Below are 144,179 nucleotides of genomic sequence, written 5' to 3'. Positions count from 1 at the left end.
TCAAATGCTTATAACTTTATCGAAAATGGATAAAAATGGATGCATCCGAAAGCTATCGACGGCACATTTGGTCTAGTTTTAGGAACTTGCTTGGCCATACATATTGGCCACCGGACAACGGAGATGTTTCAGATTTTCCGAGATCATGTCCAAATGGCATTTTTTGTCGCCTGTATTTTTGTGCGGTGTGAAGTTGTATAGATGTTTACAATTTTCCTAGAAACTAGAACTAATAGAAAGTTGGATGGCGATGGACGCATTGAGATTCGTTGAAAATCTTCACAAATATGACCATTTCCGTGCTTCCAGAGGAATCACCTTCAAAAATCCTAATATTTGATACCCATATCGATGTATTTCCGAACATGTTTCGAATTGGCCACATCCCCCGGGGCACCTGGAATCTACTAGGTCATAGCAGTCGGTGGCACTGGAAGAGTGTGATCAGTGCGTCTAATAATTTTTAATATGCTGTCGGTAACATCATCTTGAAGTTTGGTACTCACTTGGATATATGGTCGGCGTTAAGTCAGAGTGGACCAAGTGACATTTTTGATATTTTGAGAAAAATGGGTTTAAAGTCCAACGCTCTGTAATTTTTGAACTCGTTTAAATTTCGGTTCAATATTTTTACACGTCTTTATGTTACTTTCAAACAATATAATGTGAAGTGATAATCATGAAAAATCATAATCTAAACCTCTAATAGAACGATTTTTTTTTATGGACTATGTGTACTTGGTCCACTCTGACTGAACCAAAAACCACCGTTCAGTGAGCTGGTTCACTCTGACTGAACAATTTCTTGCAAAATAACAATCATTTAATGCTTGCATGGTCAAATTGGGTGCATATCTTTAAGATAAACAGATTATCAAGACCCTTCGACACCAGTATCGTAAATTCTTAAATAACCCATATAGTAAATACCAAAGGCGCGGTAAATGGCTGGGCATGGCGTACCATTGGTACCTCGCGTACCTGAAGGAATAAAATAGACCCCTTTGTGCGGTCCTTAGCCTCTTGCCCAGCAACTCCTATCCCTACCTCCTCGTGGTACTGGCCGGGGTACGAGTAACCTTGGGGAAGATCGGGTAACCAACCCCCGGTGGGAACTTTGGTCGTATGCTGACAGGGAAGGGGGGGTTTGCTTTTGCAAACCTGGAGCGTCTGTACTCCACGTTAGGAGCGGCTCACAACAGCGTCTGTTCCCCATGTCAGGGGCGGCTGATCATCGTCCGAGTGCCAGAGAAGGACTCTAAGCTAAACTGCGCACTATGGCCCTCCGAACATTTAGGGGGAATGGTCCTCCGGAAATCTAGGGGGTTGGTGTCAGGCCCTGCGAGCCAGCCGTAAAAACACATCAGCACAGGAACGTCAACGAGAGAATACGGACCGCAACAATCGGCAAAGACCACAGCGACGAAAATGGACTAGCGATTGGAAACTCGGTACGTGGAACTGCAAATCTCTCAACTTCATTGGAAGTACTCGCATACTCTCCGATGTACTGAAGACCCGCGGTTTCGACATCGTAGCGCTGCAGGAGGTGTGCTGGACAGGAGCATTGGTGCGAACGTTTAGAGGTAATCATACCATCTACCAGAGCTGCGGCAACACACGCGAGCTGGGAACAGCTTTTATAGTGATGGGTGATATGCAAAGGCGCGTGATCGGGTGGTGGCCGATCAATGAACGAATGTGCAAGTTAAGAATCAAAGGCCGATTCTTTAACTTCAGCATAATTAACGTGCATAGCCCACACTCCGGAAGCACTGATGATGACAAGGACGCATTTTACGCGCAGCTCGAACGCGAGTACGACCGCTGCCCAAGCCACGACGTCAAGATCATCATAGGAGATTTGAACGCTCAGGTTGGCCAGGAGGAGGAGTTCAGACCGACGATTGGAAAGTTCAGCGCCCACCGGCTGACGAACGAGAACGGCCTACGACTGATAGATTTTGCCGCCTCCAAGAACATGGCCATTCGTAGCACCTATTTCCAGCACAGCCTCCCGTATCGGTACACCTGGAGATCACCTCAGCAGACAGAATCGCAAATCGACCACGTTTTGATCGATGGACGGCACTTCTCCGACATAACCGACGTCAGAACCTATCGTGGCGCCAACATTGACTCCGACCACTACCTGGTGATGGTGAAACTGCGCCCAAAACTATCCGTCATCAACAATGTACGGTACCGACGCCCGCCCCAGTACAATCTCGAGCGGCTGAAACAACCGGATGTCGCCAATGCGTACGCGCAGCATCTTGAGGCAGCGTTGCCGGATGAGGGCGAGCTCGATAGGGCTCCTCTTGAGGACTGCTGGAGGACAGTCAACGCAGCCATTAACGACGCTGCCGAAAGCGTTGTCGGATATGTGGAACGGAGCTCAAGAAACGATTGGTTCGACGAGGAGTGCCAAGAGGTTTTAGAGGAGAAGAATGCAGCGCGGGCTGCAATGCTGCAGCATGGTACGCGGCAAAACGTGGAACGATACAGACTGAAGCGGAAACAGCAAACCCGCCTATTCCAGGACAAAAAGCGCCGCCTGGAAGAGGTGGAATGCCAAGAGATGGAGTTGCTGTACCGTTCTCGAGAAACGCGGAAGTTCTATCAGAAGCTCAACACATCCCGCAAAGGCTTCGTGCCGCGAGCTGAGATGTGCCGGGATAAGGATGGGAGCATCTTGACGGACGGACGCGAGGTGATCGAAAGGTGGAAGCAGCACTACGATGAACACCTGAATGGCGCAGAGTACACAGGCACAGAAGGTCAGGACAGCGAAGGCGATGGCTACGTCAGCACAGCGGACAGCGGAAATCAACCAGCTCCCACGATGGGGGAAGTTAAGGATGCCATTCAACAGCTCAAGAACAACAAAGCCGCTGGCAAGGATGGTATCGGAGCCGAACTCATCAAGATGGGCCCGGACAGGTTGGCCGCTTGTCTGCATCGGCTGATAGTCAGAATCTGGGAAACGGAACAACTACCGGAGGAGTGGAAGCAAGGCGTTATATGCCCTATCTACAAAAAGGGCGACAAACTGGAGTGTGAAAATTATCGTGCAATCACCATCCTAAACGCCGCCTATAAAGTGCTATCCCAGATTCTCTTCCGTCGTCTATCACCTATAGCAAACGAGTTCGTGGGAAGTTATCAAGCAGGTTTCATCGACGGCCGCTCGACAACGGACCAGATCTTTTCCATGCGGCAAATCCTCCAGAAATGCCGTGAGTACCAGGTCCCTACGCACCATTTGTTCATCGATTTCAAGGCGGCATACGATAGTATCGACCGCATAGAGCTATGGAAAATCATGGACGAGAACAGCTTTCCCGGGAAGCTCACAAGATTGATCAGAGCAACGATGGACGGTGTGCAAAACTGCGTGAAGATCTCGGGCGAACACTCCAGTTCGTTCGAGTCTCGGCGGGGACTACGACAGGGTGACGGACTTTCGTGCCTGTTGTTCAATATTGCGCTTGAAGGTGTCATGCGGAGAGCCGGACTTAACAGTCGAGGCACGATTTTCACGAGATCCGGACAATTTGTTTGCTTCGCGGACGACATGGATATTATTGGGAGAAAATTTGAAACGGTGGCAGATTTGTTCACCCGCCTGAAACGCGAAGCAACAAGAGTCGGGCTAATGGTGAATGCGTCGAAAACAAAGTACATGCTGGTTGGCGGAACTGAGCGCGACAGGACCCGCCTAGGAAGCAGTGTTACGATAGACGGGGATACCTTCGAGGTGGTGGACGAGTTCGTCTACCTCGGATCCTTGTTGACGGCTGACAACAATGTTAGTCGGGAAATACGAAGGCGCATCATCAGCGGAAGTCGTGCCTACTATGGGCTCCAGAAGAAACTGCGGTCAAGAAAGATTCACCCCCGCACCAAATGCACGATGTACAAAACGCTCATAAGACCGGTAGTCCTCTATGGGCATGAGGCGTGGACTATGCTCGAGGAGGACTTGCAAGCTCTTGGGGTTTTCGAACGCCGAGTGCTAAGGACGATCTTCGGCGGCGTGCAGGAGAACGGCGTGTGGCGGCGAAGGATGAACCACGAGCTCGCTCAACTCTACGGCGAACCCAGTATCGTGAAAGTAGCTAAAGCTGGAAGGATACGCTGGGCAGGGCATGTTGCAAGAATGCCGGACAACAACCCTGTAAAGATGGTGTTCGCCACGAATCCGGTCGGAACAAGAAGGCGTGGGGCGCAGCGAGCTAGGTGGATTGACCAGGTACACCAGGACCTGGAGAGCGTGGGTCACAGTCGAGGATGGAGAGAAGCGGCCATGAACCGAGGGAATTGGCGAAATATTGTTGGCGAGGCTTTATCAAGATAATTGATGTAAAGCCAAATAAGTAAGTAAGTAAATACCAAAATCAGTGGCATTACGATAGCTTGAAAATTAAGGTTTCGCAGGGTCAGGGCGTTGAAGACCAGAAATATTCAAATACGCGTTCAGTCAGAGTGGACCAAGTGGAAATCTTGAGTACCGACCAAAATATGCTGGTCCAATAAGCGGATCGTAGGACATGCCATACATACACCATAGAACTACCGTAAACTTCTATCGGACTCTGAAATTGACTCAAAAAATGCAGTAATCAATCATTTTATTGCTTTTCAACACTTGGTCCGCTCTGTCTGCACAGAATTTGTTGCAATTTCTGACCACCCATCCGAATATGGTAAATGGTCAAAAATCAAAATCAAATGCATCGAATCATGTAATATTAATAAATTTCTATTGATGGATAAGTAGAAGAATGATTCAATGTCGAAAAATCTGACAAATCTCCTGAAATGACTTTCATTTCCTCGCATTCCTAAGCGCGCTGATCATTTTCGCTGTTATAAGCACTTGGTCCATTCTGACTGCACACTTTTATCAATTTGATTGATCATCCAAAGTAAATTTATTACATATCTCTCGCAGTTTACAGCATTCTTCAAATCTGATCAAAGTGTAACGGAGGTAAAGTAATTTTGCATCTAATGAGAGAATAATCCAATTTTCTCAAGTTTTGTACTTGGTCCCCTCTGACTTAACGGCGACCATATGTAGCTACTTGATTGGAAATGCAAACATGACTAACCATATTATCCGGAATCAGTTTTACGGAAATCATTTCAATATGCATGGCCAAGCAAATTCCTGAAACTAGATCAAATTTGCCGTCGACTGCTTCCGGATGCATCCAATTTCATCATTTTTTTTATAAAATTATAAAGCACTTAAAGGAGATTGGGAAAATCTGGGCCCGGAATGTACACAAATGACTCATATGTCATTTGCAAGATCTAAATGAGACAAGAAAAAGTTGGTATGGGGTCAAAAATATCTGTCGTGGGAGAAAAAAGTTATTCCGCATGGTTTGAGATGGATTTTCTATGTATTTTATTATATTTTTGCTATGTTTTTTTATCGATTAAAAATAAAAACATATATTTTTCTGCACCTATATTATGATTAGAAGCTCTATGTTTTAAAGAAATGAATTAGGACTTTGATTCAAAGATGAAAACATTACAAAGTGACCGTAATAACATTAATAATCGTTTTAAAATACATATGTATATTCAGTAAAGTTTTCTACCAGACCCTGCTACCCACATTATATTAATCAAAATTCCCAACGGTTTTTAATAAACTTATACGATATTTTTTGTTTGTTATAAGGTAATATTACGACTGAGTGCATTTGAAGGCCCTTGCAAGCTAGTTCGGTTTTCGCGTAGCCGTGTGTATATCAAGTATGCTGATAAAGTAGCTTATGGCTGCTTAGTCAGGGATGAAAGATCAATTTGGTAAGCTCGTTTCATGCTTTCATTTTTAATGTATATTTTATTGTGAAACGCTTTTTAATCATGACAACGATAGAAAAGTCACTTCTATGTATATATATTTTTTTTAACAAATCATGAATGTTTTTTTTTCACAATAAGTGTCGGCAAAGACTCTTGTAATTGTTTAAAAAGTATTCAAATGCACATACTTTATCTCTTATCCAACATTTTTCATTACAGAAATCGTTTTGAATGGTTCGACCTGAAAGTGTAGACTTACCTTAGGAACACGTTGTCTGTAGTGACTAATAGGTGACTGTTTGAACTGAGGCTGCATGGATCACATCACTTACCAAGGTGAATCCTGATTATGTGACTTTTGAACCCTCCCCACTAACAAATTCCTCCCTGTGACAACCATGGAGATGCAGAGGTGATCTCGGTCTCTAGTAACAATGGATGTCACACTCATAATCCCACCTTTCCCCGATGACCGTAAGGACGTGGCCGGCGCCGTTATTGACTTTATATTGTTTGGAGTTCTCGAAAGTGTACATTGAAGATGGAAAGCCATTCCCAAGCTACATCTGTTGGTTCCTTGTGCAACTTCGATTATTCTGGTCAATCACGGAGTAGCAACTACGAATTGTACGGTCATCAATGCTTATGCTTATGCTTATGTAATAAGGTAATATTACGACTTGTATTCAGCTTAGCTTAGCTTAGACTGACTACACATATCAATGGTTGCTATTCCGTGATTGACCGAAGTCAGTGAAAATGCACAAAGAATCAACTAGAAGTTCGGCTGGGATTGGCCATAATCTTCTTCAGTGTGCATAATTCAGTGCCTCTATTTATACAGGGTCAATAACGGCGCCGGCCACGTCATTGCAGTCAGGTGGGATTAGGGGAAGGAATGTTAGTATGTAACCTTTGCTATTTGGAGACCGTGTTTGCCTCTGCATCTCCACAAAGGTTACTGGGAGGGATGTTTGTTAATGGGAAGGATCGTTGGGTCACAGGATTCACTTTGATAAGCGATTAGACCATAATAAATAATTTTTTGTGAGATATAAACATGCTTATATGTAAATATAATATTTTCATTTGATATGAACAATATCTATGTAGAGAAAAATTATGCCGACACTTGAGGTGACGAACCTTTCAAAGTTTGTTGAATAAAGTGAACCTTTCGGAAGTCTACACTTGAAGTGTCGAACCATTCAAACTTTTATTTTTGATTACAAAAATAAAGGTAAAAAGAAGAAGGTGTATTGAATGAAAAAAATTTAGACATAAATAATTTATGAATCAGAGTTTATGTCGACACTCACAGTGACGAACCATTCATATTTTTTTGAAACATCATATTTACATCTCACCGTTGTAACGATTAACGGTTCAGTCATACATATTTTATAGAATAGGAACAGTAGCATGAAATGAGCTCACCAATTGATCCGTCATCATTGAGCAGCAACAATCCACTTTCAGCTTCAGTCGTTTGCTCGGCTATATAAAAGCACTCAGAGAAAATAGGCGCGCGACCCGTGATGGAAAACAACTGACGACTACTCGGGCTTTCTTGAAGCACTGCCCAGGATCAAGCGTCAATATTGGAAGATCATAAAGAACTCAAGTAATATTACGACTTGTATTCAAGTAAAAAAGTCGGCCTCATTTGATGAAAAATAATTGGGAAACAGTGGTTAAAGAAAAGTTTGTGGTGCCTTATGAAAGAACTGACTGCAATTGTTTTTGCTGAAGTAAATATTTCTCCATAACGAATTTTGCGAAGACATCAATAAAACCATCAGCTCAACCTCAATGAACAACATCATCAGCATAAAAAAAAGTTTAATGTAAGTTGAAATGCTTATTGCTAAATGCTACGCAGTAACATATGCGTAGTTTTAGGATTTCATGTGTATAAATCAATGACAATCTATCTCGCTAGTATAAACCATCTCGCGCTGTATACTGCATACGAGGATGTTTAGTATCACCTGTACTACTACATTATCCAACCAGTCTTAAGTTAAAATGTCAATCATTATCGTTTTACGAGTTGGTATACAAAATCCGTGGAGTCCAATGACGTTATTTTTTTCTAGTGAGTGTATATCTTATATTATCTCCTATCTCTCTTTTCGTCTATTACCCTCCAGTAACTTGTATTTAAGCCCTTGACAATCTCTATACTAGTATTACAGATAGAAGAAAACACAGATAGATAAGCACTAACGTTTTCTGTAGATAGAGTATTTAACCCCTTGGGTCTACTCCTCTTGCAGATGTTATGTCTGCCAGGTTTCATACTATCAGCCGATGCAGACAAGCGATCAACTTTTCCGGGCTCATCTTGATAAGTTCCAGTCATATACCATCCACTGCAATTGCTGTGTTATTCTTGAGCTGTTGAACGTTATCCTTCACTCAAATGGGATCTGGTTGGCTGCTTTTGTCCAACATTCGAACCTAGAAATGCTCTCCTTTGCCTTGAACCTCCGGTCCTTTGTCATCAATTCAAGTCTGCTGCTTCCGTTTATGTGTATGGTGCTTCACAATCTTTTCCTCTAGAATAATCCTACACCCTTCAGCAAACCAATCGTACCATGGACTAGGGGAAGGGGTGGTAAAATGAACACCTTGCCTTTTATCGAGAAAAACAAATTTAGATTAATTTTTATCTTGCACGGACGATTTATAGCATGAATCAGAGTATTCGAGTTGGTATGTAGGTCAATTGAAGCGAAAATATCAACGGAAAATGAGATTTTAGAAAACCACGTTTGAAAATTAGAACTGACGTAATTTTTAGCTCGGAAGACGTGAGGTTTTCCAGTGAGGTGAATATCGTTATGATATGATGTCAAATCTGATACCTTCAGTATTCGTTTTGAATGGGTTACAATCATTAATGGATATATTTTCGGTAAGGCAATAAAAATTTTCAGAAATATTTATTTTGACCACGTTTTTTGCATGATGTTCATTTTACCACCAATAGCTGTTCATTTTACCCACATAGTGCAGGTAAAATGAACATTTACATCGTTTTTTGCTAGCGACAAAAATGTGTGAAAATTCAGCTATTTCCTTGTTTTTGATTTTTCCTTGTTTTTGATGTTGTGGGATAGAACTATACAAATTCCTCGTTTTTCTATCAGAAACAAGATGATTTCCTTAAGGTGTTCATTTTACCACCCCTTCCCCTACGTTCAACGTACAATGACTCCACCTGTGAGATGATGGCTACTTTTACTGTAGTACAACAGCCAAGAAGGGTTTCAGCAATCAAAACCTATTCCGGTTACGCTTGCTAGAGATGTAGAACGATACTGTGGCGACAACCGTCTACTTCAGACGCTGAAGGTCATGCTGAAGCGGGCGTCGGTACCGTTCACTGTTAACGACAGGAAGTTTGAAGCGCATTTTTACTATTATCAGGTAGTGGCTAGAGTGAATGTTAGAACCACGATAGATTTTGACGTTGAATATGTCAGAGATGTGCAATCATCAAGCAATACTTGATCGATTCTAGATTCCATTTGCTGTGAATAACTGGCGATCACTATTAGTACGGGAGGTTATCTTGGATGTAGGTGCTAGACCATAATGACGTATTCTTAGAGGCGGCAAAACAATCAAACATTCGACATTCATGTTTGCCACTCCAAGAGCACTGATCTTCCCAATCGTCCATCTCAATTCCTTATCTTGGCGTTTTGATCTCCTATAATGATCTTGACGTGGAATCATGGGTGGCGGTCCTACTTGCGTTCCAGCTGCGTCTTTGTCATCATCCGTTGATCTATTCTTTCTATATTCTTTTGTTGGTCAACCCCATCCGATCTCCTGTTTTTGCACGTCGTTCATCACGATGAAAGCTGATCCCAGCTCAAGTGTGTCGCGCAGCTCTGGAAGATGGTATTATCACTTCTAAACATTCACATTATTGACATCCTTATGAGTATTTAGCGTTCTTAGCGAAGCATTTGTAGAGCCACATGTGATCAGGCATCGCCAATGGAGCTGACATTGATAGCAAACTGAAGTGGTTCTGCTCGGATTATTGGCAGCTTGTTCGCAGCAAACAGTCAAACACTACAGTTACTTCTAGATCTCCTTCTCTAAAAAGCAATAGCATGCTAGTATAATGTTATTGATATCAAAGATATTAGTGGGGTAACTGTCGCGCGGATTTCCAGCACGCTAAAGCTGTGTACGATAAACGAGGTATTTCTTCCAGTGTAGTACATAATACCACAAGGCAACCACTGTAATATTAAAACGGATATAGTCTGAAAATATTTCCTGTGTAAACCACCGGTTTATACAAACATATTGCTAGAACACTGAAATAGGATAATACGATTTGATATTTGTGTCCAACTGTTACCTAAAGTGACGTGTTTGTCAAACGCTCATACCTATATTTTTATATTATTTATTTCCGTATGTTTTAATTATTCACATTTCAGCAAGTCAAAACGTTCTGTAATCTGTGTCAAATCACAACATTTTTAAAATATTTACAATTAAGATAAAACATTCCTAAGCACATACATAGGCACGAATTCATTACATTAACGCAAGCAAATATTATTAAATAGAAATCTGTCCAAAACATACCTCTTTTTACACCATTCCAGCACACATAACTTTTTTCTCCCACGACGAATATTTTTGGCCCCATATCAACTTTTTTTTTGTCTCATTTATATCTTTCAAATGATATATGTGTCATCCGTGTACATTCCGGGACCAATCTCCATACATTTTTGCCCAATCTCCTTTAGTCAACATTTTTAATAGCCCCTGTATTGCCGTGAATCACAAGTCAGTCCCATCTGTAAAAAGTAGGCATTGAGAAAATGGGCTGTGAAACTCTTTTCCATGCAAATATTCGAAAAATCCAGAGGATTGGAACACATTTAAATCTTAATAAAACTTTCACAATTTGCTTAGCTACGATATATTTCCAAGAAAAAATTAAAGATGATCAAATCACGGTTCATTTTTGTGTTACACGGTGTGGAAATCTGTAATGTTGGACAGTATAATTTCTCGCTAATTGTTGAATGGCTCATAAGAAAAGCACGGGATACTCAGCGTAGTGTTCTAAGAGCACTTCCACAGTTATTAACTGAGAGCTTTCTTTGCCAAAGTTGCCATTTTCCCATTCGTATATCGTGTGGCAGGTACGATGATACTTTATGCCCAAAAAAGATCCTGGACCGACTGGGAATCGAACCCAAACACCTTCAGCATGGCTTTGCTTTGTAGCCGCGGACTCTAACCACTCGGCTAAGGCAGGCCCCACGACTTACTAATATTGTTATATTTATCAGTATTGGAAAAAATGTACACATTGTATTGACAAGTAAAACCCAGACATTTTGTATTGTATTATATACAAAACAGCAGAAGAAAGCATATGTTTAGTGGAAAATGTGAAAAATTGATCACTTTCTGAGGTCTGCCTAAGGTCTACACAGGATGAAACCGGCTTTAACCGATTTTTTGAGATTTTTAGATTATGGATATGATTAATTATGGCTATTATGGATTATGGGGTCCAATTCTACCCACAGTGCACTGACTGCTCACTCCTCCAGATCTGACAGTCGCAGTCGGTCAGACTGAATATGAGCATAATGAGCAACACACACACCCACCGCACCAGACTTCTGGGAGTATCGTTCCTTGTACTACGTAGTTCTTGCTGAATAAACGTTACACAACCGGCAGAAACGTGCGGAATGTAGTCGGTAGTGGTTTGGCATTTTGTAGTCTCTGCCGGGTGCTGCTGTGCTTCGGTCGGAATGCTCAATGGAAAGCGATTGAATGGGCTTACTCATCCTTAGACGTTGGTTGGCGTGGTTAAAGCCCAGTTTAGTGGCTGCTGCTAGACAATCGACATAAAGGGGATGATGGGTACACCGCTGTTTGCTTATTTCGGGGTCAAAGTGGAACATTCTTGCGTCTTTTAAGCTTCTGCAATGAAACCATAAATTAAGGAACAAAAATGACATACAAGGGTCAATTTAGAAAGTTATGTACCAAATATGAGCTAACTAGTACTTCTGAATGTAGGGAGGACGAAGAAAAGCCTACCGATTTTTTTGATGGCTCCTCACGCCGAATCTATACGAAGTGACACAGACTGAAATGCGTCAATTACAGAGGAATCACCCTGCTGAATTCAGCACACAAAATAATGTCGCACATCGTGTTTAACGAACTGAGACCGCTTCGGCGAATACCAGGCTATTTTCGTGATGGCCGCTCGACAACGGGCTAGACTTTTGGAATGATCTTAGATAAATTCCGGGTCTACAACTTGCAGACTCATCATCTGTTTCTGAATTTCACGGCAGCTCACAAAATAAATGGGCTGTGGCGTATAATGTATGTACATGGTTTTCCGGCGAAACTCATTAGGTGCAACGCTGCGTTGTTCGAATTGCAGACTATTTGACTACCTCGCTTGTGACGTTAGATGGTTTGAAACAATGCACTGTTCAACATCGCACTCGATGGTACCTTTCGGAGATCTGATTATCATTGGATTCTTCGGATTCTCATTGGAATCGATCGCAGGACAATGGAAAAGGACTTTGTGCCTCTGAGAAGGGAGACAGCGAGGATAGGCCTAACCCTTAATTCTACCAAAACGAAGAACATGGTTACAGGTAGAGATAGAGGCATGTCTAGAGGTGATGGAGCTAAAGAAGTGTTTGATGGGTATGTATTTGAAGTTGTTGAAGAATTTGTTAATCTGTTCATTTGTAACATGTTATATTTACAGATTACGTAACCACATTGAGTCCCACAACTTGCATAAGAGGATAAAAGCTACCCTATAAAAAAACGTTCATTTTTGAAGGGCTGTTACAAAGCGTGGACGTTGTGAAATATTATATTTTGCCATGAAATATTAAGAGGCCTCTCTTTGAGCTTCTAATTAATACTGATGGAATTTCTGTTAGATCTTTAACTCAAGTCTCCCCTGAAAACCGTTCAAATATGGAATCCTTTCGGCGCAAAAACTTTTCCCAATTTCTAAAGCGAACAACAAAGAACAAACTCTCCAAAGGAGCCGGCAGTCAAAAGACAATGCCAACCATCACACCAGCTGTGCTGCGATACAACGGAAAAGAATATCCCATCACGACACATAAAAGCCCCAAAGTCTCACGACGACGCTGGGCTCCCCCATGCACGAACAGAACATCCATCGACCAAATGCAATGAATGAAATCCACGGTATACCTACCTTCTACAGACAATGTGCACCAGACAAGTTCTACTATAGAAGATCGGCGCGCATCCTTTCCTTTGCCGCTGAGACAAGCTTTACTTACCAAGCACCATATGACTTCACTACAATATCGTTGAATCCCCAAAGGACGAGCGGATTGACATTGGAAGTAATATCGCCCGGGGGAGAGAAAGAGGAGCATAAGGCGATACATACATACAAATACGAAAGCCCTGAGACTTGTTCCTTTACTTAACCCTTTGTCTGTGTTCTGGGGTCAATTTGACGCTGTAACTCTTTTGTTAGTAAACCGATTAGTGATTTGTTTTCACACGCGTTTTTCCGCGAGTTGGTTTTATTCGCATAGAACTTTTTCAAATACAGTCAACACTCCCTTACTCGATGTTTCGTATCTCGGTATCGAGTCAGAGAACCTTAGTAAAAGTTAGTTTTCATGGCTGTGGTCCCTTGAATCGCTATTGCACTGGTTTTGTGTTCTGTAACTCGATACCGCTCTATCTTGATTGGCATTTCAATATCTAGTTATGAAGAGTTGAAAAATAGCTTCTTCAATATCTTGAAAAATAGTTTTCTAGAGTAATTTTCTTGAAAATATTGCGTTTTTTGCACCTCGGGTTCATATTGACTACAAATTTTAATCGCGATGACTTAGCCAATTTCGATCGGATTTCAGATTTTCAACGGCTTTAGAAATAGTTATTATTTGCAATTTCTCATCGTGATAGGCTGTTTTTCATCACGCCAATCTGTCATGAAATGGCCTACAGGAATAGTCATTACGCAACTGAAACCAATGCTGTAATGATTCATTACGCAACGCTTTCTCATTACGCAACTGTTTTGAGTTGCGTAATGAATCATAACACAACAATTTTTCTGAAATTGTAAAATAATGGTGAATGCATTCCGGAAAAATTTCTGATACCCTCAAGTGGTCACCTACGAAATTGCAAAAAATGTTGTACGTAACTCGATGCAGAATGATGATTTTTACAGCACTCGTTGTAATTATCCTCGTCGTTATTATATTTTTGGAATGCATAAATTTACGACTCGTGCTGTAAAAATCATCATTCTGCAACTTGTTCCGTAAACTCTTATTTTGCAATTTCTCATCGTAATAGGCTGTTTTTCATCACGCGAATCTGTCACGAAACGGCCTACTTTCCTGCACTGAAGTATGCAGTGCGAGAATAGTAGTTTACCGAACAAGTTGCAGAATGATGATTTTTACAGCACGAATCGTAAATTTATCCTGAAAGACTTGCCGAGTAGGATAATTAAATTAATTAATTAATTAGTGGATTCGTAGAAGACCACTTGAGAGTATCAGAAATTATATCGGAATGCATCAATGCTAGAGTGTCCATTTCCCGGCCATTCTGCTAAACATGGTATCAACAACAAATTAAAGGAAGAGTGAATCACTGAATTCATAACTTCCTTCCAAAAAAGTGGAATTTAAAACTATCACTAAACGTGGCAAGAATGGAAGAGAGGACGTTTCTCCGGAATGCGAACTATCTTCCAAGGGTGAAATGAAAAATAATGATAATTGTATAGAAATGAGCAATCAGTTCGATGCTCTACACAAATTTTCTGAACAACAAATCGAAGCAGTCTCTAGCCCAGGCTCTTTGATTCAAGTGAGGAAGCAAAGAGTGCCGCCCATCGTGGTCAGTTGTTCCGAATTTGCGGGATTTAGGCAGGAGATCCTGAACTCCTTTAGGGGAATCAAGGTCTCCTTCCAAATCGCAAAGAAAGGAGACTGTCGCGTTTTGCCGGAAACTCTTAAAGATCGCGAACTTCTTCTCAAACATCTTGAAGAGAAGAAGCACATTTTTTTACTTATGACGACAAAACTGAACGTTTGTTCAAAGTCGTCTTGAAAGGTCTCTCAAGTGACTATAAGTCACCTGAAGAGATCAAAAATGGAATTGTTGATTTACTTTGATTTTCCCCAGTCCAAGTAAATCATTATGAAAAAAAGAACCCAATCTGGCATTGTTCGGAAAGGGCTTTCTCAAGAATATTATTTAGTTCACTTTAACAAAAAAAATCTAAATAATATTAAAGCTTTAGAAAAAGCAAAACTTATGTTCGATGTCCGTGTGACGTGGGAACATTTCCAGAAACCTGGAGGAAATTACCAGAACCTCACTCAGTGCCGTCGGTGCCAAAAGTGGGGTTATGGTACAAAAAATTGTCGCATGGATGCTAAATGCATGATTTGCCGAGGTTCTTCTCACGCTAAGGACGTCTGTCCTGTGAAGGAAGATACCACCAAGTTTATATGTTCTAATTGCGGGGCTAACCATAAGTCCAATTTTTGGGATTGTCCTTCACGCAAGAGAGTCATTGAGGCTCGTGCCACGCAGATGAATGATAATTTCCGTTACGATAACGGCCGTTTCCGGTATTTGCCTGGAAGAGTATCGAACAATGCTCATTTTTCTGTAAACAATCGCTTGATCATGAATCATATCCATCAGGAAGATCATAATCATGCTCATTCACAAACTAATTTTAATCCGTCGGGTAGCCGTTCGAATCTTTCAATTCCGAATGTATCTACCCACGGAAAATCCTTTGCCGATATCGTAGCTGGTAATTTGGAATCCTCTCCTATTCGTACTATGAGTACCCATTCTACTTGTTTCAATTCAAATGGAAAAAAAAACCCTACCGCCACAGGTAACATCTACTCTGCCTCTTAGTCTACCGAAAATTCTAATGGGAAATCATCAGACAATGTACTCACTTCAAGTGATATGTCTGCCACTGATTTTAATTTTCTAACTGAACAATTGATTCTAATGATTGATGCAATGTTCAAAGCCACCACTATGTCTGAAGCAGTCCAAGTCGGTGTGAAATTTACAAATCAAATTGTTATTGGATTACGTTTTTCTAATGGATCCAAATAATAATTTAAATATTTTAAATTGGAATGCTCGTTCTCTGAATGGTAAAGAGCATATAGCAGTTATTACCGTAACGTATTTAAAACCTGGATCTAAACTCAAAAGAGATCCTAACTTTTTTGTTTATCGTAATGATCGACTTGATAGGGCATGTAGGGGAGTTGCAATCGTCATTTATAGGCGTATAAAACATCAACTGCTTTCGTCATTTGAAACTAAAGTTTTTGAAACTTTAGGTGTTTCTGTTGAAACACAGTCTGGTAAATATACTTTCATAGCTGCCTATTTGCCTTTTCAATGCTCTGGACAGTAAGTTAATTTGCTCCAAACTGACTTGCGAAAATTGACTCGCAATAAGTCAATTTTTTTTGTCATTGGTGACTTTAATGCCAAACATCGGTCATGGAATAATTCTCAAAGTAATTCCAACGGCAGAATTTTATTTGATGAGTGCTCTTCTCTTCAGGATATTTCTCATTTCAATACCCTGATAGCCATACATGTTTTTCCTCTTCTAGAAATCCATCTACGATTGATTTGGTCTTAACCGACTCTAGTCATCTTTGTAGCCAACTGATTACTCATGCTGATTTTGATTCTGATCATGCCCTGTTACATTTCAACTATCCCATGAAGCGATTCTCAATCCTATCAGCTCCACTTTCAATTATTTTCGAGCCGACTGGAATATATATGAGACGTATGTTGATGTTAATATTCCTTTACAAACGAAACTTGATATTGACAATGCTCTTGAAACTTTAACAAATTCCATTGTTGGAGCCAGGAGCATTGCAATTCCAAAATGTGAAGTAAAATTTGAATCCGTGATTATAGACGATGATCTTAAACTCTTGATCCGTCTTAAAAACGTGAGGAGAAGGCAATTTCAACGCACTCGCGATCCTGCTATGAAAATTATTTGGTAGGATTTGCAGAAAGAAATCAAGAACCGTTTTGCACAATTAAGAAACAAACATTTTGAAAATAAAATTTCTCAATTGGACCCTGGCTCTAAGCCCTTTCGGAAATTATCTGAAATTTTGGAAAAACCTCAGATTGGCTTCTTGGCAGACCGGCATTGAAAGAGGAAAACAAATTATTACTAATTGCGAAAAAGCTCGAAAACTTGCTATGCAGTTTGAAAGCGCGCACAATTTTAATTTAGGACATACCAGTCCAATTAAAAATCAAGTTACTCAGGACTTCGAAAATATTCTCAATCAAGAGAACGTTTTTGAAAATGCCTGGGAGACTGTTTTAGAAGAATTGAGAACTATTATTAAACAATTCAAAAATATGAAAGCTCCTGGCGATGATGGAATTTTCTACATCCTCATCAAGAAACTTCCAGAGAGTAGCTTATCATTTTTAGTTTATATATTTAACAAATGTTTTCAATTAGCATATTTTCCTGACAAATGGAAAAATGCTAAGGTTGTTCCAATTTTAAAACCAGACAAAAATCTTGCAGAAGCTTCTAGCTATCGTCTAATCAGTTTGCTTTTTTCATCAGTAAAATTTTTGAAAAGGTCATTTTGAATAGAATGATGGTCCACATCAATGAAAAATCAATTTTTGCCAATGAACAGTTCGGATTCCTCCATGGACATTCGACCACTCATCAACTTTTACGTGTAACAAATTTGATCCGTTCGAACAAATCTGAAGGCTATTCTACTGGTCTTGCTCTTCTAGACATAGAAAAAGCATTCGACAGTGTTTGGCATGGAGGCTTGATTGTGAAATTGAAACACTTAAATTTTCCAACGTACATTGTAAAAATATTCCAAAGTTATCTGTGAAATCGTACACTTCAGGTTAATTATCAGAACTCCAAGACTGAAAATCATCCTGTGAGAAATGGTGTTCCTCAAGGCAGCATTTTGGGACCTACATTTGACTTACCTGAGTTACCTCAGGGATGTCGAGAATCTGTGTTTGCGGATGACACAAGCCTCTCTACCAAAGGATGAAGCCTGTGTGTCATCTGTAGTTTGGACATTTTTTTCTAGATACTTGCAAAAATTGAAGATTTCTCCTAATGCTTCCAAAACTAAACTAATATTCCCACATAAATCAAAAACTCTTTATTTGAAACCTTTAAGTAGACATGCTGTTACGTTGAGAGGGTTGGAATTGGTCAGACGAAGTTAAGTATCTAGGACTCATCTTAGATAAAAATGTATCTTTCATAAGTCACATTGAGGGCATTCATGCAAAATGTAACAAATACATAAAATGTCTGTATCCACTTTATGTTCATTCGAAACTTTGTCTTAAGAACAAGCTTTTGATATTCAAACAAATTTTCAGGCCAGCCATGTTGTATGCTGTACCAATATGGACTAGCTTATGTAATAGCATGAAGAAAGCTCTGCAGAGGATTTAAAATAAAATTTTGAAAATGATTCCGAAGCTTTCTTCCTGGTATAGTACTAATGAGTTACATAAAATATCCAGTGATGAAACATTGGAACAAATGTGAAATAAAATAATGAATAATTTCAAACAAAAATTGTTGCAATCTTCTATTGCCAGTATTAATTTGATATATATTTAGGTTCAGTTAGGTTAAGTTGATTGGAAGCGTTTTTTTTTTTGACTCTCTCACTTGCAAACATTATGAATTGCTACGCCTACGGCAAATGAAATGTAATATGTTGTTAGCAAAATGTAAATAAATGCTTAATTTAGTTTTACCAAATCAAGATGATAGTGTTGCCTAACACAGAACACCTAGAAATAAGAAATGAACGTAATGTTTGGAATGATACATGATGGTACAGACAGAAGGTAAATGCTGCTATGCTATGAGTTGAAAAGAACTGCACAAGTACAATGTAGGAACCGACGTGAGCAGTGCCAAACCAGGAGCCATCCGGTTGTTCGGTTAGGGGATTGGTTTTTGTCTCTTCCCAAGCCACTGATGACGATGATTGCTGCCGGCGACTTGACTAGCTGACGGTTGGTTTTGCCACGGGGCGGGTGGTAAAGTGGTTGTACACAATGTTATGCGAGAGGAATTCCCTCCACGATCCATTCCGGTGGCCGGCGGCAGCCCTTGGATGCGGAGTTGGTGGCCAAAGCTCCAGTTTAACCCTGTTATCTCTTTGATGAGCGTCTTGCGCTCACTTGCTTCGTTGTCCTAGTTGTCCTATATCGGAGGAGCGATATCGAGCAACAAAAGCTGATGGGAGAACGATAAAAGCTGCAAGAATGTGTTCTGGAGGGGCTGAATCGAGGACAAGTTTGCACAATGTATATTGATACTGATTAACGTCGTCTGACAGCTGGTTGGGGATGGAGGTTCGAAGTTTTGTCGCAATGGCAGTAGAAGAAGATGGGAAATTACTGTAATTTTTTGAAAGAACGTGGTTCGAATTCTTGAGCAGAAATTTGAATGTGAGATATGGAGAAAGCATGATAGGCATCCGCAGTACATAATAGAACAAATTCCATTTCATTTCAAAGAAGTCAAATGAGCTCAAGCGCATATGGCCGTAACGTGGTTTCTGTATATTTTGAATTTGTATTAGAACCAGCACAATAACATTGAGCCTAAATTAACAAGAATTGAAGGTTTCAATTTTTTATATCAATTCCAGGAATGTCATTGTGAAACCACCCCAGTGTTAAAACTAAAACCCCTGTGGTGCTTTTGTCGACTAAGCGAACGTCAAACATGATCAAAAGTGTCAAGGTTCATTTATGGGCTGTGATTTGCTTTGCTTGACTACTGTAGCGTGAATTTCAAGATTTTTCCCAACCCTGGTAACGAAAGCTTTCTCAATGAAATTTATACATCTGACGGATTTCACGCCAACTCGACACGCGATTGGCAGCACAGCTTCAGAATTCAATGAAACTTTCTGGATGTCGAAAGTATGTAAAAATAAAATACTTTGCATACTTTGTTTTTTCAAAATCGATCTAGACTAACATTTGGAAAGGGTCAAAGTTTTTTTTATTTTTTTTTATAAACCCGTATAACTCGAAAACGGTAAGACATACAAAAAGTGTTGTATGGGGGACTGTCGTGAAATTTCCTGAAGTTTGAGAGAAAAATATTGAAAAAATAAAAACACATTTTCTACACTGAAAAAAAAAATATTCAAAACTTTAAAGTCGATTTAAAAAAACGGCCACTTCAGATTTTGATCATCCTTAAGCAAAAAGTTTGGTAATTAAATTTACTAAAAGTCGTCCATACATTGCAAATTGGGCATATTTTAGAGAAAAAAGTTTTTCTAACATCGAATTTTTCAAGTCCCAAAGTTTTTTTTTTTTACTTTTTTTATAAACCCGTATAACTCGAAAACGGTAAGACCTACAAAAAAGTGTTGTATGGGGGACTGTCGTGAAATTTCCTGACGTTTTAGAGAAAAATATTTAAAAAATAAAAACACATTTTCTACACTGAAAAAAAATATTCAAAACTTTAAAGTCGATTTAAGATCAATTGAATTTAATTAAAAAAAAACTGTATAATTTCGTTTTCTTTCTTTTAACTACTCCCAATAAAACAAATATAATCTATTTTGTGATTAAAACTCATTTATCTTCTGAAAATATGATCATACTAGACTATTTAAAACGAAATAAAAAAAATAAAAAAAACATTTTGGACTTAAAAAATTCGATGTTAGAAAAACTTTTTTCCCTAAAATATGCCCAATTTGCAATGTATGAACGACTTTTAGTAAATTTAATTACGAAACTTTTTGCTTAAGGATGATCAAAATCTGAAATGGCTGTTTTTTTTTAAATCGACTTTAAAGTTTTGAATATTTTTTTTTCAGGGTAGAAAATGTGTTTTTATTTTTTCAATATTTTTTTCTAAAACGTCAGGAAATTTCACGACAGTCCTCCATACAACATTTTTTTGTAGGTCTTACCGTTTTCGAGTTACACGGGTTTATAAAAAAAGTAAAAATAAACTTTGACCCTTTCCAAATGTTAGTCTAGATCGATTTTGAAAAAAAAAAACAAAGTATGTAAAGTATCTTAGTTTCACATAGTCTTCACACCCAGAAAGTTTCATTGAATTCTGAAGGGGTGCTGCCAATCCCTTTGTCGAGTTGGCGTGAAATCTGTCATCTGCAGATCGAGTAATAGCACTCAATCATTTAAATATTTATTTTTAAAATGACACTATCGATCACAATGCAGAGCTGGTAGCGTGCAAGTGCCTTGAAAATAGGAACTTTTGAGATCTTTAGCTAGAACAAGAGATTTCATGTCTGAACCAAAAAGAGACTAAAGATAACTACATATGTTATTCTTCACCATAGAATCAGGCCAGACATTTTTTTTTTATTCCTTTCGACATTACTAAAGTAGTGGAATCAGTAGATTCTGGAGAGATACATGTAGAAGTTCTTGAAATTACAGTTAACTCTCCCTTACTCGATATGTTGTATCTCGATATCTAGTTAGAGAACCATAGTAAAAGTTGATTTTCATGGCTAACTCGATGGTCCCTTGGATCGCAGTTGCACTGGTTTAGTGTTCTGTAACTCGATACCTCCCTAACATGATGGTCCCTTCAATATCGAGTTAGAGAGAGTTGACTGTATTCCAGGTAAAATCACTGGACAAGATTTCTTGAAGTTTTTCCTCTCCGCGTTATACCCAAGTAACATTGGTAGCTAAACAACAGCTTGTTCAGCTAAAGTGTTGTTTATACAGCCTCTTTTCAGCTGAATAAACTGTTGATAATAAATAAAATGTTTCACTGCAAACATATACTTTAGAGACAATTTTGGGTACAATAGAACTTCCATTAAAAATAGAAACTTGCATTGAAACAGACACCAAGTTTCTAGAAAGAGACCTGCTACCAGACCTACACCAATTCCTTCAACTCAAAACTGATAGCTAAGTAAATCTGTATGTTAAACAACTTGAATATTAAAGCATAAATAGAATAAGCATAATTTGAATTAAGGTACCAATAAGAAGATTTTCGTAAATGGATTTTGTTGTTGACGAATAAGCTCCAAAAACATTGAATTTGACCTAAACTTATAAAATCTGTTGAAATTTTTAGTAGAAAATAAGCCTACCATGTAGATTAATTTAATTCTACTAAGCATTTCTTAAGGGGCCTTCCTTAGCCGAGTGGTTAGAGCCCGCGGCTACAAAGCAAAGCCATGCTGAAGGTGTCTGGGTTCGATTCCCGATCGGTCCAGGATCTTCTACGTAAAACAAATTTCCTTAACTTCCCTGGGCATAGAGTATCATCATACCTGCCAAACGATATACGAATGCGAAAATGGCAACTAAGGCAAAAAAAAATCTCAGTTAATAACTGTGGAAGTGCTCTTAGAACACTACACTGAGTAGCCGGCTCTGTCCCAGTGGGGACGTTAATGCCAAGAAGAAGAAGAAGCATTCCCAAGTAGCGCGCGAAACGTCTTTCAAAGAAATGCTTCCCAAAAATGGTTTCATAGGTGTATCAATAAAAGCATCTGTAACTTTCCCAGTTCTAGTTCCGTTGCATATGAATCAAAAGGTCATAAGGCTTCATTGTCGTTCCAATGAACTTGCATTTTACCCCGTGTTTGACGTCCAACATTATTGAAACGGCGAGATTTGTTGCAAATGTCCTCTGCAAGCATCAATGAAGTCAAGTTTATCAAGATGTGCACTGTAACTTTTTAAACAAACTCTTTGTAACAACAAAAACATGTTCTAGCAACAGTTTGTGTTTCTCATATGTTGCGCGAAAGTTTTTGCAAATACTTTAGCTCAGTGGGGCGTATCCATATTTTGTCAGTAAGAGCTGGTGGAATAGTGAGTAGAGGAGAATATTTATGATCTAGAAGTCGGGAGTTCGATTCTCGTTTATATTTTTGTTTTCATTTTTTTCCTCTTAAGAAAGTCATATTTTCGACAATTTTCAATTCTGATTAGTTTTAAGAGATATGTTTATCCTTGAGTTGAAACAAACTGTGTTGCTTGGGTTTCTTAAGCAACTTTAAAATTGATTTGAATGAAGTTGACTGTGTTCGACAGAACTTCTAGAGCATTCTCTTAAGGCGTTTTGGTATACTTTATCGGATATTTATTATGCACTCAAGGAATCCTTGGATATTTGCTAAAATTTAAAGAAGGATCTGAACCCAGATCCATGACATAACAGGCTGAGTTCTTACAATCAGTGGCGCGGGAAGTGTACGCACAAAAAACCTGGGCACGATTCAACAAAAACAAAATCAAAACGAGATCAACAGAAAGCTTAAATAATAAATTAATCTATTTATCATCTGTTCAATATACATACGAACTCGATCGACATAGTACTTATTCTTATAGAGAATCGAAGACACGATAAAGTTTTTCATAGTTTCTTATGCCTAGTGAAGCGTGACATGGTTTGTGTGTGACTCCCAAAAAAATCTTCTCGTGTGAAGAGCGATTGAGAACATCAGTGTAAATCTTGGAAACTAACTGTAAGAATTGTCACAAGAAACTTCTTCAATCGTTAGAAAACAAATGGAGTTGTGGCATTTCTGAATGAATCGATGAATCTTAAAAACTTCAACGACCATACCTTCATATATTCTGGGACAAATTTCCGTGAGGATTCCTGGAAGTAATTCATGAAAAGTTTTTTGAACATCCATGGAGAATTATCAGAAGATTCTTGAAGAAGCTTTGAAAGAAGCTATAGATTAATCTAAGACCAGTCCCAACGTATTGTACAAAGCACGAGTGTGGTGGTGCTAGCGATTTATGAGGGTGCGATCGCTCTTGATATAATCTACCAAAGCACTGCTGAACCTCTTGAACAATTCCTGTAGAACTCCCAGAGTGTCTGTTTCAATCAAATTGGTCTTTAAATTATCTTTTTTTCTTATTCTGCTTGCATTGAATCCTGATGCAAGATTGTCCTGGCTCCAGAGAAATCTTAGAGACTATATTGGGTTCAACAAGCTCTTTAAGAGTTTCGTCCTTCATTCCTTCTGAAAAGCTTCAGAAATTATCAGAGAGATTTAATTTAGAATACTGGTCAGGAGACCCTGAACTCCTAAAGGGATTCAATTGATTTTTCTTTCGAATATCTCAGCAAATTATCTATGAAATCTTTTAAAATGCTTTCGAAAGTCCAAGTTTTTTTCAGAGCATTTAAAACTTACACAGGTTTTATTAGAGGTTACTTTAGGATTTTCTTCATAAATACCTCACGGATTTATTTTTCAGGAACATTTATTTGACATTTCTGTGGAGATATTCCTAGAAAAAATCCTAAAAAAAACTTAAGTCTTGAAATTTCGGTAGAAATCTTAGAAGGAATCTCTGGAGCAAATACTGAAAGTATCTTTAGATAAATTTCTAGTTGTTGTGTTATATAAATCCTGAAAAACGATTTTATAGGAAATCATTAGAAATTCCTTGGGGCATTTCTGGAGAAGTTATTGGTTGAAATTTTGAAAATGTTCTTACCAGGAATCCCAGGGAAATCAATGGTTAAATCACTGGATTAAATCTGAACAAATTGTAATTAACGGGTAACTCAATCGGGAGCACCATAGAGACTCCCTGTTTCAAAACCTCAGGGTCGGCATGCTCACCAATAAAACTCGCTGTCAGGAAGTTCTCGCACTTAATTTAGTCTACCACAGAAGTTCTTGAAACACTTTATTAACTGGCTAGCTTCACTCCCACTTTCTTAATCTAATCTAACCTTAGCGGGGCCCCTTCTTCTTCACCACCACCTTACTGCTACCGGACCTCTGCTCGTAGATCGGTGCAGAGCCCTACCTCGACGACGATGCAGCACGACAATGACTTCTGGGGTGGCTTGGGGTATGGGCCTTGTAGATCCACTACGTGTTCTGGTCCGGCCGATATGGTAACGGATCGGCCTTCGGCGGGTTCGTTGCCGGAATGCTGCCCAGATGGACACCGGGACACCGCAGGAACGGTCTACTAACGGTATTTAAAAACCGGCGGGGTTCTGCAGTCCACTTCGCCTTCACTTCTTCCACGTCTTAAACTCTCTTTCTTCTCTCTAACCTTTTCAATCCTTCACTTTTTAGTATAGCCTTTAACTGCTGACTGTTTCAGTCGACGAACTCTGGGCAAGTGAAAGAATTAAGGAGTCGTCGACTGTCTTGCGGTCCCTGACCTCGTTGCTCGGTCATTGCCCTCTTCCAGAACTCAACGACCCCATTACGCCACCCCTCAAGGCTACCCAGAAGATGGTAACCAAGCCCTCTGGTGGTGGGTTTTATCACTGCGTTGGGTAGGTGGCTGTGTAGAGTAGTCTAGGGTGGTGGAGTATAACTAAGGCTGCTCGGGAGTTTGAACGGTAGAAACACAACGGAGTACAAGTTTTCCTGACATTTCACAATTCAAATTCCATGAAACGCTAAACACGAATTTCCCGGTGACTCTCACGACATAAAATAACCAACACTTACAAAATTGAGACTTTCTAGAAAAATATCTTAAATAATTTTTGGAGGAATTTTTATGGTTTTTATCTTTGGAAATCCCATATTTGTGGTACTTACTCCTTGAAAAAATCCAGGCTGAATTCTTGAGTTATCCTTTGCAAAATTCTTGGGGTCCCTAAGAATATTCGTGTAGAAATTCCTTGGGAAATAATAGCTAAATGTACATCTTTAGAAATTTTTGAAGTAATATCTGAACATAACCGAAAAAAAACCTGATGAAATCCCTACAGAAGGTCATGAAAAAAACACATACAGTAATACGAGCAGTAATACTTGTCGTGATGTTACGAGGAATTGTCAAAACAAAGTCTTAGATCTCGGAGAAATATCTGCTCTGATGGAATAAATAATCAAACTCTTATTTCATGGCTCCTATTAGTTTTCGTTTTGTTTTCTTGCTACCTGTATGGTCTCTTTTCGACCTCTTTTTGATTCTTTATAAGTATTTTTTTTTTCAGGTCTTCAATATTCATTTGTACGGTGCTCAGTCGCTACCATCTCTGTAAAACAAAAAGCTTTCTTAGTCTTGTGATAACGACTGGCAACCTTTGCGTTCGAGCCCATTACTTACTACATTCTACTTGCAATTTCCAATTCAGGAAGCCATAGGATTAAAATTTTTCTTAGCTTCACTGTGCTACCCATGGTTTTGAGCGGGGACGTGCCTTTGCTTACAATAAAGATAAGTCAGAGAAACTTAAAACGGCAGTCGTAATAAATTACCGGGAATTAATTTAAAACTTTCAAAGTTTTATACATTTACTACCAAAGTTGTTCAAGATAGAGTGATGCTTTAATGAAGGATTCTCAGAACTATTTTGATGATTTTTAAAACTAACATTAGGGGCCGTCCATAAATGACGTAGCATTTTTTCACTGATTTTTTACACCCCCTCCCCCCTCGTAGCATTTCGTCACAAATGCTGGTACTCCCCCCTGGAAAATACGTAGCATATCGATCACCCCCCCCCCCTACATTTTTTTATTTGTTTTCCTTAGTGACTGGGTTGAAACAAAAAAATTGAATTGAGAAGTTCAATACAAAGTTTGATATTAATAACTGACTGAAATGAAAGGATAATCTATTTTAACAGTTTGATATACAGTAGCGCTCAAAAGTAATTTGGAAAAGTTGCTGTTCTTACCATAAAAAACAAGTTCACTATAAAATATGTGAAAAAAATTGATTGAATTGATGAAGCTCGTTACTGTCGAGTTAAGGTCCAATATATTTTATAATATATTGAACAAAAATTTCGTTATATTAGGGGATAGTTTTTTTTAATTATTCGTTGTTAGGAAATAGATTTCAATGAAGATGAACAAGAAAATAGATTAATTTGAAATGAATCATCGTTAATATTATCCAAAAATCTTCAAATTACCGAGTTATCAACAAAATTCAATGATAGGGCAATTTTGTTAACACTCGAATCTATTATCCTTATTAATGTTCATGCTATTCCATCAAGAGCATTGATATATCAAAACAAATGATGAGTTGATTGGGTGGAGATCTCCTGCAACAATGAAGGCATAATTCACGGAATAAATATCTTGCTTTAAATGTAATATTTGCCAAGAAGAGCATATTTTATTTTCTTGAAGAAATAAAGCCCCAACAGAAAATATTGATAAAACTAAAACGGCTGACTTTATGTCATGTTAACAAATGGCAAAAAAAAGTTCTCCAAGTAGTTAGAGCATCGATTTTTTTTTCAATTCATTAAACTTATTTTGTTTATTTATAAATTTATTAATTTAGACGCGAATATAATATAATATTCACATAATTTTTTAAAGCTTCAAAACATCTGTTTGATTGCATTTATCAAGAAAATCTAAAGTTTCATAGAATTTTCAATCTTGTCATATGAATGTTTTGAAGCTTAATCATAATTTTATAACCCAAGTTTATAAGTAAAAAAGAAGGTTTCATAAAAAAAAATTGTATGCAATTTTTTTCAGCGCCTTTCTTTTTACGGACTTGATTCAAAATGCTACGTCCACTAGCAAGGACCCCTCCCTCCCCCTCGTCACACTTCATCACAAATTCGTGAAGACCCCCCTCCCCCCTAAAAAGCTACGTCATTTATGGACGACCCCTTACGATTTTCATTTCAATAACTTTTGCAGCATTTTTTATTCCTGATCGTATTTATCACTGCAGTATTTCGAAGCCTTTTTTAAATAACACGGTTCTCCGTGTTGTTTTTTTTTCTAACATCGTGGTTTTATGAAATAAAGCGTTTTTTTTTCATGCGGCACGTCGACCGACGTAAAAAAAAAACCTTAGTGTATTTTGGTGTTTGCAACAAACAAAAATGTTGTGCTGTGTTATAAACGAATTGTATGTGGTTGGATGTGGGTCAAACACATTCATTACCTTAATATTTTTTTCTGCAAAGAATAACTTAACCTGTGCAAAACTAATCAAATACTTTGATCATTTTCAATATTGTGTTGCCCGTTCGAATCGTTTCCAATTTAAGTATCAATTGGCATCGATTGACTTTGTTTGTCCCATTTGGTGGTGATGCTAGATCAAAGTCACGCAACGCCCGAATCCTTTCTCCGGAGGTTCAATCGCCCCTTTGGTCGTTCATCGACCACCGGAAAGAGACAAGCCAACACTTTTATCTTCAACCAACTATACAGAAAATTGGCCACTGCATGGTGTGCTGTGTGGCAAAACAGAAGGATGGCCCATTTGGTATAAATGCGTTTCGCATAAGGACGTTAGTCATAATGGGCGTTTCGTATAAAGTAGTTTCATACACGAACAGGTAACATTTTTTAGTAGGAATATCAATAAATTGGGGCATAAGTTTCTTTTTATGATTTCTAGCTGAATTCAAAACACATTTATGAATATCATATAATATATTGTTTTAAGGCAAAGTTTAGAAACCAAATATGGCCCATAATAGGGTATAAGTTGAAAACAGTGGGGCTAAAGTTTTAGTCTTTTATGGTCGTCGTTCAGTCAGAGGGGATCCAAAACTTGCAAAGAAAAGATTAGGCTATAATACATAAATTTTGGACAGAGCATTACGCGTATATAATTAGGCCACCTCCATTTGATTTTGACATAAATGGCCAAATTATATACGCGTAACGGTCTGTCCAAAATACTTTGATCACCCTATCCCCTCTACCAGCAGCTTCAATTTTTTACCATAAAAATATTCAAAACGCTATTATTTTTTCCTTTTCCAATGTTTATGCACCATTTTTTCACAAGTTCTCAAAAAAAAAACTCTTCTATTTTCAGAATCTGTGTCGATATTGATCATAGGTTATCTAATTTTGAAAATATTCCGATGTTCCTTGGGGACCGACATTCACCGTATAAAATTTCTTTGGTTGCCATTATGTTTTACTCAATTCATCAAAAACAAATAATATATGTTCTATACAATGTTAGGTAATAAACGCGATTTATCATAGTATATTTCTGCAAATATTAGTTTATGGCTATTAGAATGTATTCATGTCATAATAGTATCGATATTTTGTGTTTCAGTCAGCGAACTTTTACAGCACACTAGTTTCAAATTTGTGCTCCACCGGTGGTGCAAAAGTTCCGTTATTTCTTCTGTCCAGTGATTCGATTGTCAACCAACACGCAGCAACAAAGACATTATCTTCTTTCTCCAAGCCGTGGCAATGTTTACCATATCCTCGAATAACAACCATGAAACAAATTTGATTTTATGTTTAAAACAACTGATTAAATACGAGTTTCAATAGTTGCAATGTTGCTGTGTTTGTCATGACAATTTTCCTTGAGATTTTATCCCAATCCGCAAAAGTTGGGACAAACTATTGTAGCAAATGTACGCTCTTGAGTTTTTTCTATATATTCCACGAGCAATTTTCCACAATCTTTAAGGGGGCAGGATCCGTCATTGTTTTCGGAATTATCAAAAGCAGTTTTTTCGTTCAAAATCAAGAAAATTCACAGGAAAATGTGTTCACTGTATTTTCCCCAGCAACACACATGTTATAATTGTGTATTATCAACTGATATATGACCAAAATAAGTCATATATAAGTTGATAATACACAATTATAACATGTGTGTTACTCGGGTTGTTCCCCTACCGACAAACAGTTTAAGATTTGCATCTGATCGCTACAACGATGGTTAACAGCATCCCTCATTCATCTCAAAATGAAGCCCGCTAACCAGTGGAACGAATTTCGTTTCGGTTCAATTTCGGAGCTTTTAGCTTCGACACTCAACTCGTCACACGAAACGCAGCTTTGAGCTCTGTGTTCGCATCTTCCGATCACACAATTTTTTTCATTTCCAGCCGACGCAAAGCTTCGTTAAGTTCTGTTTACACGCAGGTTCGGTTAGGAGTGTTCAAACTGCTCGTTCAAATCTTATTCCATAAACGCATAACCTATTCTAGCAAAGAATCCAACATTCAGGCTTGTAACCGTTCGGCGGAAATGCTCGAGGTGTTGTGACAACCGGTGGCTTTAGCGCCACTTTCGAATCCGAGAGACCACCGGCCGATTTTTATTTGCCCGACTACTGATGACCTTTAACCTCAGGGGTCCTCGAACGGTCGCTGGCTCAAACTCAAATTCAAAGCGCAAACCTAAGAAAGACTAGCTTTTCCCCCTCCGGACAACAAACCCACTGAAACTCGTTCAACCCTCTGGTCTCAACAGAAAAACTAAAACTGAGAATGAAAATCGAAGTAATAACGGAACGTAAACTTAGAGCAATTGGAATGACTTTCTTGCACCTAAACGGAAACGGAAAAATAAAAACGTAAACTACTCGATTTTCGTAAAACATCACAATTAATTCATTAGTTTATTGACTTCGGGTTGGACTTTAGCTTGGGTTTGGACGGGATAGCAATTTACTAGATCATGGCCATGTCTAACTCTAACACATACCTGCGCAGGATTTTTCTTCGTCGACTTGTTGCTCGTTTCCAGGAACCTCGGCGATGGCGGCGGGAACCTTCGTAGCGATGGCGACGAGAACCTCCGTTGAAATGGCGGCGAAGGGGAACAATTCGCCGTCGCTGCCTGATTAGCTTGCAGCGGAGTCCGTGCTGGTATGGCCGAAATTAGAGTTGCGAAGTGGGTGGCGGCTGGACGGATGGCCTCCGATTTCTTCCGGAGAGCGATTCGCTACGACTGATGTCGTGCGGCCCGGGAATTGACCGTCTTCCTCCGGACAAGGGCTAACGTCCCAGACAACCAGAAGTCGCATAGCAGTATACGACGAAAGTCATTTATTTGTACAAACTGCATCACTCCCGCACTAAATGGTGGGTGAAATCGTTTGATCAATGAGTTTCCTCGCATAAAATGCTATTTTATGAGTTCATATGTACATTTCGTTTCGTTCCGCATAGTTTTACAAAGTAAGTCGGATCAATCCGTAGCAGCTGTCAAATAAACTTTGTTATCATAAATACAGTCGCATAAGAGTATAGACCAATTCGCAAGAAAATCTACACACTCGCATTGCATGTTATGTTTCATCATATAAAATATGTACGTAAATCGCCTCCACTTTTGTACGCATAAGGCCTTTTCGCGACATCTTATGCGTGAAACTTTGTACATATAAGCATCGCATAAAGCAAAAGGTGATTTGGTTATACGTACATTTTGGTTGTCTGGGGTACCTTCGTGCGGCCTCGCGTATTGCGCTCTGACCGCCCGTGATGAAATGCACCCTTACCGTTGGATCAGGTCCGGAATCGTGGTGCGCAATATGATGGTCCTAGAGTTGACGTAAAGGGGACCTCCGTCGATTGATTGCCGATCGACGGTCGTTCTTCGCTCCACTTTCTGGCGAAACACCACACTCCGTTTAGCTACCCCTAAGGGCGGGCCTTGGCGGTTGCACGGACTCAGGACACTCCACAAAATACTCTTCGTCGACTCCGGTCGACTCACGAACTCCAGCCCTACCCAAAAAGCGCTAAGCGCTTTTTTGGGTGTAAACTGAAATAAAATTCCACAAGTCGCGAATGTCGGACGCACCGACTATAAACGAATCACTTTACTTGAAAACGTTTGTACAAATGGTCACTAATAGAAATTAAAAATTACAACTTGACCTAAACTCGCGAAAACTTCTGGAAACCAGCCGATTTGGAAGCGAAATGACCGAGTCTCAGTTTTTTAACAGACAAGAAACCTACTTACATAAAGAGCCAAGGGGCGGGACAGCCTACTGATCTTGAGCTACACCGCGAGTAGCTTTTGAGTAACTCTGAGTAACTCGGTTTGCTCGGCTTCATGTGAACATAGCAACCAAGTGTCGCTTTGTTTGTTTCGCAGTGAAAATTTTCCGCGTAATGTCGTACGGAGTCGGAAATGCTAGTCAGAGGCCTTTTTCTAAGTGGAACAGAACTGCAGCAAATATACTGATCTGTTTGAAGGAGCCTTCAATCAATTGATTGATGTTGAGAAAGTGTTGCACCACATGGCTGTCATTTATTGCTTAAATGTAGTAAAGGTAATATTTTTTTACGAGCGAAAAGTTTTTCAAATCTTTAATACAATTAGTCAGCCTTCAGACAGACCGTACTAGATATTATTTTAAAAAAACACATAATTGCACTTTATTTGAAACGATAATTGATAAGAACTGCTCTTGAACTCCTGTACCAAACATTTCAGATGCAATTTGAAGCATATCTACAGTAAAAGCATTACAATGTCTATGGTAGGAGACATGCATTGACTGCTTCGTTGCTGATTTCTGAGCAATTGTGAGTAACTCAAAGTTGCTCGATGTCGCATAGCCTGCTCAGAGCAATGCTGTCCACCCCTAGTAAAGAGCCTATTCTTTAATCTTTTTGCGCCCAAATTAAATTTGAAATGGCGAGAGTTCGCGCCTTCGGTAAACGAACAAGCTAAACGAATAAAAACATTACAAAGGTTTCCACATCACTACACATATCCCATACTGGGTGATGTCAATTTAGTACATTTAGTCAAGACACAAACCTTATCGATACTTTACGTAACACTGAGCTCAATCAAATTCAAATTCAAGTGATTTTGCTTAAAAAGATAAAAACGTCAAAAGTTCACAAACTTTTCACTATATTTTTTCAAGAAAAAAACGTAAAACGTTACAGGCTGTAACCACTACACTGAAACAAGCGTTGCAGTAATGAGAACCATGAACGTGTTTTTAAATTTACTATTCCATGAACGCTTTTTATGTGCGTTTTGTTCCCTCTCAATCCAACCGCGTCGATAGCCGAGCGGCTAGCGTTCGCGCTTGACAATCGCCAGATCCTCGGTTCGATTCTGGTCTGCTGCAAGTTTTTAACTATGGCATAGTAATTTTTACTATACAAATGGTGCCATGGTAAAATTGAATGCACAAAATATTCTAAATAAATGCGAATTTAGTCTGCACAAATCAAGTGGCGTTGTGTATTTAATTTAACCCTCTGATATAGTATTTTCAACCGCAACGCTGTTCTCAGTGTACATTGGTTACATTCAGGGATTCTATCTAGAGATTTTGACGTAGGACTACGTCTTTGTTTTCTATATTGGGGTGCACTTTAAATGTACGGAAAATGAGACATGTATCGAAATTAGGGGAGATTTTGAACGTTAATAACTCAGTTGTTTATGAACCAATTATTATTATTTTAGTATCATTCGATCAGAAATGTATCTACGCATCGTTAGTAATATATCCGATAAGTGAATGTTGTTGTTAAACTATTGAAACTTTTATAACTTTCTTATCCAACCAATCACGTTCGAGCATTTTTCGACGGTATCGCTTCCCACTATAAAAGCAAATGGGTCGCTGCTTCTTCCCTCAGTCTTCTTTTTGCGGTCGGACTGTGAACACGATCGGGCGAGTCATTCTCGCTTTGCTTTTGCACCCGCGTCACAGTCCAATTTGTGTCGTCGGAAGAGGAAGACGCAAGATTGATTTGCGGCGGCGATGACGATGGCTTGGGCGTCCAAGCCATCGTCATCGCCGCCGCAAAATTATCCGTGCTCCCAGATTTCGACTCATGATAATTTCAGCATCGGTGGTCAAGAAGCAAGCCCGTTAGGAACCAGATACCAGAAGCCCCCAGAGTTGCTGATCCGAGGAGCTGCTGCTAATCGAGCGTCGGAATCGCTCGAGATTTCAAGAGTGAGCATCGTTTCCAGATTTCGACATGTGCCCGTGGATCCACTACCCGTTGCTGTTGCTGTTTGCGTTGAGGGTTTCCCGTTTGACCATGGCAATCAACTGATAACATCCCGCAGTGCTATTTATCTGCAATCGGCTCTTGTCAGGGCCATCAAATTTGTGGAAAAGAGTTGAAGGAATAATATTTCCGACCTTATTACATCTTATATTCCTCAATCAATCTCACAGCTTCGTACAAAATTTAATTTGTCATGAATCATTGACTATTCGTGGACGCTGCTGCAGTACCGTCGGGGTGAGTGCTCAACATTTCACAACGATTGTAAACTAGAGTGGAATTTCCGACAGTGTCTTTGATTTGCCATATTTTATGGGAGCATTTCGATTATGAAAATTATCACATCGCATATTTAGAATGCTTTTGAAAAGAAATTCCCATTAAACAATTTTCATCATTTTGGCACCCATGGATCAGAAATTTACCTTTATATTAAAGAAAACTATTGATTATCAATAGATAACTATAGAATATTCAGTAAATGTCAACCCTTTCATTCATGTTCGACCAATTTCTCACGCATTATCATTTTCCGCAATTTTCAAGTAATTCTAAGTCCAACTCATTATTGGCACATATGCATTTCCCAGTTTGGTCGATTAGAAAGAGAAGAGCACGAAAGGGAGGAGCATCATCTGCTAATCTAAGGGTATATAACATGCTTCCTTCATTCGATTCGGTTTCATTCCGTTTCTACTTCCGAGCTGGCAAGAGCTCCTCCGATCCTGTGCAGCGACGTCCGCACCTGCTCTGACCTTCAAGCTAGCGATCCAGCCTCTGGTGGTCGGTGGTCAAGAAGCAAGCCCGTTAGGAGCCAAATACACAGAAGCCCCTAGAATTGCTGATCCGAAGAGCTGCTGCGAATCAAGCGTCGGACTTATGAAATCGTTCAAGAATTCAAGAGTGAGCATCGTTTCCAGATTCCTTGTGCCCGGTGATCCACTACCCGTTGCTGTTGTGCGCCATCCACGGACCATGGCAATCAACTGATCAATCCCGCAGTGCTATTTATCTGTGACCGCATCGAGGCTAAGAAAGCCATCGGCCCTTGTCAGGGCCATCAAATTTGTGGAAAAGAGTTGAAAGAATAATATTTCCGACCTTATTACATCTTATATTCCTCAATCAATCTCATAGCTTCGTACAAAACTTAATTTGTCATGAATAATTGATGACACAACAATTTGAGACTGAATTCGCGGACGCTGCTGCAGTGCCGTCGGGGTGGAAGCTCAACATTTCACAACGATTGTAAAATAGAGTGGTATTTCCAACAGCGTCTTTGATTTTCCATATTTTATGGAAACACTTCAATTACGAAAATAATCACATGTAACAAAATTGCGACATATTTCGAATGCTTTTGAAAAGAAATTCTCATTCAATAATTTTCATCATTTTGTCACCCATGGATCAGATATTTACCTTCATGATGAAGAAAACTATTAATTATCAATAGTTAAGTAGTGAATATTGAGTAAATGTTAAACCTTCCAACAATTCATGTTCGACCATTTTCTCACGCATTTGCATTTTCCTCGATTTTCTAGCGATTCTAAGCCCAACACATTATTGACACATACCCATTTCCTAGATAGGTCGAACAGAAAGAGAAGAGCACGAAAGGGAGGAGCATCATCTGCTAATCTAAGGGTTTAAAAGATGCTTTCTTCGCTGGATTCTGTTTCATTCCAGTTTCGCTTTCGAGCTCACTCGAACCAGCTTACCGAGGAGCACCTCGCAGCCACAAGCCTGCTGAGCTGTGATCAGCGTTTGGTTTGTGAAATCGCTAAAGATTGACCTGCGCTTCCAGATTTCGGCTCATGATAAACTCATCATCTGTGGTGCAGTCAAGAATCAAGCCTGTTAGGCATCATTACCACTATTATTAGGCAAATCAAGCGTCCGGCTTGTAAAATTGCTCAAGATTTCAAACTTGAGCTACATTTTAAGATTTCGACTTCAGCCGTGTGCTGATGTGTGCCATCCACACGACGAAACATTCAGCTGGTTCGTCGTATAAGCAGAGAACTTGTTCATTGCATTGCATTGAGGATTTTTCGTTTAACCATGGCAATCAACTGATAATATCCTGTAGTGCCATTTATCTATGACAGCATTCGTGCTAACAAAGCCTTTGGCTCTTTTTAGGGCCACCACATGTGCGTAAAAGAGTTATCGGAGTAATATTTCCGACTTAATTTATTACATTGCCAAGCAATGAATAATATTTCTCTCAAACCATAAGAACTACAAAGCGATGACTGGATCTACTACTGAATCACTACTGTTCTTTCCAATGCTACTGTATATTTCAGAGGAGGTTATTGATATAATTTCAAAATGATCCTACATCCTGAAGTGAAATTTCACATTTTCATAGATAAATATAACGAATGATTGACCAAATTGCAAATCGTTATATGCATTAATATTTACGAAAGTTTTGAGCACTGAAAACAGTATGAAGTCAAAACGAGCAACAAGAATGACATCAAATTCAGTTACATTAACCATCGTGGTCCTACGTCACCAGTTTGTACAACCCCATAGGGATGTACCCTTACAGTTTTTTTTTTCGAGATTCCTCTTAAGCTTAGATCAGGAACTTCTAAAGGAATTCCATCAGGATTTCTTCTAGGGATACAATAATAAGTTCTTCTAAGGATTCTATCAGGAGTTCCTTAAAAAATTCCACCTGGGATTCTATCAGGAGATCCCCCAGGGCTTTCATCAGAGTTCTTCTCTAGATTTCATCAGGGATTCCATCAAGAGTTCCTTCTGAGATTTCACCTGGAATTCCACGAGAGATTCTATCAGGAGTTCCTCTGGTGATTTCATCAGGAATTCCTCGAGGAATTCTATCAGGATTTCTTCTAGGTATATCATGAGGAGTTCCTCTAGGGATTCTATCAGGAGTGCCATCAGGAGTTCCTCCAAGGATTTCATCAGGAGTTCCTAAAGGGATTCCATCTTTAGGAATTCCTCCAAAGATTCCATCAGGATTTCCGCTAGGGATTCTATCATCTGTTTATCTAGGCATTCTATCAGGAGTACCTTTAGGGCTTCCGACAGAGTTCTTCTGGGGATTTCATCAGGAGTTCCTCCAGGGATTCCATCAAGAGATCTTTCAGAGATTCCACCTGGAATTCCTCCAAACATTCTATCACGAGTTCCTCCAGAGATTGGATCAGGAATTCCATTAGGATTTATTCTAGAGATATCATAATTTATGGTTTCCTGGAAAAACTTCAATGTAGAATAACTAGAGGAAACCTTTAAGGTGATTATAGAACGAAGCCACATCTCAAATTTTCAAGATCACAAGACTTGAGAACCAAAAAGCGCTCTGCGTTGAAAATTTATCCATCAACACCAAGCAATTTGATTGATTTTCAACGCGAACACTTGTCAGATTCACCAGTCTTGTGCACTTGAAAATTCAAAGTTTGGCTTCGTTTTATAATCGCCTTAAAGATTCTGGAAAGAATGTTTGAAAACTCTAGAAGACTATTTTTTAAGATATTTGAAAAAAAAAATACATGTACAAAATAATCAACTCGCGTAAGCGCACCAACAGGTGAAAAAAATCCACAAATCGGTTTACTAACAAAAAAGTTACAGCCCTTCCAAGTGCTCTGGAGTTATATTGGATGCAGAACACAGACAAAGGGTTATGATAATCAATTTTGGAATTGTTATAAAAAAAATGGGTATTTACACAAGTTTGTTCAGCAAAATTGTTGCCAATTTGTTGAAAGTTCACTGTTTAATATTTTTGTTTCTCAACAGTTATATTGTACCTGGAAATATTGATTATTCCATTGCCAAACATTCTTATAGGAAACGGCGTTATACGAAATGTCCTTGCTCCAGCAAAACAGAAAGACAAAGAAAACATCAAGTAAATGAATAAAACAAGCGACACGCCACGGTATCCAATGACCCATTGCAATCGAGTCCAGTGGTCGATTGGAGTTGGGACCATCCTCGCAAATTAAACTATAGAAGCGCAGCAGGATGGTCAAAATCACGTCGAAGGGTTCAATTCGAGGCTCATATAAAATTTCAAATACGGCAAAAGTTTCAAGCTCAAATCTGAAGTCATGCACTGTCTCAGTTCAGATGTGAAAACCCGGGAAGAAGCAGAATAAAAAGGTTGATTGGTATGGAACGAGTCTCGTGACCGGTTGGCGGAAAACTACAAATTGCTACAAGGATTTGCAGTGGCAGCCATCGTGTTCAATAGCTTATTCCACGCCGTTCCAAATCGGTGGCAATAAAGAGTCTTACATGGTTCCAATAGAACCGGGAAGCTTTTCCGGCACGTAACTTTACTAGATTTTTATTTGTTTTGATACTAGCCGTTTAACTTTGATGATCTTGTCCCTCTATTTTTTTTGTGGGGATGGAACACGACATTAGAAACGGTTCGGGAAAATGGGTTCTAGTTGGAAGGCGAAAGCGTTCTCTCACGACATTGTTGCCCTTGTACGTGACTTCATTAAAGGAAAAAAAAACTCACATGAAGCTCGACATGCACTTATCTTTTAAATTCACTCGCCATTGATGATGATTACGGTACTAGATGGATGTGTGACGATGCTATCGATAACTTAGCAAAGTCATAACGAAGGAAAAATGCTGGTTTGGCAGAACTGTGCATCGCCAATAATTTAGCCTTTTTTTTCGTACTCAGCTAAAAGCTTCTTCAGTGATTATAGAAGATGTTGTTAAGTACAAGTCGGACTCGTTTATCCCGAGACTTATCCGGGATTCGATTATCCGGAATTTCAACTTGATTACATACCTAAAGTATTATTATTTGCAATTTTTTGTTTTTTTTTCAAATTTGAAGGAATTTAAAATTATAAGACACAATATGATTGGTTTAGCAGTATTGGCCGTATAGGCATGAGGAGGAGAGCTGATAAAAAAGGGTTTGTTTTACACATTCAAACTCGATTTTACGAAATTATATAAATTTCATTTTCATACATAATATAATTATTTTAAGAAACATAATTCTACATTGTCTTTGGGTCACTTTAAACTCATCATCGAAAAAGCTGAAGATTTCACAGATCATTATTTTCTATCTTAGAGATGACAAAAAAAATGGGAGTTTGGGCTTTTTTAATTTTGAGTCGCCTTTCTAACCACCACTCCTAAAGGAGATTTACTCATGGGTAAATCTACACTACGTGTGAATGAGGAAACAAATGTATTAGTTTCTTTCTGAGTGAAATTAACAAACTGGAGGTGCATTTTAATTTAAACGTGCAACTAAACTATTCATCAACAACATAGGATTCCCTAGCCCTGATCAACTGTAGCTCATTGCAGTAACTAACGAGCCGTGCCGCTATCAGCAAAGTAGACTACCATCATGAATCGTACGCACCATCAACGACAGCTGTTGTACAATGGAAACGAATAACGAAATTTCTGGCAAAGTCTTGCAGAGTTCCGTCTGTGATATCAGTTCGGTCGAGCAGGATATTCCAACACACAGCATCAACAACAATGTACCGTAAAACGGGGTAACTTTGATAGTTTTTTCGAAGAAAACTTGAATATTTATGTATGCTGTTTCAAAGAATAATAATTTATATTTTTAAAACAAGTACTGGCCTCCTAGCTATCGATTGCAGTTGATAGATTTCCAAAAGATTTATTATGAATGGATACATAATTTTTCATATAATCGAAAGTTGGTTTTCTGTTTTGGGGTAACTTTGATAATGGAGTATGAATCGAACAAAATTGAATGAATAACGAACATTTGTAGGGCATTGCATACCTCTAGGCGTTTAACGTTATATGGGAATTTCTGACTTAGATTACAAAAGTGGTCCCAGTTTGTGAAAATGCTATTCGCTAAGAGATTTGAGACCGTATTCAAGTTCTATGATAACTAGGCTGTCAAAGATAAGTGGCCAACTATTCAAAACTACATCAAATAGTGATCGTAGAACAGATTGTTTGTAAGCGTTTCGAAAATGCTAAAATTGTGTCATTTTTTAATATTCGTATAAAAAGCCTCAAATGCACTTGATTCCAATGAAAACAGCTTTAACATGAAGTGTCATACTAACACTCTTTGCTTTTGCATTTATTTTGCTTAACTGATTAACAGAAACTTCGTTATTTCGTTTAATATGTTGTGGGTCTCGCACTATCAAAGTTACCCGCATTATCAAAGTTACCCCGTTTTACGGTACGTACATAACATGACGATAGCCAGACACGTAGTACACCCTAGACGAAACGAAATACAAACCAAGTTTTCCGCTAACTGCACTGTATTTTATGAAGTGGATCATCACAGGATCATATTCTAGAAATTATTCTGAGAGTTGCATTAACAAAAGATTTAGAAAAATTAACAACCTAAAAGTTATTTTAAACTAACAATATGATAACTGTTCAGCTAGGACCAGTTAACTTTCAATACAGATGATTCGTCAGCTTGAAAGGTGAGGAATCACTGAATCAGAAATTTTGTACCGTAACACGAGGTAACATTGATCAGCGCAGCAACATTGATCGAAATGATCGAAAATCGTAACAAAAACGAATCAACTTTTTTATAAAAAACCTCCAGCATGGCTTTGTTTTGAAGCCTCGGACTCTAACCACTTGGCTAATGAAGGCCGCAAATTATTAGCTAAGTCCAAAAGCACTTGAAACATATTTTGAACATGCTTAAAACATTACGAAAACAAAATACAGTATACAGTCACGAGCCCATCGCTTGACTGTTAACTTTTTGTTTTCTTAATGTTTTAAGCATGTTCAAAGTACCAGCACTTCTTTTAAGAATATAAATCTCGCAAAATTTGTATGTTTAGTTCAATTTTTAAAAAATACACACAAAAAAAACTTAATCATGTTACCCGGACTACGGTACCGTGAAATGTATCTGTGCGCGTCTGAGTTCCACGAAGAACAACTGGAAATTATTTACTTCCACACTATTCATTTCTGCGCTGGATATGGGGAGGCTCCACTGAAGTTAAAAGCCATCCAATATGGGTGCACTGAGTACGGAACATCCCTAGAGTAGGGCAGACAGCAGCGTGCAGCTGGATGAACTTCCCCAAAATCTGAAATCCCATTACGGTAGACACGCCATGTGTGCATGCCAGAGTTGGAGCATGGTAGGATCCACAATATACATCGTCTAGTCGACACAAGTCAAAAATGGGAAGGTGGGAGCAGTCTGTTTTTATTGCGCCCCATCTTCCAGCTCTCAGTGCAGTTCCCAGATCCTGGAAACTGAAGAGCCGGTTTTCGTCCGTGGCTGCAGACTACTACGTTCAGCACACAATCACAGGTCGAATGTGATGTTTCTCAGTTAGTAGTAGGGTTGACGCAACCGGTTCGACAGTGTATTGCAGGGAATACCAGTTAGTAAATTTAGTTTAAAAATTAGCAAATAGGTACTTACTGTGCGGGGCCTTTTAGCCGAGTGGTTAGAGTCCGCGGCTACAAAGCAAAGCCATGCTGAAGGTGTCTGGGTTCGAATCCCGGTCGGTCCATGATCTTTTCGTAAAGGAAATTTCCTTGACTTCCTTGGGCATAGAGTAAAATCGTACCTGCCACACGATATACAAATGCAAAAATAGCAAGTTTGGCAAAGAAAGCTCTCAGTTAATAACTTTGGAAGTGCTCATAAGAACACTACGCTGAGAAGCAGGCTCTGTCCCAGTGAGGACGTAATGCCAAGAAGGAGAAGAAGTAGGTACTATGTGATTGGGGGTCATGCACAAATTACGTCACACTCCAAGGGTGGGAGGGGGTCGAGCCAAGCGTGACAAGCCTTACAAAGTTTTCGGAGAACTCATACAAAAAGTGTGACAAAGGGGGGGAGGTCGAAAAAGTTGAAATTTAGCGTGACATAATTTGTGTACCATCCCTTGCTTCTAACATGAGTAGAAATTTTTTTCACAGGATAATGAGATGCCATACTATGCTATACCATGCGTCTCCATTGATTAACCCCTCTACCAGTAGAGCGGTTCCACGCCGTTTCGCAAACCCGATTATTTTTGTATTTTTTGAATCGCCTGAAAATTTGCATACAGATTCTTTATGACCAAAAATGCCATTATGCACTTTTGAACCTCGCCTTATTTTTGAGAAGGGCGTATCGGAAAATGCATGGCAAATCTTAAAAAAACTGGAACTCGAAAACGGTTTGTCCGATCGATTTGAGATCTTCTACAAAGTTGTAGGTATTGCTTAGGACTATATGGAGAAAAATATGCACGGTAAAAAAAGTTATAGATTATTTTTTATTTCAAAAACAAAATTTTAAAATCAATTTTCTCCAGAAACGCAGTTTTGATTTTTTTTATATTTGGATATGTTTTAGGGGACAACTTATGTGATTTATTGCACAATGTTTCAAAATGGAAAAATTATGGACAAAAAAGTTATGATTTTTTAAAAAAATATAGATTTTGAAAAAAAATCGAAATAGAGGAAAACAATAATTTTTATGTGATTATTTGAAAGTACAGAAAAATTGCAATCGAAAAGTAAAGTAAAATTTTCAAATAAAAAAAAGAAAAATAGGCCCTTTTCAAGCATATTTCGTGTTTCTCCATTCCAGAAAAAAATTATTTTGATTGAGCGAATCGTAGCTAAATCGTTTATCGTTTAATCAACATTTATGCTTAAGTATTGAAAAAAGAGTGCACGGTAAAAAATATAAACGATATTTTCAAATGAAAATTTGAAGCTAATAGTTCTTAAAAACCGCAACATTGATGTTTTTAATTTTTGGATATATTTTGCGGTTGTTGTAGGTATTGTTTAGGACTATTTGGAAAAAAATATGGATGGTAAAAAATAATGACAGATTTTTTTAATAAAAAAAAATAAAATCGATTTTCTATGAAAATGCATCTGTGATTTTTATTATTTTTGGACATGTTTTAGAGGACATCTTATGTGATTTATTGCACTATGTTTCATAATGGAAGAATTATGGACGAAAAAGTTATAATTTTAAAAATATTACAAATTTTGAAAAAATCGAAATAAAGGAAAACAATATTTTTTATGTGTTTATTTGATAATACAGAAAATGCATTGGAAGAGTACCTGAGTAAAATTTTTCTAGGTTGCATCAATTTCGAGATATACTCATACTTATATAAAATTTTCAAATAAAAAAAGACGCTTTTCAAACATATTTCGTGGTTTTATATTTGAGGTTGAAATACGCGTATCTGTCGAAGGATACAAAAGTAGAATTAAAAGGAACAGTACTACTCATCTTTTTGTATATTTACAGGCATTCTACTAAACGAATCTATGACAAAAGGTCGAAAGGACAGAAGGTCCAAAGACAAAAGGTCGAAAGGACAGAAGGTCGAAGAACAAAAATGAGGGACAAAAGGTCGAAAATCTATTTTCAAAGAAGGAAGAATTTCCCACCATGCAAATAATTTTCGACCTTTTGTCTTTCGACCTTTTGTCCATAAACCCTACTAAACAGGCTCCACAAGGGTTTTCATCACTTTTGCCTGTGTTAGTAGGTATGATGAACAAACACGTTTTTCCCATACCCATACATTTGGACATGGTAAATGAATAAAAGAAAAACGATGCTTTTTTTAAACGTACTTCATGGGTACAAAAATAATGCGCTATGTTGTTAAGTTTTATCACTGTAGCAATCATCATTGAAAAAAATGCGGTACAAAAACTTCGTGGTGTGAAGTACCTACACAGATAAACAGACGTAACACTTAGAACAAATCGTGATCAAAATCATAGTCACGAGGACATGTACGCCCAATTCTAAAATCTGTGTGTTTGGCCGATCGACCAACAGATGGCGGTAGTGTGTAAATGTCAAACGCGAACAAAAACGATGCGAGCGCTGCGAGTGGTGGATTGGCCACCTACCATATATTTGAATCGACCGTTAAAAAGGTGGTCGATGGACATCGGTGAGAGTGTGACGTCTGTTTGTCTGTGGTACCTATGTAGTATATAAGGTAAGTCTGAAACCGTGAGAGCACTAGTGTTGTATCAACAGTGATTGTTCAATGATTGTAGGTGACGTTTATTTGCCTGTGAAATTGACGTGTTCATATCGTTATCATATATCATCACGAGTTATATCAGTTCAAGATGTATTAAAGTGTTCAAACAAAGTTGTTCTAAACATTGTCGAAATCTAACGGAAGATAATATTCAGAAATTGGTTTTGTTGGGATTTGCTGAACAGAATAAATTAAATAGTGAGCTTAAAATTTGTGATTCTTGTCGTTTAAAACTGTGTAATTGTACACAACTATCTAGTAGCGATGACTCATCGAGCAGTGATGAACATGTAACTTCTGATACTGAACTATATGATTGGTCTCAAAATCGGAAAGAAGAGCAGCTTACACAAATCTTCTTTTGTTATTCAACTACTGAGGAATTGCACAAGAACTTAACCAACTATTTTCAAGTGCAAAAACAGTTCTAGGCACTCAGAAATATCACTCGTTTATCCCTATCTCTGAAACACAAATTGAAGTTAGACAATTTTCGAGCTGTGACGATAACAAGAAAGTAGTTGATATAATTAAGAAATAAAATTGCAGTATATATATATATACAAAAAGAACAAAAAAAAAACAAAAAAAAAAACGCGATGAGAGGGCTTTACCCAATAGCCGGGCTTAGCCCTGGGGACCAAAGGTACACCGTTGTGAAAGAATCACATTTTTAATGCCACGTTTAGATTTACCGTGTATATCTTGGAAGTGATGCATTTCAGCTAATTCTTACTTGAGTATTTTTCGATAGAAATTTTTCATATTTTAAAATATATAGTTATTTTTCTGTACTCAAAAAAACGCACCAAAAATATCGTATTACATAAATTCGTTTTATTTATTTTTTTCAATAATTTATTTTTTATCCAAAAATTTTCCGTTTTGAGGCATTGTGCAAGAAATTACAAACAATATGCTGCAAAACATATCCAAAAATTAAAAACATCAATTTTGCGGTTTCGTTTATATTTTTTTACCGTGCATACTTTTTTAAATACTTTAGTATATAGGTTTTGATCAAACAATAAACAATTCAGCTACGATTCACTCAATCAAAATAAAATATTTCTGGAATGGAGAAACACGAAATATGTTTGAAAAGGGCCTATTTTACTTTTTTATTTAAAAATTTTATATAAATATGAGTATATCTCGAAATTGATGCAACCTAGAAAAAATTTACTTAAGTACTTTTCGATTGCAATTTTTCTGTACTTTCAAATAATCACATAAAAAATATTGTTTTCCTCTATTTCGATTTTTCTTAAAAATCTGTATTTTTTTTTAAATCATAACTTTTTTGTCCATAATTCTTCCATTTTGAAACATTGTGCAATAAATCACATAAGTTGCCCCCTAAAACATATCCAAATATAAAAAAAATCGCAACTGCGTTTCTGGAGAAAATCGATTTTAAAATTTTGTTTTTGAAATAAAAAAAATCTGTAACTTTTTTTTACCGTGCATATTTTTCTCCATATAGTCCTAAGCAATACCTACAACTTCGTACAAGATTTCAAATCGATCGGACAAACCGTTTTCGAGTTACAGTTTTTTAAAGATTTGCTATGCATTTTCCGATACGCCCTTCTCAAAAATAAGGCGAGGTTCAAAATGGCGGTCTGAAGGTGCAAAACGGCATTTTTGGTCATAAAGAATCTGTATGCAAATTTTCAGGCGATTCAAAAAATACAAAAATTAAATTAAAAAAAAAATCGTCATGTTCTGTGGAATTGCTCAAAAACAGAACCGTGACAAAAACGGAATATTTTTTAGACAAAATATTTTACAAATTTGAACAGCATATTTCAGTTTTGACAGTGTAATATACATTTTCACGCTACAAATGCACAGTTTTTATATTTAGGAGCTGTGAAGAGCACCAATATCGTATATGTTCGTAATGAAAGTTGATTGCAGACTTTAATCAATCCATATTATTCTGCGATAAATGATTGATAGTTTTAGTCTTTTTGGTCAGAATGTCAATAAATGTAATATGGAATATGAAAACGATAATGCATTACATCCCAACTGAGATATGAGATATTTGAATGCTCCAGATATTTTCCTGCTAAGTAGATAAGATGCCTTTAAAAATTTGCTAAGAAAATCATATAAAGTGTTGACAATATTTTTACAAGAATTTCTGCTGAAATACTCTTGGAATGCTCATGATTTTTTCCATTTTTTATTTCATTTCAACTGGACAAGTCCTTTAGGAAATTATTGAGGAATTTTCTAAAAATCCACTAAAACTATGGTAAACACACATTCAACACCATGTAAAGTGAACATAAATCAACTAGATTCGAGTATTGACACACTTCATACATGTTTTTTGGTCTTCATTATCGCATATCTTTCTTAACTTTTCCTTTTTGCATTTTTTTTTTTCAGATACGCCTATATGAAAATTCCGACCTCCTACATCTGAGCATGTCTAATCGTCCAGTGAGTATTGTTGTTCAAAAATGTTCCACTTGAGATTGTAAGACTTAATACATACTAAATTCATACACTTTTTCATGAATACATACGAAATATATAGAATTTCACCAAGAATCATTATTCATATACAGTGATACCTCCATGAGTCGATGTTCCATGACTCGATATCGACTCATGGAACCATACTAAACACAAAATTTCATGGTTACTATGATGGTCCCTAGAAGCAGCTGTCCAAAGGATTGCTGTTCCGTGAGTCGATATTTCCATGAGTCGATGGTCCCTTCAATATCGACTCATGGAGGTTTCACTGTATGAAGTGCACACTACATTTCCGGCCGAGTTGACCAGAATGTCCACCGCTTTCCAAATCTTTATGGATGCAGTTAAAACAGCATAAACCGCGTTTTGAACTCCCTGTTTACTATCTAGACTATGTAATCGAGCCCTTCAAAAATATCGATATAGCTATGCAATGCGCCACACACGAGCATGTAGTTCCATGCCAAAATAACGCCAAAACTTAAAAAAAACGTCTAGGAGGGAAAGCCTTCTTACTGAGCGCATTGAAAGGGAAAATGATAATCCATCGGCCAAACGTTGAACTTTCTCCAAACACTTCTTGGTGAAAAGAAAACACAAGATAAACGAAGGCCATGAATAGCAGTACCCAGCAGATACATATGGTGTAAAAGCAATCTCATTTCTAAAGAGGAATCATCCCCCGAGGGCATCGAAAACAGCAGTCAGCTTACTTACAAAAAGATGAATAAGCCGACTGCTGCTGCTGCCGCTTTTGCTGTTGCAGTGGTGTTCCATCACCTACCGCCATGTAGAAAATATTGCACCCGAAAGGACGGTCATGTCTCGTGCAAATATTATGAATTATAAATCGTTTATTTGCTCGCTTACCTGTTTGAATTACGTTCGAGACCCAGTTTACGAGCCGCGGTGGAAAACCGGCTTGATGAAGTGCGATGGCAATCCAGGGTAACGGTAATGTATGGTTGAAGACCACCAAACATGATTTTACAGCATCAAACACTCACACACTGTGGGCAACGACGCGACGCGTGCTAGAATCACATTCCACCACTCACCGCATTCCTGCCCGACCATTCGGACGAGTTCACTCACTTCCTGTAGACGACGGCGGCGGCGAAGAAGAGCGCGGGAGTTGAATTATGAATGAATGGAATCGAGTTTTTCTTCCTTTCCGCTTCCCATCTGGTTAAGAAAAACGAAAAGAGATGTTCTACCATCTACCTACTACTCAACATCGCACAGGATTCCCTACTGATGCATAGCGAGTGAGAAATGATGGAAAAAACTCTACCTAGTAGTGGGGAGGTGGGTAATTGGCTTTTCCGAGATTTTCACACTTCGGAACCGGAAAAAGGGATTGTTTTGGTTTGCCATTTCATTCGTTTGTTTCGTATGCATGTCCGGTGTAATACATCTACACTTGTGTCGTCAGTTCAAACACTGGCTGGTGCTTGAACGTATGATCCCCTAAAGCTTCGACTCGAATGCATTTCCTCAAGCGGAGTGTTCGTTTTCGCCGTAAGGTGGCTAGCAGCTGAAAGAAAAGCTTCGGCTTTAACTGCAATACATGGAGACGCATGGTGCTGCACGGGACAGTGCCAATTATTGTACTCAACTCGCTTTTTATACAGATTAGAGTGATGCGCTAGTATAGACTCAAAGTGGATATTTCACTACAGCGGCCACTTTTGGGCCACCGGATGTCCCTGAGGGAATCTGTGATTGGGGACAATTGGAATTGAACTCCAATACATATCGTGTGACGGCTCATTGTTCATGTCAAGTTAGTTTAACTATAGACTGAAAATGAATATTTAACTAGAATGGCTACTATTAGGACCACCGGATGATCCCGGAGGATCCTGTTATTAGGGACATTTCTGTCTTTACAGCAAAACATGTCATGCGACGGCGTATTCTTCATGTTTTGTCGTGAATAGGGTAACTGTAGACTCAACGTACAGGGGGAAGTCCTCTATAGCAAGACAGTTTCAGTTTTCCAAAAACGAATAATGATATCAAGATGTTAGTATCCCAGGGTTATACTGGTTGTAGGACATTTCCCAGAAAGCCAAACCCCAGAAAGACTTTCTCCAGGGCCATTCCCCAGAATAGGACATTCCCCAGAATCATTTTTATATACTTTTGAAAAGCGGAAAAAATATTTCGTTTTATTTAGTTGTTTTTTTTTTTTTTTGTGCAAAACGTACCTATCGATTTTTGTTCGAATTGCCCAAAAGCTTTTAATCCCGGACATCGACCTCAATTAATCTAAAAAATAATTTCGTCAAAATGATTATTATGAATCTCGTGCGAATAAAATCAGAATTGAGTCTTAAAACATCGTTTAAAAGGCGAATGTTTACTTCCCTTGCCTCGCTGTTAAGTCAAAATTAATGCGATACTTTGAAAGTTGCCTGACAACCCTTCTTAAACTTTACGCTGGATAGTTCGTGTCAGTTTTTCATTTTTGTCCAAAAATATTTTATTCACTCGTTTTACAAAATATTCAGCCTACAAATATCTCATGTAGAAATGCTCTGAGAACAACATTGATTTTTTGATCTCAACGCCTTTGTAAAACAAATTTAATTGATTATAGAAGACTTCTTTGACATTCTTTGGGCCGTCCATATACCACTTGGTCATCTATGTAGAAAAGGGGTTTGGCCAAGAATCACGGCCCATACAAATTTTTAAACATTTGTATGGACAAAAGATCACAAAGGGGAAAGAAGGTGGTCTTGAAAATCCAAAATAAATGACCGCGCGGTTCATGGACAGACCCGACCAAAATCTTATGAGGAAAACGCTGTTGTATAATATTGCAACTGTTTGACATAAACTGTTCTCGTATAGGTCATACTAAGTTTTAAGAGCAAACTTGGCCTAAAAAATTGATGGCATTTGTTTGTTTGTTATCATTATTTATTTATTTAGTTGGTGTTACATCACTTAATTTGATAAAACCTCGTTAACGATGTTACGCCAATTTACTCGGTCCATGGCTGTGTCTCTCCAACTTCGATTTTGGCCCACGAGAACACCATCTTTGCAGGATTGTTGTCCGGTAGTCTTGCAACATGCCCTGCCCAGCGCACCCTTCCGGCTTTCGCAACCTTCTCGATACTGGGTTCGCCGTAGAGCCTAGCGAGCTCGTGGTTCATTCTCCGCCGCCACACACCGTTTTCCTGTACTCCGCCAAAGATCGTCCTAAGCACCCTTTGTTCGAACACTCTAAGTGCTTGCAGGTCCTCTTCCAGCATGGTCCATGCTTCATGTCCATAGAGGACCACCGGTCTTGTAAGCGTTTTGTACATGGTACATTTGGTGCGAGGGTGAATCTTTCTCGACCGCAGCTTCTTCTGGAGCCCATAGTAGGCGCGACTTCCACTGATGATGCGTCTCCGTATTTCACGACTAACGTTGTTATCAGCCGTTAACAAGGATCCGAGGTAGACGAACTCATCAACCACCTCAAAAGTATCCCCGTCTATCGTAACACTGCTTCCCAGGCGGACTCTGTCGCACTCGGTTCCGCCTATCAGCATGTACTTTGTTTTTGACGCATTCACCACCAAGCCGACTTTTGTCGCTTCACGTTTCAGGCGGGTGTACAGGTCTGCCACCGTTCCAAATGTTCTGCCGACAATATCCATATCATCCGCGAAGCAAACAAATTGGCTGGATCGTGTGAAAATCGTACCTCGGTTACTGAACCCGGCTCTCCGCATGACACCTTCTAGCGCGATGTTGAACAGCAGGCACGAAAGTCCATCACCCTGTCGAAGTCCCCGGCGGGATTCGAACGAACTGGAATGTTCGCCCGAAATCTTCACGCTATTCTGCACACCGTCCATCGTTGCTCTTATTAGTCTTGTGAGCTTCCCGGGAAAGCTGTACTCGTCCATGATTTTCCATAGCTCTTCGCGGTCGATGCTATCATTAGCCGCTTTGAAATCGATGAACAAGTGATGCGTTGGGACTTGGTATTCACGGCATTTTTGGAGAGGATTTGCCGTACAGTGAAGATTTGGTCCGTTGTCGAGCGGCCGTTGATGAAACCAGCTTGATAACTTCCCACAAACTCATTTGTTATTGGTGATAGACGACGGAAGATAATCTGGAATAACACTTTGTAGGCGGCATTCAGGATAGTGATCGCTCGATAGTTTTCACATTCCAGTTTGTCGCCCTTTTTGTAGATGGGGCATATGACCCCTTGCTTCCACTCCTCCGGCAGCTGTTCCGTTTCCCAGATTCTGACTATCAGCCGGTGCAGACAGGCGGCCAACCTCTTCGGGCCCATTTTGATGAGTTCAGCTCCAATACCATCCTTACCAGCGGCCTTGTTATTCTTGAGCTGGTTGATGGCATCCTTAACTTCCCTCAATGTGGGGGCAGGTTGGTTTCCTTCATCCGCCGTGCTGACATAGCCACTTCCTCCGCTGTCGTGATCCTCGGCGCCTGTGTTCTCCGTGCCATTCAGGTGTTCATCGTAGTGCTGCTTCCACCTTTCAATCACCTCGCGTCCGTCCGTCAAGATGCTCCGTCCTTATCCCTACACATTTCGGCTCGCGGCACGAAGCCTTTTCGGGATGCGTTAAGCTTCTCGTAGAACTTTCGCGTTTCTTGTGAACGATGCAGCTGTTGCATTTCTTCACATTTCGCTTCTTCCAGGCGGCGCTTTTTGTCCCGGAATAGGCGGGTTTGCTGCTTTCATTTTCTTTTATATCGCTCCACGTTATGTCGCGTTCCTTGCTGCAGCATTGCAGCCCTTCTCCTCCAATACCTGCCTGCATTCTTCGTCGAACCAATCGTCACATGTCCTCCTTTCCACGTACCCGACGATGCTCTCGGCTGCGTTGTTGATGGCTGCTTTTATGTTGCTCCAGCAGTCCTCAAGAGGGGCTTCGTCAAGCTCGCCCTCTTTCGGCAACGCTACCTCGAGATGCTGCGCGTATGCGGCAGCGACGTTCGGTTGGGCCAGTCGCGCTAGGTTATACCGAGGCCGTACATTGTTAATGACGGATAGTTTTTGGCGCAGTTTCACCCTCACCAGGTAGTGGTCGGAGTCAATGTTAGCGCCACGATAGGTTCTGACGTCGGTAATATCGGAGAAGTGCCGTCCATCGATCAACACGTGGTCGATTTGTGATTCCGTCTGCAGTGGTGATCTCCAGGTGTATCGATACGGGAGGCTGTGCTGGAAGTAGGTGCTGCGAATGGCCATGTTCTTGGAGGCGGCAAAATCTATCAGTCGTAGGCCGTTCTCGTTCGTCAGCCGGTGGGCGCTGAACTTTCCAATCGTCGGTCTGAACTCCTCCTCCTGGCCAACCTGAGCGTTTAAGTCTCCTATGATGATCTTGACGTCGTGGCTTGGGCAGCGGTCGTATTCGCGTTCGAGCTGCGCGTAAAATGCGTCCTTGTCATCATCAGTGCTTCCGGAGTGAGGGCTATGCACGTTTATGATGCTGAAGTTGAAGAACCGGCCTTTGAGCCTCAACTTGCACATTCTTTCGTTGATCGGCCGCGTCGTTCGCGCCTCTGCATATCACCCATCACTATAAAAGCTGTTCCCAGCTCACGTGTGTTGCCGCAGCTCTGGTAGATGGTATGATTACCTCTAAATGTTCGCACCATCGAACCTGTCCAGCACACCTCCTGCAACGCTACGATGTCGAAACCGCGGATTTTCAGTGCATCGGAGAGTATGCGTGTGCTTCCGATGAAGTTGAGAGATTTGCAGTTCCACGTACCGAGCTTCCAATCGCTAGTCCATTTTCGTCGCTGTGGTCTTTGCCGATTGTTCCGGTCCGTATTCTCTCATTGACGTTCCTGTGCTGGTGTATTTTTACGGCTGGCTTGCAGGGCCTGACACCAACCCCCTAGATTTCCGGAGGACCATTCCCCCTAAATGTTCGGAGGGCCATAGTGCGCAGTTTAGCTTAGAGTCCTTCTCTGGCACTCGGACGATAATCAGCCGCCCCTGACATGGGGAACAGACGCTGTTGTGAGCCGCTCCTAACATGGAGTACAGACGCTCAAGGTTTGCAGAAGCAAACCCCCCCTTCCCTGTCAGCATACGACCAAAGTTCCCACCGGGGGTTGGTTACCCGATCTTCCCCAAGGTTACTCGTACCCCGGCCAGTACCACGAGGAGGTAGGGATAGGAGTTGCTGGGCAAGAGGCTAAGGACCACACAATGGGGTCTATTTTATTCCTGTAGGTACGCGAGGTACCAATGGTACGCCACGCCCAGCCATTTACCAACCATTGTTTGCTATCATAGTTCTTTTGAACATTGGCTGTTCTTCCTAGGTTTATATATGTCCATTCTACGTTAAAAATTGAACTAGAATCCAAAGTTTCAAAACTGTCCGTGTCCTGGAACTATTTTTAAAACACGTTTGTAAAGGGCCATCCATTAAGGTTTGGGGGGGTTTGAGATTTCTTACGCGCCTTGCAGTTTATTTCAAATTGAAAAATGAAAAACGAAAGTCAATTTTGAAACACCTCTAGGCAAATTTTAATTCTGGACGAGCTGTCGTTGTGTGCATTGGAATGTCATTGAGTCTACAGATTTTAATCTTTTATTTTTTTTTTAATATCAATATCAAGATATGGGCAATAAAATCGTGTTATACTTAGAAAAATGTGTTCTTTCGATCAAGCTACTAAAAGCCGAATACTGGAGAATTTTTCTTGTCTTTGATAATTTTCTTTTACAGCAAAATTCAATAGCTCCACAATATCGTAATCTGTGTGCAGGCTGGCCAATATTGGTAAGACTACGAAAAGTTAAATATATTTAAATATGTTTAAAATATATTTTCTGGGGAATGTCCCATTCTGGGGAGTGGCTTTCTGGGGAACGTCCTATTCTGGGGAATGGACTTCTGGGGAATGTCGTTCTGGGGAATGGGTTTCTGGGAAATGTCGTACAATCGAGAAAATTTCATTCAAGTGTAGCAACAAATGTTTGTTATAATTTAACCTGGATTGTCTCCGTACGTTGACTTCAGTAATGCCTTGTTCAGACTATGGAGTTGTATCATGCTACAAGCAACGTGAAACAACTGTATCACGAAACCCGTTCACACTGGATATTATGGTGATATTGTTTGACAGCTGATATTATGATTTTATTTCTTCTTATTCTTATCAAATTTCATAGTTGATTATCTCTTTGCCACAATCTTACAGCATCGGAATCCTCTAGGATTTTTTTTTTTTTTTCAAAAATCCTCCACTTCCAGATGTTTATCGGAAAAGTTCTTACTGGTGGTTCCATCTGGAAGTTCTTCCGTGTAGTTTCTCTAGCAGTTCCTTCTGGTAGTGTATCCATGAGATTACTCCGAAAGCTCTTAAAGGAAATTCCTCCAGAAAGTTGCTGCAGGAAGTTCCTTTGGAAACTTCTTTCGGTATGTTCCTTCCGAATTGTGACTTCCTTTGTAATTTCCTTCGGAGTTGCCTGTGGAATTTCTTTCGGACATTCGTTTGGAATTCCCTGTGGAATTAATTTCAGAATTTCATTTGAAATTCCATTCGGAATATCCTTTGGAACTTTCATCGGATTTTCTCTAACAATTTTCTTTGAAATTTCCTTCAGAACTTTCATTGGAATTCCTTCAGATTATTCTTTGGAATTTCCTTCAGATTTTTTTTGTAGTTCCTTCAGAAATTGGAATTCTGTGTATTTTCGGAATTGCCTTTGGAATTTCACTTCGCATTTTGCTTCGGGATTTCCTTAGTGATTTCCTTTGGAATTTTTGTTGAATTAGGAATTTCCTTCTCATTTTTTTCTGATATTCCTTTGAAATTTCTTTCGGAATATATTTTTTCCCTGGAATTTTCTTTGTAGTTCCCTTCAGAATTCGGATTTTTTTTTTTCAATTTTCTCTGGCATGCCTTTAAAATTTGGGGGCCCAGATAGCCGTTGCGGTAAACGCGCAGCTATTCAGCATGACCATGCTGAGGGTCGTGGGTTCGAATCCCGCTGGTCGAGAATCTTTTCGTAAAGGAAATTTTCTCGATTCCCAGGGCATAGAGTATCTTCGTACCTGCCACACGATATACACATGCAAAAATGGTCAATCGGCAAAGAAAGCTCTCAGTTAATAACTGTGGAAGTGCTCATAAGAACACTTATCTGAGAAGCAAGCTTTGTCCCAGTTGCGACGTAACGCCAGAAAGAAGAAGAAGCCTTTAAAATTTCCTTAGGTATTTTGACATTTCCATCGTAATTTCATTTCGAATTTCTTCCAGATTTTCTACCGGAATTTCTTTTGTCTTAGGAATTCGGAATTCCCTGTGGTTTTTTTTTTTGGGAATTTTTTTCGGTCACGTCTTTAAAATTTCCTTTGGGGTTTCCTTTGGATTTTCTTTCGCCATTTCCATTGAAATTTCCTTTGCATTCGGAGTTCATTTCGAGTTTCTCGAAGGAACTTTCTTCGGAAATTTTTCCAGAAAATGCTCTAGGGTTTCATCCAGGAGTTTCCTTCTGAAGAAATTCCAAAAAAGAACGGTTGAAAAAATTCACTGCGAAATTCTAGGATACGTTCTTGGAGGAATCCTGTGCAAATCCTGGAGGAGTATTTACGGAGCAAATCTTGGTGGATTTTTGGAGGAATTACTGAGGTATTTTGGGAGGAATTTTCGGCATGATTCCTGTAGAAATTCCTTGAAGAATAGCGGAGGGATTTCTGAAGGAAAGTTGACTGGAATCCCTGGAGTAATTCATGAAACAATTTACGGAAGAACGCATAAAGAAATATCTGGAGGAAATCCTAAGCATTTTCTTGGAACATCTAGAAAGATTTGTGAAGGAACTTCAAGTAGAATGCAATGAGTGGATATCCCGAATAAATTCTAAAGGAATTCCAGTAAAATTCCTGAATTTGAAGGAACTTGCTTAATGGACTCTCTGGAGGAACTTGCAAAAAAAATCTCAAAGGAACTTCCGAAGAAAATTCCAAACGAAGTTCCGAAATAACTTCTAATAGAATTCCCAGAGGAAATTTTGAAAGCAAATTTCAAAAGGAAACTTCGATGGAAATTCCATCATTTTATTTAAAAAAAAAAAGATTTTTAAAATAAAATTTCAGATTTTTGAAAGGAATATTGAAGGAAATTCCGAAGGAATTTTCTAAGGAGTTCCAAGAAATTCCTAAGGGAATTCTAAGAGAAATCGACAAAGGAAACTCCGAAGAAAACTACGAAAGAATATCCAAAGAAATGTCCAAACGAATTTCCAAACGAATTTCCGAACGAAATTTCAAAGGAAATTCCAGAAGGAAATTCATAAGGAAATTCCGAAAACAAATCGTCAAATGAAATTCCGCAGAAAAAATCAAACCAAATTCCGAGAAAAAATCTTAAGAAAATTTTAAAGGAAATTCCTTAGTTAATTTCAAAGGAAATTCCAAATGAAATTTAAAAGAAAATTCAGAGGGATATTTCAAAATTCCGAAAAAAAAATCACCTAAGGAAATTCCGAAGAAAATTCTTAAAAAAGTTCGATGCAAATTACAAAGGATATCTATATAAATAAAAATGGAATGGTGTTTGTCTGTCACGAAATGGCTTACGAACGGGTTAACGGATTTGAACGATTATTTCTCCGTTTTGTTCGTCAGGGGTTCCGACGTGTTTGTGTGTATAAAAATCCCAGGATATTCACCGGAAAAGTCGGAAAAACGAGAGTTCCGAATAAAATCCAAAAGGAATTCCAAAGGAAATTCTGAAGAGAATTCCAAAGGAAGATACTATCAAAGAATATATCGAAGGAAATTCCAAAGAAAATTCGAGAGAAATTCCGAAAAGAATTTCGTAGGAAATACCGAAGAAAATTCCAAAAGAAATTCTGAAGAAAAATCCGAGGGAAATCTGGAAAAAATAAGGAAATTATGGTCGGAATGATTACTAGTGGGAAACCTAAAAAAATATGAAGAATCCTTGAAAATTGTGCTTACAAATTGCTTCGAGTATTGTTCGGGAAAATTGTAGGAGTAATTGTAGAGGAAATATTGGAGAAATTTTAAATAAATTTTTAGACAATTTTCTGGATGAACTTTATGATGAATAACTGTTTAAATTTATTGGGGAATGTCTGGAAGAGTTGTTTAATAAATTCCCATGCATAATCGCTTGAAGAATTTTGGAATAATTCCTGAGATAACCCGCATATGAATTCACGAAGGGTTTCAAATGAAAATGGCTCTATAAATAACTGAAAAATCGACGTGGGAACTCCTTGGGGAATTCTTGTAGGAGTTGCTGGAGAAAAATCCTTGAACGAATCTCTTCATAAAATCTGGAAAAAACCCTTGAGGATTATTTTGGAAGAACTCCTGTAGGAATCGGAAGATTTGCTAGAGTAACTACAGCAAAAATAGTTTGCAAACTAAAATTGGTGGAAAAATTTGAAAAGGGAATCCGGCAATAGCGTTTTGGAGAGTTTTCTGAGCAATATTTGTAAAAATTCCTGGTAAGGTATTTCGAATCAGAATTCACTGCAAGGCGAAGAAAACAGCCGTAATTAAAGACCATTTTGGTTGAAAAAGAGAATTTAGAGATCTCCTATTAAAAATGAAGACTTTTTAGAGATTTGCATTGAAATTAAGTCTAAATCTCTAACATGAGAACTGATACCAGTCCTACTTATTGGACACCGTCTTGTCAAAAACTTGACTAAAGCAAATGTGATATAAAAGAGGTGAGAACACATTGGACTAAAGCTAGAATGAAATGGGCTGCTTCGGATTTCAATGGTATACTAAAACATGAGTGTACATAAAAAATATATGGCTTTCACTATAATTGGTAATCGTTAGAGATATAAACCATAACAAATATTTGCGGCATGCTTATTACAAGAAAATTGTGATGGAATTTAAAAAGGTACACTTCACGGACCGATTATTCAGCATTGTCTTATCCTCCTGATAAAGGGGTGCTATATTTTACGTTGATGTTTGATTCATGTATATGTAAATATGTATTATCATGTTGCTTCTTTGTACAATATCGCAGCTGGTTACACTTTTTGAATAGGAGCCACATGCCCGCAAGAGCACTTTTCCGAATTCGAAACTCAACACAAAATAAGCCGTTGGATTGAAGCATAACTAAACGTTCGTTCTTTTACGTATAATCCCCATAGAAGTGGGCATGTTCAAGCCTATGCTATCGCTTGCGAGCTCAACTTACCGACAGGTCTAACTTTTGCACTTTCGCCGATTTTTCTGAAGCGTCTCGATTCGAGTACCGATGGAGAAAGATTGTGTGAAATGTTCCTCAATCGAACTGACCGATACCGCCGTAGCGATGAAATGGGACAGCGTGATTTCCCAGCCATCGTCCGTCGATTGATCCTCCGGCGAGTGATGTTTCGGCGTAGACGTTGACGACCCGGCCGCATCAGAGCTTGATGGATTCCCATTGGGGTCCGTCTTTTTGAAAAAAAAATCAGAAACGAAGGTTTATTTCCTGAAAGGTTGAAATGAATTACAAAGTACTTACATTGCTCGGATTTGGGAATGAAAATTGAGTGAGACTATCGATGCTGTCATCGCTTTTGTCAATCAATGCACATTTTCCTAGATTAATTAGTTTATCATCTGCAAAATGAGAATATTAATTGGGTTCTGTGCTTCTTCATGGATGGCTGTGCTCCCTGAAGATTGCACTTATTAGAGCATAAGTCAATTTTTTTCATAAGGTATTGAAGTATGATTCACGAGTTGTTGAAATGTTATAGGCAGGGTTCTGAATTATCGTATCCAGAGGCGTCCCGTGAGGAATTCGATTACCTGTGCACTGACTCGCACAAACCGTTTATTTTGAATTATGAATACGAATTTTTCAATTGATTTTTTGAAATGTATTTCAGCTTAAAATGTAATTTCTTATTATTAACACCTTAAAATGTGATTTCCAATACTGTATGCAATCTTGAAGTGTCTGGAAGCTATTATATTTGTTGCTTATTGGACGTATTTTTTGTTTGTTTTCTTCGTTTCAATCACTAGTTGTAAGTTTTAAGAATTTTGGATGATTTTAATATACAATGTTTAGGGAAAAGGAAAATTCTCAAAATTTCCTGATACCAAGGCGATGAATGAAAAATTTTGCGTATTAATCGCGGTCCCATAGTTTGATAATATTTGACATAAAAATGTATATTTACAGTAAAAATGACCTTTATATGCATAAATTTCAATCATTTTCCGTATTTTGCGAACTGAGATAATAAGTTTAATATCATATTATCAAATTTAAAGCAAGAAGAAAGACGTTTAACTTGAAACTAAACGATTAGCACATTTTTTATATGAAACTCGGCTTACAAATAAATAAACCATTCTTATGAGCAAAAAATCTGAACTTATCTGAGATTATCATATATACCTTCAGAATTCAACGTGCGTAAATACGTTATTTTCCAAGTTTCGCGATGAAGGATAAATTCCGTGGATTTCATGGCTTTCGCGAAATTCCAAATCTCCATTATTCCTAACGTTGTTATTCTATATAATAATTCTTATTATTTACAGCTTGTCAATTGTATCACGATATCTTAGCTTTTTGACGATGTCCAGCGCTGGTACATCTCTTTGTATACTTTTGTGGATACATCAAAGTTTTCAAGTGAAATGATGACTGACTGTTGAACGCTGAAACCCACTTTACGCCCACCGCAATTGATCAGTTGTCGGTCTGTCGAGCAAGAAAAACTATATTCACACATAGTTTATAATTCAATTCAAAGCCACATGAATTTAGTGTATTTAATAAGATAAAACATAATCAATTTGGCCAATATGTTTATAACATCTAGTATTGGTTCCAATCAATATTGCGCCTACTATCGCGCGACTTCCAGCAAAAGCATGTATGGCTTTGACGCTTTCTCTTCCAACAGCAGACGTCGTGACGCCATTTGCGCGCACTTTCTCAATTCTTGCAAACCAATGCGAGCGTCATGGGCAATTTCTCTCTCGGGTGCACAAATTGGAGTGAACCAGATTTTACCTATACAACGCCACTGTTGCTTTAGAAATGTCAATACAAATGCACATTCCTGCTGTGTCCATACACACTATTTTCGTGCACAAGAAAGAGTGCACGGCTGAAATGAACATTCTCTGCAATACGATGGAGACGCATGGCAGTTTGTCTTGTTTGCTTCGCTGTTTTCGCTTGCTGGTTGAGCAAGACCATGGGGGGGAGAATCAAACGGTTTGTTCACTGAGGGCGATGGACCAGTTGAAGGTGAAGAAATCAAACAACATTTTCAAGCAACTACACATTATGAATGTTGGAAGTAGTGAGAATTATAATATATATATTTAATTTGTTAGTTTAAAATCTTTGACTGTGCAGTGCACCAAGTGCACCTTAGGACGAGACGCCACTGATCGTATCAATGTTGCGAAATCTACGATTTTTCGCACGTAAGGAGAATGCTTTTTCACTTCCTCACGTGAAAATCTTTTTTCGCTCGCACTTATTTTCCCTAGAGTTACGATGGAGGATAACCGAAAATCATTCCACTCCGGGGATAATTTCTTTTTCACCCCATCATATTTTCGCTCACCAACTTCTCCCAAGAATTGTCACTATGTGGATAAACAAAAACTGGTGCCGCCGACGGGATTAGAACCTACATTGCTAAAAACAACCGCGATGCGTGCAAGCTAACCATGTTAGCACATCAACTTGACGAAAGCAGCAGTTAATTTGATGCATAAAAGCAACTGCTGCTTGTGGCGATGGACACATGAAAAGTTTTCCTTGGAGAAAGATAAAATAAAATTCTCACAGCTGTGGAGTTGTGCCATTATCTATTTTCGCTTTGTTTTGTAGACGGATAATTTCGCAAGGCAGCTTTTTGCTGAAAATTGTGGCGAGGGAGAAATCCTTTATCGTAAGAGTGAGTGAGAATTCGGAAGTTTGGTTATAGGTGATGGGAAAGCTTAGATTCGCAGTATTGAGCTTGAGCTTCATTGACGGCTAGTGATTGCTACACCATTATCGCCAGATCAGCTACACTTACACAAGAAACTAATCAGATGTAAGCAGGACTAACAGACATCCCCAGTGAGTAAGTACTGGTGATATTCTATTTTTTTGGCAACAATGACGCCTGCAACCTCAGCTTGCAGACCAATGAGGGGAAGGAGGTGGAAATGATGTTGCATTCATAACTGGTCCACTGTAGACCGTGGAGTCCGACTGCATCTACACCAGTCGAAAAACGCGAGACCGCTTGCTTGTTTTTTCACGAACCAATCATATAAGAGCCTATGAACTTTTGGTACAAAACATTTCGTTTCCAAAAGCATGGTATGCTGTTCCGCTCAAGAATAGTAAAAATTTCTGCGGAAGAAATGGCCAAGAAATTTTCTACAGTGAGCTCCATTTCAATTGACATTTCTTCTTCTTTTTTCTGCAATCAAAGAAAATTGATGTTCTTGACCATTTATTGCAAGAAATTTCCCACATATTGAGATAGGCGTTTACTTTTACAGTGCTAAAAGGACGTTTATATGATTTTCAGCCTCCCTGACCCAGATATGTTTCAATGCTTAAAATCCAAGATTTCCCATCACACATAAAACTACAACTAGTGAATCAAACCTTGAAAATACATGAAAAAATATTGACCCATGCTTTAAAAAATGCTCAAGTTTTCACAGACTAAAATTATTTGAAACTTACAAGCTTGTTGTACTTCACAATCGGCCACACATTTCGTTTCCAAAAGCATGGTATGCTGTTCCGCTCAAGAATAGTAAAAATTTCTGCGGAAGAAATGGCCAAGAAATTTTCTACAGTGAGCTCCATTTCAATTGACATTTCTTCTTCTTTTTTCTGCAATCAAAGAAAATTGATGTTCTTGACCATTTATTGCAAGAAATTTCCCACATATTGAGATAGGCGTTTACTTTTACAGTGCTAAAAGGACGTTTATATGATTTTCAGCCTCCCTGACCCAGATATGTTTCAATGCTTAAAATCCAAGATTTCCCATCACACATAAAACTACAACTAGTGAATCAAACCTTGAAAATACATGAAAAAATATTGACCCATGCTTTAAAAAATGCTCAAGTTTTCACAGACTAAAATTATTTGAAACTTACAAGCTTGTTGTACTTCACAATCGGCCACACATTTCGTTTCCAAAAGCATGGTATGCTGTTCCGCTCAAGAATAGTAAAAATTTCTGCGGAAGAAATGGCCAAGAAATTTTCTACAGTGAGCTCCATTTCAATTGACATTTCTTCTTCTTTTTTCTGCAATCAAAGAAAATTGATGTTCTTGACCATTTATTGCAAGAAATTTCCCACATATTGAGATAGGCGTTTACTTTTACAGTGCTAAAAGGACGTTTATATGATTTTCAGCCTCCCTGACCCAGATATGTTTCAATGCTCAAAATCCAAGATTTCCCATCACACATAAAACTACAACTAGTGAATCAAACCTTGAAAATACATGAAAAAATATTGACCCATGCTTTAAAAAATGCTCAAGTTTTCACAGACTAAAATTATTTGAAACTTACAAGCTTGTTGTACTTCACAATCGGCCACCCTTTTGCCATTGTTCAAAATCTCTAGCAACGTGGTCCATAGCACCATAAAATTTTTCTGCGTCATGTTGGGAATGGTTTTGTTCGTAAAATTCGAATCCGGCTCGTCGAGGAATATCCGCAGACTGCTGATGCTCCTCGTTTCATTTCCGGGCTGCCGTCGGCCGTTGGTCGTTGTACTGCTGCTGGCATCCTCGAAGCTGATCCTGTTGAAGCCCAAATCGCTGAGATCCGATCGCGAACCGTACGATTCGCCTTCGCCCAAGTTGGCATTGCTCGAGGAGGCCCGATCGGCAGTACCTGTTCCTCCCATTCCGGAACCACCCGGGGGCAGATCCACGTAGAAAATCGAAGACGTTTCCGCGTTTGTGGAGGATTCGTCAATCGACAGATTCGGCGTGGTGGCATTGAAATGCGACAGCGAGAGGTTTTCCACGTCTGTTGCCTCCAGGCTGATGTCGATCGGCGAGGGCAGCGATTTGATCGTTTCAATTGGATTGTCACTGAGGATGGAGAAAATGGATGATAATTAGAGTGGCCCATTCTAATATGACAAAAACCAGAGTCAAACGATCGAAAGCCTTATGGTAACTAACCCCTGCATTCTTTTACAGCCCAAGTGGTGCTAGTTCAAAAACCTTACTTTCGTAAGGGGAACTTCTATCTAGGTAACCTTCTAGACCCAGTTTTTACCACCTTCAGCAAACATGAAATGGCAAACTCGCGTTCCATGCTCCGTGCATGCGTGCTCGTTAACAACTCAATCGTTGCTACACTCATATCTGAGTTAACTACCATAGATGTATGTGCTGTCACAATCGATGTTTCTGTTGGTGATCTCAATAGGAAATTCGTCCATTGTTCAGTTTATTTACCACATGATGAACCATCGCAACGGATGACTTCAAACGAGTTCTCGTACACTGCGTAACAAAAGGACTTCCGCTGATTGTGGGCAGTGATGCCAATGCTCATCACATCATCTGAGGGAGCTCAGATTTCAATTTGAGAGGCTTTAGTCCGATGGAATACTTAAGTAGTACAGATCTTGGATTACTTGACATAGGCAATCGCCAAACCTTCATGGTAGAGAAGAAGTGTTAGACATAACGCTCTGCTCGAACAGAATCAGTCACGAGTTGACGAATTGGCATGTATCAGATGAGGAATCATTATCTGATCATCGCTACATCTTCTTTGAACATTCAAATGTAGGTAACTGAGCAGACTTTGCGTTTTAGTAATCCCCGGTCAACAAACTGGAAACTCTATATTGAATTGGTTGCGACCAAAGTTCATGGATATTCTCCATCCATTGAAAATCCAAGTGATTTGGATGATGCCGTTGATACTACAACATCCTACATTATGGAAGCTTTTGAAGAAGCATGTCCACTGCGGCCTGTGAAGACTACAAGAGGAACCCTATGGTGGAATTCCGAACTAACTAGGTTCAGGAAACAGTGTAGAAGGAGTTGGAACAGACGCCGTTCTTCTGACGAAGAAGTTTTAGAATGTTTATTCAATACACACTTCCCCGGATGTGTGGACATAGCATCTACGGATGAACCAAATGTCTTTTCATGTAGTTACTAGTCTCTGGCCTCGGCTCGCAGTATCGTGACTACTAAATCGATTCAATGGGCACTCAATAGTTTTGCTCCTTTCAAATCTCCAGGAGCAGCTGGGATTTATCCTGCTCTGCTCCAAAAGGGATTTGAGTTTATCAAACGTGTTTTGAAAAAGCTACTTGTAAGCAGTTTTGCTACCGGGATATTTCCAGATCCTGGCGTGATATTATTGTAAAGTTTATCCTGAAAGGAGGACGTGCGTCGTATGAAGAAGCAAAGAGTTTTAGACCAATCAGTCTGACCCATTTTCTTCTGAAATGTCTTTAACGCATTATCGATCATCACATCCGTGATGTTTATTTGGCAAACATGCCTCTTCATGTGAATCAACATGCTTACCAATCTGGAATGCCCACTGTGACTCTTTTACACAAAGTTGTATACGATATCGAGAAAGCATTCGCTCAGCAGCAATCCTGCTTGGGTGTTTTCTTGGATATTGAGGGTGCCTTTGATAACGTGTCTATCGATGCCATATTGGAAGCCGAAACCATGGGCTACCTACAATGATTATCAATTGGATTCATCAAATGCTCCAATCAAAATCCGACATCTCTTCTCGACATTGCGTCAAGCAGCGATTCGAAAATAGAGTGTTTGCGGATGTCCCCACTTTTGTAGAATCTCGTAGCAGATACGCTATTGAGGCAACTCAAAAATTGCGGTTTTCCAACTTATGGATTTGCCTTTGATAGTTGATATGTGCACAAGCATACCCTATTCGATCTAATACAATGTGCTCTTCATGCAGTCGAGGGTTGGGTCGTCAATATGCCCTTTCGGTTAACCCGAATAGAACATCTATTGATCTCTTTACGGAGAGACGAAACCGCGATGGAATCCGACCTTTACGTCTTCTTGGCACTGAGAATAATGTGACTGATCAAGTAAAGTATGTCGGAGTCATTCTAGATTCCAAACTTTCATGGACACCTCACATTGTACCATTTCTAAAAGATGGCGATGTCTGGTGCGTTCCCAAGTCAGCGCTTGAGGCTCCTTCGACGTTGCGCCATTACACATACATCTTAAACAAGAAGCACTTTCTTGCTCTTAATGTTTATGGGTACTGCATGTACTGGACAAAAATCCACTGAATCGTAGATCTACACACACTTCGTTGTTTCCACTTTTGGTTAATTTCGACAAAATTGTCCTTGCTCCAAGTGATCTCACAGAAATCAGATTGTCACTTTTCTTAAAGGATTGTCACTTTCCTTAAAGGACATTTACCATGGGAAGATTGAACGTCTGGCTATTTGGAAAGAAGTATATCAAACAATATAGTATGTTACACTGATCAAGGTGTGTGCATTGTACTCTGTAGCCAGAGTGAAATGAACCTGCCTTGACACTGATAGCTCCCTTCTGGAAGGTAGAGCTGGTGCTGAAGTATATTCTCGTGAGCTAAGACTGGATCAGTTTTACTCTCTTGGAAGACACTGCACCGTTTTTCAGGCGGAAATATTTGCTCTCATGTGTGGAGTGCAATCAGCACTTCAACAGCGCGTACTGGGTAAAGTCATAAACTTCTCGCACTCGCTCTCTCCGCGTGTGTAGGAACATGAGATGGATGGATATGGGTTATGAAAGGGATCCGCGTGGTCTGTAGGGATTTGAATTCTAAACTTGTAACCAACTCAGTTATTGGGTCACCAAGTGGCTCGGTAGCTTAGTTGGTAAAGCGCTCGTCTAGCATACAAGAGTCCTGGGTTCAAATCCCAGCCGAGCGCGTGGATTTTTTTCATAATTTGTCCATCAATTTATAAACTTCTGTTCAGATAGTCAGGCTGCTATAAAAGCTCTTACTTCGGTCAACTAAACGTCGAGCTCAAATTGAGGAACTGAATTCAGTCAACTCTGTAAACCTTGTATGGGTAGCTGGCCATTCTTCCATGGCTGGAAATGAATTGGTTGATGAGATAGCTCGCAATGCAGCACCGCATGAGATCATTGGCCCTTAGCCAGCTACTCCAATTTCAAAGTGCTGGATTAAGAGTCGTGTCGTCAAACAAAATTGTGCACTACTGAGCCATCTCCAAAAGCGGCGCAGTATTTAACAAATCTGTGAAAGCAGAATTGCAGTCTCTTAGTCAGAGCGTTCACAGGCCATTGCTGACTTAACTATCACATGGCAAATATGCAGCGTGCTGATTAATTTGTGTGTGATAGTTGTGACTCTGATTATGATACGAAGTTCCTGTTATGTAACTGTCCAGTTTTTGCGCAAATGCGATTCCACTTATTAAGTGAAACTTAATTCAGAAGCCTCAATCTTGAGGACATTTTGTTATTCTTAACCGCTGTGGTGAGCTATAGGCTCTCTTTACGCTCATGCGTTTTGCAGTGCCCTTTTACGGTTTTGTGTTCCTTTGTAGAAGACAAGGTTCATATTCTACTATTTTTTCAGCGTGTTTTATACAAATCAATCATTAAACAAATATGGATGCCTCGCATTCCATTCCAGGGTTATTAATTAACAAGATCTAAAGAGAATCAATTGCCCACAAAAATGTGCCCAAAAGCCCAAAGTTAGGTACTTAAATCTTGAAGTTCATTTGAACAGTAATGCAGCCCACAGACGCTCAGACGGTTTGACCAACATTCACACCGCCCCCAGTTTGATTTTGCTCAAACCACCGGTGGGCGGCGCCAAATGTTTGACGAACTGATCGTACTGTCTGTATCACATCGACGTCAGCATGTCAAATTGAAGCTTCGACGTCCCGTAAACTGCCGAAGCAGATGGGTGGCAAGTCATAATGCGTGAATTTAAACAGCGCCTACGACATGGTGATCTTGAGTTGTTTCCATATATTCCACTGGCGTTTTCCCACAATCTTTAACCTATTTCTTCAGCAAATATACCAGAGTCTACCGGTGATTCCATCAAAAGTTAAATACGGAATTCCTCTTGGGAATCCATCAGAAATTTCATCAGGAATTCATCCAGGTAATGGAATTTATTTTAAAAATCTTTCCAACAGAAGTTATTGTAAGAATTACATCAAGAATTCCTTCAGAGATTCCACCAGGAACTCTATCAAATTTTCCTCCACGAGATTCACGATTGTTCCTTTAGGAATTCCATCGGAAGTTCCACTAGGGATTCCATGGAAAGTTTCTCTAGAAAATTTCTTCTGGGGATTTCATCAGGTGCTCTTTTAGAGATTCTTCAGGATTTCCTTCAGAGATTCCATCTGCAACTACTCTAACTAGTCCATCAGACCTGGAACTCCATCAGGGATTCCACCAGGAGTTGCTTCAGAGATTTCACCTGTAATTTCTCCAGGGATTCTATCGGGAGTTGCTCCAGAGATTCCATCAGGAGTTTCTCCAGGGATTCCATCAAGAGTTCCTTCTGAGATTTCACCTGGAATACCTTCAAAGATTCTATCAGGAGTTTCTCCAGAGATAATATCAGGAGTGCCTCGAAGAATTTCATTCCTTTAGGGATTCTGTTAGGAGTTCCATCAGAAATCTTTTAAGAATTGATCTAGGGATTTCATCAGGAGTTCCTGTAGGAATTCTTTTAGGAGTTCTTCTAGGGATTCTATCAGGAGTTCTTCTAAAGGTTTCCTTATAGGATTTTCTGATTTCCATCAAGCTATTACTACGGATTCCTCTCAGAATTTATTAAGAGATTCTACCAGATTTTTCTTCCAGGGGTTTTTTATGGAACTCTTTAAGGCATTCCTCCAGGAATTCTTCAAGGGAGTCTTCCCGAAATCATTCAAGAGATGCCTCCTGAAATTCTTTAAGGAATTAATATATCTCCACGGATCCTCAAGAGTTATCAGAAATTCCTCCTGAGAAATTTCTTAAGGATTTTATCACCGGAATTACTCAAGAGATTCCTTCTGGGGGAGGGGGCCTTCTTTAGCCGAGTGGTTAGAGTCCGTGGCTACCAAGCAAAGCCATGTTTAAGGTGTCTGGGTTCGATTCCCGGTCGGTCCAGGATCTTTTTGTACTGGAAATTTCCTTGATTTCCCTGGGAATAGAGTATATCATTGCACCTGCAAGGATTTCACAAGTAATTTGGGAGTCCACCAGTATATCTGACTCTATGAAAAGTTTCTCCTTTAGATTCAAAAAAGGAATTCCTTGAGGGATTCCTCTGAGAATTCCTTCAGTAATTCACCATGAATTCCTTCGAAAATATCTTCAAAGGTTTTTTAAAACATTCTGAAAAAAAATCCTCCTAGAATTCCGCCAAGATGATCCCCAATGAACAAAAAACTAATTTCTTATAGAATTTGACCACAATATCCTATAAAGATTACACTAGTAATTCCTTCAGAGACTTCACCAGTATTTCCCTTCTTAGAATTCAGATCTATCATAAATTCCTCCAGGGAATCAATCAAAAACTTCCACAAGTCCACAAGATTTTTTTTTCTAAAAGACCACCTATATTTCTGCGAGAGAATCGACTAGGAATTCCTCGAAGAATTGAACTAGAAATTCTTCCTTTCTGTACTTTAGGTATTCCATCAGGAAGACATCTACAAAATTCCAAAAGATTATTCCTCCAAGGATTCCACTGTTATTTACTCAGAGGATTAAACAAAGCATTTCTCTGAATGTCTTCAGGTTGAATCTCAGGAAGGGTTCTTTGGAAAATTTCTGGAAAAATTCATAAAACAATTTATTGTGAAATATTTGGAGGAATCATCAATGAAATCACTGGGGAAATTCCCAGAGAATACTCTGGATCAATTTCATAATATATCTATGGAAGAACTTTTTTTTCAAGAAATGCTGGAAAAATTGATGGATAAATTCCTTTATGAATTTTCGGAGGAACTTCTGGTATATTTTTGAAGTAATTTCTTCACAAATCCCAGGTCGAATGCCTCGTAGGGTCCCTTCAGGGATACAAGGAAGAGTCTTTGAAGGGAACACTGGAAGAATTTAGGAAATAATTTATTGAAGATTCTATAGAAGAATCCCCGGAAAATAAGCTGGGGAAACTTTTCAAAAAATTGCAAGTGGAAACCCTCAAGGAATTTCTGGTGGAATTTCGTGTAAGAAGTTTTTTGAATTCTTTTGCAGTGCTCCTTGAGGAATCCCTGGAGGGACTCATTGTTGAATCCTTGGAGAAATTTTGGGTAGAATTATTGTAAGAGTTCCTGGAGTAAATCTCTGTATGTATTTCTGTAGGATTTTTTGAAGCAATTCCTAGCGAAAAATGTGGAAGAATGTTTGGATTAATCGTTGAAGGATTTTTTGGAGGTATTCCTAGGGAAATTTTTGGAAGAATCACTGGAAGATTTTTAAGGTGAAGATGAATCGAAGCCAAACCTCAAATTTTCAAGAGCACAAAACTGGAGAACCGAACACCCGTTTGAGCTGAAACTTTAATCGATTGGTCACCACCAGCGAGTGGCCAATCGATTAAGTTTTCTGCTCAAACGGATGTTTGGTTCTCCAGATCCGTGCTCTTGAAAATTTGAGGTTTGGCTTCGATTTATCTTCACCTTAATAGGAACAATTCCTGGTGGAAATTTCAGATGGATTTTTTTATGTAATTCCTGTATTTATTTCTTGGGAGGGATTAATTGAGCAATATCTATAAGAATTTCTAGAGGAATTCATGGTGGAATCGCAAAAAAAATCCTTATAGAAATTGTTCAGAAATTCCTGATGTTTCGCTGGAGGAATTCCTAAATAAATCTTTGGAGGATTTTTAGTGGAATTTTTGAACGATGCATTGGATGAATCACTGAAGAAATCCCTTGGAAAGTGTTTGGATAAATTCTTGGAGGACTCTGTAGAAAAAATATAAGAAAGAATCGCTGAAGATTCCTTTTGGAATTTCTCAGGCAACTCCTGGTGTAATTTAAGGAGAAAGCTCTGAAAAAAGTCCTGGTTGGGGGAATTTCTGGTGATGAATTTCTTGAGAAGTATCGGAAAGAATTCATGATGTGATTCCTAAATAATGCATGATGAAACCCTTGGAACTAACTTGTAAAGACATTCCTGATAGAATCTTTAAAGAAATTGTTGTAGCAATCTCTGAAGGAGTGCTTGGAGGCAGCCTTGAAGTAAAAAATTACTGAAAAATCGTTTGCGGATTTTTTTTAAAATTGATCGTTGAAGGAATTAGTGGAGAAAATCCTGAATAATTAGTAGAGAATCCTTTGAAGGAATCTCTGGAACATGGCCTGAAAGATTTTCCCCGGAGTAATTTCTGGTTGAATTTTTTGAATAAAGAGAGAAATTATTGATAAAATTTCTGGTAGAATCCCAGGAAGTTTTTTCTTGTGGAATCCCTTGTATAACACATGGATTTCTGGAAAAACTTCAATGTAGAAAAACTAGAGGAAACCACTAAAAATTCGGAACAGAATCTTTGAAGAAATACTCATATCCTTTGCCATATCGATGACTGTTTAGAATAATCCCCGACAGAGACCCCTCATAATTTTAGAGTTTTGCCGGAATACTTCGTGCAAATTATAACTGGAATTCCTCATCAATTTCTTCCGGTACCACAATTTTGAAAGTTCTGCTCTTCCTTACTACGATTATTGTCCAAAAATCGTACAAATATAATTTAAAAAATAATTTTTGTCTATTTTGTCTATTTATTAATAACAATCTTCATCTGACTTGTGTCTTAATGAAGTATAAAAAAAATCTACATAGAAGTACACATTAATGAACTAAAACGACTACAGTGTAAAACACAAAACATACTTAGTACACATATAAAACAAATTACTGGTTGGCTTGATTGGTACGAAAATGTGACGAAAGTCGGTGATGTACTGCAGAGATAGACACGTTGAAGTCGAACAAGTGAGCAACGCTATTGAAAGTGTTCGACATGAAGCGAATCGGATCGTGCTGTCCATAACGACTGTTGCGGCCTTCCAATCGGAGAAAACTTTGTCTTCGAAGGGATCTTTCAGGAGCATTAAAATTTATTCTGGCAAGGAGTTCGGACGAATCTATGTTTCCCTTTAGCAGCTTCACTACATACATGGCCTGTGCAGTTCGACGTCTGTTCTCTAATGTGTCAATTCCCAGTAGCTGACAGCGATCGTGGTAAGAGGTAAGGTGCTGATCATTACGCCATGGAAGAGTCCTTAGTGCAAAGCGCACAAACTTTCGCTGCACTGATTCAATGCGCGATACCCACGTAGTCTGAAACGGACACCAAACGACGTCGGCAAACTCTAGTATGGACCGCACTAGTGCGCAGTACAGCGCTTTCAAACAAAGCGGGTCTTGAAAAAAAAAAAATGCAACTTTGAGCGTTCATAACTGAGCTATTTCTAATCGAAATCACTTCCGTTTTTCACTTGTTGCTTTTTAGACCTATAGATTTTACATTCCATGGCCAAATGGAATTCATCGATGACACTCTACTGGTTGGTCTAACGTAAAAAGTTGTGCAAAAAACTGGTTTTAGGAAGAATTCAAAGGGAAAATGAGCGGTGGATGGCGTTCTTACGGTATTAAAGACTGGACTCGGAAAAAATGATTACCAAAAATTCATTTTAAACCGGATACTTTTCAAATTTTCAGGGATTAATTAACTATATATTAGCTATATTTAGGCATGATTTATTTATTGAATTTCCTCCCCCAAGCTGAATGCTCGTACATTTCTCTTAACTCTGCTCATAAGATCTTGGGCAAGGCTTTGCCCATCTTTCTTTCAAAATTTCTCCCAGTTATTCTTCAAAGCTTCATCGGTTTTGAATGTTTTTCCGCTTTTCTTTAACTTCTTCTTCATTATCACCCAAAACTTTTCGATCGGACGAAGTTCTGGTGTATTTAGCGGGTTCGCCTTCTTCGGGACCACATTAACGCCCTTCGCTTTGTACCAATCCATTACAGGATTGGCGAAATGGCACGAAGTGAGATCCGATCAGAACAGCGTGAGATCACGGTGAGAGCGAAGGAAGGGCAGCAAGCGCTTCTACAAGCATTCCTTTAATCAAATCTGTTCGTTTATGGTGCCGGATGTAACAGACGGCTTGCTGTACCGTCCGCATTCGCAAGTTGCCTGCCAGAACAGGTACTTCTTCGCGAATTTGTCCATATTTATCTTCCGGAAATTTTTCGGAACCTCCATGCGTGACGCCCGACAAAAAAACTCGAGGCCAGGAATTTGTTTGGTGTCCACCTTGATGTCCGGCTCGTCCAGCCACTCACGGTACAGCTTCCGCGCACGCAATTTGGCCACCGTGTCTTGCTTGTCAGTCCGGTTTGGCACCTACCTGACCTAAAAAAAACACGTGACCCAGCCCGCTTCATTGCCTTTTTTGGCCACGTCTCGGGTAGAAAGGTTCGGGTTATTCTTAAAATACTGCCTTATCTTCCGCACCTACTCTGGGTGTTCCGTTTTCGGTTTTCGGCAGCTTCCAGCGCGCCGATCGATGGTCTTCGTCTCCTGGAACATCTTCACATCGCGAGACAAGGTGGAATGATGGATTCCAAGCTTTGTGCCGATCGATTATCGATCACCGCACCCAAGATTTGCAGGCGTAGCACTTCTTGTATCGAATGCATCTTGAAATCTACTTGACAGAAAATTTTGCACACATAAACATAACACTCTAAACTAGTATTACCCAAAATGTCATTAGGTTTTTTTTTCTTTCTATCTTTATTTACGAGATTTTTAGCCCTGGGCTAGTTCATCTCCGGACCAACGGCTTTACTTCCCTTCCGAAGGAAGTCGTCACTGAAATTTTTAGTGACTAACTTGGGGATGGGATTCTATCCCAGGTCCTCGGCGTGAGAGGCGTGTCCCCGCACACCAGATAGCCGTAGCGGTAAACGCGCAGCTATTCAGCAAGACCAAGCTGAGGGTCGTGGGTTCGAATCCCACCGGTCGAGGATCTTTTCGGGTTGGAAATTTTCTCGACTTCCCAGGGCATAGAGTATCTTCGTACCTGCCACACGATATACGCATGCAAAAATGGTCATTGGCACAGTAAGCTCTCAGTTAATAACTGTGGAAGTGCTTATAAGAACACTAAGCTGAGGAGCAGGCTCTGTCCCAGTGGGGACGTAATGCCAGAAAGAAGAAGAAGCGTGTGTTCTAACCACTACACCAGGTCCGTCCCCCATGTCATTAGGTTTTACCCACGCGATAAAAAGTTACACCCAAAACAAAGTGTCGCATTTTTTCCTATTCTAATCTTTATGTATCCATATAAACAATAATATGGTAATAAAAAGGTAGCTTGAATCAATAAGTAGGATGAATAGGAATATGAGCAATAAGGTTATTATTTCCTACATTTTTTCCAATATTTTTCAAGGCCAAATATACAGTCATCAAGAAAAATTAGGCAAATTATCCGTATGAGGGACCATCTCACCTGAAGAAGCTCTCCGCCTCCGTCGCCACCTCCGTATCGGAGTCCCTCAGCTCCGTCTGGCTGCTGCTCTCGATTTCCTTGTTCGATAGCAGCGGCGGCAAGTGCAGAATGTAAAGCAGTTTCAGCTTTTCCGTGGCACGTTTTGAGCAAATAATTCCCAGGGCAAAAATGAGCTGCTTGAACTCGAGATACCCGCAGACCTGTTTGTCCATCAGCTGTAATAGAGAGATGCGATGATAGCCGAAATGTTTTCTCGAATGTTTCAATCACACAGAACCTACCCGAAACAACTTCTCCGCCATATCGATGGACTGCACGTGACCCCAGGGGGTCAGATCCCCAAACAACTTCCGGAAGGTGTCGAAATCTACGCGGAAACTGTCGTACCGATTGTCACGAAACCGCCTCTTGGCATCGTACAGTACGGACGCGTCATACACGGGCTCGGCCACGGACGATTGGCGGCTGCAGTTTTTGAGATTCAACTTCTCGTCCTTGGTGTAGCAGAGCAACATGCGCAATTCTTCGGCGTCGAAATATCTGGAATCGTAAAGTAAACGATGATAAATGGATTGAAATTTGATGTTGAGTACCAACCCATTCTCCTTGTAGTTTTTGACGAAGCTATTTTCCAGATCTTTTTCCAGTTGATGTACCGTCAGACGCCTATGTTTGTTCCTGAGCTCTTCTATCTTTTGCGAAGTTATTGCTTTTCCGAATCGCATATATGCATCGTAGATCAGCGTTTGCACGGCTTGACTCTGGAATTATGGCGGTTGAACGTTTAATTTTTAGATCGGCTCAAGCATCACTATCGAATTTGAATGAACCCACCACTTTTCTGTTTTGTTTCAACACCTAATCAAACCTGTATGATCATTGATGCATTCAAATTTTACACTTCTGTTAACTCTCGGTTATTTTACACTAGTTTCAAAAGAATTGTGTTTAATTCCGGGATCAGAGAATTTCCAAAAAATTTAAAATAAACATCCCAGATTTTTTCCAAGTCCCGGAAACAAGACCCTCTAGGTTCATTCAAGGTTGCCAGCAATGAGGTTCCAGGCATGCGTGCGGCTTCATAAGCTTACCTTCGATTGAATTCGATCTTTGTCGAACGTCTTGATTTGCTGCGGATCGTCGTTGTAGATTCCCATCAAATAGGTGGACAGCAGTTGCATGGCTTCTCCATCGTCGTTACAGTTTAAAAGTTTATCCTGGTTCCACTCCAGGATTTTTAAAGCTATCTGAAAGGAAACGATATTTTGAGGGATATCAATTTGAAAGCACATTTAATGTGAACTTACTATGAATATCACTTTTGCTCCATCACACAAGAAACAGTCGATAATGTGAAGAGCACTCTCGTAGGGCATTACGCTGAGAAAGATCGTCAAGAACCAGGACAGCGAAATCATCCGGATCATACCTAGATCGGCCAGCTTGACGTGCAAAGCCGGGATTTGACTAGCGATGAGCTCGTCCAGCAAGCCTTGATCAATCTGCGCTCCGACCACTTTGTCGTTATAGTAATCCGGAAGTAGCGACTCGCAGAGGCAGGTCAGTATCCAGAACGCGTCCTCCTCGTCGCAGTAGATGAGAAATACCGACGAAACGATGTTCATTGCCTGGCAGTATCCGATCTCCGGATTGCGCAAAGCGTAGGCCTGCAGAACTCGCCGCAAAGCCATAATGCCAATGTTTGTCTGGAATGCCGGATGCTCGGGCAGCGATCGATGGAGATCCCTTTCGATTTCCTCGAACGTTGAGGAATTCGGATTGTCCTTGGCACGTTGGACCAAATCTTTGTAGAGGCCCGGATTCATTAGTTTCATGTGGATCGCACCGGAGTAATCCATCCACACTTCCCGTCGCAGCTGATCCGGAATACCATCGATCACCAGATTGATGGTGTCCGTTGTCCGGAACATCGAAATACCACGGCCGTAGATGGAGAAGTGTTCGTCCCACTTTTTAAGCTGTGTGAATAAGTCGAATGTATAGAATGATCGAACGTTTTACACCGGAACCAATAAGACACAAACCTTGTTAGCTTGTAGATCATCGAATTTTTTGTTATCTGGATCTTTGAAGAGATGCATCAACGGTTCCTGTTTAGTCCAGTCGATATCGTCTGCCGATTTTGTCGGACTGAAATCAACAACAAACCTTCAATATCTGCCGAAACCGAATATCACGCCACTAGAACTTACGTAACAGTCTTAGACAAGAGATCCGAGATCCTACTGATTAGAAAATCTCGATCTAAGATGTGCGAGAACAAAAAGATATTGGCATCCGAAGTCGTTACAATGATCCGATTACTGAACTTATCATGACTAACGTCCTGCTTTTCAACGTTCTGAAATCACCGAAAAGTATTATCTTCCTACACTAAGCCTAAAACCCATACCTTAGCCGCTAAAAGCGCTAGGCGAACCTGGAATTTTCAAGTGGCCACAATTCGGAGACCAGTAGATTAACTAAGTTGTAATAAATTCTAAAGTAAATGCGATTATTAACTAACTAACTGTTGGTGTTACAATGCTTCCCCCTGACCCCTCCCCCTTTTCTGAGTAACGAAAGTGTGGAAACAAGGGTATAAAGGTTTTTTTTTATGGAAATATTAGACAAAGTTGTTCAGCTTTCTGGAAGTGGAAAATCTGATTGGTAATTCATCCACTAGGTACAAATGTTCTGACGATTGCATCTCAAAAACCTGATAAACTAGAAAGTTGGTGTCTTCGGCAAAGTTGCTATGCAATCTGGCGGTAGAAAATCTGATTTTGAATTCATACGCTCGTGGCGCTAGTAACAAATTTTCTGAAATTAACAGCGCAACTTGGAAATAATTTGAAATTTGCTCGAAAATCGATTGTATAAAACCGATGCCGATTGTCAAGTTGTTAACTTTGAGAACTTTCGATGATTAGGCCGCACCCTAAATTTGTAGAAGAGGCTTTCCGAAAAAATCTGAAATTGTCAACGAAATCTATAAAGAAACAAAAAAGTTATGCAGATTTGTTGCAGAACCAACATTTTGTTTAAAAAACCATTACAAAATAAGCGTTTTGTTACAAAAATAAGCTGCGATAAACTATAAAATTCGTTGAGCCCTACCCATGGATTGTAAGACCAAATAACCGTATCTAAATTGAAACTTATTCCACCTTATTTGATTTACTAGTCTCTAAACTGTGATTATTTGAAATTTCAAGATTCGTCCCGGGCTGTTAGAAGTTGACTCTACTTACCACAATCTTGATCAACGGAATGACCAACCCAACCAGGCCGTAGACGTCACTCTTGAAGCACATGTACCCCTGCGACAGATAAATGTTCCCGTTCACGTGCTTCTTGCTATAGGGCGTCCATAATGAGGCCGAGATCCGCCCGTCCAGTATTTCCGCGGCCGGCAAGCGGAAATGCGCCCTATACTCATCCGAGAGCTGCTGGGTTGTGAGATTACGCAGCAACACCGTCTTGAAGCCGACGTTTTTCTCCATCTTTTTGCCGACCACCGGGTTGTGATCGACGATTGGCCGATCCGGATCCTGGATCAGCTTTTGCATCGTGATCTTGCTCAGCTGTTCGATCAGATTGTAAACCTCGCCGGGTGGATAGAGAAACGCGAACGTGTACTCCTTGTTCTGGGAAGTTTTGATCGTGATCATCGTTCCGGACTTCTTGATGTCCGTCAGCTCGTTATACCGGAACCGGAGTTTGCTCTCCGCCCCGAAAATGTACGAATAGAAGCAGAGATGGTTCAACGAGAGATACATCTGTCCCTGGCGAGGGACCCGTTTGATATAACTGCACGAATAGTAGCTGACTAGCTTTTCATCCTCCGGCATCTTGAACTTTTCGCGGAACTTGTTGACCACGATCTGGAAGCTGCTCGGGTCGACCATTTCTTCCGTGGAGCGGGAACTGTGGGCCAACAGGGACTGGATTTTGCAAATGGTGAAGTTGGTGATTTCCTCCTCCGTTTCCATTTCGTTGATCACCCGAAAGAGGTTTTTGGACAGCCATTCCCAGTCTTTGAGGATCGCTTCCAGCGTGATGTCCGAGGCGATTTCTGTGAAATGTTCCAATTGAAATCGATTTAGAGTTAGTCATTTCTTTATTATCTACAATCGTTGCAAGTAAATTAATTATGCTGTAATTGATGAACTTAGCGACCGTGACACAACATGTGGTAGTAGACACATCTTCTTTGATCATAATCATGAACATGTAACATCTCTCAGATTTTCCCAAGTTTGAATCAAAAAACATCACCACGATTGATCAATTTCCTGTCAATGAAAGTTTATCATGGTAGTAGACATTACGCCAAGATCTTCATCAAGTGATTCTTTTACGGATTTTTCTTGAAATTTGTCCAAGCTTCTTGCTCAGGATCCCTTCAAGCATTCAACCAGGAATTTTTCTAAGGATACCTCCAAAGATTCTTCCTGAAACTTCTCAGGGAATTCCTCAGACTTTTACAAAAATCAACCAGAGTGACACTTAACCCTCTCTTTCCCACGACTTTGATCGACTATTTCTTTACGAAAAAAGCGTTTTTATCAAAAGTACTTGAACAAACAATGTTGCAAATGGTCTTAATTTTTCGAATTCGGTAAAAAAGTTTTTGGTTGTTTTTCAATAGTAAATTGATTGTTTATCAATAGTTTTAATATTGAAACAGTTAGTTTACTTTTGGATTAATCTGATGAGTATATAAACATATTCTAGTAACTATTACTAAGTATTCATCTAATTCGGGTTGTCTCCAGTTCGTCGAAAACTAGTGGAGCTCTGGAGCTACCATGGGAAAGAGAGGGTTAAGGCCGCACGGGACGTCATCATAATCACCCTATCAATTTCAAGAAGCAAATCCCAAGAACCACTCCATATATCGATGCGAAAATGTATCACTATGATTATATATATGTAGTGCACAACCCAATACATTTTCAGCTTCATCAGTTCACTAATACTCGAGATTTGTTCAACAAAGTTTTGATGATAATTGTTAGTGTGAGACGAAAGATAGGGAAAATAACACGATTTCCCGCGTCGCCTTAAGAAAATTTGCGATCTGTTAGTGAAAAAACAATCATTTTGAATTACAGGCACCATTGAGCTACGATTTTTATTTGTATTGTTAAACAAGTTATAAAAATCAGAGCATATTCTTTTTGTGAAATTCATTAAGACATTATGTGATTTTTCTTTTGTTTAACGTACAGTGGCCAACTTTTTATTTTTTCCTTTTATTCCCCGTTGGGAACCATTTCCGTAGTGACAAGTTGTTAGATCTATTGTGGCAGGCCCCGTTTTAATGTGCAAGCCATAGGGATCGTTCAAATATTACGTAACGCAACAGGGGGAGGGAGGGGGTCTCACTTAGTGTTACGGTCCATACAAAAATTTAAAATTTTCCATACAAAAGCTGTTACGTGGGGGAGGGAGGGGGTCTAAAATTGCCAAATTTTGCGTTACGTAATATTTGAATGAACCCATATCAGAGCGTCGTATGATTATTTGGTTGAATAATTTCCACTTGTTAACAGTAGGCATAATCTCAAAAAGGTATTGTATATCGAAAGAAATTTACAGCCTTCCTAGGAGAAGTCATCCATACATCTGTTGTTAGAATGGATAGTGAATACATACTTATAAAAAATACCCCTTTTTGTGGAAACGTGCTTCAAGGCATTTGTAAGGCTTGTCACGCTTCCCGAGCAGAAGATAATAACTTCTGAATACCAAACTCAGGTATTCCATACCAGATAATTTCCAATACTTACAACCTGAATGAGCTATGAATGAGCCCTGCATAAGAGGTAAAATACCTCAAATAATATCTCAAGCATATTCTACGAACACCAAACTGATAATTAAATCAGATATTGTAATACCTCAATAATACTTAATGGATTTTCATATAAAAGTGAAATTTTTCAATAATAGTTCAATACCTCCAGCAGACCTCAATAGCTGTTTAATACCTCAATGAAGTATTTTTAATTGTTTTAAAGATTTTTTTCAATACCATTATAATACCAAATTGAGGTATTGACCAACTGAACAACACCTAATTTTGGTATGATACCAAAATATGGTATGCATAAGTTATTGGGGAGTTATTTGTTCCTCCTCGGGTTGGCTTGACCTTGCCCCACACGTCTTATACAAATAATGGCACACTAGATAATTTCTGTACTTCTACCTGAAATACATTTGGCCGCATACCCTTAGATACTGATATAATAATTCCAAGACCTATAACACTAGCTTCAACCCTGTGGTGCGCCTGGTTCAATTATTGAACCCTCCGATTCTCATTCAGCACGACTTGTAGAGTCACGTTGAACTTGAACAGTCGTTCAACATATTTGCCAATCTCCAACTTTTTTTTAAATATTGGTGTGCTTTTCTCTGCTTCCAGTTGTAAGAATAAATGTAAAAGGAGAAGATTTAACATTGCATCTAGTGCTTTAGAAGTCGTACTACGTATGGTTCCAGTAATGAAAATCGAAGCATGTCTTTATATGCCTCAGAAAATCCCGAAGGCGTCGACGGAAATTGATACCCGGCCGACTGGGGTGAGAGGCAACCACGCTAACCACTACACCACCGACGCCTTTAAAGAGAACTTATCGTGAGTAGTAGGCTATCAGTGAGCTGTGAGATAGGCTGTCAGCAGTGTCTCAACTCATTGGATCATTACTCAAAGTTCAATCACGACTACGTGAGTGCTCCTGCATCTGCATTTACCGTAAGTGTCCTTTTAGTTTACTATAATAGTATATAACCAATAATAATGCCATTTTTTGGTACGTTGTATCACTATGTGAAAGGGTCCTCTTTTACTAAATACATTGAACGACTAGAACATCATAGTTTGTTCATTGGTTGATTCGTATGTACCATTGGATAGAGGAAAAAAATATGTTCTAATTGCGCTTACTGGTCCAGTGGTGTATGATGAGCTTAAGCTCATTTTCCCTATTATACAGTTAGCATTGCGATTGCTAAATGCAGAGGCGCGTCCACATTCAAAACCATGGGTAGGACAAACGTTGGCAAAATCTTTGTGTCCAGGAAACTCGGAGTTTTTTTCAATTTTATGGAATTCTGGACAGCAAATTTAAAGTGACAGTTTCCAAGCCAGCCATCAACACAAGATTGAGACAGCTTCAAGATTATTGATTACATCAACTTCATTAGCGAATTAATATTTGATCCCAATTCATATCCTTTTTCAGACCAGTTCACTTAGACAGATTTGACAAATACTAGAACAAACAGCGAAACTTGAGCTGAAATTTTGTGCTACTCATATTGCATACTGAGTGATTGATCAGAAAATAATTTTGATAGAAATTTCATTGCTACTGTATTACGAGGCTCATGTATAATTTCAATGTGACTGTTATGCGGTTACAATTGACAAGAATGGGGCAAATATCAATACAAAAAAATGTTGTGATATACGCAGTACAGAGAAAGAAACGTGTGATACGGTTAACGTACGAACTTGGAATGAAACTTTTATTTCTGGTTTGAGTAATGAACATTGGTTAGTGTGATAGTGTGCGTGTGATACATAGTGTGTGTAGTATACAAAATACACTGATCGAAAAGAGGATACTGTCTTTGTTGTAATATAGAATCAGGAATTCAACACTCCTCCTCAACTTAGACGGTATCAGCCATCAACTTAACGCCGATTGCACTTCGATGTCTCTCTAGTTTGACTCGCTCAAGGGGCTTCGTCATTATATCCGCTTGCATTTCAGATGTTGGAATATACTTCAAATCGATGACCTCTCGTTGCTTCAGATCCTTGGCGAATGCATGTTTAGTATCTATATGTTTCGATCGTTTACCAATACGGTCCGATTCAACCTGCCTAATACAGGACTGATTGTCTTCCCAAACTGGTATCGGTGTAAGCTGTTTCTCGTTGACGTCACTCGATAGCTTCAAGTGCCACAGAAGTTCTTGGCAACCCTCCGCTAAAGCAATAAACTCCGCCTCTGTAGACGATAGCGCGACGCACGACTGCTTACGTGTTCCCCAGCTTACCAGTCCACCACCGTATTTTATAAGAAAGCCGGAATTTGACTTCCTGTCTCCTTCGACGCTGGCCCAGTCGGCGTCAACGAAACATTCGAGGCCTCCGGTTCTAGAGCCAAGGTGCAACCTCAAGTCCTTGGTCCCCTTGAGGTATCGTAAAACGCGTTTGGCTTCTGTCCAATCCCGGTTGGTTGGCGTTGTTACTTTGCGTCCCAGCAGTGAGGTGCTGACACAGATGTCCGGACGGGTATTGACGGCGACGTATAACAAACTACCAACCAAGCTGCAATAGGAAGCGTTGTTGGGAAGCTCCTCCTCCTCCTTTTGTTTAACGTACGCCGGATCAATGGGAATAGCTGAAGTTTTCGCATCTTCGTGTCCGAATCTCGTGACGATCTTCTCGATGTAGTTCTTCTGGTTGAGAGTATAGTGATCTCCGATTTTCTCCACATGAATACCGAGGAATTGTCGCAGTTGTCCAAGGCTCGATAGTTTGAAATGCTTCTGTAATACTCCGCAAATTTCTTCAAACTCACGTTCTGAATGGCAGAAGACGACAATATCGTCAACGTAAATTAGAATGAATGACGATTTGCCATCTCGATTACGTACATAGAGGCAAGGGTCTGCGTCGGCCGCGCGGAACTTCATCTGCTGGAGTACGCTGTCAATTTTCTTATTCCAGACCCGCGCCGACTGTTTGAGGCCATATATGCTGCGCTTCAGGTGGCACACCAATCCATTATCCTCAGAAAAACCCGGTGGCTGCTTCATATATATGTCCTCTTTCAGCTCGGCATACAAGTACGCTGTTTTTATGTCTAGATGTTTAACCAGCATACCTTCTCTACTTGCGATTGTCAGCATTGTACGCAGGGTTGACTGTCTGACAACGGGGGCGAACACCTCGTCAAAATCACTACCATATTGTTGCGAAAACCCCTGCGCAACAAGCCTCGCTTTATACCGGACGGTTTGTCCGGATTCATTTTCCTTTTTCTTGAAGGTCCACCTGCATCCGATAGCCTTTTTACCCGGAGGAAGCTGAACTAAATCCCACGTTCGGTGCTCGGTCAGGGAATCCAACTCCTCCTTCATCGCTGCTTGCCACTTAGACTTCTCGGAACTATTGATCGCCTCGTTATAGCTTCTCGGTTCGCCGATGTTGTGCGCTACAGCACCGGATGTGTTACCATACCTTTCCGGTGGCATACCTCTAGTCGAACGCTCGAAACGTCTTGTTGGTTGTCCGACTTCGACACCCAACAGTGGCTCATCGTCGCTGAATCCGTGGAAACTGTCATCTGATTCTTCCATACTATCGGCATCACGATCGTCATCTTCGTCGACTGTAGGTGGTACTGATGTTGGGCGATTTCCAGGCTTGAGCTCGAACTCGACGATGTCACTCTGCTCGTTACCGGATGCAACCTCTGGATCACGGATTGCAGGTGATCCTTCCATGAATGTGGCATCGCGACTTACGATAATCTTCCTTGTTGCTCGGTCGAGAAATCTGTAGGCTTTGTGTTCTGGGGAGTAGCCCACGAACGTAAGCTTCCGGGAAGTTTCACTCAGCTTTTTGCGTTTTTGCTTAGGAACGTAGACCCACGCACTGCTGCCGAAGATTCTGAGATGGCTCACGTCCGGCTTCCTTTTGAACCACAGTTCGTATGGGGTAGCTTCCACAGGTTTCGACGGTAGGATATTCTGCAAGTACACCGCTGTACATAAAGCTTCTGCCCAGTAGCACTGTGGCAACCCAGCATCGAAAAGCAGACATCTTACCATCTCAATTAGATATCGGTTGCGACGCTCTGCTACCCCATTTTGTTGCGGGCTGTATCCTGCTGTAAATTGTGGGGTAATCCCCTCTTGTTTGTAGAACTGTCGCAGTCTCTTGCTGGAGTATTCCCCTCCTGGGTCCGAACGCACAATTCTCGGTTTGCGCCCGAAATGATTTTTCGCATAGGCTACGTATTCCTCAATTTTCTCGGGAACTTCTGATTTTTCCTTAAGCAGGTATACCGTGCAATGGCGAGAGAAATCGTCTATCACCGTCATGAAGAATCGATACCCGCTTACCGATGGGACTTCTACCGGGCCACATACGTCCGTGTGGACGATATCCAACGGTGCCGCGGTTTTCGTTTTGGACTCTTTAGGAAATGGAAGACGTGTGCTCTTACCTTTAGAGCAACATTCGCACGGTTCATCAACGTCGCACTCGGAGACTTTCAATCCAGATACCAGTCCGCGCTTCTCCAGAAATCTGATAGCATTCGGCTCCCGATGGCCAAACCGCTTATGCCAGACATGCTTACAATTCACGTTATGCTGGCTCTTCGCTACGGAAACAGTCTCGTCGGGTAGCTTCAACTGATACAATCCTTGCTTTAGACTGGCCACTGCAACTGTCACGTCGTCTCGTTTGATTTGGCAACCACTGGCACTGAAGATCACTGTCGCTTGCTTTTGTGTTAGTGCCGATACCGAAATCAAATTCATCGCTAGAGTCGGAGTGTACAGTGCTGAGCTGAGTCGCATTTTTCTCCGCTCACCTTCTTCATTGCAGCACTCGATTTCTCCAGGACCTTCGCCTTCCACTTTAGCCACTTTTCCGTCCGCCAACTTAACGTACTGAACATCACTACGGTGCAATTCGACGAAAAAATTTCGATCCGCGACGGTGTGGCTCGAAGCACCAGAATCAACAATCCAGCACTTGTTTACACTGTCGTTCACGGTCGCACAGGCCACGAAGGCGAACGAAACACTGTCTTCTTTCTTCTTCGTGGGCTTCTGTTGGGGATTACTTCGTTTTTCTGATTCACGAATGAGCTGCCGGCAAAATTGTTGTTTATGCCCCGGCTGTTTGCAGAAATGACAGATGATTTGCTTCTTCTTTCTGTATCCTTCTTTCACTTTTAGCACTGAATCCGTTACTGCGCTTTGACGTTTAGCAGCTTCGTCCAAAAGCTTTCGCTTTACCAGCTCCAACGTTAAATCGGCCTCGGCCCGACTCTCGAGTGCAGTTGTCAAGGCGTCAAAAGAGTTTGGCAGACTTCGCAAGATCATTGCGACGGCGAGATTTTCTGCCAGCGCAAGCCGCGAAAACAACTCCTCCATGGCAAACAAATGTTCCTCCATACTTTCCCCCTCCGAATAGCGTTTATCGCAAATGCGTTTCAGAAGGGAAACTTTCGAGGTTAGGCTGTTTTTTTCGTGATGGTTTTTCAGTGCGAGCCATGTGTCTCTTGCGGTTCTTACGGCACGAATCAGACTATGCTGATTATCGTCAATCAGGAGCCCGATGGTTGCCCTCGCCTTAGCGTCCCCAGCGTCCCAGGTAGCGTCTACTTCACCTTCCGGCTTGACTCCTGGCTCTACATTGCGCCAGAGCTCCTCGCGGATCAATAGCAGCTCAACTTTAAAACGCCAGCTGGGATAGTTACTATTGTTCAATTTCTGGATGCTGAAGCGGGATCCATCCATGATTTATACGGTAACGACTTTCACGGCGAATCAACCAAACTCGCGACGAACCGCGACGGAACAATCGATTTTCAACAGAAATGGTATTTCGACAAAATGGCGTCACTTTTACTTTTCTCCGCGTACAGGCCCATAACCTGTTGTGATATACGCAGTACAGAGAAAGAAACGTGTGATACGGTTAACGTACGAACTTGGAATGAAACTTTTATTTCTGGTTTGAGTAATGAACATTGGTTAGTGTGATAGTGTGCGTGTGATACATAGTGTGTGTAGTATACAAAATACACTGATCGAAAAGAGGATACTGTCTTTGTTGTAATATAGAATCAGGAATTCAACAAAAAAACAGTTTTCTCCTTTTGAATCAACAAATCGGAGAAAATAAAAACACACATCCCTTTTATTTAACAAATAAAAGAGCTGTGTGTTTTTATTTTTTCGATTTGTCTATTTAAAAAGAGAAAACAGCTTTTTTTAGATTTGTAATTTGCACATTTGCACCATTTTTACTTGGGCCTTAATAATGATACGATGTAGAGAAGATCCTTCTTTATCCCAGTGGTTTTTATTTTGGTTTGTTGTAAATCTGAATTAAAAAATATCGTTTTTACTTCACTATACTCAAAATGAAGGACAGTTTCAATACTTTAAATTGCAAAATATGACAATATTAAGGGTTTTGATACAGAAATACGAATTAGATTTCAACACCGTGTCTAGGTCCTCCGTCATTTGATGGGTGCCCTAGTTAAGATGTTTTTTTAATCCTTTTCGTATTCACACATATTGCTGAGAGGGTTTTTTAACAAAATCACTAATAGAATGTTCAGTTGCAATTACCACAAGCAACCTTTTGTCGCTGACTGACTTCGGTTAGATTTGAGAGGAAAATAGCCGCCACCGTTTTACAAATATTCAATATCAGAATATTTGCTCAAAATCAAAGTACATACTTTCATGAAACTCATTGCATAGCATATGCTGTCTGGTATGCGGTGATGTTGTTTTCATGAAAATTTCTTCTTTTGATGATTGAATGGTAGATTCTTGAGAATTCGTGAATTTATTGATTCTTTTTGAGTTTTGACTTTCGTTCTTGCTCTTAGAATGTCACTCTAAATTGTTTCTCAGATTTGGCTCGCGGTTCAAAAAGGATGGGCAGGCCTGCCGTAGAGCATTGATGTCTCTGCGGTTTGCTTAACATTTAAAAAAAAAAATCATTCAACTTGCATTATCAACTGCGCAGGGAAGCTACTGATTAAATACCCATACACCGAAATAATTCTAATATGCACATACAATAAAAATAAAATAATCGCGAACAGCGAAGCGACCACAATATTTGCTCTGACTCACCATAATACAACGCCGTCGAGGGTTGAACGTGCAAAATCCGATAGGGCGATGGTTTCGTGTCCAGAACGTTGTCCAGCGTTCCGACCAGCATCGACGAGAATCCGCGCTGGCTGCCGTGGCCTTTGCGGTGCTGAAGCAGGAAGTAGTTCGATGTGGTCAGCGTACTCTCGGTGACCCTGAAAGAACATCAAACTCTCATAAAGCCAAAGTGTATAAAAGGGGGGGCGAGAAACAAAAACACAAATAATTGCAATCAAAGGAAAAGCTCATCGATTGTCCATTGGAACAACACAAAGATCGATAACTTACCAGAACGCGAATGGCATCGCGCATTCCCGCGGCGGTATCCACATTTTGTCGCGAATTTGACGATCGGAAAACGCTCGCAGGATAAGAGGTGTCCTAGTTTTACCTGCCCGATAGTGGGAGTATTAGCATTTTTGTTTCACTTTTGGAAATTACAAGAAAGAAACTAGTTCGGTACTGTCTCGCGAAAACGACGACGAGATGGTGTTTGTTGATAAACTTTTGACGTTTTGTCTGACAGACAGCTGATGAAAACATCAAAAGCAAGGAATCAAATTTGAAAGGCACTCATACGGGTCGTGCCACTGTCCGCTCCCTCGTTTGGATTAATGACGTCATGACCATCGCCGTAACTTGCGTACGTTGAAGACTCGCAAAGAGGAAAAATATCAACGTCATATGCAGCCCAGATTCCGCTGTCACGCAACGTCAAATGCAGCCCGTCGTTTTTATGACTGAAAAAGTGAAAAGTATTGTATTCAAAATAAACTATTATTAAAAACCTCAGTCAGCGAAGCAATTTTTCCAAAGATGCTGATAAATCTATACACAACACTGGTTATTTTGAATGTCACATACGATTGCTGGCTTGAAATATCACTCAAAATGCGGTTTATGCTTCGGTGTTATGCAAACGCAATAATTTTTGGTTGAGATGGTCATGTGAGAACTTGAACGGCTTGCGCGAGATTAATGTAAACGCTGAGCGGAATAAGAAAAAAAAACTTAGCAATCGCAGAAAAAGAAGACCGTCTCGTCTCAGATCAAGACTAATCAGCTTTCAATTTCATATTGTTCAACATAAAACCAACAATTTGCGATGCATTAGCCACAACAGTAAGAGTAAATATTTATTGTTTGCAATTCGCGACTACGAAGCTGCTGATGTTTTCTTCGGTTTTCTGTGGAAAAAAACAAGGAGTCATGTTTTTTGCTTTTCTTCACGCACACGATGACAGTTCTATACATGGTTTTCCATAAGTGCGAGTGCTTCGTGAATCTCTTTTTGTTTCGTAGTTGCGAATGTAAGCCAAAATGTATTTTTTTGCAATTTCTTATCGTAATACATAGGCTGTTTTTCATCACGCCAATCTGTCATGAAACGGCCTACTTTCCTGCACTGAAGTATGCAGTGCAGGAAAAGTCATTACGCAACTGAAACCAGTTTCAGTTCATTACGCAATGCTTTCTCATTACGCAACTGTTTTGAGTTGAAATTGTAAAATAATGTTGAATGCATTCCGATATGGGGGTCCCAAGTAACCATGGAGCATTATATAATTGCATATATAATGCAGCTGCATTACCGTAAACCTACCATTAAAGTAGTTTAAAAGTGGAAAAGGGCACTTTTACAGTTAAATTAATGCAAAAAGGACGATAAAGCAATGAAGCAATTTATAAAGCAACTAAAATTAATTGCGTAATAACTATTACGCAACGTTTTTTCTTAACGTTATGAATCATCAATAATTTTCAGAAATTGCAAAACAATAGTGAATGCAACGTACTTCTGGCACTCTCAAGTGGTTCTTACGAAATTTACTCGTCGTGATTATCCACTATCGACCACATTTGATAAAAAATTACGACTCGTGCTGTAAAAATCATCATTCTGCAACTTGTCGCATAAACTACTAGGGGAAAAGCAGCAATTTTCGAACCATCACTAATTTTCGACCCACTCATACGATTTTCGCCTACTTTGTATGGAAATCCAAAAATTGGTACAAAATTATTGTAGGTCAGAAAATAGGGCTTTTCTTCTACGTGTAATTTGTGTAATTTGGTTCAGGGGTCTATTTTATAAGTCGAGTCGACTGGAGTCACTGTCGACCGAAAAATTCGCTCGACTCAGCTCTGTCACTCGAGTTTTTCGACAGTTGTCACTCTATGTGACTGGATTACTGGGAGTCGACGGGTGATATCTGAAATATGCATGCTTGCTTTGATCGACAATGAATACAGACGAGTCACATGAATCTGCTCGATTTATAAAATAGGCCCCTCAATCTTGCAGTTTTTCACTTCACTACCCAATGAAGATTTGTTCCTACTCAGACATTCTTTTTATACAATGGTGCTTGTGATATCCGACTACCGAACAGCCGAAGCAATCGCTTTGAAATACTTATGTTCCTGCTTTATTGTTGGTTTGCTGTTTATACTGATGTAACAATGCCTCTATAAACTAGGAGAAAATACATACAATTACTATTAGAATAAGTAGAATGAATGCATACTGATTTCTTGCTTCTGTTTCATGTCTCTGGGGTGTTTGTGTATTGTATTGATTTTTGTCCCTAAGGGTTGCTTTAGGTAGATGTATTTCATTAATTGTGCCTGTATACTGTGTATTGATTTTGTTTGCTTTCTGTATTCATTTCCTCTTCATTTTTTCGAGAATGTTATCCAAATCATGGGTGTGTACTTCACACCCTCGTGATCCAAAAGTAGATTCTTTTGAAGAACTTCCTAAAATTAAAAGTATTTCGTGTTCGGGTAATAAATAAAACTATAAGAAACTAGAAATTCATTTTTGGTCAGAAGAATAATTTAGTCAATAATTAACGAGAAGTATACAAGTGTACAATCGAGGAGACGTCTTCTGAATCTGCCTCACCACACAAGTTTCATCTCTCTTTCTCGATAGGTGCCTTGTAAAGGCAATTCAGGTGCTTTGCGTTACACACTCAAACTGGAATTTCGTAACTGCGTACAGGTGTGCAAATGGGGCGTGTATTTCTGTCAGAAAAGAAAGTACAATATCGTAAAACCTAACTTATGGCTAAAAACTCGTATATCGGAATCCGATATCTAGCGACCAAAACAACTTAAAAACCTATAAGAGACATCTGATGCTGCAGAATAAATAAAACGTTTCTGGCTTTCGAAACAAGACTAACCTCTAACGCGACAGTTTAAAATTAAAATATGCTTCCACAATTTCCTTCGAATAGCTCAACCAGTGCCTATATGAAGATAATTGTCAGTTCTGGAATCTATCTTGTCTCACTTGGTTCCTTGTCACTATTCCTATCGCAGAGCCAAGGATTGCTATCCCTAAGTCAACTACAAACTAAACATTTATATATTCAATATCATTAGCATTTTTTTGTTTGCTTGTTTGTTACCAGTAACTACAAGTTATCATACCGATTATAGTTTTTTGATGTTATTGATTTGTATCACTATCACTAGATCCATTATCTCGTAAGCGCTTTGATTTTGTTTTCTGTAGTTCAAGGTCCTGTCACTGGCTTGCCAGTTCAAGTGACCTCTCAGTACCCAGCAAAGTGGGTGGCGATGCGCCGTAAAAGCTATTTACAATTTAGTTCAAATTCAGGTCCCTCCGCTGCAAGATTGCGAAGCAAATCCGCGAGAAGCGCCGCTCGCGTGCCGGATTCAGTTGACAATGTCACTTTTCAGGTCTCGCGCTTTGAAGAATCCCCGCTCAGTTTTGCACTCCCGAATAGTGACCGTTTCGAGGTTGACCGTGACATCGGTGATGAACACCTGATTAGTGGGCTGTGATCGTGGAAGCCACAACTGCGGAGGTGCTGCGCGGGGAGATAGCGTAAGATGCTGGTGCTGATTTATCGTGTTGTTGTTGCTTACGGGTGGAAAGTCGTTTGAGATGGGTTTCTTGGGGGCTTTCTCTTCAGGAGGAACATTGTTTGCCACTCCCGCAGCGGCTGATTTGTCCACCAGTGGAATGTTAGACTCTGGTCGTGATGCAGGCGTATCAGGTGAGAGTGGGGCTGCGGGTTTGATGTCAGTTTTCGGTCCGGAGGATAACGGAGTGACCATTGAGGGCGCTTCTAGCCGCTGGTTTTTGGCTGCAGGACTTTCGTCCGGAGAGGTTTTGATTGTGACGCCAACTTTTCCTTCTTTGGATAACACTTCGGCCTTTCGCTTGGTACCAGCCAAGTCTTTGTGGCTCAATGGCTGATCGTCGCTGCTGTTGGAAGCCGTATCATTATCATTGTTTTGGCCGGAGATTGATATCTTTAATCCTGGTGAAGGATACTTTCCTCCGGAAGAAGTTCCCGTAGGTTCATTGCTAACTGTAGGCTTCTCTTTTGGAGTGCTTAGATGTACACTGCTTGTACTCGACTTGGAGACAGTCGGCGACAATTTGGGACTGTCCACGACATCCTTCTCCTTCTTGGTGTGCTTTTCCTCTTTCTCTTTCTTGATCGTTTCTTTGATAGGTTTTTCCGGTTCCGGTACAGGTTCCGGAGTGACAACGACCGGCGTTGTAGACGTAGTTGGTACAGGGGCAGCAGGAACGGGAACTTCGTCCTCATCGGAGTCTTCGATGACTGGTTTCTTCTTGCGTTTGGGAGTCGAGCTTCCTCGCAGGGATCGCTCGAAAATGTCAATAAGCCGCTCGTCAAGAATGTTTTCCTCTGGTTCCCAGGTGTTGTGCCGTGTGCTCCAACCCTTCCATTTGACCAGATATTCAACTTTACCCTGCAAAAGAAAGAGACGTTGAAATGCATAATTAATAATATTAGCAGAGTTTCTCGATTATGTGATCGTCTAATTTTTTCGGTTTTGATTATTATTATTATTATTACTATTATTATTATTACTATTATCTTTATTAACGAGATTTGCAGCCCGAGGCTGGCTCAATTTTCGGTTTTTAATTTGGTTGACCTCTCGGGATCTCTAACTGGAATCTAACCCACTTTTTTTTCTAAATCTTAGGAGATACCCTGTTTAGAAGCGGGTGAAGTATATGATAAACACTTGCAAGAGAGGACTCCTGCCAGGATCTTTGAATAATCTTTTGGACCTTTCAGAAAATATTTTTGTTCTGCTTAGGGGTCTATTTTGTAATTCGAGCGAATTCACGTGACTTGTCTGAGGTCATTGTCGATCAAAGTAAGCATGCATATTTCAGATGTCACCCGTCGACTCCCATAGTAATCCAGTCACATAGAGTGACAACTGTCGATAAACTCAAGTGACAGAGCCAAGTGGAGCGAAAATTTTGGTCGACAGTGACTCCAGTCGAGTCGTTTTTGATCGACTCGACTTATAAAATAGGGCCCTTAATATCGATTTGACTGTAACATCTTCAAAATGCTATGATTTTGGGCAAACAATGTGCTAATGTATTTTCAAGAAACGATAAATGTTCCCATCTAACAATTTAAAACAGATCTTGATTCGACATCAAAAAATCCTAGTTCATCAAAGTATAATTTGCTTTCTAAACGAATGAGGCCCGCAATGGATAATAAGCTCACTATCAAAGTGAACCAATCAAATTAGACGATATGCAGAGCAAAAAAAAACCACGCCATCAATATCGGCATCGATGGACGTCGGTCGGAAAAAGCGCACACCAAACCACAGCACAGCCCTGGATCGAGGGATGTGTTGTGGACAGGGTGCAGAGCAGCAAAAGAGGAACAAAACCAGTCAAGGTCAACCACACGATGCAGCAGGAAAACCGATATCCACACACACGCGACCTTTCACATTCATCATGCAAAGCAAAACTCGAAGCGCGATTCCGAGCGGCATTCATTCCAACAACAAGTGTCCAATTTCACCATCGGTTCCGCACGGGAATCGAGAGCGTCCAAAACGAGCCGCCGTTGGGGTGAAAACGTAAACAATCGCACTAGATTCGCGCGCGCGGCAGGTACCTTTTTGCCACCTCGCATGGAATCGCGCATTTATTGCGCGATATTTTTGCCATTCTTCTCGGCACTGTGTATTAGGGTGGTCCAAAATTTCACTTTGTCAGAAAGTTTGGGGGAACAACCTGCGAATATATATTTTATAGGGGTTTCTCTGAGAAATGACTTCAGAGAACAACCAGTTGATTTTTAAAAAATGTCAGATTTTTTCAAGATTATTTCAAACAATATTTCTGATGTAGCAAAATTTCGTGATACAGTGACCCCACGCAGTTGAATCACCTACAATTTATGAATCAGCAGACTCCAAAAGACAACATTATTATCAAACTTGTCACAAAACATCACAGAATTATTTTTACTGATAAGAAACTAAGTGTAAAAGTAATTCTGTGATATATTGTGACAAGTTTGACAATAATTTTGTCTTTTGAAATCAGCTGATTCATGAATTGTAGGTGATTCAACTGCGTGGGGTCACTGTACATCAGGCTAGACAATCGTCACCGTCAAATGGAAAAAGTCATCGACGAAACTAAAAGAAGCATCGTCATTGTCACTCAACCAGCGTCGGATGACGATTTGCCGCAGAGATCCGATCACATAGGCTCGGCTTCATGACGAAAAAATTCGATTCCTTCGTTACGGACGAATCTTCGTGTTCGGAAGCACTGAGCCGACTAAAAATATGAATTGTGTCTTCGACATATTAAGAGCATTTTTTTGAAGAAATGAAACAAAAACAAAAAACGTCTGAAATTGGGGCCTTCCTTAGCCGATTGGTTAGAGCCCGCGGCTACAAAGCAAAGCCATGCTGAAGGTGTTTGGGTTCAAATCCCGGTCGGTCCACGATCTTTTCGTAAAGGAAATATCCTTGACTTCCCTAGGCATAGAGTATCATCGTACCTGCCACACGATATACAAATGCGAAAATGGCAATTTTGGCAAAGAATGCTCTCAGTTAATAACTGCGGAAGTGCTCATAAGAACACTACGCTGAGAAGCAGGCTCTGTCCCAGTGAGGACGTTAATGCCAAGAAAAAGAAGAAGACGTCTGGAATCGAACAAACGATCTCAAAATCGTCAAATCCATGCGCTTACCAACAGAGCTATTGTGGAATCATGAGGAGGGCGGGTTCATTTGCCAATACAAGGAATTATGTGATGGCATTCGTTAGTTGGTGCGAAGCAAGCGAATATACAGTAAACGCCTTCTTCATATGAGTAAGGGTAGCAAGCGGAATAAAGAAAAATTTGCTCGTTGACGATTTTGGATTGAAGCTAGTCGTGCATTCTTTCGTCGATGACGAGACGACGACCTGCCAGAGTTCCTACTGGATGACGATGTTTTTTTTTTATTTCGTCATCGCACGGTGACGAATCTGTCGATTGTCTGCCTTTATACAAAATCCTCTTGTTATCTGTCTCTCAGTAAATTTCAAAGCACTACAACAGTTTACTGCCAACTCTCTATAACTCGATGTTGAAGCGCCCATCGAGTTACGGAGGTATCGAGTTATACAAATAGTTGCTAAATTCATGAAATACAGTTAACTCTCCCTTACTCGATATTCCGTATCTCGATATCGAGTTAGAGAACCATAGTAAAAGTTGATTTTCATGGCTAACTCGATGGTCCCTTGGATCGCAGTTGCATTGATTTTGTGTTCTGTAACTCGATACCTCCCTAACTCAATGGTTTCTTCAATATCGAGTAAGGGAGAGTTGACTGTAAAATGCAAAAACAGTGGAGCTGTGGTTTAAGGAACCATTAAGGAAGCCACTTTTTCTATGGTTCTAAAACTCGATATCGAGATATAAACTATCAAGTTATGGAGAGTTCACATAATACAGTCGACTCTCCATAACTCGATATTCAAGGGGCCATCGACTTATAAAACTATCGAGTTATAGAACATACCGACACAAAAAATCCAAAAATGAAAGTATCAAATTTCTGTAGTTCCAATACTTTTATGATCACTTTTGTAAGGAAGCAATATTGTTTTGTTGATAGCGTTTTGAAAATTTATATTTTATTTTTTTTTTTTCGAAATGGTCGAAAACAATCACGTGTTTTTACCGAAAATAAAAATTTTTATTTTCATGTTTTTTTAACTATTACTTAACTGGTTAAAGTATTTAGTCACTTCCAAACCAGAAGTGGTCATTGCTTTCCTGTATAAAAAAGATTTTTGGGTAGATATCGAGTAATAGAGGTAAATTTATCTCACACGTGACACCGACTAGTGGAGGCATCGAGTTATAGAAATATCGACTTATGGAGAGCATGATGTATGGGAATTTGAAGGGACCGAAAAATCCATCGAGTTATAGAATATATCGAGTTATAGAATATCGAGTTGTGGAGAGTCGACTGTATTCGAGAATTTTCGGTTAAATTATTACCTCTAGAACCTTTGAATTGTTTCAGAAGAAGCACGACAACAGCATTTAATGCTGTAATAATTTGGAGATTATACTCTTACAACAGCATTAAGGCAACATGCATTGTAGCATTATTAAATAACGTGTAAATCCATTCGTTGTTGCCAGGCTCTGGAAAATTTAACGATCATTGACCCACGAGCTACACCTTGTCGTTTAGGGCGAGATCATAAATTAAGCGACATATGATGTATTGAATTCAGATAACTTTTATGAAGGTAAAGGTGACTTAGCTATCGTTTGCTAATTTGCTAAAAATTCCACAATATATATTATTTATTTTCAAAATAAACCTCTTCTTCAAAATCAACAAGAAGCCTCCTAAAATAAAACAAGTTCATTTTGAAGCAACAATTTTCCAGATATCATGAAAAACTATTAATACCGATTGTTACGGCGAAAATGGGGCTCTGTGAGGCCCCTAAATCGAAGCGAACGAGCATGTTTTATGCTATAACATTTGAATTTTACCATCTGTGGGAGCTTATGAATGCTGACGGCACTTGTTACAGAAAACGACCATATAATGATAACTGTGTGATACCAACTAAACATTTGTCAAATACACCGTTATTTAGCGGTTGAATGTTGTGCTTAACATTGCAAATGGTAGAAGACAAATAGTATAACATGGGAAAAATTTGTTTTACGTCAACGTTCATGTTTTGAGCGAGTTATCCGATGTTGAACGCCAAAGTGATCCGTCACTGTGGGTAATCCGTAACTGTGTGGGCATGGTATTACCTCTATAACCTTTGAATTGTTTCAGAAGAAGCACGACAATAGCATTTAGGAGTCTATTTTGTAATTCGAGCGAATTCACGTGATTCGCCTGTAGTCATTTGGGCTTATTCTACGACTGGCGTGAGGTGACAATTGGGTCCTAAAATTTTTAATGAAATCTTGTTTTTATTTAATAACATGAAAAAGCATGTTACTGTAACTACTTTAGCAATTTTTCCCGCTCAAATAATGGCTATATCATGTTTAATCTTTAATTCAAAAATTTGGTCCATAAATGAACCTTGACACTTTTGATCATGTTTGACGTTCGCATAGTCGACAAAAACACCACAGGGGTTTTAGTTCGACCACTGGGGTTGTTCCTATCTGACATTTCGTAAGGGACACGGAAAACAAAATACATCCAAAATTTGAGTTAAAGCCAAAGGATGTGACAAAATTTAAAAAAAATGTTTTTTGGGCTTAAACCAACGGAAAACATTAGAAAATTGAGTAAACATGTGTTTTTGGCCTAAACTTAAGCGTTTGGCACTAAAATTGGGACAGGGCTTTAGGACCCTATTGTCGGTGTCGTATAGCGAGGTGACAATTCTCGACTCGAGTGAAGTGACTCGCCGTGCAAATCAAATGGAGAGTCACTTCACTCGAGTCGAGAATTGTCACCTCGCTATACGACACCGACAATTGTCACCTCACCCCAGTCGTAGAATAAGCCCAATTGTCGATCAAAGTAAGCATGCATATTTCAGATGTCACCCGTCGACTCCCATAGTAATCCTGTCACATAGTGTGACAACTGTCGATAAACTCGAGTGACAGAGCCAAGTCGAGCGAAATTTTTGGTCGACAGTGACTCCAGTCGAGTCGTTTTCGTCTGTAATCACTGTCGATCAAAGTAAGCATGCATATTTCAGATGTCACCCGTCGACTCCCATAGTTATCCAGTCACATAGAGTGACGACTGTCGAAAAACTCGAGTGACAGACCGTGTCGAGCGATATTTTTTGGTCGACAGTGACTCCAGTCGAGTCATTTTGATCGACTCGACTTATAAAATAGGGCCCTTAATAACTACCGGTACTTTATACGGGTCATCGGTACGCGAGCTAATTGAGAGAAATGCAGAGGTGTCGCAAGGAAAAATTCAATGAGTTTGTTCCGGTCTTCAGCCAATATTATTCACATGCCAGAACGTCTACCAAACGTATCCTTTGGCTTTACCCTTCCTATTAACACTCCACAATATCCCGTAACACCTTTGAGGTCGTAGCGTTCTCTGCAAGTTTCTTAAGTAGGCGTTCAATAAATAACTCCTTCCCTTTACCCAGCATTCGCAAGGACGTGGCCAGAACAGCTCTCGACTTTTGGAGGATGCGACAATCTTGTCTAAGAGTCAGAGATTATCCCCAAATCTCTGGCTTTGGTAACGGACGGGAAGGAGGCAACCCTCATACAATGGTCTAGCACTGTACCACCTACGAATTCGAATTGCTTAATGCTAACGCTTAATGCTAATCATGGAAGAATTTTGGAGCAATCCCTGAGATAAACCGTAGATGAATTCACGAAGGAATTCATGTGATCGTCCCCATGATTTCCGACAAAATGAAATTTTGGAACACCCTACACTGTGTATCCTCTCCCACCCCCGCATCACTCTAGCACCGGCGACCGGCGCCACAACGCAACGGACCCTCAAAGGAGGGTTTCATTATTATTGCGTTTCTAAATCCGGACCCGAACCCGGAGGGAAGCGCGAACAGGTGGAAACGTGATGGGGACGCCTACTAGAGGGGGTGGTGGGAGGGAATAAAGTGACGTAATAGGAAAACAAAACGCACACCAGCGCAGTAGGCACTGACACAACCGAAAACGGGTCCTTTGCCCGAGGATGGTTTTCTCCGCACAGGACGAACGAGAAAAGGGAAAGGAGGAAAACGAGAGCAAATTCTGGAAGCTTATCGAACACTGGCAAAATAGTACTTACCGCTCGAACACGTTTCTTCATAATCCGCTCCGCGGCATAAACACGATCGTCGGTTATCTCCATTTTGTATCCGCTTGATTTAGCTGTTTCACCTTGATCTTCCTTGAATTCGTTTTTTTTGCAATCCGCCGCCGTTCGCCAATTTTTTTTCTGCTCAATTTTCAACACTAGAAAACCACTCACTGACCACGGCAAGTCGTCGACCGTTCTCTTCGGAGGCGTTCTTCTCCAATGACGACTGGCAGAGGAGTGAAAACATACGGCCTACTACTACCACTGCCTACTGCGAACGTGTGTATTCTCCCGTCCGTCCGTCCGGCACTTTTCATGCGATGTTGGGATTCGTTCTATGCTGCACGGTGTCCCTGTTGCAGTAAGAAACGAAATAAAAATGCATTAGTCTTTTTTGTAATGCAAAATATCTGTCTATAAATAATTCATAATAGTGTTGTAACGTTCAATAAATTAAAAAACGAGAGCCTGTAGGTATCTTAACTTATCAACAGATGGTCAAAAGCCATAGCATACTCTGAAATATTTCAGATTAAATTTTGGATAATCACCAGATGTTACTAGAATGTTCTAGATCTTCACAAAAAAATTACCCAAAAGTCAATATCAACTGCTCTGATTAGCTAATTTTACCCAGAAGCTGTTTAAAAATTAGATGATGCAAATGTTGGTATGACCACAGATAACAGATGTTCATGCTAGAACAAAATTTTTTTGAAAACCTGTGTAAATATTCAAATTGAAACTCCTTGCAATCACTAGCGCCGCCACACAGCGAATTGCGTCAATCAGTGGTGAATATCAGTACCTTGAAATATTTCATATTCACCACTGACATCGTCATGGGAACTTAGCGATGACAGCGTCACCATGATGTTGCCATTTGTGTTACCATTCAAAATGACCATTAATTGTCTTACACAGTTTTACAATCGGACTTCAACGTCTGTTATCTGTGGTATGACCATCAAACTTGGTTTGTCTAGAAATGTCTCGGTCCCAATCTCTTCAGCAAACAGCTTACGCTACAAATTATCGATTAAATTAAAGGAATGGTGTAGAAAATTCCGGAAAATTTCCTCATTAAAAAAAAGTCCCAGAAAGTTCTGTTTTCTCTGCGTCACATTTATAACGTTCCTTCCACACTGACTTTACCCATTCCACTGTTCTTCCAGAACATTCTCGAACATTCTGCTTACATCCCTTATTACTCACTTTTATTTCACTCCACCTTGGGGAAAGAAAGTTCTGGAAAATTCTTGAACTTTTTCTCATCTGGTATGATTTGAATATTTTCTCTTATTATGTGATACAACGTAGCAAACATGTTATGAAACGATGTAGGTTAATTTGTTTTTCCTTATTATTTTTCTTGTATCGCTACTCTAATACCAAGGTGACTGTATAACCTAATTTTTGTCGTCTCAGTTGCCGTAATTCCAAAGGATTCAGAACATTCTGTCTAGCGTGAATAGTAAAGCTAATTTTTTGTTCAAGACTGTTTGTTTAGAAACGAATTTCAGAATTTCCTCAAATAAAAAGTTCTAGAAAGTTCTGTTTTCTCTGTATTATCTCAAATTGCTACCTTTCCTCCCATACTGCATATACTCATTTCACTGTTCATTTTTTTGCCGGAAAATGATTGATTAAAAATGTTTCAGAACATTCTCCAACATGCTGCTTACATCTCCCATTACCAATAGGCCAGGAGAAGTGGATGAACTTGTCATTCATTTTCCTGTCAAATTTCATACAAATTCTACTTTTTCTCTGCTATAAATTCACTCTAGGTGAACCACTTCTCCTGGCCTATTTTTATTTCACTTCACTTACAGGTTTTCATGATTATTATTAGAAATATGTACATCCCAATTAAGACAAAGCCTGATTCTCGGTTTAGTGTGCCAACTGCAAGAACTTTTCAGTTATCAACTGAAAGGTATTTAACTTTTCATCTACAAACTAACTACACGTGTTTATATTTTTCAAAATCAACCGAGATTCAGCTAACGAGTTGTCAGGTTGCATACTAACGAAGCACGATCAACTGTAACTCGTTTTTTTTCCTTTCTAAATAAACTACTCGGCTGTACAAGTTTTGCAATCCAACACTGTATGTTGAATTTTGTACAACAAAATTTCATTTTTTTAAGCTCCTGCTAGAGTGTCAAAGTGAAATACTAGGTAAAATTGTTCGAAATAATAGCACCCAATTGCTGGGAACGTGTCTCTGGAGCCGGCCCTCTTATACCTGATACAAAAATTAAGCATTTTGTATGAAATTCGACATGCGCTGGTATTATTCAGAACACCTCTGTAATTTAGGGAAACTCTACTGGTGATTCTCACATTACTCGTATCCAGGCCTCCTTTATGATGTTCCTTCAAATCCAGGATTCCACCTCACATAATCTGTTAAATACATGCAACCTCCTTTGCAGTACCTTGTAGTGATAGCCTCAAACATTAGTATTGATTCACTCTGCTTCTATGATCTTGAACGTTTGCCGGTTCAAAAAATACTATCGCACCGGTGTGAGCGCATCCCTTTATATAATGTACAAAGAAAAGGAGAAAACAAAAATTCAAAAATATCGCACGTGCGGTTGCTCCTGAGTTCCGGAATAATCTAGAACATTCTGGTAAAACTAAATGAGCATGCCAACTCATTCCACATGTTGTACCTTGTTGAAGTAAGAGATTTGCAGAAAATATATTTGCCTAGCATATGAGGACCGAACTTGATTCTGTTTGAAGTTTAAAATGTGATTCGGAACGAGTTTCTCCATCTCCAACTAAGATTTAAAAAAACAAATTAGACACATGCTAAAGAAAGTTAAACATGAATGTGGTGAATGTGAGCCGAACCTTTGGGTTTTTTTCTAACTCACAGTGAAAACTCCTTGAGTCGATGTTCCATGGCTCGATATCGACTCATGGAAGTAAAAATACAATTGTATAGTTAATATGATGGTCCCCTATAATAGCTTTCCAGAGCATTCCTGTTTGATGACTCGAAATTACCATTCGATGGTCCCATCATTACAATTGTGATTCTTAAAGATGACAAAAAATACAGAACACTGCAACAGCTATCCCGGTCAACCAGTCAGTGATTTTCGACAGCGATCGATATCGATTCGTTTTGAACCGTTGACGATCACCATCACTGGACAAAGATCTATAAAGAAATTGATTGGGATTCAGCAAAATATTCGAGAATTTTCAGTAACATTCTTCTCTCTAATGCATAGAAGCTTTCAGAAATTTTGAAGCATTTCACAACAGAAGCAACATTACAACAGCATTTATAGCTATAAATAATTCAGATCAGAACATTACAATAGCATAGGCCTTTTCATGTGACAGGTCCGTCTATGCATTTGTTTACATCGGTGGAGGACCGGTGCATACACGAGGCTGTCATTTTCATAGAAGAACTGTCAAAGAGCTTCCCGATCAGCTGTTTTTGAACGTCATGTGAATAGGCCTATTATAGAAACGTGCTCAATGAAGTATGGTGAGAGCATAAATTAGGGCGATTTTGCGTTAATTAATATCATGCGTGTCGATTTTGGGTCATGTTAATAAAATTATAAACATAATCCTCTACTTCTAACATTACATCTCAATTATGACAGGGCCTGCTTCTATGATTATTATTCTTACACTACTTGCATATTTATCAAAAGAGAAATTTCTCTGTATATGTTTTCATGTTGCAGTTGAACATAGACATTATCAATCTTTGAAAGATTATACATAGGGCTTATTCACAAATTTCATAACGTCAAAAATGGCCATTTTTGACACCCACCCACCCCCTTGTGACGCTTTTTGTATTGATACTCTTAAAATTTTGCATGAGCTGTAACAATTTAAGGATACCCACCCACCCCCTTCAGCGTTATGAAATTTATGAACAAGCCCATAGCTTTCCGCTCTAAAATTCCGTTGGAGTGTGGCTAGCCACGCTGGGTAAGCTAGTTTAAGGCATAAATTTTCAATCAAAATTCAATATTACATGTGATTCTATATGGAAAATCGTCTTTTTTCAACTTCAAAACGTGACCATAGGTCAAAAAGCATATTTAGATTGTTGGATAACTTTTGTAATTTAACTTGAAATCTCGAAAACTTATTCAAACAGTCTCAAGTCAGAAAAGTAAATAAACGTACTTAATCGATCCTTCGTGACGTGTTTCACAGACGAAATTCTACACGTTCCGCTCTAATACAACTCGATATTTCACTTTTAAAACGTTTAATTTCCGGATTCACAAAACGGCGTAAGTAAGATTCTCAACTTTCGCAACCTACTTTCACCGCTCCGTTGTATGGAGGGACAAAGTGACTTAACCACGAACGAATTAAAACAAAATACTACTTGAGTCGAATTTACACTGGTACAAAAACATCGTAAGTAACTGAATGAAACAGCTTATCATTTGTCATACAATTTTTGTGGGAAATAATAGAAACTACTGAGTTATTGAACGCGAGCTGATTGTATGCAAAATAGATGTAATAGATTTTTAAAGACTTATAGGAAAAGTTGTGGTTCTTAATTTAATTATTTTCTCAAAACCGTATGAAAGTTGCTTACGTCGATTTGAAAAAGTAATCGAGAAATATTCTTTTCAGTATGGGAATACGTTCGTAAGTATTTTATTTGCAATTGTTGAAAAAATACTCGAAATTTGTTTATTTTCACTGATTAATTGTAAATTTCGCACCTTATCGAACGCGACAATTTGTAATCGTCGCCGGTGAAACCGTCGCCAGCCAACCAGCCGCTGTGAATTTGACGTTTCACCAGTCTTGCCAACATAACGGCACATCACCTGCTTTGATTTGTTTGCTGGCGACGATTTGATTGGTCTGCTTGAAAGTTGGCGGCGCGTTTTGTTGCCCATGAAACGATGAAAATTAACCCATTCTGACCCATCGAGGCAGTAACAGTGGGTTAGAGAATCTGATATTAGTCCGCAAAAGCAGTAGAAATTTCTAAGTTTGATACTATTTACCAGTCATATGAATGAGATAGACAATAATAACAAATTTTGGAATAGTGTTAGTCCTTCTAATAGTTTGATGTTCCAGGATATCAAACCTAATTGTCAATGACGATTTATTTAAAATTAATTAATTTTAAAAAGTTAACTACGAACCCCAGGTTGATAGTTTCTGTAATCTGAGAATGCACCATTAAAATTGTACATCAATGCATTATTTGGTGAGATATTCCAAATTTTGTTTAGACCCATTGTCACCCCCATCGACTATAGCTTGAAAAAAATAATATTTTGAGGTAAATCATTTAACATTTTCGAAAAAACCTTCACTTTGATCACTTTAGTAAATGTGGTTACGTTTGATCTTGGAATGGAAAAATACTAAAAACGTCTTATTATTGGCATTACGTCCTCACTTGAACAGAGTTTATTTACAACTTAGTGTTCAATGAGCACTTCCACAGTTATTAACTGGAAGCTTTCTTTGCCAAAGATCTTCGCATTCGTATCTCGTGTGGCAGGTACGATGATACTCTATGCCCTGGGAAGTCAAGGAAATTTCCATTTTCGAAAAGATCCTGAACCGACCGGGAATCCAATCCTGACACCTTCAACATGGCTTTGCTTTGTAGTCGCGGACTCTAACCAATCGGCTTACGAAGACTACAATACTCAAAACTTAAGCCTGATTCGCTGCTGACAAGTTATTCTCGGCCTATCTTGATGCATGGAATATTTCTGTAAGGAATCGATCAAGAATGCGCTTTTTTTCTGATCGCAGTACGCAGTTGAAAAGAAATGTCAGTTCAAATGGGAGTCGCTGTAAAAAATTTCTACAAGGAATCGGCGAGAAATTTCTTAAGCGATTCCTTTTCAGTAGCAAATCAGGCTTTATGGGAAGTATGCACTTCAACAGAAAAGTAATCGCCTATCTCGATGCGTGGGAAATTTCTTGCAAGAAATGCTCAAGAACAGCATTTTTCTTTGATCGCAGTAAGCTGTCGAAAAGAAATGTCAATTCAAATGGAGCTCACTGTAGAAAATTTCTTGACCATTTCTTGAGCAGAAATTTTTACTTTTCTTGAGCTGAACAGCATACCTAGCTTTATGTTGAAATTCAAGTTAAGTCCGATGTGCAGTGGAATTTTCATGCAAATTGGTCTATAAATAACTGAAAATGCTCTCGAAACGTTAACAAATTCCATTGTTGACCCAAGGGGCATTGCAATACCAAAATAATAAGTTAAATTCGACTCAGTGTTGTTGTAGAAAACGAGTCTTTGTCTTTTTTAGAAACGTGAGAGAAAGTCTATTTCAACGTATTCAAGATCCTAATTAAAAAAATTATATGGCAGAATCCATAAAAGAAATTTGAAAACGTTTTTATGAATTTAAAAATAAAATAATTTGAAAAATCTCTTCCATGTGCTCTGACTTGAAGCAGTTTTATAAATAATCTAAAATTTAAAAACAATCAAAAGGTACATCCGGCGTTGAGAGACATTTCCAACCTAAAGAGAAGCTCTAAAACTTTCCAAGCAGATTGAATACGCGCACAACTTCAATACAGGTCTCACTAGTCCAATTGAAAATCAACTCACTCAAGATTCGAAAACATTCTTAATCAAGAAAACGTTTCTAATATTTCTACTGGAGTGACCTGAAAGTAAGAACTAATAAAAATAACAAATCAACAATCCAAAAGCTCCTGGCAATTATACAATTTTTACATTCTCATGAAAAAAACTTTCAGAAAGTAGCTTATGTAGATTATTCTTGATATATTTAACAAATATTTTCCTGGAAAATAGAAAAAATACTATTTTGTACCAATTTAAAGACCGGACAAGTCGCGGTAAGACATATTTTGGTTCACATCAACGAAAACATTCCAATAAATCTGAAGGCTATTGAACTGGTCTTGCTTTTCTAGATATAATAAAATCATTCTATAGTGTTTGGCATGAAGGTTCGATTGTAAATTTTAACAATAATTGTTAAATAATTATTGCTGTGCGCATTTGAAATGCAAATATCAAATGCGGGAACACCAAACACGGTAAGATTTTCAACAAGGAAGGCGAAGTCAAAGTTTGATTTTCTTTGCTAGGTTGGCGGTGATATGGATCATGGTTGCTAAGTACCCTTTGATTACTTTGTGTTACCGCAATTCAAGCTCGGTTAGACTGGATTTGCACGTCAAACGCAAACAGCAATAACATTATTTTAATGATTCAAAATTTAGTATTTTTCCGCTACATAGCCCCACCACAAACACCGTGTTTTATGTTCTTTATGTTTTCTGTTGTTGCTTACAGGTTTTTCTGCTTCCGTGCGTAAGCGCACTCCAACACACTCAATCAACTTATACACACACCCCGAACTCCGGCCCTGTTCGTTCCCCTTCAGCTTTCAACAGCACAACCGACGAACGACAAAACAACCCGAACTTGAAGAGACGATGTCCACCTTTTGCGGCGATGGCGAGAAAAACCTTGCAGTTAATTCCACTTTCGAACGCTTTCCCTCGAACGTTTCGCACTTATTTTATGCTCCGCGGATACACTGGACTTTTCCACACATTTTCGGTGGAAAATTACCGCAAAACGATTGCAATTTCACCGTTTTCCGAGCGATTTTCGATAAAGAAAACAACCGAACCGTCGCGACGACACATTTGGCAATGATGGAAATCGGAGACACAAAATGCGTTTGGATTTCCATCGCATCACACGCACACAACGACAGTCCTGCTGCTGGGCGGACACGCGCGGACTAATTTTGTTCGAGACGAGGGTTCGGTCTCTTCGATTTGGTCGAATTGTAACGATGATTGGGTTGATGAAAAATTACAGTTTTTTGTACCTTGCTTGAAAGAGCTTATTTTTCCAATGGGTACTCGCTGTTCATTAGTAACGTGCAAAAGGATAAGACAAAAAACGGTCAAAGAATGATTCTGATGCCGAAATTATTTGTGCTGTACGTTGCGGAGAAGTAGAGCTGATTTCGACGCCTGCTGTTCAAATCAAATGAAGCTGCCACTTTTTTCCGTACGGCTAGGAGAAGTGGATGAACAAGGATGAATCTGTCATTCAAATACTTGTCAAATTTCATACAAAATCTACTTTTTCTCAGCGATAAGTTCATCCCTCATTCATGCTAGGTGAACCACTTCCCCTAGCCTATGGACCTTTGCACGAGTTCACTAATTTGACGTTTAAGCGGTGCCATATTCACTAGTTACCATGGTCACGTAAATAACACGGCACCGCTTAAACGTCAAATAGTGAACTCGTGCATTGGTCCATGGATCAATGCACGAGTTCACTAATTTGACTTTTGAGCGGTGCCGAATTCACTAGTTGCTATGGACCGATGCACGAGTTCATTATGAGACGTTTGAGCGGTGCCGTGTTATTTACGTGACCATGGCAACGAGTGAATTCGGCACCGCTCAAACGTCAAATTAGTAAACTCGTGCATTGGTCAATTATTCCGCTAGTAAAAGTGGGTAAAAGTGACATTTCGCTCATACTGGATCAGCTGTCAGAATGACTTTGGTTAAAAGGAGAAATTTTAATTGTGTGCTTTACTTTTCAAGTCCGTTCTTCACATAAGAGTTCATTCACAAATTTCATAACGCCAAAAATGTACTGTTTCGATACCCACTTAACCCTCGTAACACATTTTGTATGAATGTTTTACAAATTTTGTATGAGCTGTAACATTTTTAAAACACCCATCTGTAGTAGATAAGTATATAAATATCCCTTGAAAATATACAGAGTAGAACAAAAGGCAAAACCTTAGTAGATTGTTGCTGAGCGTGTTCGACACCAAGGTAGAAAACATAATTTGTTATTTGAAATGGAATCGGCAGACGGAAGAAATCGTGTTCTGAGCGATTGAGCGGCTTTCTCGAATCTTCTCTGCAGAGAGTGTGACGGGCTGAGCAGAGGGGAAAAATTCGGGTTGCAATTCGCGCAACTCTGTATATAGACCCTGGACGAGATGAGAGTAGATGGATGCTTCGGGTTGAAAGTAGAGCCGAATGTGAGTGTGTTGGTAAATTGCATGACGGGTTGATTCTTTGGCTTGTTCAACAGAAAGTGAGAGGGAAGGCGTCCAATCCTCGATAACAGCGCGTAGGAAAGAGATAGGTCTTTGGTTAAGCTTTCGGAGAAGCAACCGAACCAAATTAACACGAGCGAAGCTGCTCGCAGTAGATCGTTAGCGTAGGGTCGTGGTCGTTTGTGTGATTAAAGTGGATCATTCTGTTGGCTAATGTATCATCGATAAGATGTATTTCTCGGTCGGCCTCAGTTCGTGGCGAATTTATTGCACGTGTCCGTGACCAAGTTTTAGTGCTTTCAGAAAAATCGAGTGGAAAATTATCTAAAGGTACGACACCATCTACCCCCTTTAGCGTTATGAAATTTCTGAACAAGCCCTAACCCAAACATGAGAAGAAGGAATCAAATAAACCAAGAAAACAGGCCAGTTGTCAGTGAGCTGTCTCCTCTCTCTCGGATTCGGTACCCAAACTTGACAGATCTCAGAATACTTTTCTCAGCATTCTAGATTTTTCTCGATTACCAATATGCCAATAAAATTTTCTGGAAGGGACATGACGATCTTTATTTATTTAGTATTTAAAAAAAATCATGTATTTCATTCCTTGTTCTACGCTACCAGATGAACTATCAATTTTCCTTCATTCTTACACTCATTATCTGAAATTTCCTCGCTATCAGACGAACAGCCATTTATCCCACATTCTTGCTCTCATTATCCTAAACTGAATAATCTAGTAATTTAATATAAAATTGATTATTCAGAAATATATTACCTCTGGCAGGGCCCAAATAGCCGTATGTCTGACGGCTGTGCATTTTCGAAAGCATTTTGTGAAACACGAAGGCTTCGTTATTCGTTCCACACTCATTCGTTTCGTTACCCAATAGAAAGCAACGAACAAGAAAGGTGAAATGAAAGAGTAAGAATTTCGTTTCATTCGATTTCATTGAAATCTATCAAAATGTTTGAAATTGAATTTTACCAATTTTTTGCAATAGTAATGTATGTAACTTGTTAGGTAATAAAGTAAGATAGTGAAACTATGCGGGCCAACACGTCGTTCATTTGAATTAATCTGCTCCTAAAGTTAGAGACTACCGATTGAAAGAGCAGCTCGCTGCGTTGAGGCTCTGATTTATGACGCGCGATGCTCAAACAGCAGGAAAGAAATGAGAGACTACGCTTGCTGCGATGGAAGGAAAGGTTTGTCAGATTGAAACGAAACAGTAGAGTTTCAATTGAAAGGCAAGCTTGAGTCAGTCAGTTGGGGACTGAAAATGCTTTCAATGAAATGAAAATGTACGGCCCGAATCAGTAAACACGAAGCTATTTAATAGAGATGGTCGGGTCTCGGGTTTTCAAACCCGAAACCCGACCCGAACCCGAACCCGACGGGTACGGGTCGGGTTCGAAAATTTTAAAATTTTCGAGTTCGGGTTCGGGTCTGGTTTAGAGGCTATAGAATTATCGGGTACGGGTCGGGTTCGGGTGAGAGTTGTGAACAGAGTAACAACATGAAAGTTTCCCTATGCATCAGAAACGATGAATTTATCATTTTTTTAAACTCAGGTTTTATTCTGGTTCTTCTAGCAAAAAAAAAAATCGGGTTTCGGGTCGGGTTCGAGTTTGAACAACGAAAATTTTTGGAGTTCGGGTCGGGTCCGGGTTTGAAGAAATAAAATAAGTCGGGTAAGAGTCGGGTTCGGGTTAGGAAAATGTGAAACCCGACCATCTCTAAACAAGACCAAATGGACCATCGTGGTAGTCATGGGTTAGAGCCCCACTGGTCAATAATCTTTTTGGGTTGGAAACAGTCTCGTCTTTTCAGCGCATAGAGTATCTACGTAACTGCCACACCACAGACAAACAGACGTAACAGTTAAAACAATTATCAATTTAAACATAGTCACGTGAACATTTACGTCCAATGCTAAAAATACATCATATGTCCAACCGCGAACTAGGTGGCGGTAGTGAGCAAACGTCAAACTCGAATAAAAACAATGCAAGCGCCACCAGCTAACTATCGAATATTAGAATTGGACGCTATTCTATTGTGCGATGAAAATCTCGAAGACTTATTCAAACAGACTCAAGTCAGAAAAGTCAACAAACTTACTTCATCAATCCTACGTGTTTCGCAGACGAAATTCTACATGTTCCGCTCTAAACCAACTCGATTTTTCACTTCTAGAACGTTTAATTTCCGAATTTACAAAACGACGAAAGTAAGATTCTCCACTTTCGCAACCTAACCGCTACTTTCGCCGCTCCGTTCTATGGGAGACAAAGTGACTTAACCACGAATCAAAACAAAACACTACTTGAGTCGATTTTACACTGGTCCAAAAACGTCGTAGGTAACTGATTGAAACGGCTTGTCATTTTGTCATACAATTTTTGTGGGAAGTGATAGGAACTACCTTGAGTTTTAACGCGAGCTGATTGCATGCAAAATTTAAGCAATGTACACGGTAAAAAAATGTTAAAAAGGGGATTCATTTTAAAACAGTTTTAGAAGAAAGGTTGTGATTCTTCCTAATTAATTTTCTCAAAACCGTATGAAATTTACTTACCGTGCACCTCCGCTAATTTGAACGATACGTCATGCAAACCATCGGGGCTCATTTTTAATTTGAACTTCTTGTCACCCTAGAACCGTGTTTCTGCCCAACAAACAGTTTAGTGGAATAAGAGTTGAACAAACCACTCTAAAGCAAATTTGAGCTGAATAAACTGTTGTTCAGCTACTAATGTTACTTGGGTGGTTACCTCTTTCACTGTTTTGTTTTGATTTTGCGTTCCGTTCCACAGCGTTCCATTTCACTTTACTCCATTCCATGATCAAAATGACGTTTGAACCATTTTTAATCTGAACGGTGTGCAAATTAGCGGGGTACAAATTAAAAAGTGTTCAGATTAAATGTGGTCAAACCAACGGGGGTACCCGATACGTCGATTTGAAAAAGTAATCGAGAAATAATATGAGTGTTACGTCTGTTTGTCTGTGGCCACACGATACACACATGTAAAAATTATCAATTGGCATAGAAAGCTATACTTTAATAGCTGTAGATGTGTACATAAAGAAAAAGAAGCTGAGAAGCAGGCTCTGTCCCAGTTGAGACGCAAGAATGGACCTGTGCACGAGTATCTGACGTTTAAGCGGTGCCGTGTTATTTATATCACCTTGGCAACTAGTGAATTCGGCACCGCTCAAACGTCAAATCAGTGAACTCGTGCATTGGTCCATATGGTCCATATGGACCAATGCACAAGTTCACTGATTTGACGTTTGAGCGGTGCCGTATTCACTCGTTGCCATGGTCACATAAATAATACGACACCGCTCCAACGTCAACGACTGAAGCCATTCTTCTTCTTTCTTGTGTTACGTCCCAATTGGGACAAAGCCTGCTTCTCAGATTAGTGTTTTTATGAGCACTTGCACAGTTATTGACTGAGAGCTTTCTTTACCGATTGACCATTTTTGCATGTGTATATCGTGTGGCAGGTACAAAGATATTCTATGCCCTGGGATCGAGAAAATTTCCTTTACGAAAAGATCCTCGACCAGATTCGAACCCACGACCCTCAGCATGGTCATGCTGAATAGCTGCACGTTTACCGCTACGACTATCTGGGCCCCAGAGTGAATCCATGCATTGGTTCATTGACCAATGCACGAGTTTACTAATTTGACGTTTGAGCGGTGCCGAATTCACTCGTTGCCATGGTCACGTAAATAACACGGCACCGCTCAAACGTCTCATAATGAACTCGTGCATCGGTCCATAGCAACTAGTGAATTCGGCACCGCTCAAAAGTCAAATTAGTGAACTCGTGCATTGATCCATGGACCAATGCACGAGTTCACTATTTGACGTTTAAGCGGTGCCGTGTTATTTACGTGACCATGGTAACTAGTGAATATGGCACCGCTTAAACGTCAAATTAGTGAACTAGTGCAAAGGTCCATGGACCGATGCACGAGTTCACTAATTTGACGTTTGAGCGGTGCCGAATTCACTTGTTGCTATGGTTACGTAAATAACACGGCACCGCTCAAACGTTAAATAGTGAACTCGTGCATCGGTCCATTGGAACATAAAGTGTTCATGTTCATACATCACTTTAGCATCCACACGTGGTTTATGCACAGGCCTATCGATCGCAAAATTCTTAGATCGATTCCAAGTTACCACAAAAACTATTTCAGTTTTGAATTTTTGATTTCTCAAGGCAAATTAAAGAATGTCAACCCAATTTCTTGGGGCGCATTCTCGTGAGGTGTTTTTAATAGTTCATTTGCCTGAGTACTGGAATCTGGTAGAGGAATGTGCACTGTGGCTGCCGAAGTTGTTCCGGATAAAGCTGCTCGAATGACAATTTCTAATAGATTGAATACTACTGAACTTATTTAAGCCCCACAACCAACCAAGACCTTCAATTAGGTGTTGCTTAAAGCGGACGGGCACTGTGATTTGGATAACGAACTGTGGAATTCGACCTAAAGCATTGGGGTTCTAGAGAGATGAACCCAAAAATTCATTTGGAAAATTTGAACGCTTCAATCATCAAGCAATCATCAAAACAATGAATGATGGTAAATCGTCGGAATCAAAAAATACAAGTTTTCGTTTGGAAGTAATTTAGTAGTTATTTCACTGGAAAAACTCCACTCAAATGTTCGACAAAGTGCTCATCTCCCGGCAGGTGCCTGGCATAAATTTGGAATGCTTTTTCCGCGCAACCGGCATCTATCTGTTCAAGCCACATGTCGTCAATCGGAAGCTATTCGGCGCCAGCAATCTTCACACGTTTTCCTATCGTTATCGTGAGGGCGATTCGGCGGAACTTTTGGATGTGGCGGGATTACTGGCCGGTATCAAGGAACAAGTGGCGGGAAACTTGGAGAAAGTAGTTCAAAATGTGGAAAATGCTTGCAAGGGACAGAAACTTCAAAGCGTTCAGACGGTGGATGAATTCGACTTGAACAAACTGGACTTTAGTGGGCAACCGAAAGATAGTGGATTTGTGGTCATCAATAGATTTCTTCCCAGGAATTTGACCGTGTTTCGACCACTAGACGTACTGGCAGTTATAGGTAAGTAGCATTTATATTTTACAGGGCTGGTAGCAGATGTCTTTTTAGAGACATATTAATAGTTTAATAGTTTTATTATTAGAAAATACGTAAACCTTTTACATTTTATGCTTAGATGAGGTCATATTGTCTCTATTCAAACGCATGTTTAAAAAGTATATTTTTAATGGAAGGTCTCTAAACTCTTTTATACAGAATATATCATTAAAGTATTAAAAATATATAAATTTGTTTTTTTTTTTGGGAATGTTCTATACTATGTTAATTCTATTAGTCGATTATTGCTTGAATATCGAGTTATGGAAAGTTGACCTAGAATATCGAGTTAAACAAAGTCCTACAATCTAACTGAAAACCGAATTTCTATATTGCAGACTTCCACTCCCACTCAGTATCGATCACATGCCTTCAAGATGCGGAGAACAACCTAATTCCAAAGTATGCATTCTCGATGCAACTGGAACAAGAGCAGCTATCGATCAGATGCAATAACGACCTCAATCCTGACGAGAAGACATCCACGTGGCTCAAAGATGTCCTCTTCCAACGACTTCTCAAATGGGTCGAGAACAATATGCTGCAGGCAACTGCCCAACCTTCCAACAGAGACGAACTCATTTCCCTTTCATTGATTAACGACCTAGAAGAATACAACCGGCTCTACAGCGAACTGAAATCTAAATACGGCACCGAGATGGTCAAGATATGGCCCGAGACGACCGATCCCAGAAAGTACGTCTATGAGGACGTTGCCATTGCCACCTATCTGTTGCTGCTGTGGAAACAGGAACGTGAAGAACTGGGTTCCGATCGGTTGCAATCGTTCGTGGACATCGGTTGCGGCAATGGGTTGCTGGTATACATTCTGGCCTCCGAAGGTCACGATGGGCTTGGCATAGATTTGCGCCGGAGGAAAATATGGGACCTGTATCCGGCGAATGTGAAGCTGAAAGAGCAATCGATCGTACCCTCAGACAAAGCGTTGTTCCCGGACATTGATTGGATCATTGGGAACCATTCGGACGAACTGTCCCCGTGGATTCCGGTGCTGGCGGCGAGGAGCGCCTATCGCTGTCGTTACTTCCTGCTCCCATGCTGTGCCTTTGAGTTCGATGGTAACAAGTTTCAACGGCAGAACTCCGGCGTCAGTCAGTATACTGACTTCCTACGTTACGCACGGGAAATATCCGAGGTATGCGGTTTTGAAACGGCTGTGGACCGCCTAAAGATCCCCAGTACCAAACGGACCTGTTTGGTAGGTTCTTCGAGGACATACGACGAAAACCAGTTCCAGGAATACTTAGGTAAAATTCAGACTTTCATAGATTCCAGAGTTTCCGGTTCCGCGAAGGGGACTGATCTGAATTGGTCTGAAAACTTTCGGCCCAGGGAAAGTGTCGAGAAGGTCAGGAACTGCACTAAGCTGGAACGAAGCTTAATAGATGAAATTGTTGGAATTGTGTTCGAAGCGTTAATAGCAAAGAAACGAATGGCCACTGAATTTCCTGGGAGAAATTGGAATGCTGGTGGAAAGATCGGAATTGGAGATTTGGTGTCGCTGATCCCAAAAGACAAATTGACCAGTTTGAAATCGGAATGCGGTGGGCTGCAAACTTTGCTGAAGAACAATCATCAAATCTTTCAGGTTTTGAATGGTTGTGTTCAGCTGAGGATTCCAACCAGACAGGGCGAAAGCAGTAAAAGTGCTGAAGAGCTGGCGAAAAAGTCGAAAAAACAGAAGAATCCTAGAGTTGTGAACCTGAAGGAAAAACCTTGCTGGTTTCACAGTAACCATCCGGATGGTTGCCCATTCGAAGAGGAACAATGTAAATTTAAACATTTTTGAAATGGGTATTCTGTTTTTTGAGTGGTCATATGATGTCAAGTCCATAAGTCTCAAGACTGTCTGGGTCAATGATGATTAACACTCTAATACCCTATTTTTTATTATAATATTTCGCTATCTAAAACCGATTTGTTTGTACCCTGGGCCCCCACAAATCATGAAAAAATATTTAGTGAGGAGACTTGAATAACTGAATTCAAAAATACCCAAAGTACCTACATAGATAAATAGCATAAAACCAATTAGCAATGAGTTATAGCAGAACGGCCTTAAAAAAACACTAGTACGACCATAGGAAACTGTTTACTAAGGGAACACCCATCGTACTGGAACAACTATCTTTAACAACGACATTGATAAAGATTAGAAACGACTCAAAAACGTTTTGGATCAAAAAGTTTGAGCAACTTCATTTTTTTAACCTATGCTCACGTATTCATTTCAAATTTTATGTTTATCGTTTACCAAAACGAATCCTTTCCCACATCCAAACTCCCAGTGTTTTCTTGTGGAAGTGCAGAGGACTCCTCGACTCAACATTTCCTCTCCTATTCCCAAATGGATCTGTATTCGGACGCAACCGTGACAATTTAAGGTAACAGAAATCACATCACTTACCAAGGTGGAGATACCTTGGAGATGCAGAGGTTATCTCGCTCTCTAAGTAGTAGCAGAGTTCTCGGAAATGTACAGAATAGTGAGTGGTCTATTGATTCCGTTGCATGCTCCTATGGAGTGAGCGTGAATCAAGATCAATCGTGTCCGATTCGCGTTGTGCGAAAAGATACTAGTGTTCAGTCGAGGATGAATTGCCAGCTGATGAGCTCGTTTTATGCTTATGATAACACATTTTTATTGTGGCATCATTACGTTTATGTAATATTCAATCAATCTATGGATGGTCCATCACTACAAGTGTAGACATAAGCCCTTATTTCTGTTGCATATAAGTTTCATATACGGTCACTCTCCCTTAAGTCAATATTCGGTATCTCGATATCGAGTTAGAGGACCATTATAAAAGTTGGTTTTCGTGGCGACCGCGATGATCCCTTGGATGGCATTTGCACTGGTTTTGTGTTCTGTAACTCGATACCTCCCTAACTTGATGGTCCCCTCAATATAGAGTAATGAAGATTTGACTACACACACCTATCCTTTTCGTCATTACTAACAAATAACCTTTGAATAGTTGTACATTGTGAATGTCCAGGTACTTATATCTTCTACCAATATATTTTCATAATGAAAGAAAAATGCAAAACCAGTTTTAAGTAAGAGTCGTATTTCTCCTCCTTATCTATTAATTGCATCACCGACCAAAGTTGACTCCCAGATATTTTTCCTCCCTCACTAATTAACGATTGTGCTTTTCTCCGAATGTCGTTTCCCCGAACGCCAGTTCCTTGAATGGCCCGTTTCCCCGAAAGGCGATGCAGTTCAAAAAAGTTAAAGAATACTCCTCAATGACAATGGTCGTGAGCTAGAAAGAACGATAAGCAATCAAAAGGAGGAGATATTGGGTAATTCTTGCCAAAATACATATTGCCAAAAATACTGAGAATGGCGAATCTCGAAAGAAACGTCGATAAAAAAAAAAATAAAGAAGGTTGTATTTACGATGACCGGTTCATTCACTACCATGAAATGGATGAGGTTATGATAATTATGAGTGCGAAGCAATTGTCGGTGAAATGGGTTATTCGGGGAAGTGGTATTCTGGGTAGTAGCACATCCTTAATTAACACCCTTCCCGTGGTGATTGTAGAGATGCAGAGGTATTCTCGTTCTCTAGAAGCAACAATTACGATTGCAATGTAGTTTCCCCGAACGCCAGTTGCCCGAATGACCCTTTTCCCCGAATCACCCGTTTCCCCGAAAAGTGATGCAGTTCAAAAAGATGCAAGAATTATCTTCAGCTGCCTTTGGTACCACGGTAGTGAACTAGAACAAACGGTAAGCAATCAAAAGAAGGATAAGTAGATGAAAACCTGAATTCAGTACTATACCAAAAGAAGGATAGGGGCGGTCCATTAATTACGTAAGACAATTTTGGCGGTTTTTCGACCCCCTCTGGTGCGTAAGAAATCTCAAACCCCCCCTCCCCTCATAACCCCTTACGTAATTAATGGACGACCCCGTATATTTGGGCACGACTAAATAAATAAATATGTCGAGAAAGGTAAAACTTGAAAGAACCGCAAATCAAATTAAAAAGGGTGCATATTAGATGACCGGTTCATTTCATCATACAGTTATGACAATTATGAGTGCTAAAAACTTTTCGAGGAAATGGGTTATTCGGGGAAACGAGGTATTCGAGGAACTGGCGTTCGGGGAAACGGTAAATTAAAAAAAGTTATAGATGATTCCGGGTTTTTTCTTAGATTTCATCCTGGGATTTGCTGCAGGAATTGCTCCGAGGATTTCCTCCAGGAATCCCTCCCGGAAACCCTACAGACATTTCCATTACAAATTTCTCCGTGGATTTCGTCCAAAAATTCATTCAGGGATTTGTTCTAAGAATTTATCCGGGGATTTCCTCCAGGAATTTCTTTCGAGGTTTTTCTCCAGGAATTCCTTCGGGGTTTTCCTGTAGGAATTTATCCGGGGATTTCGTCCAAAAATTTCTCTGCAGATTTTTATCACGAATTCTTCTGGGGATTTAATTTTGAAATTCCTCCAGGCATTTTCTCCAGAAATGCCTTCGGGAATATTTTCATAGAATTTATCCAGGAATTTGCTCCAGAAATTTGTCTGGGGATTTTCACTAGCTATTACTCCGGGGATTTCGTAAAGGAATTCCTTTGGGGGTTTCCGAATTCTTTCAGGGAATTAGGCCAGATATTCCACCAGGAATTCCGCCGGGATTTAATTATGAAATTCCTCCAGGCATTTTCTCCAGAAATTCCATTAGGAATATTTTCAGAGAATTAATCCGGAGATTTCCTCCAGGAATTTATCGGGAATTTACACCAGGAATTTCCCCCTGGAATTTCTTAGGAGATTTCCTCCAGGAATTGCTCCGAGAATTTCCTCCAGGAATAACTCCGAGAATTTCCTACAGGAATTTATCCGGGAAATTCCCCCTAAAATTCCTCCGGGAATTTCAAGGATTCCCCCGGGGGATATCCCCATGAACTACTTTTTTCCAAGAATTCCACAGGGGATTTCTAATAGCAATTCCTCTGGGGAATTTCTCAGAAATTTCCCTGGGGATTTGCTACAGGAATTCATCCAGAGATTTGCCAGGAATTTCTCCGGACATTTCCTCCAGGAATTCCTCCGGAGCTATCCCCCAAGAACTCCTTCGGTGATTTCCTCCAGGAATTCTTCCGGGGATTTCGTCGAGGAGATCCTCCAGAAACTCCTCTTGCGATTTGCTCCAGAGGTTTTTTTTTCCAAGAACTCCTCCGTGGATTTTCTCCAGTAATTCCTCAGGGGATTTCCAATAGCAATTCGTCCGTGGATTTTCTCCACAAATTGCTCCGGAGATTTCCTTCTGGAACCCATCCAAACTTCATCCAGAAATTCCATTCGTCCAGAAAATGTTTTGGAGTTCCTCCAGCAATTCTTCTATATTTCATCCAGCAATTCCTCGGAAGTTCTTCCGGAGGTCCACCGGGAATTGCTCCGAAGCTTTTCCATAAAATCTTCCGGAGTTCTTCCAGTAATTCCTGTAAAATGATCATTTTGAAAAGTTGAAAAGGGATCATGCACAAATTACGTCACGCACCAGGGGGGGGGGGGTCGAGCCAAGCGTGACAAGCCTTATAAATTTTTTGGATGAATCATACAAAAAGTGTGACAAAGGGGGGGGGGGTCAAAAAAGTTGATATTTAGCGTGACATAATTTGTGTACCATCCCAAAACTCGAGTAAATGGTCTGGATCGGCTGTGCTATAAAAGCATGACCCATTGAAATTATTAAAACTTTCAACCAATCCATTGACTTCTAGAGCGTTGTAGTCACGAAAACAGTATTTATTACCATTCTGACCCATGTTGCAATCAAACGATACAAAAATAAGATCATGCTTAGAAAACACCGGGCATCAATTTGATTAAATCGTAAAACTTTTGATTCGTCGCTAAAAAGCATTAGATCCAACTGAGAAGAACCATAAGTATGAAAAATCGATGGTTCATTTCCTAAACTATGCATATTGAATGAAGATAAAACTGACAATAATTTGGACGTTTTATGTGAATCGTGATCAAGCAGATTCGTATTAAAGTCTCCTAAAAATAATGTATTGATCCGAAGTTTTGTTGAATATTGTCAACGCTTTCAACACAGTCTATTCCTGGTGGATTATCGAAACAAGCAAGAAGTTTTTTTTTTGATTATCAATGAAAACCTCAATCGCTAAGTATTCAGTGTGTGGAGTGCTTGACTGGTTGTCAGATTTAGCTACAAAATCAAATTTTAAATTCGACTTTTAGGCTGTGAACCGTTTCACCAGTTCGTTTAACTATTAGTTAAAATTTGACATTTCAATAGTTATTTTCCCCTCAAATCTTCTTCTTCTTCAATCTAGTTGAGTCTTATCGCGACTCGAGTGGAGGGCCGGTGACTGGGACCATATGCCCTATTGATATGCGTACACGTCAGTGTACGTTAGTTACAAATTCAGTTTGCATTTTTTAACAAATGCAACTACTTCTCTGCATAGTTTTGTGTCTTTTTTCTTGAAGATGTCCACTAAGTTCGCATATCTACCATCGAAGGAAAACTCGGCCCGTTCGATGTTGAATCGCGGACAGTGGATAATCGAGTGCTCCGCTGTTTCCGGCTCTTCGCTAAGTTCGCAGTCCGGGTCTTCAACAATTTTCATCTTGGCAAGCCAAGATTTTGAATAGTTGTGTGCTGTCATCAGTCGGTTGATCATTCGTACTTCGTATCCTTTTAGATCCTGCCCGTCGTACCATGGTTTATAGTTGTATTCGTTTTGTATTTGGTAGAAGTGTTTTCCTTTTTCTTCCGAGTAATTTTTATACCATTCTTGAGTGCTAGCAAGTTTTTTTCGTTTCAGGTGGTTTTTGGCGTCCGTGTAGAAAATTTGATGTTCCAGTATTTCAGCTGATGTACTTGTTCCCAGCTTAGCCAGCTGATCAGCCATTTCATTGCCTGTAAGACCTACGTGGCTAGGCACCCACTGTATTGATGTTCCAGTTTCGTGCGCTGCCTGCAGTATTTCCGACAGTATATGCGGTCCTTTGTGTGCATGTAGTGCTTCCTCAAGCATCCCGCAAGCTGTCTTGGAATCCGTGTATATGACGTACAAGTAGAGTTGATTCTCCTTGATGAGTTTCATTGCGACATTGATGGCTTGTATTTCTGCGGTGGTTATGCTTACCTCGTGTGCCAACCTATAGTGGTACCTGGCTGACCCTTCGAAGTATATTCCTATACCACAGGTGTTGTTCTCCTTTGATGCGTCCGTGAAGACTCGTCCTCGATTTTTAAATCTTCCATTCATAACGCATAGTGCTGCTTGCTTCAGCTTTACGAGAGGAAGATTTCTCTTCGGTCCCGTGATTCTTTCCAGCGACGAGAAAATTTCAACGTGATGAACTGTAGGTATAGTTGTTATACGCATAATATTGTCGTAGATCTCCTTATCCTCTTGGAGTTAAATGAAAGTATAACCGACTTGGTTGATGGTCTAACGATAACTGAGAGTTTATTTCGAATTAACTTATACTCTAATTATTCCATGGCATGCTTGAATATCGCACTTGCACATGCGCCTACTTCAACACTCCTCCTCAAGGACGATGTTCTGCAGGCCGATCTCCTCCCGCATCTTCCTCAGTTTGATCCGGCTCAAGGGTTTTGTTAGCACGTCCGCCAACATATCCTCAGTCGGACAATACTTCACTTCAACGATCCCAGACGTAGCCAAATCCCGGACGAAATTGTACCTGGTATCGATGTGCTTTGTCCGTCTAGTCCCACCTTCGGCGCTCAGCATACTGATGCAACTTTGGTTGTCCTCGTGGATGGTCACTGGGTGTTGGATGTCCAAGCCCAATCCTCGCATCAGCTTTAGCAGCCATAACAACTCCTTGCTGGCTTCGGCGAGTGCGACATATTCCGCTTCGGTGGAAGACAAAGTCACACACTCCTGCTTTCGAGCTGTCCAACTAATGGTTCCTTCTCCAAGTTTGAATAAAAATCCGGAATTGGACTTCCGGTCGGTTCGGTCGCCTGCCCAATCGGCGTCCGCATATCCCTTGAGATTGCCGCTTCCTCCTAGCTTCAACTTCTGTTTAGCGGTACCCTTCAAATACCGCAACGCTCGCTTTGCTTCCGTCCAATCGCTTTCCGTCGGTTTGCTGACTTTACGCCCAAGAATGGACGCTGTTATTGCCAGATCAGGCCGCGTGCAAACGGCAACGTAGAGTAAACCTCCCACCAGGCTCTGGTACTTTTCGGCGGTGGCCATTTTCTTCTCCTCCTTTTGCTCTGCGGTGACGTATCCTGGATCCATCGGAATTGGTGATGGTTTCGCTTGCTCCATTTCGAATTTGAAAAGCATTCTTTCGATGTAGCTTTCTTGACTGAGAAGAAAACTTCCATCCTCTTGCCGCTCGATGTGAATGCCAAGGTAATTCTTCACATTACCCAGACAACTAATTTTGAAATTTCTTTCCAGGTGCTTTCGTACTCGCTCATACTCCCTGTCCTCCTTGGTAACGATCAGCATGTCATCTACGTAGAGTAGGATGAACGATGATCCATCTGTCTTCGTGAAAAGGCAGTTGTCGGCTTCCGTGGCTTCATATCCCAACTCCTTCAAGACGTCGGTGATAGTCCGGTTCCAGACCCTTCCAGCTTGCTTCAAGCCATACAAGCTCCTCCTCAAATGGCATACATCGTCGGGATTTCCGGATTCGTATCCGGGCGGTTGACGCATGTAAATGGTCTCCGAAAGCTTGCCATTCAAATAAGCCGTCTTGATGTCGACATGCTTCACCTGCATCTTCTGGCGCGCTGCAATTGTCAAAAGTGCCCGCAACGTGGTGTGTTTGGCAACCGGCGCATAGACCTCGTCATAGTCGGTTCCATATTTTTGGCTGCATCCCTGGGCAACTAATCGAGCCTTGTATCTTGCTACCTTTCCGTGTTCGTCAAACTTCTTCTGGAAAACCCACCGGCAGCCTATTGGTTTGCGGTTAGCGGGGAGACGGACGATATCCCAGGTGGAGTTTTCTTGCTGTGCTGCATACTCCTCATCCATCGCGGTCTTCCATTGTTCCCGCTCTGCGCTCGCTAAAGCTTCTGCTAACGTCCTCGGCTCCATCGTACGCTGACTTGCTAGGCTGCTAGTTTCTCGGAAACGAAACGGTGGTACTCCTTTAGTTGCACGGCTTGACACACGAATCGGCGTACTCGTCGACAAAGGTCCTCTCGGTGCGTTGAGGGGACGTTCATTGGCCTCGGTGAGTGTAGTGTCTTCGTGTGACTCGATCGACGTATCATTTCGATCTCTGCCTTCTTCGTGATTCGATCGTTGATCCGACGCAAGTACCTCTTCCTCCTGGTCGTCTGCTAGCTCACCGAGAACGTCCCCTGCAACGATAGGAAAGGAATTAGGTTTGGAATTGTCGGTCGAAGGGAAGTGATATTCGATGATACTTCCATTAGTTTCTTCATCGGCTGGTGAACTTCGCGTTGGCAAGAAACGAGCATCTCGGCTGTTGATGACACACCCAGAGCTCCTATCCAAAAAACGAAATGCCTTCTGCTGTGTGGAATAACCGACGAAAGTCATCTTCTGGGCTGCTGCATCTAACTTCGTCCGGTTTTGCTTCGGAATCCAAACATACGCGTCAGTACCAAACGGCTGCACGTGGCTTAAATCCGGCTTTTCTCCCCACCATGCTTCGTATGGTGTGACCTCCAGTGATCTCGTGGGCAATCGATTTTGAAGGTAACTTGCGGTGTTCACAGCCTCCGCCCAGTACTTCGTCGGTAATCCTGCATCCAGAAGCATGCACCGCGCCATTTCGTTCAGCGTGCGGTTTTTGCGTTCTGCGATTCCATTTTGCTGAGGGGTGTGTGGTGTAGTGAACTGCTGCCTGATGCCTTCCTTCTTGAAGAACGTCTCTAACGACTTGTTCTTGAACTCACCACCGTTGTCGGAACGAATGACCTTCGGCGGCCTGCCGAACGTAGTCTTCACCTCCATCACAAAATGTTTCAGCTTCTCTTCAACGTCTGATTTCTCCCGCAGGAAAAACACGGTTGTGTAACGGGAATAGTCGTCGGTGACTGTGAGGTAGTACCGACATCCTCCTGGGGTGACATTTTTCATCGGACCGCACACATCCACATGGAGCAGATCCAACGGTTGTTTAGATCGATTCTTGCTTTGCTGCGGAAACGGGAGTCTTGGAAACTTCGCTTCTTGGCAGCACTCGCAAATGGACCGAATACCACAATCTTGAAGTGTTCCACCGGTCGCTAGCTTCTTCCTAAATAGCTCTTGGACGGCGTCGTTATCCCGGTGACCAAGCTTCCTGTGCCACACATGCTGACAGTTCCGCGTGTGCATCTTCTCGTCGATTTTCATGGCGTTGTGGGCGTTCTTGATGCAATACAATCCACCGGACACAACCGCCACCGCAGCGACCTGCTCACCCTTCATGATGCGACAGTCTTCAGTGTCAAATATCACCTTTCCGCCCTTAGCAACGAGCTTGCGAACCGAAATTAAATTCGACTCCAAACCCGGCACGAACAAAGTATCCGAAAGTGTAATTGAACGTTTGTTACCTTCCAGATCGCAGCAATCCACTTCGCACGTACCTTTACCTTTCGCAGCTGTCATCGTTCCGTCGGCCAGAGTAACTTTTTCGTGTATGGCTTCATCCAGGTTGAGAAAGGAGCACCGCTCGGAGCACATGTGCGATGTCGCCCCCGAGTCAACGATCCAGCTTCCGGTTCTCTTGGTCCCCTTCGCTGTAAAAGCGCAGCTGCCATTCGTCGTATCACGAACCACCTTCGCTTTGGATGAATTTTTTCGGTGTTTCTGGTCGCTCTTCGTTTCCAAATCTTGATCACTGGCTTGTTTGCGGCATTCCCGTTGCTTGTGACCCGGCTTTTTGCAATAGTGGCAAACAATTACCTTCTTACCGGATCCAGCCTTCAGAACGGATTCGCCGAAACTACCCTGCTTCGTCACTTCGTCGATCAGTTTGGTCTTAACGACGTCCAGCGTCAGCTCGTCGTCCGTTCGGCTTTCCAATGCGGTCGTCAGGGTGTTGAACGTTTTGGGAAGACTACTCAGCACCAGCGCAACCTGCAGCTGCCCGTCAAGTGCCAGTCCTGCCACGGAGAGACGGTCGAAAATATCTTCCATTTCGTTCACATGCTTCTCCATGTCGTCGCCTTCACAGTACCGCTTGGCAATCAAATTCCGCAGATACGATACCTTGGATGTCAGCGTCGGCTTCTCGAAATGGTCCATCAATCGTTCCCATGCTTCACGAGCCGTTTTCGTCTGCTTGATGAGGCCATGCTGGTTGCTGTCCATCAAGAGACCGATTGTCGCTCGAGCACGTTGATCTCCGGAATCCCAAGCATCGATAGCAGCAGCATTCCCCGGAGCGTTTTCCGTCGCAGCTACTTCTTCCGGTCGGGGCTTGGTGACAAACTTCCAAAGGTCTTCTCGGATAAGCAGCAATTCGGTGCTGAACTTCCAGCTGCTATAATTTGATCCATTGAGCTTCGGGACTTGAACTTTCTCCATTTCGGCTTCAGCTTCAGAAAAAATTTTCACCTTGTTGATCGGTTACTACGGCAATGGATGCCCAAGTCCTGGGCCCATAACCTCTTGGAGTTAAATGAAAGTATAACCGACTTGGTTGATGGTCTAACGATAACTGAGAGTTTATTTCGAATTAACTTATACTCTAATTATTCCATGGCATGCTTGAATATCGCACTTGCACATGCGCCTACTTCAACATATCCTTGTGGTAAACATTTTCCAGATAAGAGTACTTATCTGATCCATCCTCTTCGATAGGTGGAACGGCAGCCAGCTGTTCGGCTATAATGTTCCTCTGTTCGAAGCTCCTCGCAATGCTGCTTCCTGTGATGTATTCTAATCGGTGTTCTAATGGATCCTGACCGGCTATTGCTGCTAGGGCGTTGAGGGGAGTACTTTTAGTACATCCGGTAGCTTTTCGGAGGCACTGGTTGGTGGCAACCGTCAGAATGTGTCGATTTGTCTTCTTAGCGTTTAGGGTGACTGCAGAGCCGTACTCTACTACACTCCTGACAAGAGCATTGTAGATTTTAATGGATACTTGTGGATGACTGCCATGTTTAGTTCCATTGATCACCTTGATCATGTTCAAGCGATCGTTAATTTTCTTCCTGGTCTCTCTTATATGTTCACCAAAGCTTATGTACCGATCCAGGGTAACACCAAGATGTCGGCAACTTTTAACAGTTTCAATTATTTTCCCGTTTATGCTAACATCCAGACATTTATCATTACTAGTGAAGAGAAGACTTTTGGTCTTCTCTGGATTTATTTGAAATCCTAGTTGTTCTGCTCGTGTTACAAAGTCGTCCAAACTACTTTGTGCTTTCTCTTTCAGGGCTTCCAGGTTTTTGGCTCTTACGATGATGCCAAAATCATCAGCGTATTGAACCAATACTGTGTCTCCATTCGCTATTCCATGTAGTCCCACCGTGTATACATTAAAAAGCGTGGGTGAAAGTACATCGCCCTGGGGTAGGCCGTCTGACACCGTCCTTTGAAGAATTCCCTGGTTCGTTGTGAATAATATTCTTCGATTGGTGAGGAATGAGACGATCCATGCAACTATCTCCCTCTGTACCTGCATGTCTGTTAACATTGCTTCTAATTGTGCTACTTTTACAGCATTGAAAGCGTTAGAAAGATCCACGCATATCATGGCACATACGTATTTTTCTCGTTTGTTGGTTTTTATACTGTTGATCACGTATTGCAAGCAGGTATTTGTAGACATATTCTGTCGAAACCCAAACGATGTTGGTGGGATGACATGGTTCTCTTCCAAAAAGGTTTGAAGCTGTTCGAGCACTGCGGTGTTAACGATCTTTGCTGGTGTAGACACGAGGGAAATCGGGCGCTTTCCAGATGACTCGTTCTGGTTTCGTCCTGGTTTCGGTATCGCTATTACCTTGATTGTTTTTAGTGCGTCGCTCACACAACCATTTCTCCACATTTTGTTGATTTCGTCTACGATGTTGGCCGTTGCTTCTATGCTCAAACTTCTGAGCATCTCGTACGAAACTCGGTCTTCTCCAGGCGCAGAGTGTTTCTTCTTACTGTTTAGTATCCTGTTCCATTTACCTACGCTCATCAGATCGGTTGCCCCCAAAGACGGGAGCGCTTCGAAAATTTTGATTTGCGTTGCTCCGAAGTGGTGGTCCAGAAACTTTTCAGCTTCCTCCCTGTCGTCACAGATAATGTTATTTTCCGTTTGATGATATTTTCTGCCCGTTAGCCGTCCTACTTTCGCCCACAGCTCCTTCGAGGAAGTGAAGGGGGTGATTTCGTCGGGTAACTCGTTTAGCTTTTGGATGATCTCAGTTTTCTTCGCTCTCTTAAACAAGGCTGTTTTTCTCTTTAGGTTGATCAAGTTCTCCATGTTCGACACGCGATTGAACATTCGGCGAGCCTCAGTTTTCTCCTTCCAAGCGTTATCTACTTCGTTCGACCACCAAAATTTTGGTACTCTCTTCTCCTTTTTCCTGTGCTTCTTACAGATTTGCTTAACATTCTTAAACAAATCCTCAACTCCTTTAACGTCAGCGTTGCCCAATTGCGCCAAGTCTTCATTAATTTTTTTTTGATTATAGATGTATCTGCACGGTGCATCTACATTCGATTTTATAGTTGTTTCCACCACTAGGTGATGGCTGCCTATCCCGAAGTCCATTACATTCCAGATTGCGTCCGGAAATACCGTAGTCGAGCAAATTGTCACGTCAATGGCGCTCGATTTTTTATTCAACTCTATTGGAACAAATGTTTTCGAGCCGTCGTTCAAGATTATCCAATTCTCGTTGCTTATTACATTGAGAAGTATTTGGCCTCTCGTATTGTTTTTGTCGTTTCCCCAACAGGTGTGGTGCGCATTCAAATCCCCTCCTAAGAGGACCTTTTTGAATGGACGCAGCACATGTACTATTTTTTCCAGGTCTTCTTCGAAGTCACGGTTTGTGATTGTTGGACTAACGTATATCGACGCGAGTACGATGTCCAAGCGTGCTAATCGAATGGCTACCGCCTGTGTAGCATCAGATAGTGGTGGTATATTTATTTCGTAGTAGTTATACCTGTTTTTCAAATATATTGCCGCTCCACCGTAATTATCGTAACGGGAGTGACAAATGTGATAATAGGGTGATATTCGATACGTTTTGCTGTTCTCTAATTCCGTTTTTGTCCAGGTCTCTGACAGCAGTGCTACATCGTAGTCTGCCGCCGTCAAGGTCCGTTGTAGTTCGCTCTTGTTCTTATGTAGACTCTGAATGTTACATTGAAGAATCTTCAGAGACTGCGCCATTGTTGATCGGTTGGTTTATATGAACGTTTTGTCTAGATCAAAATGTTCCTTAGCAAAAGCTTTGAATTTGTCCTCCACTTCTTTGGGGAGGTCTTGTTCCATGAACGTGGAATAGAATTTCATGATTTTTTCTTGAAATCCAGCGTTTGCGTTTTCTAACGTCTTTCTCTTCGCTTCTTTGACGAGGTGCTCCACTCGTTGCTTGTCGGTTGATTTGTGGGGATTTTCCACGAAGACATAATTGCTCGTAGGTACCTGCTCTTCATTTCTCACCTGTTTGTTGATATCTTTCGCTTCTCCAGACGATTCTCCTTGAGAGAGTCGACGTTTGTGTCCTTTTTTCTTTCCCTTTTCTTCTGGTTTGGCTGGTTGAGGCAGCTTAACTGCCGGCTTGATAGGGTTACGCAATGTATTCGTCTTGTTCCAGACTTCACGTAGGGTAGCTCCACTTGTTTTTGCCGCCGACGCAAAACTTTCCGCTGGCGATGGGTATTCCTGAAGGTTACTCAACAGGTCATATTTGTTCTGGATGGTTATGGGGCATTGTTCCCTAGCCTCTGCATAGGTAAGGTTTTTCCTCGATCGAATAGCGTTGATATTTTCTTGCATCTTCTTCTCCGGACAATCCTTTGAGGTTGCTGTGTGAGTAGATGCTTTGCAGTTGGCACATTTGATTGGGTTGTCGCATTGTTCGTATTCGTCTTCACTCTCGTGTCGATTGCCACATTTTCTACAGCGGCGGGATCCCTTGCAGTTGTTGGTTTTGTGTCCATAACGTAGGCAGTGACTACAAAAGTCAACCTTCCTGAAGAATGGTAGTACCTTTGTAACGCAGGAAAAAAGTTTGACCCGCTCTGGTAGCTCGTTCGTGCGGAACGTCACGCTGACTCTATTCAGCGCTGTAGCTTCCTCATTTCCATTTCGTCGGTATAACCTTCTGACCTCCAAAACAGCAGCTTCGCTTTCGAGTTCTTCCTTGATTTCGTCTTCAGTGATGTGCGCGGGTACTCCCGCAATGACTCCGGCGATGGTGACTAAATGCTTGGGAACAAAAGCATGGTATTCCGTAGCTTCGTTCAGCTTTTCGACCAACATATTCGCTTTGATGAAGTTGCTGACGGTAACCAACACTTTATGGCGGCCAACATATTTCATGTCGACGATGAATCCTTTAAACCCTTCCAGCTTCCTGATGGTCGAGCCAAGGGAGAACTTGTTCAATTTCCCGTGACTTCCATCGTTGCTTTGAAGTTGCACGTAGATCCTATACGGTCCGCTGTCCTGGATTGTGTATTTGATGTTTAGCTTCGTTCCATGCTGCGATGTCTGCGTTCTTGTAGATTGTTGTCTATGATGTTCCTTGACGGTGCTGTCGTCTGGATCATCCTCCCATGAGGTGAACCCAGTGGCTCCGCCTTCCTCCGAACCCGGAGGGCTCGACATTTTCTTTTTCTTCTCTTCTTCTTTCTTTTTTCTTCGTTTTTTTCTTCTGTACTCAAATCAAGATGGCGGTCACTAGCACTGGCGTCCTTTCGCCGTTTCAATTTTGCCAACACTTTTTCTCTTAATTTTTTATTTTCTTGTTTTCACTACACTTGTAAATTATCACTTTAATACTCTCCTTCTAGCCGACTATATTTTCAAGGTTTTTTTTTTCACTTTCTATCGAAAATCAGCACTTTTTGTCACTTCCGCGAAAAATACGTGTACTGTTTCCCGAACTCGGTGTGAGAATTGCGTTCCCCTCAAATGGTTAAATTGAACATCGCAGTCGACCCATTTGAGCTTTGACAGTCGAGTAGTTATTTCAGAACAAAGTTGACAGATGGTTAGTTATTCTCAAATTCACGGGAGCAAAAAATAACTTTCGAACTGTCAAGTTTAACCATGCTCCAGAGCAGGGTTATTTCTAACCGGAGGGGAAATAACTATCGAGCTGTCAAATTTTAACTAAAAGTTAAACGAACTGGTGAAACGGTTCACAGCCTTAGGAGGTGAGTCATGGGATACACAGGAAATGTAAACAATATCGTGTAGGGATAGGTTAAGCTTGCCCAATGTCTTCTGACCTAACAGATACAGCACGACCATTTCCAACCTTCTTCCCATGGACTACACCATCTCTTGTGAACACACCGGATAGTTGTCCACTCTTCTTCATAGCCAAGGCCTTCGTACGTAGTCCCCTGGTTGCGACTCCAAGATTTTCATTGATGAAAATGCGTTGATTAACAGAGAATCCGATTAGTGAGAGCGAGAGATTACGAGGTTTCAGATAGTTTGCAAAAGAAATCGTTTCTATGGATCGTGATGGTAAATTGGATCAATAGCAAACTGGTAGATCCAGCCTTAGGGATTCTTTTCGAAAGCCTTCTGATGTTCACCAACGGCGTGTCGTTCTCCGCATATCCCAAGGATCGGCACCAAATTCCAAAATATTCGTAGAGATCTTCACCAGGCGTAAAAGGTACTCCACTAACAATCAGGTCATTCATACGGGAATTTCGATCCACAGCCGTCACTGCATCCGATTTGGCTTCCTCCAAGGAATTAGTCAGATTCCGAATTGTGGTGCTGTTTTCCTCACGCAGCAGCTCCATTTGAGTTTAGCTTCTCCATTTGAGCACAGAGAGAATGGCTCATTTTGTCCAGTTTCTCTTCTAAGCTTTTTTTGATTCGAAACAAACTGAATTAAGGAGTCACTCATTCTCTTGAGTTCATCACTTGTGGATTTCTGATACGTGGCGAACTCCGACTTTAGGAGCTTTGCGAGATCGCTCACACTAATGTCGGAGTCTGATCTGGTTTTACCACTTGTTGAGTTACTGCGAGTTTGTTTGGACACTATCGAGTCTTACGATGACATTTTGGTATTCGAGGTGGGATTTAGCACCAATACAGATCACACTGCTCGAATCAAGCTCTTGCCACGAGTGTCAATCAATATGGCTTCGGTGGGTTAAACTTGTTTTTTTTTTCGGAAATTTTCATTATATATCACGACACTTTACAGCGATATAACAGCTAAATCGATGCAATGTTATTCAGTTCCCAAAACGAAGCGCTTCTGATGATTTTTCATGGAACTTGCACAGAGAATTTTAGTAATTGCGTTCGCATGAAATGCTTACGTGCTCACCATTCTACTTGAGCGTTCTTTGTATTTTTGAAAAATGTTTGAAAAATTTTATTGTTTTGTAATCTACAAATGCCTGGGTCTAATTTAACGCGTAATATAAAAAAAATGTATTTTTATGTTTTTCAACAGACAATCTATCATAGAGAAAGAGCCTGGAGAAATTGAAACCATTTCAAATTGATTTTTCCGTTAGTTACACAGAAAATAAAATATGTTCCAGAAAATAAATTACATTTTCAAAATTATTGCTAAAACTAAAATTTGCAATATTGTCAAAAATCGGTACCTAGAAGAGGCTTCAATAAAAAATTGAGAAGCATAAGGATGTTAAAAAATAAAAATTAAAAAAATCAAAAACCAAAATTAATTAGTTTGCGAATAAAAATAAATCCTTGTCCAAAATGTGTTTAGATCGATTTTAGATATCAAATAATGATACACAGATCAAAAATAAAAATTTGGGTAAATGTGGGTTAAAACTGATTTGCTGGACCGACCAGAGTTGTGTGCAGCATCTTCATGAGTCATTTACTTTGCGAAAAAATCAATAGAGATTATGCCGACAAATTTGTAAAAGTTTTTTTTTTTTTGAGTGCATACCGGTCAGCAATAAACGTATATCATCAGACATCACAGCGTCCAATCCCTCTCGCACACTGAATCAACCGATTGCTATGCCTCCCAAGCGAGCATACACTCTCTCACCAAGGCACATTGTATTGTGTTGTATTGCAAAACTCGAACGTGGACAATAGAATAGCCAGAATGCTTTCTATAGACCTGGCGAATGGTTGGTTTTTCCCGGTGCAAGCTAATTAGTGCATGTAATTATAAAAGTTCCTATCAGCTAAAGATCGTCCTGCGAAGTGATAAGTGCACGATTATCCAGTTACGAAAGGTAATTGATGTGAATCCGATCCTTATAGCAGCACTAATAGCGACAAATCATTTGCACAGACGAACAACCTCATGCCAACCATGTGCTGATTCGGTCGGAGTTTATCTCGCCATCCTTCGCCATAAGGTAACATGAATCTAGACAAATCATGCCTCCATATGCTCACAAGTCCCACAGTTCTTTCGCATGATCCATTCGCGCAACGCGATACCCTGGACAGTACAAGACGCCTCTTCGATCTCGGTGTATCGGATGCACCAGGGTGCAATAGTCTCCAAGGCCTATAAGCAGAACCAGGTACTATCATGTCCATCATTAGCTTCACTGGTACTCATGACACCAATTTCAGTTCCAGTCTGCCTGCATGATCAACGTTTAGCAATCTCGAAGTACACGAGACAATAATAAGGCCTTCAACAGGTAAATCCATTGTGGAAAGTTGTCCAACAGAGAGTATCTAACCTGACGTGATGCTCCTTCAACAGAAGGCCTTTTATTTGCAGCCTGAAGCGTCTCACAGACCCGAAAGGAACCCTAGCTCGTAGCCAGACACCCGGCTGTCCACGCTCCGCGTCTCCATAGCAACACCCATACGCAAACCGCATATCGCGCAGAAGTGCATCGGTGTCGCACAGATCTGAAACGGTGTCGTACACACCATACGATCGAGGTTCGCGAGAGAGGCATGCAACAAAGGCTTGCGACCTCGTAGGAGATAGTGTCACACGAGTGCATTGGTTGAGTCGGAGAAAAGGCGTGACGTGCATCAGTGTCACGTCGGTGTAGTGCAGTCGGACTTGCGACAATTGGTTGTTGCATGACATTTTGAGCCGAGAAAAGGTGCATCCGTGGAACAGAGCAGTCAAACCCTCTTGCTCAAGGGCGAAACATCAGTCGGCGCGACATCGAAAGTGCAGCAGATGCAGCAAGGGGCCCCCACCGATCGTCGTTAGCAGTAAGCGGTGAAATCGATGTAGCGGGTAGAAGCGTGTAACCGTATGTATAAAGCAGCAAATAGAGTTAAGTTGATTATGAGTTACTAGTTATCAATTAAGCAACATTAGTCCCTATTTTCGCCACATTTGTAATTGAGTTCGTTTACTTTTGCTTGATTATGTCGTATTGGCCTATCGGCTGCTAGCACACCTCAATCCATTCGTGAGGCTAGCCGGAGAGCAAACATTTGAGTATACAGGTGAGACACCGCCCGATTGACCATTTTGGGACTTATCTCGGTCAATGAGTTTAGCATAAGCACGATTCTGAATCTATACGAATACGATATACGAATGCGAAAATGGCAAATTCTAGAAAGAAAGCTCTTAGTTAATAACTGTGGAAATGCTCATAAGAACACTAAGCTAAGAAGCAAGCTCTGTTCTGCTCTGCCTAAGTCCCCCTGCCAATAAAAAGAAGAACAATGTTACTCCACAAGAGTTCGATTTTGTGTACATGGCAGCTCATATCATTACCATCATTCTATTTCCAGGGCTGTTACAACAAGCGCGAATTTCGCGATTTTCGCGGATTTGTAGCGGATTTGGCCAGCCAAGCGCGAAAATCGCGGGTGAATAAAATTCTGTCGCGAAAATCGCGGATTTCCCAAATCATGCAACAAAAATTGCAGTTATATACATACAGTCGTGATTTCATAAAATTAATTAACTCATTACGCGTGGTAAAGATGGACAAATTATGGGTGAAATTATGAAAAAAAAATCCACGTGCTCGGCTGGGATTTGAACCCAGGACTCTTGTATGCTAGACGAGCGCTTTACCAACTAAGCTACCGAGCCACTTGGTGACCCAATAACTGAGTTGGTTACAAGTTTAGAATTCAAATCCCTACAGACCACGCGGACCCCTTTCATAACCTAAATTTTTGAATTTCATCTGTGTTTTAGGTTGAAAAAATCTTTTTTATTTTAAATCAACCTCCAAAAATCTTGGTAAAAATCTGTGTTGCGCAAAAATTTGAAATTTAACTTTTTATTTCAAAAAGAAACTTTGCAAACTAATTATGGCTGTTCATGGCATGTCAACAATTTTTAATTTGAAGTTATTCTACTAAAACTAAGAAGAAAATGCAAAATTGTTCCTAAAAATTTAAAATTCTAAAGAATTTAAGAAAAAAATAATCAGAGTAATGGCATTTTTTCTCAATATCTTCCACATCCATGCCCTAAACTTGTGTAATATCCTAAAATCTTAAAAATCTATCTTTATCTAAAAAACCTGTGATCTTTAATCACAGATATCTGTAGGCAAGAACAAGTAATAATATGTGTAGTTACAGATAAATCTGTGTATGTGGCACCACTGCTAGCAAGAAAAATCTATCTTTGACATCGCATTTCTTATGAATAATCTTACCGCGTTTGGTGTTTCCGCATTTGATATTTGCATTTCAAACGCACACAGAAATAACAATTTTCATAAAAAAACAAATTAGTTAAAAATATTAAATTATCTCAACAATCTTAAGTATTTTTACCTCAAATTGATTGAATATTAAGACTTGAAGTTTTATAAAAATAAAAACAGTTTTCATACAATGAATGGTATGCATTTCAAACTTATTGTTCTACTGTCCACATCTCATAAATAAAACCATATTTTTGCAACATTATTTTTTTAAACAATATGATGGTGTTTGCCTATCCATGTATTGCATGAAAAAAATACACTATAGCACTTCGAGCTGTTTCTAATTTTATTAATGGCAATCTTTTCGCTCTCGATAACATAACCATTTAAAATGTAGTGTGAACTTAGATGAGAGATAAATGTAAAATTAATGTGTACGTTTTTCTTCTTAAGTTATCATTAATAACTTCATTTTGCATCTCCTATTGTATGCAAAAATCATATCGAATTGTGTTAAGTATAGTTGCAAACTAGGCCTCCTCTCTGCTTGTAGTGACGCTACCATTTATTGAATTGCACGATTTTCTACAAAAAAATATATTGAAATGTTGATGACTGTGGAGTTTAGCTTATCCGCGGAAAAAGGAATCACCCTCCACGCGATGCACACTGATCTTACCCACGCAAGTGTCGGTTCGCAAGTGGCGGCAGCGCTTCGCTCAGGAATGACAACATTGATCACATGACAGTGTGTATGACAGACAAACGTATCAAACGGTTTACTGTGATCGATACTATTGCCAATCATCATCGCAGTGGATTCTACACCTCACAATGACAAATACATTTCGAGTGATATTGTTGAATACGATTTTTCCGATATAAAACTCGAATTATTGGATTTTTCTACAACTTGTTTTACTCAATGGTAGATACTTTAAGATAAGGCGAAAATATTCACTTCAAGTAAGGTACCGTGGGGCAAGTGGGTAATGGTATTCGCATAGTTGAGATTCTTCAAATTCTAGAGACTTTAAATTGAAACAAATGAGGTCGTGTATATTTTTTAGCTTGACTCCCACCAAATATAAGCAGCATGCTGAAATTGATTTTTATGAAAAATTAAAGAAAAAAATACAGAAAAAGTTTTTGAAAAATGTCTCTTTACTTTTCACTTGCCCCACTTGGGGCAAGTGAAAAGTTTACCGTTTTGAATAATGAATTCAAAAATAAACAGTTATATCCACGATTTCTATTAGAGATGTACCGAATATTCGGCCGGCCGAATATTCGGGCCGAATATCTCGATTATTTTGATTTGGCCGAATATTCGGTCCGCCGAATAATGAAATCTGTTATTCGGCCGAATAGACCGAATAGTGACCGAATAATAACAAAATAAAATAAATTGTAACAAAACATTATGTTTCATACAAAGGAAAATTAGAAAAAAAATACGATTAATTTATTCAAGTGATGCTGCATTAAATTTTCCTTTTGATGGATTCTATGGATGGAGTTTGATGCTAAATGTTAATAAATGTGAGAATTTTTCCGTTCTACGGCATTACGATGCTGCTCAATATACAAGCTATTCAATATTTCACTCATCTTGTATGGATTGTATTGTGGCATTATTTTTACGTAATCTGAAAGTGCTTTTCATCTTGGTTTTGTAAAAAAAATATGGAAACAACGAAAATTCATATTTTTGCATTTATTATCGCTTGTGCCACTATAGGAACACATGTGACTATAGTAGCACTATTTCTAATTCTTGTTCCAATAGCGTTACGGCGTAGACAAAACAAAAAAAAGCATCAAAATCGTATTTTTACAAAACTTTTATGTTTTAACTTTATAGAATAGCTGTCGATTAATTCCAAAAAGTTCTTAATTCTTCATTTAGTTTATTAAAAAAAACAAAGTTTCTCTACTATAGGTGCAAGGAAGCTAGAATTTTAAGCAAAAAATCATTTCTTGAACAAAATCGAGCTGTGAATCAATGATACTAAGTTAAATAGCTCCTGACCTTCATGTCAAAAAATGTTTTGCAACGATTTATAGGAAAACGGTCGTTAAAAGCTACTAGTGCGAATATAGGGGACTGTCTACTAAGGGAACACCGACCCTATGCGATGTATTGCTCCAATTAATATGAAGCACTTCCAAAAATCGGATGAGAAATAAAGCGACGTATTAACCTAGTTCCTTAAAAAGTTAAACGGATCAAAACTGCAATCAATAAGATACAAATCCCTTACTTTAGAAATATAAATCCTCAGAACTTTTGACTTTTCTTTTTTCTTCACACGGTTCCAAAAGCTTAAAACGATCATTCCGATCAATTCTTCACCGTGGAAGCTATCCCTAACTAGGTGTTATTCGACCGAAATTAAGGGTTTTATTCGGCCGAATATTGAGTCATTATTCGGCCGAATGTTCGGCCGAATATTCGTTTGGCCGAATAATAATTTCTCAATTATTCGGTATTCGACTGAAAGCCGAATAGTGCTATTCGGTACATCTCTAATTTCTATAAGCTTTAACATTTGTTAAGGCTTCCCAATGAACAATAACATAAGTAATATGTAAACAAAGAAAATGTTATTCTTTTCACTTGAATTTTCTTCTGTTCAGTTATGTTAGTTGAAATGATTCGACAACATTATAACTGCAACATTTCCAATGTTAGTTCTTACATTATAGGACAGCATTTGCATTTCTGCTCTGTATAATTCCCACCGCTCGTTATTTGTTTTTGAGAAAGTCGGATATGACGTCGGATAACTCTTCGGGAGAAATCAAACGGAATCCTTCAATAACGTATTTACAATCTTTTTTATGTGGATAGACCTATACTCCATTTTTATGTTTTGAACTAGCTTTACATAGATATTTCACGAGATTTCCGTGTGTTCTCTAATATTGCAACTTTTCAGTCAACGTCTTCCTTTTAATTGTAGAAGTAGACATATTAATATTGTAATGTTTGGCAACATCTTTTAGAGAAGTTCCATGATTTCTAATAGCTTTTAACGCTTGAGTATAGTGTTTCTTGAATTATCAGCACGTTATGTTTTTCTATGATAATTGCGAACCATGCTTACTTAAGGCTACTTAAAGAGAAAACACAAATTCAATCTCTAATGATAAACTTTTCACTTGCCCCACCTGATAAGAAAATTGACGGTGTTTAAATTTAGTTATTTTTAGGTCTACGTCAAATTAATTCTTAAACTTTTTTTATTGCAGTTTGAAACTGTCACAGAGGACAACTAAGAAGTGGTACAGGAAATTATTTTCCGCAACTTTTTTCCACTGAAAATATTAAAATAAGATTGTACGCCGCCAACTTGTTACGGAGTAACAGTTGACAGGTTAACAATTTTTCGCTCTATTATGCAATAATGGCTGAAAAAATTTCAGGAATCTCTTACCTATCGTAATGTTCTCAATGGCCTCAAAAGTTTACGCATGAGTTTAATACGTTAATTCACATATTCAGTAAAATATATCCATTGTTTTCACTTACCCCATTTACCCACTTGCCCCGCGGTACCTTACCATTAAAACCTAGTTTTTGATCATGCACGTTTTCGCATTTTTTTTTTTTATAATGAATAGTAAAGATGTCAATGAAACAGATTTTTTTTCGGCGCGGATCGAATTTCTCCAGTCGCGATTTTCGCAGATACGATTTTAAGATTTTTGTAACAGCCCTGTACTTCAAACGCCACTCATGGGATTTCTCTATAGAAAAATAAGGATTAAATCCAAACAAAAGTTATGATAAACGTCAAATTTATTCGCAACGTTGTTCCTAGTTTGTCCAAGTTTTCTCTAAAACTGATTAGCCCTTTGTGTAACCCTAATTGGGTAACCGATTCTTGATCAAGTTCTCGATCTTCTTTATCCTACCCTTGTCCATCAGGGAATCACCCAATGCGATAATACTGGACCCGGCTCCGCTGATAGCAGTCGCAGCCAAGGCCGCGGCCTGTTGCGACTGACTTAGCGGAGCGTCTCCTCCCCCCGCATTGCCACTTGCCGCTACCATATGTCCGTCTCCCGCGCCGGAGCTTTGTACCGTCTGCTGCGGACACGATCGCTTGTACAGTTCCACCAGCTGCTGCTGTTCAATCTTCTTCACGCTTTTCATTTCTAGAATTTTGTGGAACTCAACCACGCTGCTTTCGGGCAGCAGTTTTAAGTACTGTTCGATGTAAAGCGTGGACGGATAGATCGGTTGCATCACCACCTTGATGATCATTTCCGCCTTGGCCATACCCTTGACCACCACTTTGGTGTAGCTTGCCGGAGGCTTCCGCTGCACTTGGGACCCGATCGATGGCAGATCCATGAGTACCGTTTTCAAGCTGTGGGTGTCCAGGAGAAGTTGCTCGCAACCAAGAATGTTACCGGCTGGGTTACTCGAAGGATTGTTTGCGCCTTCGGAAAGACTTGAACCGGATGCACTATTCACCATCGAGCCAGAGGACGAACCCGAACCCGAAGTGGTAGGTCGCAGCTTGTACAACGTGTTGATGTACTTTGGAATGAACGAGTTGACGAATTTGTGGCAGAACTGTGTGTAATACTTTCTGCTGGAGGCCAGATTGTCCCGGATCACCGGAACCGACTGTTTCAAATTGATAACAATCTGATTGACAAAACTGCTTTGATCGCCCACGTTGCTGATGTTGTGCCAGGACATCTTGGTCATCATGGTGAGAGACTGCTCACAGCCGGTGTCCAAATCCTGCACCAGGAGTTGAATGCAGTTGGATATGATTCGATGAAAGACATCTTTTTCGTCCGAGAGATCAACTCGACTGACATAGCTCTTCTCGATCTTCTCCTTGAGCTTGTCTTCTAGCTGTTGAACCGTTTCCAAACAGTACTCGGCCGTCGCGAGGACGTAACAAATCTTCCGAATATCATCCATGGTGAACCTGTAGGATAGAGCTCAAAATTAGATGAATTCACATTAACTACAGTCAGTTGACAAACCTTGGCGCTTCGCCTTCCTTCAAGAAATTGTGAATAACCTGCCCAGCCGCCGTGGAGAGATTCTGCAGATCCTTCGTCAGCAAAGACATGCTATTGCTGATCGAAGTCGCTGAGCTAGATTGCTGTAGCTTAGGTATCCTCGCTTCCAGCACCTTGCTGGAATACTCCCGGAGGTACTTTTTGAAGATAAGCGTCAAATCGTACATCGGCTTCTCGTTGCTCAGCTGCGTGCACTGGACCATACATTTCTTGTAGAATACGAACAGCTCAGCACAGCTGTTAATGAGAATATAGAAATTTTAGAACACATTCCTGTCAGTTCCAATCCCGTAAGACCTACTTTGGAAACACGGACGCGTTCCCATCCTTGGGAGTAATTTGCTGCTGATTTTGCTGAGCAAATTGGTCAATCAGCTCCCCCAAACTCCGATCGATGCTATCCGTGTAGATATCCAGGTAAGGCTTGAAGCACACCCCGATCAAGTCCATAAACGAGGGCTTCTCGCTGGCGGCAACTTCCGCCGGTTTCGTCTCTCCCAGCGTCGCCCCGATGAAGCGTTTGTCCAGCAGCTGCTCGAAGGCTGCGGTCTTTTGAATGGCAAACAGTAACAACTTAACGTCAATTTCGGTCCTCCGACGAGACATGATCTTGGTCAGTTCCTCCCGGGTGATGGAACAGAACTGCACCGTGATTCTCTCGGAGAGCTCCCAATCCAGCGGGAAAATGGTTCCGTACTTCTCTTCGAAGTCCAGCAAATGGCGCTTCACCCACGCGTACCGTTTGTCGATCTTGTCCAACCAAGCAATGTCCTGGTTCTCGTGAAACAGCTGCACGTATTCCTGCAATTGTAAATCTGCAAAAAAAAGCTAAATTAGGACTTTAAGGAATTTAGAGAGTTCTCTAATATTTGTTGTCAACAGGATTCATTGCAAGTGAAATATGGAACAATAAAACTTCATAGAGCAGTTTTGATAAAATAGAGACTTCTCGCATACTCTGAGATAACGCCCTAAAAGCCATTGGTAACCACGAGCGTAGCTCGTTGTTTCTGAGCAAATGAAGGAATAAGCATCCAAACCAACATCACGGGCAGGTAGATATTGATCCTTTCTTCCCCACAGCGTTATTAAATAACATGAAAATCCATTCAGATGCTCAGTAACAACGAGCTACACACATGGTTACCAATGGCTTTTAGGGCGAGATCAGAAGTTATGCGAGACTTTCCGTTAAAAATAGAGACTGGAATTAAGATAGAGACAAAGCGTCCCCTTTCCATACTTACTGATGTACCACTTGAGAATATTTTTCTTGACCGGCTTGTCCAGCACCGACGCCACCTGGCACGCATCCTTCAGCTGGGTAATGGTCATCCTATTGGCACTCGGTTGCCCTCCCGAGACCGGAGAGAAGAAATTTTTGAAATCCTCCGTAATCTGAGTGGCCAGCTCGCTTTGGATTTGCTGAACTTGCGAGGACAACGTTTGAATCTGCGTGATTTCCGAGTACTGCTGAAAGTGCTGATTGACCTCGATGATGGCCTGCAGAGGGTTCAGAATCTCCCCGTACTGACGGCGTTCGGCCAATTGTTTCAGATTCTCCACTCCGCCGACCAACATGTGCAAATGGTTCAGGGTCGTTATAGCGTACGTCAGGTTATTCTTGGCCGAGTCCAGCTGCTTGATGTCCCTCGTAATTTCCTTGACCATGTCCTCGGTCTTTTCCGCACGGGATTTGATATCCGTGATCAGGCCGAACAGTTGACTAATTGATTGCTGGGCTTCCTTAAGGGCGGCTCTTCCGTTCTCACCGGTATTCACCTGCCCCCGAACCACGCTCCGGATATTATCGTCAATCAGGCTTATATCATACTCCATTTTTGCAATCACATCGTCAATATTGGACAGCGACTGCTCGTTCGGAAACAGCTGGTTCACGTAATCCGTGGGATCAAAGTCGGGATGGTCCAAAGGGTCGGAACTCTGCAAAACCTGTTCGATTGCTTGCTGCACTTCATCCGACAGCACAATTTTATTGATGTGGTCCTTCTTTGTGTCCGGTTCTTCCTCGGTAGTGCTCATTTTGCACGAAATTTAACGAGTAAGTTGCACAGAATAATAAACTTTTGGCCCGAAAAATACGGGCGCTGGTAAATTGTAGTGGAAAAATTACAATCAAATTCTTCACACGTCGTCATCAAAACAAATCGCTGTCAGAAACCGGGAAAATAAATATCACAACATTGGTCACAGATAAGTGGACATTTTCTGCACAATCTAAACTAATCTTACACGGGAAAACATTCTGTGGTAAAAAATACTATTTTAGCTGACTACGCCCATTCTTAAAACTACCATGAAATTTCAAAAAAAAAAAAATCTACACTCAGGCAAATGGACTATCGGTAAACATAGAAACCCCTTATGAAAATTTGCCACAAGAAATCGGTTTGAAATTCATAAATTCGCCTTATGAAACCAGAATTTGAAAATAAAAAAATGATTTCGCCGCAACCTGGAATCGAACCAAGAACCTTGCGATCGATAGGCCCGAGCGTACACCACGCACCTATTTTTTTTTTGTTTTTTACAAGGGGGAAATCTGCAAACAGATCCCCTGAGAAGGTAACTCAGGGAATGCGGGGATGACGCACCAACGACGACCCGCTAAAACCAGCCTATGCACTGTGCCTGCTCAACGCAGCGCATGTGTAAAAACTACACAGAATGAGGCAACCAATGCAGGACTCTCTGACTGAGTGAAAATTCTGTGTAAGTCGCACTCATGCTGTGTGTAGCCGATGTGTTGGCCTTCGGCTGTGCGGGGATCGATAGAAATGGAACTGTCAATCTCTCCCGCGCGGCAGCAAACAGTTTGCCGTTGGTAAGACGGGGAGTTTTCTGTGATTTTTTCAGGCGAAAATCCGGAAGATGGTCGCAAATGTGGAAGTTTTTTCCCCATTTGCTACCGCTTCGGCTATCCGAATAAAAAAATATCTGAAAACTTAAAAATTTGAATGTTTTTTTTTATGTTTTCAGAAGCAAAACAAAAATGGAAGCGAATTCCGCATTCCAAGCGTTCCTCCTCTGTGTGCATTTCACTCATTCGGTTTGTTTACCACCGTTTGCTCAAAACTGTGTACAGCCCCTTTTGCACAGAATCTGTGCTGCATGAAGAGAGGCTGATTTTGTGTACTCGGCACTCATTTCTGAGCGTGACAAGTTTAGCGTGTACTAAAGGACCTATCTAACATTGAGAGGCTCTCTTTGTTTACTTTCTCTTTCATTAATAACTGAGTCACATTAATCTCTTCTGTTGCGTTTTTTGTATGAAACGCTAGTCAAGGAAATTGACTTTCGATCTATAGTGAAAAACTTCCCAAAATCTTTAGTGTTCCACTGTTATAATCGAAAGAGAACGAGAAAGGAGAGAATCTCTCATATGTACATAGGTCCTTTAGTAATGTTCCGCGAGAATTGCTCAAGTGGTGAACAGTGCATCGACATTACCCTTGGCCTCAGACCCTTAGCTCCCCGGAACCACCTTACGGTATTTCTTCGGGGAGGGGCCTGTGCATATAGCACAACACGTGTAGCAGAAGTAGCCTAGGCAAACTGCTTCTCCTAGCCGACTTAAACAATGTTACAAGGGACAAGCCTCGGCAGAGCTAATCCTCTTCAGCCAACTCTTGAACGGCGCGCCATAGTGTGAGTGACAGCCGTAGTTACTGCATTCCAGCACTCGGCATCCGCACACATTCTCTCTATAATATTGTCGGGGAACGTGTCTCCTCCGCATGTAGTGAGGATGTGACCTCACAACAATGAAACGGGGGCAATCAAACACGACATGCTCCGCTGTTTCCTCCACACCAGCACAATTGGGGCACGCAGGAGATTCTGAGTGCCCGAACCTATGCAGGTACTGTCTATAGCAACCATGTCCTGACAGAAACTGCGTCAGGTGGAAGTTCACTTCCCCGTGGTTTCTACCATACCAATCTGACACATTTGGTATTAGCCGATGGGTCCATCTACCCTTAGTGGAGTTATCCCATTCCTGCTGCCAGTCTCTAAGCGTTTCCTCTTTACACGTGTCGTGGACTCTTCTGGTACCCCTTTGGTTGAAGCATTGAACATCTTCCTTGATGATGAGCGCGATGGGCGTCATCCCGGCTATGATGCACACGGCCTCTTTAGATACCGTCCGGTATGCACTTGCTACCAGGCATTGCAATCTCATCTGATGAACGAGATCATCTTTGGATAACGGAAAGATATTATCTGTAATCCAAGAGTGCTCTGAAATGATATCATCTCTCAATCTTGAGCATTAAAAGATAACAGCTGTCAAGACTGTTTGGTGGTTTGGAACAATTTACCATTTTAAGTATTTGCTTTTATTATGCTATTTTTCAACGTTTCTTTACAGAGTTACCAACGAGTGATTGGAAAGCAATTTTGGAAAACTTTTTCTTCGAATATACCTACCGTCGTATTTGAAACCAAGTGTGGCGTGAAATCATTGTGGAATATTGGTAAACCGTGGCCAGCCAAGCGATTTTCAAGAGATGAAAGCTATACTATTTCTGAACGACACAAGCTTCTTCCTGTACCTGAATGTTGGGCATGTATTATTTTTATAATAAAATTACAGTATTTCCAAGAACAAAATTCTTTTTTTTATAGAGTGAGCGAGAAGTTCCTCTTGGTCACTTACATAGTGAATATATTTACTTGAGTTTTCAGCTGTCTAGTTATCAGGGAAATATAAACTATATGACCATTTGTTTCATGAGCAGATTGTTATCTTCCAATGCGCGGTTTTCTTGTGGAACGGTTGTCCGATCACGGACAGTAGATGACGAGGGCAATCCTTTCGGTTGAAGGATCCCTGCTTCGGCGGCCAATTCCTCTTCGGAATGCCAGGGATGATCGGCCAGTTCCTTCTTCTGAAGGAATGCCTGGGGTGTCGATAGCTCAGACTGTGAATATGATTTCTTAACAACAGTCCTGAAAAGGACTACTAGGTTGGGCTGCTTTCGGTGAGAGAAACGCTTTGGGTATCGGTTTTCGAACTACGACGGTTTATTGCGCGTGCCATACAACGGCTAAATACTGAATGAATTTCTTGCACAGGCAATCTCCTTATATAGGTTGCAGGTAGCCAAGAACATTGCATGCGCAGCGGTGGGGTTGCGATGGAAATTTCCACTATCTTATGTACTACATACTGGATGCTGCAATCGGTAGTCCGGGTGGTGTGATGATGGAGAGCTCAAGCTAGTCGGTCGGGTTGCGTGAAGTAGTGTGTGTGTGTGGTTCAGGTAGAAAAGGGTGTTTGTTAGTGGTGGTAGCCGAAATACTCGCGGCGACTCGAGGTTACCCGCATAAATGTAAACCATATTAGCACCATTCCCCAGATTATCCACAACCACTTGCAACAGTATCTGAAGAATTTTGTATAACGTCCAAACTAACAATAAATCGACAGTACCACAAACGATTTTGACAGTTTTGTGAATTGTAACTGGACAAATAACAATATGGGGAATAGGCGGTTAAGTTATGTAACCATAAAAAATCGTCGATTTTCACGAACAAAATTTTTCGTTGACAGTTTGCCAATTGGTAGCTTTACCATCCATTTTTTGACCAATTAGCTGTTAGGGAAATTGTTTGAAAACAGTTCACCCATAAAACTGAAGAATGAATACGTAATAATTGTTTTATTGTGCGATATGGTATTTTTACCCAACACTATATTGTTCATTCATGCTAATACCATACAAAATGAAATGAAAAACAATGATACAAGAAAATAAGTGCACATAAATTGCGCTTCAGTTGAAAACATGTACAAGTACAACTTAGTCAGTTAATGATAGTTAATTAAATTAAATAACTACTTGCACAATTTCTATTTGAAGGGCTATAGTATTACATGTATTTTTTTGTTTCATTGCGTCTTATATGGATTTGATTTTTTTTTTATTTTTAATGTTCATTAAAATTTTACACTTTAACTTGTTTAGCAAATAAAATCACAATTTTTGTTTCTAACAATTTTCATTAAACTCCTGCTCCGGTGGATCTTTCATTATCAGGAAATTGGTTGCTTCCATTCCCGAGCCAAAACTATGCCCAAGACTGAAGCAATTAGGCAGCACCATGTTATCCTCGAAGATGGCTTTCCTCTTGCGGTTGGGACACTCGTTTCTCTGCTGTCTGGTTTTTTCTCTTCCGAACCCGAGTAAAGTCAGCGGCGCCGGGATCGTTTAATTTTGTGGCAGCCTAAGTCGGTGACCATCTCCATATCACACTTCCTTTGGGAGAAAGCCTTTATTAGGTCACGCACCACAAGTCGGTTTGTTAAAATATAACTCACCTTCAATGCACTGCACGGTGGAATGTTGACAATTTTGAAGAAAACCGAGAATCTCCGTCATTTTCCTGGTGTTTTTTTTTTAAATTTTCAATGAAACCGCCAACATTTGTGATGGAGCGATTTTTTCCTTTTTTTTTTCGCTACAATGTTTTGATCCATCAGAGAGGTCGGCAAAGTATACACGCTAAAAAAACTATCAAAGACTTTGACACTTTTTCGTACAGAAAAATAATTTATGTCGACCGCACATATTTTCTGTTTCATTTTGGAGAAGAAAAATTGTATTATTTCCATTATTTGTGTGGAGTTGTGTAAAACGTGATACAATGTTTTTTGCTCTGTGTTCGTATGTACATAGATACAGAGTACATTTTTTGTAGCGTGTATAAAAATTCTCCAATGCGTGCAACTGTTTTCCAAACTGTTGAATAAAAGTAATATATAGTGAAATGCAGATATGTATGATGTGTTGCAAAAACTGTTACACAGAATGTTATTTTACGTTTTCACTGTTTCTCACCTGATACAGTTTAACAACTTCTGGACACTGTAGGTTATTGTACACTCAAGAAAACCGTCCCCTTAAAAACAGGTGCATTTGCACATACGTTGCTTAATTTTGCGCTTTCATTAATTTTATGTGTACCATATATTTATCATATTTTTATCAAATACCATTAATTTGTGTAATGCATACATGTCATTTGAGTCACATTTATAGTATGTGCAGACTATAAACTCGTTCGCATCTCGAACCACACAGTGAAAACGAAGATTGCTACCGAAAAAAGTTTCCGCGATATCGTGCTGCA

At 40.2% G+C, this 144,179-nt stretch overlaps 4 protein-coding genes and 1 long non-coding RNA gene across 5 annotated transcripts; 1 reads left to right on the top strand and 4 right to left on the bottom strand.

The window, feature by feature from the left end:
• Positions 1 to 57,060: 57,060 nt before the first annotated feature.
• On the bottom strand, positions 57,061 to 86,317 carry LOC5563747 (TBC1 domain family member 9). Its single transcript, XM_021842142.1, has 13 exons — positions 86,088 to 86,317; positions 85,779 to 85,954; positions 76,106 to 76,929; positions 75,065 to 75,213; positions 74,897 to 75,002; positions 74,159 to 74,830; positions 73,943 to 74,098; positions 73,449 to 73,612; positions 73,133 to 73,391; positions 72,852 to 73,066; positions 61,850 to 62,379; positions 57,799 to 57,896; positions 57,061 to 57,728 (listed from the first exon to the last, which is right to left on the bottom strand). The coding sequence occupies exons 1-13, from the start codon at positions 86,129 to 86,131 to the stop codon at positions 57,495 to 57,497; spliced, it is 3,627 nt and encodes a 1,208-aa protein (XP_021697834.1). The 5' UTR covers positions 86,132 to 86,317; the 3' UTR covers positions 57,061 to 57,494.
• Positions 86,318 to 88,205: 1,888 nt separating this feature from the next.
• On the bottom strand, positions 88,206 to 104,662 carry LOC5563742 (polycomb group protein Pc). The gene is made up of 3 exons (XM_001647980.2): positions 104,267 to 104,662; positions 96,924 to 97,288; positions 88,206 to 90,560 (listed from the first exon to the last, which is right to left on the bottom strand). Exons 2-3 carry the CDS (start codon positions 96,984 to 96,986, stop codon positions 89,490 to 89,492), a joined length of 1,134 nt encoding a protein of 377 aa, XP_001648030.2. The 5' UTR covers positions 96,987 to 97,288; positions 104,267 to 104,662; the 3' UTR covers positions 88,206 to 89,489.
• Positions 104,663 to 110,599: 5,937 nt separating this feature from the next.
• On the top strand, positions 110,600 to 112,982 carry LOC5563748 (probable tRNA (uracil-O(2)-)-methyltransferase). Its single transcript, XM_021842141.1, has 2 exons — positions 110,600 to 111,134; positions 111,509 to 112,982. Exons 1-2 carry the CDS (start codon positions 110,714 to 110,716, stop codon positions 112,978 to 112,980), a joined length of 1,893 nt encoding a protein of 630 aa, XP_021697833.1. The 5' UTR covers positions 110,600 to 110,713; the 3' UTR covers positions 112,981 to 112,982.
• A 22,771-nt stretch (positions 112,983 to 135,753) lies between these two features.
• On the bottom strand, positions 135,754 to 139,178 carry LOC5578033 (vacuolar protein sorting-associated protein 53 homolog). The gene is made up of 4 exons (XM_001663611.2): positions 138,266 to 139,178; positions 137,320 to 137,833; positions 136,980 to 137,255; positions 135,754 to 136,921 (listed from the first exon to the last, which is right to left on the bottom strand). Exons 1-4 carry the CDS (start codon positions 139,059 to 139,061, stop codon positions 135,838 to 135,840), a joined length of 2,670 nt encoding a protein of 889 aa, XP_001663661.1. The 5' UTR covers positions 139,062 to 139,178; the 3' UTR covers positions 135,754 to 135,837.
• A 3,794-nt stretch (positions 139,179 to 142,972) lies between these two features.
• LOC110675303 lies at positions 142,973 to 143,654 on the bottom strand. The gene is made up of 2 exons (XR_002499352.1): positions 143,368 to 143,654; positions 142,973 to 143,305 (listed from the first exon to the last, which is right to left on the bottom strand). It is a non-coding gene; the product is annotated as an uncharacterized LOC110675303 (long non-coding RNA).
• Positions 143,655 to 144,179: the final 525 nt, after the last annotated feature.

This window comes from Aedes aegypti, chromosome 2, assembly GCF_002204515.2.
Source record: "Aedes aegypti strain LVP_AGWG chromosome 2, AaegL5.0 Primary Assembly, whole genome shotgun sequence".
NCBI lineage: Eukaryota > Metazoa > Arthropoda > Insecta > Diptera > Culicidae > Aedes > Aedes aegypti.
This window is presented reverse-complemented; position numbering and strand designations above follow the sequence as displayed.

Coding starts and splice junctions, on each gene's coding strand:
- LOC5563747 (XM_021842142.1), bottom strand. CDS start 86,131: ATGTGGATACCGCCGCGGGAATGCGCGATGCCATTCGCGTTCTG. Junction 75,214..76,105: donor TTCCGTTGATCAAGATTGTG/GTAAGTAGAGTC, acceptor CGGTGATTTCAG/AACGTTGAAAAGCAGGACGT. Junction 57,897..61,849: donor TTGTGAAGTACAACAAGCTT/GTAAGTTTCAAA, acceptor CTCATTTTGCAG/ATGATAAACTAATTAATCTA.
- LOC5563742 (XM_001647980.2), bottom strand. CDS start 96,986: ATGGAGATAACCGACGATCGTGTTTATGCCGCGGAGCGGATTATGAAG. Junction 90,561..96,923: donor TGAAGAAACGTGTTCGAGCG/GTAAGTACTATT, acceptor TTTCTTTTGCAG/GGTAAAGTTGAATATCTGGT.
- LOC5563748 (XM_021842141.1), top strand. CDS start 110,714: ATGTTCGACAAAGTGCTCATCTCCCGGCAGGTGCCTGGCATAAATTTG. Junction 111,135..111,508: donor AGACGTACTGGCAGTTATAG/GTAAGTAGCATT, acceptor TCTATATTGCAG/ACTTCCACTCCCACTCAGTA.
- LOC5578033 (XM_001663611.2), bottom strand. CDS start 139,061: ATGAGCACTACCGAGGAAGAACCGGACACAAAGAAGGACCACATCAAT. Junction 137,256..137,319: donor AACGCGTCCGTGTTTCCAAA/GTAGGTCTTACG, acceptor TCTCATTAACAG/CTGTGCTGAGCTGTTCGTAT. Junction 136,922..136,979: donor AAGGAAGGCGAAGCGCCAAG/GTTTGTCAACTG, acceptor TCTATCCTACAG/GTTCACCATGGATGATATTC.